Genomic DNA, 144179 nt, shown 5'->3' on the forward strand with positions numbered 1-144179 from the left:
AGATCCCAGTCTCCAAGGAGAAGCACGCACCATCCCCCACCTGACATTTCCAGGACTTTCTGACCATGAGGCGGAAAGACCAAATGGAGCATGAGCAAATTCAGCTGTCCCTTCCCAAGGCTATCAATAAAGGTTATGTTCTCTGGAAATATCAAAGCACATGATTTCCTTAAACCCAGTTTCCCCCACTGTCATAGAAAGGGAAATGATTTCAAATGCAAAAGCACGCGCTCGATTTGAAGACTCAGTTGGCATGAGGAGGTCAATGGTGCCCTGTATTACAACTGCCACAGTTTCCAAGAGCTCAGCTGGTTTGGGGGGATTGGCGGGGGGGGGGGGGGGGGAGTTTGTTGTTCTTTTGCTTTGTTTGGGCAGGTTTTAAGGAATGTGGCTCCTGACTTTGATTTCCAGGCATGTGCAACTGAACGCACCCTGATGCTTTAATCGCCTCCCTGAAACTCTTCTACAGTGGAATCGCTTCTCACTATGGCAATGGGCTCGGCAGAGCTGTGAGCCCCGACTGGACAGTGCATCCACCAGCGCAGCTGCCCACAGGAAGCTGCTCTCTCCCATTCTCATCTCATCTACACCTTATGCACCCAACCTGCAGGTAATTTTATATAACATTTCTACTGCACCTGCATTTGGACATAACGTGAAGTCAGATGTGGAAATTGTATATTTTTGACATCATGTGCTCAAAACTTTCAGATTTAGGAACATTTCAGATTTGGGGTTTTCAGATTAGGGAGGCTCAACCTATATATATATATATTTTCTCCAGGTCCTGATGGTAAAAGGGAAAACCCTATGAGATGGGAGAGAAACTTTTGCCCTCAGACCTTTTCAAACCCTAAAAAAAAAAAAAAGAAACAGAATTATAAAGCTAGTCTACCAAATAGGTCAGTGAAACAGAGTAGAAAAACTGGAAATAAACACAAGCATTTATGCAAATCAATATCTGATAAAGTTAATTACCATCCAGTGAGAAGATGGATTGTCCAATAAGCTGAGTAATCATGAAGGAAAAGAAATTGAATATCAGTCACACTCCTCTGACTAAATAAAGTCCCAGACGGGCTGGGTGTGGTGGCACAGGTCTGGAGTCCCAGCTGCTCGGGAAGCTGAGGAAGGAGGGGGAAGAGGAGATCTCTTTTATCTCTCACCCTGTCTGGGATAAAACATGGGCAATGCTGGGAACCAATGACAACGGGGAGGGGAGGGGAGGGGAGGGGAGGGGAGGGGCCCCACCCCCACCCCCACCCTCCCCCGCTGCTGGCTGGCCCAGGATCTGGCTTGTCCCCAGAGAGCCTGTGTATGACATACCACCTCACACCTGCCACCATGGCTGATATCAAATGGCCAACAGCAAGAGTCACCAAAGATGTGGGAACAATTGGAACTCGCCTCCTTTTTTTGGTAAAAATTTCAGATAGTAAAGTCCCTTTAGCAGATTGCCTGTTAGTTCCTCAAAATGACAAACATGGAGTCACCCTATGGCCCAGCAATTCTATTTGCAGTTATCAATACAAGAAAAAAAAAGAAGAAGAAGAAAGAAAGGAAGGAAGGAAGGAAGGAAGGGAGGGAGGGAGGGAGGAAGAAAGAAAGAAAGAAAAGAAAAGAAAGAAAAGAAAATGTACATCAGCACAAAGGCTTGTGTTCATGGCAATAGTCAAAGAGCAGGAAGTCGTGAGTGGGTCAATGAAAAGCGGCAGATCCATACCATGCGAGATCATTTGACAATGGAAGGGAATGAAATCGTGATGCATACTATAACGCACACCCCCCGGTTATTTTGCTGCAGCCGGACTGTGGCAAACGTGAAAGAAAACATTATGTACAGTGAGTGAAGACAGCCATGAAGAGCACATGTCATATGATTATATGACTAAATTCATACGAAGTGCCCAGAACAGTCACGTCTACAGAGACGGGAAGCAGACTGATATTCATCCTAGGACCACAGGTTTGGGGGGAGGGACTGTGTTGGTGGGAGAATGGAAAGCGACTCATAATGGGGCAGGGCTTCATTTGTTGTTGAAGAAGATGCTAATATTGATTTGGGTGATGATGTACAACCTTGGGCGTATATTGAAAATTGTTCAGTTGTACCTTTTAAATGGGTAAGTGGTATAAAACGTGGATTGTACCTTCAAAAAAAAAAACTGTCAAAAATTGAATTGCATGTAAAAAGAATGGTATCTTGGTATGAGAAAAGCTAGGGACTGAGATGATTTTCATTAAGGTAAAATAAGAGCAGTATGGTGGTAATCCCCGTGGCTGGGGAGGCTGAGGCAGGAGGATCATGAGTTCAAAGCCAGCCTCAGCAAAAGTGAGGTACTAAGCAACTCAGTGAGACTCTCTCTAAATAAAATACAAAATAGGGCTGGGGATGTGGCTCAGTGGTCTAGTGCCCCTGAGTTCAATACCTGGTACCTGCCCCACCCCCAAAAGCAAAACTATCTCCCATTTCAGTAATTATTTATTTACCAAGAGTAACCAGTCCAGCAAATGATAGTTACCTATGAAACAGGTGAGGGAGAGAAGTTATTTTTTAACTTCTTTCCCCACCCCTTTTCATCTCTAGTGGTTAGGATTGGTGCATGACCAATATAAGATCCTCAATAATTGTTTGCTGACTTAAATTTCATTAGAAACAAGAAATCAGAAGTGTACAGAGGAGACTTGACTTGCTCTGAGCCACACACAAGGACAGGAACAGAGACTGGGACATTCTCCCTGCTTTCTGACCTCCTTCAGGGTACTCATGGCTGGGTCTACACACATGTGGTGGTAACTGTGTCCACTGTATGCTTTGAATATAGCCCTTGCTGCTCTGCTACTGTAACTTATTTTTTTTAATGGGCATGTTTCTTTCTCTTCCTTTCTCCCTACTCCTCCCTAATTGTTCCAGGTCCCTAATCCCAGGGAAAACAGGATTATCTTTCTTCCCGTCCTGGGCAGAGTTATCTGTCCCTGAGTACAAACCCACCATAGGAACAAAGTCATCCAGACTTTGGGGATGGCACCAGAAGATCTCAGAAATGACTTTCTCCCAAACTAACAAGTGAATGTCAACTGCACTGGAGAACTCTTGGAATGTAGCTTTAAATCACCTCCTTAAAGCCCCCTGTTCCTGCTGATAGGCAGAATCACAGCCTTTGGGACAGAAGTCCCTTGTGTTTCTCCTTTGCTAGCAAAGCAATGAAACTTCTTTTTCCTTTTTCTCAAAACCATGTACTCATTATTGGATTGGCACTGGGGACAAGGACCAAGCTTTCAGCAACATAGTCAGAGTTCAAACATGATCCTTGGTCCCTAAGGAACTTTCCTTTGTTTTTGTTTTGGCTCAGAATCTCACCAGCAAAAAGAAGGGGGGGGGGGGGGGTGGACAGAAGGAAGTCCATCCCTCATGTCCCTAGTAGGTGACAAACCACTTTTAAGTCTGCTCAATGGGGATTGGCTGGGGGACACCATCCAGAGCAGATTGTTCCTCTTGCTACATTCTGTGGCATAGTGGCAACTGGGTGGGTAGGACTAGGAGGTGAGACTCACAGGGATGGACAGATCCGTCCAGAGGTCGTCAACCATAACTAACTTACCTTCCTAAGTAATTCACCTGCGATGAATTGCGTCCCCATTTGATTTGTATGTAAGTACGGAGGATGGAGTCCTGACTATGCTGGTTTCTCCTGTGTGTGCCAATAAAATTTTGTTATCTCACTAGTTTTGAAGCTGGGTATTCTTTTACTTGCAATCCAAATCATCCAAAGAGGGGTGAAAGAGGTGAAAAATGACAATCTTGCATTCTAACATTAAAAGGTACAATGTCAATTCTACAGCAAAAGCGTGTGGCATTAAATTTTGGATAGAAGTGGTGAAACCCTCACAGAAGGTCCTGCCGTCTAGGAGGAAGAGAACCCTCCCTTTCCTCAGGCCCCCCAACGCAGATAAAAGGGAAGAGGAAGAAAGCAAATATGGTCTCCAAGGGCAACCGAAGGAAAAAAGGAGAAGCACCTCATGAGGGGCCCTTCCTGGAGTGCTGGCTCACAGGAGAAACGGAAGTGTGAGAGGGCCACAGAGATGTCAGACCTCCACCTCCCAGGACCTCCCCTTGGGGTCACCACATCCTGAAGACTCCCTCTGGGACCTTCAGAAGTGAATGGAGTCATGGCTCATCCTTAGCTTTCCAGGTTTTAGAGTTGGTGGAGATGGACGGTATGGAGATGAGGGTACAGAGAGACCAGCTAGAAGTCAGGACGTGCCTCGTCAGAGTGAGAAGACTCCAAGAACCCACTGTTAATGGGGGCAGTGAAGAGCTCAAAACTGCCCCCACCCCCCGTGGAGTGCCCTCAACCTCTCCCCAGAGGAGGAGAGAATCCTGGATCTTGTGCCCAGTCTCCTGAGGGAGCAGAGAGCCTCAAGTGGTCAATGCAACTCCAGCTAAGCTCATCCCCCCTTCTCCTGCTCAAAGTCTGTAGAAAATGAGGTGTGAACCCTCTACGAGGTGTGAACCCTCAATAGCAACACAGAAAAGGAGAAGGGAACAAGATCCAACAGAACAGAGCCAAACAGGGCAGAGCAAAGGGGAGTCTAGATCTGCCAAGTGCAGAGGAGATACGACCCAGGGAGCAAGCCGTGTATGTGAACTTGACCCAAATTTGCAAGCAAAACACAAACCCAGTCTGAAAGAAATTTTAAGTGCGCATAATTATAATGATTCGGTAAGAATATAAATTCAGTTTTTAAAAGCCTCAGAGATCAACTGAATAAACCAAAGAAAATAATAACTAGTGGGAGAGATGGAGAGAAGTCAGAGGTAAGTAAATAACTTGAGGACCAATAAACCCATCTGCAGGTAAGTTAGAAAGGGCAAGCCACGAAGCAGACCCTGCTGAACAGCTAACTACTGATTAAAAAGGGAAAGAAAGTCACTATAAACACAGAAGTAAAAAGAGATGATAGCAATCCAAGAGAAAATAATAGATATGGATGACAAAAGGTTAATCCACATCCTTGAAGATGAGGACCCAGCAAATGGAAAGGTATTCAAAATAACACACGATGGATGTCCTGAGCCAATAAAGAGCACATTGGGTTAAAAAAAAAACAGAAGATACAGGTTGATCCATGGCCATACATGTCCTTGTCAAATCTCTTAATTGCAGAATAATAAAAGTATCCTTTAGGAATCCAGGAGGAAGAGAAAGAGCTATAGTTTGGATTGGTTTGTCCTCCACAGTTTCATTGCTGGCAGCTTGGTCCCCAGGGTGGTGGCACTGAGGTGGTGGGACCTTGGGAGATGGGGCCTAGGTCAAGGTGGCTACGTCATGGGGGGCTCAGCCTTAGGAAGGGACTAATGTAGTTCCTTTGGAACCCGGTTCATTTCTGTGATAGCAGGATGTTATAACAAGAGCAAGCCTGGTCCAAATCTCTCTGTGGCCTCCTGCCTTACCATGTGATTTCTCATGTACATGTTCCCACCATTGTGATGTTGTTCAGCATGAACCAAAGCAATGGGGCCACCCAATCCTGAACTTCCTGTCTACAAAACTGTGAGCTAAATAAATTTCCTTTCTTTATAAAGTTCCTAACCTTGGGCACTTTGTTATAGCAACAGAAAACAGACTAAGACAGCAAGTCATCCAAAATTAGAGCAAGGGACTGGCTACTCTCAGATTTTTCCCAAAAGCAGCTTTTCCTGCCAAAAGAGAAGGGAGTTAAATTTACCTAATCTTAGGCAAGAGGATAGAGGACCAAGGAACAATGTGGCCACTCTTGATATTATTCCCATGTAGTAATGGTAACAGACTCATACCCTCAGTCTTGGGAGAACTGATAGATTCAATATGTGCCATCACTTGTTGAAACCAATAGAGAAATTAGGAATGGCGGAGTGCTGGTTAAGAAGGCCTGGGTGTGATGTGGAATCCTTTCAAATGCAGAAGTAAGGATAAACAACCAAGGGGTGATGGCTACAAAAAAAATGAAGTCAAATTTAAAACACTTGACAACTTCAAACTTCTATGAGTAACTAAAGTTGGAGGATGCGGGAAACACAGTGTGAGGGAATTAGCTCATGACAGCAGGGTTAACCAACACTGTCCAAAATTAAACCTTACTGTTTAAAAAATGACTAAAACTGCTTATTTTCACTTGTCTCTTGCCTTATTCAGTGATGTCATTCCAGAAATGACACACATTTGTGGTAAAGTTATTTCCATAGAGTCAGTAACTCTTCACTTCTCACACTAGGATTTTTATTCTATTAAATTTAAGTAGAATTGTCATATTTTATATGGACATAAATGTATGATAAAGGCATCCTCTTTGAGAGGAAGCCATGTTCATCACCTCCATTGACTTGTGTGTATATGGAAAGAGAGAATTCTGTCATGGTCACCTGAGGTTCCTGATGGAATTTTCTGTTGTCTTTGTATTGTTCTTCATGTCAGGAATATCCTATTATTATGAGTATTTGCCACTGTGATGAAAATAAAGTCAATCTTTTAAAAATTAAAGACTTTATTTATTTCATTGTATTTATTTTTAGGGAAGCTTTAGCTTCACAGCAAAACTGAGGTCCTGGTAATGTCTGTGTGCAGGCTTATCCTTTAGTTGGCTTGTTACTTGCAGTTTTGGGGATCAAACCCAGGACCTTGAGCATGCTGGGCACGCACTCTACCACTGAGCTACACCCCATGCCCGTGTGGAGATAGAAGTTTTCAGGCCCTTTAGGTAGATACCAAGGAGCATGGAGTGGATCATACCTTAGGAGGGATTGGGTTCCTAGGTGACCACTGCATCTTGCACTCCCCCCAGCAGGGTAAGAGAGGCTTGCATCCTTCCCAACATTTAGTATTATCAGTGTTCTGAATTTTGGCCAATCTCATAGGTGTGTAGTGGGATCTCACTACCATTTTAACTTGCATTTCCCAGTGAAAAATGAGGTGGAATATTGTCTCATGAGCTGCTTTGCCATCTGTACGTCTCTCTCTGGCAAGGTGTCTGGTAAGATCTTGGGCCCATTCTTAATCGGATGATTTGTTTATGGTTGAGTTTTAAAAATTCTTTTGTAGATTCTGAATAATAATCTACCAGATGTGTCTTCTACAAATAATTTCTCCCAGTTTGTGACCTGGCTTCTCATTCTCTTGATGATTTTTAAAACAATGGATTTTGATTCAAAGAAAGGCAAACCGGTCAATGGAACAAGATTAGAGTCCAGAAAGAGGAACAATGTTTGATGACTGCCAAGATTATTCAATGAGAAAGTTGACATTTCATTTCAGTGGAAAAAGGATTGCTTATCAAAACTGGTATCATTGTTCATTTGGGAAAAAACCAGGGGAATTTCACATAACACATTATATACAAGGTTATATAGATCTCAGAGGGAAGCAAGAATATTAAAAGTTAAAAATTAGAAATATTAGAAGAAAGTGTAGGAAATTGGTAAGATTTAGTGCCATATTTTATTTCAAAAAATTTCCAGATTCATTAAAGTATAATTGACATATAAAAATTTCATTTACTGTGTACAGTGAGATGATTGATATATGTATACATTATGAAATGATTATCACAATGAAGCTAATTAGTATCTGTCAGCTCAAAGGGTTCGTGTGTATGTGAGTGTGAGTGTGTGTGTGTGTGTGTGTGTGTGGTGAGGACACTTAACATCTTAGCAATTTTTAAGTGGACATTATTAAAAAGGAGTTTAGAAAATAGATGGGTTTTTGGTGGGCACAGTGGTGCAGCCTGTAATGCCAGTGGCTTGGGAGGCTGAGATAGGAGGATCGAGAGTTCAAAGCCAGCCTGAGCAATTTATGGAGGCTGTAAGCAACCTAGCAAGAACCTGTCTCTAAATAAAATATAAAAAGAGGTGGGGATGTGGCTCAGTGGATGAATGCTCCTGGGTTAAATCCCCAGTACCAAAAAATAAAATAAAAGAAAGAAAGAAAGAAAGAAAGGAAGAAAGAAAGAAAGAAAATAGATGGATTTTAAAATCAAATGCATTTAATTTCAGAAAATCACAAAGATTAGGTAAGTCATAAAACAAAGTAAAAGAGAAAAGTAAAAATGAGGACCATATATACAAGTATGATAAAAAAATTGTTAATACTTTTTACATTTAAAAAATTTCCTTAAAAAAAAAGAGAGAAAAAAAAATTTCCTATAAACCAGGCATGGTAGTGTATGCTTGTAATCCCAGCAGCTCAGAAGACGGAGGCAGGAGGATTGTGAGTTCTAAGCCAGCCTTAGCAATTTAGTGAGGCCCTTTCTTAAAATAAAAAAAAAAAAATTAAAAAGAGCTGGGCATGTGGCTTAGTGGTTAAGTGCCCTGGGTCCAATCCCCGGGGGGGCAGGAGAAGGGCAGTTCTTATAAATGAGTCAGAAATCAATTAACCACCCAGTAGAAAAATGGACACAGGATATTAAAGTAAACACATTATAAGAATAATGCAAATGTCCAAAAACTCAGTCTTCCTAGAGAATAGGAAAATGCAAATAGATGCCAGAGATATCATCAGGCATCCTTCATACCACAAAAATAATCAGTCCTTGGAAAGCATGAAGAAATGAGAGTCTTCACAAGGGAAAGAGCAAATTGTTTAAATATGTTGAAAATTAATAAATTTTTTAAATGTACATAATATTTGGCCCAGACATCCCATATTTAAGATGCTATACTACAAAAATTACAGTATAAGCACATAAGAGTGTATCACAAAGAGTCCAGCATGAAAATATAACACTTCCAAAAAGATAAAAAAGAAAAAAAAATGAGGGTAAAATATCATTGACAAAATAATTGAATAAATTTTTCCATAAATAAATTTTTTTCTAGATTTATAATAAAACTGAATTGTATTTAAAAGTATGTTTGCACTGTATTTGTGATAAAGAATAAATTGACCCCAGGAAAACTCACATTATCATCATATATTATCAGCTTTAAAACACTGGAGACATATAGCAGATGCTACAATCTACAAATGGAAGACAAGAAGTTACAATTAAAGATAAAGAATCAGAATGGTTTGGATCTCTCAATAACACTTGAAGCAAGCAGGCAATAAAATTGTGAAGTAAAAATAATTTAAAGACTAGAATACTATACAACCCAAAGCATCTATCAAACATGAGAGTGGAAACATTTTGGATATGGATGGTCTTAAAAAGATCTAGTTCCATTTTTCAAAAAAAAACTACTGTGTGTGAGAGGAATATGAGACACACAGATTCCAATGCGAAAGAAAGGTAACAGGAAGCAGGAAACAGAAAAAAAAAAATTCTTAAGAAAGTGTAACCATGAATTGATAAAAATTGTACTCCAACTTATAGCTCAAAGTCACATTACTTGTGTGGTCCAAAACACTTAAACTGAGTATTTACCTTAAAATGTCCAAAGACTAGTTGTGCCCTGTGCTTCTAACAGAAGCAAAGGCAAATTCTCTTTCAAAGAAAATACTTTCTTCTTAGGCATCAACGAATCCCCACAAATACTTTTTCAAGACCACAAGTGGCTCCCAGTCAGCTATCACCAAGTACCCAAGGAAAATACTGGGTACCCAGAACCAGTAGAAGCAATGAGTCAATATAAACAGATGAGGAGATTAGACCAGCAGAAACAGAAAACAAATATACCATATATACTATTTTTAAAGAAATGTAAAGCATAATAATCTGCAGGCAAAGGGACAGGAGATTTTAAAGAGTGACTGTGTTGGAGGCCTGAGTCTGGAAATAACTTAGGTGTATTACAGTGAGAGATTGGAAAACAAAATCTACAAAGGGGAGAAGAAAGGGTGGAAGAAATGGAAGGATGTGTAGGAAGATTGTTTTCTAGCTATTTGGGAGATGACTTTGATTTTTTTTTTTTTTTCTAAAGCCACTGCAAGCATAGTAATCAACACGGAAGATGTCTCCACGTGGGGAAAGACTACAGCACTGCTGACGGGGCGCTTGCAGATGGGTCTAGAACTTCACCTCACCTCCACCAGGTGAAGCCCTAAAGAAGCCCGTGGTCTTCACACGCAGATCCAAGGCAGGACTCCTAGAGCCCGTGTCCAGCAACACTACCAGCTCTGAAAACCTCCTGTGGACTTTCTACAGCCTCCATTTAGAGAACAACCGAGATTTTTGCTGTCTTGTCCAAGCAACATTCAGTCTAATGATTTACAGATACAGACATAATAAAATCCTCCATGTAGGTTTAAAAAAAATGAAGGGAAGAGCCATTCCAACAAGATTTGAAGTGGCAAAGACTAAGTAAGGGCCCCAACTGAAGGTCAACACTCCGCATCCCTTTATTTCTCTCCATAGTGATTATAATCTGGCATACTGTGTATTTTATTTGGATTATTGTGTTTGGGCTCAGGGTACAGATTTTTCAAAAACAGGAATTGGCAAACAAGTGTTATCAAGAAGATCTGGACACTGTTTCATGGGAACATTTAATGTCCTGTCAAAACGCACATAATGCACAGAGATTCTCCAAAAAGAGTACAGTTATTTGGGAGTAGCAGATTTTGCAATGGGAATACATGAGCCATGGGAAGCTATAAGCATATTCAAGGAGGTTTAGAAAAAAGGTGGAGATTCAAAGGCAAGATGAAGAGAATTGTTTTTATTAGTACATTAGGATTATGCATGATAGTGGGATTCATTGTGATGTTCATGCATGCACATAACATTTGCTCGATTTCACTTTCTAGTCCCAGCCCTCTCTGTCCCTTCCCCCCAGAGCCTCTTCCTCAATTCTTCTGGTCTCCCATCTGTTTCCATGGGATCCCTTTTCAAAAATATTTTTCTCTCTAGCTTTCATATATGAGAGAGGACACTCATTCAACTCTTGACTTTCTGGGTCTGGCTTATTTCATTCAAAGGTTCCATTCATTTTTCTGCAAATGACATAATTTCATTCTTCTTTAAGACTGAATTAAACCCCATTGTGTATACATATCACATTTTCCTTACCCATGAAATAGGGTAATTTTATAAATTATTTTGATCCTGGCTGTAAGGATCGCTGACAAGAGTGGCATCTACCCCAGGTTGAACAGGCAGCTGCTGGACAGATACCCTCAAGCAGAGCGTTAAGGTAGGAGGTTGTGGTGGTCTTTGTGCAAGATGGTGGTTCTGGAAGGTTCTTGTGACAGTTCTTGTTGAGGTCACAGGTGGGTGACATTCCCTCCTTCACCACCCTCTGGGCTTTATCATGTATTTAGGTTAAGGTTTGACAAAAGAGTCACAGCTTAACAATAAAAAGGATGGGTGGGAAGGGAAGACAGGTTTTAACATTTTAAGGATCTTAAAAAAGAATCACCCTTAATGTAATTAGATGCAGACCCCGGGACTAGTTGTGGATGGAAGGAAGTGGATTCAATGGAAAGAACTTTGAGATCATTAAAGCCCTCAGAAAAACAGCCCTTTGGGCAGGCGGGACCCACCCACTAGATGTTCCCATAAAGGGAGCTCTTTGGGCTCTGCGGGTCTCTGGGCCACAGCGTGAGCAGGTACCTTGGCCTGTGGACTGCAAACACACCAGACAATGAACAAGAAAGATTCTCTTTCCAAGTGAAGGCATGGTTAAAACTAGGAGAAAAAAATTAAAGGAAAAAGGAGGGGGAGGGGGAGGAGGGGGAGGAGGGGGAGGAGGGGGAGGAGGAGGGGGAGGAGGGGGAGGGGGAGGAGGAGGGGGAGGAGGGGGAGGAGGAGGGGGAGGAGGGGGAGGGGGAGGAGGAGGGGGAGGAGGAGGGGGAGGAGGGGGAGGAGGGGGAGGAGGAGGGGGAGGAGGGGGAGGGGGAGGAGGGGGGGGAGGGGAGGAGGGGGAGGAGGGGGAGGGGGGGAGGGGAGGAGGGGGAGGAGGGGGAGGGGGAGGAGGGGGAGGGGGAGGGGGAGGAGGAGGAGGAGGAGGAGGAAGAGGAAGAAAAAAAAGAAAAAGGGATCCTGAGCGTCTCCAGGGCCTCAGCAGTCGCAGATGTCAGCCAGGTGGTGGGGAGGACCTGGGCGGCTAAGGGCCCAGCTGCGGTTCATGTTGTTAGCTGTCCCATTCTCTTTACATGGGACGGCTCCTAGCCTGGCTTGTTGAGCTGGGAGGAGGGAAGGGGAAGGCGGAGCGCCCCGTCCAGGCTTCTCCCCCGCTGCAGCCCGCAGGGCCACCGGCCCTCGCGCTGGGGTGCACAGGTGCTGTCAACCAGGCGGGCCAGGGAGCGCCTGGGCGGCGGCCTGGAGGAAGTGCGGGCCGCCTGCCCTTGCGCGTTAAGGAAGTTGCCCAAAATGAGGAAGCGCAGCGAGCCGGGTGGCTGAGGCGACACTGGCTACCGAAGAGCAAGGAGGAGCGGGAGGCCGGCGCGGCGTGCCAGCTGTCCCCGAGGACGCGCCCGCTCCAGCCCCGCGCCACCGACGCGCCCGCGGCCGCCCTGGCCGCCTCACCTGGCGCAGGTAGGTGTGCCGCTGTGGCTCCTTGGCCGCCGCCCGGGGCGCTCCCGAGGCGCCTGTGGTCAGGAAGGCGGCGAGGGGGGGCACAGCGGGGGTGTTTGTCATTTGCCGTCTTCCTGCGCGCCTGGGCACACGGGCGCAGGTGGCCGCCCGGCTCTTGGCCTTTTAAATGAGGACACGAATGTCCTAACCGTTAAATAAGAAGAGGTAGGTCCTGCCAGCTTCTCCCCACAAACGGAGCTGGGGGTCCAGCCCTGCGCGGGAGGAGCGGGGGCCGGGCCGGGGCGCAGGGGGCGCGCGGGGGTCCCGCTGTGCGGAAGGTGACCTCGGGACCGCCGCCCGCGCTGGCCTCCAGCCTGGGCGCACGGTGCGGAAGCCGGCGAGGTCCTGGGAAGCGCGAGGCCGGGGACAGGCACAGCCCCAGAAGCTCCATCTCTGAAATAGAGCATTTTCCCTTGGGCCGCTTAGGCGGATCCATTAGAAAAGGATTAAAATGTTAAAAATATTTATCAAAGTCGATTAATCAATGCGGAGTTGCGCGGATGGCTTCTGAGGCTTTGCAGACGCGTGTCTTTGCTATAGAAAGAGCAGTTGCGTTGGGAAAAGAAACTTTCAGAACCCCTGCTAACATGGATCAGGGTGGCTCGGTCCAGGTGGGCCCCAGTTCACTGTCAGCGAACTCAGCCCATGAACGACTCAGAGTCAGAAAAGTTTTAAGTGGGAAAATGTAAATTTGAGTTAAATATTTGAGGAAGGGGGCAATATGGCTTCCAAGTCACTCACCCAAGGACTGTACAAATGTAGTCGCTGCTGCTGTTTGAATGTTCGAGAAACTAGGAAGACAGTTATTAGAAAAATTAGAGTTTGCAAGTTTTTTTTTTTTTTTTTTTAAAGTGAGAAGCTATTGAAGATTATTTTCTGAGTTCTCTCTGACTGATGAAAGATTGGGTTGAACTCAAGTAAAACGATCGACTGGAAGAATTTTTTTTTTTTTTCTTTTTCTCTTCTTTTTCAACCTTCAAAGAATTCCAGGATGTAATAAAAAGATTTGGAAATGTGCCATGTCAGAGTACTCATTTGGGGAAAAAAAAAAACAAAAAACATTAATCATGTAATGTCTGAGAATTCCTGGAGTAAATGGGATTGGTTCTGTCATCTGGTTTCTTTGTTTTAAATTAAGAACAAATTCATGGGCTGGGGTTTGGCTCAGTGGTGGAGCGATTGCCTAGCTTGTATGAGGCACTGGGTATGATCCTCAGCAGTGCATATAAATAAATAAAGCATTAAAAAAAAAAAAGAACAAATTCATTGCCTTTACACAGGCAACTGTTTAATTAAACACTAAATACATGGATGGTTTCCTGCAAAGGAAGTCAAAACAGGGGATGGGTATATTTATATTTGAACTAAAAGAAAAAGGTTTAAAGTGAACAAACCTTACCAATTCAAGTTATGTGTCGTTATTTTGTTCTATCTAAACCATACGTTTGTCTTAGTGTATTTAGAGAAATTTTGCAGTAAAACAAATTGTGTTATCCTCTGTATTTGAAATGCTTATAGACATTGGGTTTTATAAAAAGTCTTCATAATTAGAATATTTTTTAAAGTTTTAAGTTAGGATAAAAATGGGGAATATACTTTAGATCTTTACCTTTCCCGAGGGAGAAAATTGGTAGGCCGATTATTTTATTACTAGGTCTGCGTTTCAGAGATGATTCTCATTGGTCTTCCTTGGGCTGGTGTTTAATATTCTGAACGCAGGTCCAATCACTCTGTTTTTTAAACCAAAGACATCTTGTAGAACTTCACTCATGCACCATGTTATTTGTTCATAGTCCTCCAAACCCTTTGTGCCAAGATATGCTTCAGAATTCAGCCTTTTGCAGAATTTGGAATTTTAAATTTAGAGTCTCAATTTCAGAATTTAGAAAGGTGGATATATGTGCATACCAACACCCTGGGTTCCATACAGCTCCAATACACTCCAATAGCACCCTGCCGTCCCTCACGTGAATCCTTGAGCACTTTCCTGGTTAACAGTATACATAGTCTAAGTGGAATAAATAAAGACTATAAATAGCTGAGTGTCAGTTTGGGGCAGGTGTTGTCACTATTGAAGTTCCCCAAAACTTACCAAAAAAAAAAAAAAAAAAAAAAAACCAGAAAACCAAAAGCCTTCCTTTTCAGAACTGAGTCTGTATTCAACTTCTTTGAACCACTGTCTGTTTTGAAAGCAAAGGACCTTGGCATTGTCCAGTAACTCACTCTTTCCAGTAACTGGGCGGGCAGTTCCCATCTTGTTCACCGAGTCTGAAATAGCAGCTAGCATTGAAGTTCCAATCAAATCAATCAAAATACGGATCCTTCCGTACAGTGGGTGTTTTCATCTTTTAGCGATCTGGTTTCATACAGCAGGGTTTGTGAAGGTCTTAGGATTTGAGAGCAAGCAGATGATAGTTACTCAGAGAACAGGTTATCAGGACCCTGTACAGCTGCGGTGCGTCCTTGGAAGAAGCACGGTTTCCTGTTCACTCTGCAGATGGCTCTATCTACCCCTGCTATCTCTACCTGAGGAATGGCAGGGCAGTCTGTATCCGATATAATTTCTGCTTTCTCACCTTTCTTCAACCGCTCCCTCCCAACCCACTTCTCCTATCCCCATTTTCCATGTTTTAACACTTTCCTGCCTTTCTGTATTGAGTTAGCTGTAACTGGGTGAAGGGAAAAAAAATTAGGAATTTAGGCCTTTGGGATTTTTTTTTTTTTTTTAATATCTATACACTTAGCTTTTTTTTTTTTTTTTCTTTCTTAAGCAGTTGAAATAAAAAGGCAGAGTCCTAATGAGATTATCATCAAATTGCTCAAATTATGTCTTCTCACCTTAATCTTTGGATTTGAACAGGTCGGATTTGAATACTAGGAGATGGGGATTTTACTACTGAAAGATTTGGAAAAGATTAAAATAATAATTAGGCTAATTGAATTTTAGGAAAGTGCATAATTTTGATATTTTGTTATCAGGAAATTTTTCTATTTGCTTATAACTGACAAAAGTTAGCTTGTATCCATTTGATCTTTCTTTTTTTTTTTTTTAACTTTAAGAATCAAGTTTGTAACTTTTACCCTGTATCTCTTGAAAGGTCCTTGAGTTGGAATGTTAAATACAATCAAATTTATCCAAAGTCCAAAACTACCCAGAGAGAGAATATTTCAGTTATATTACAGTGGGTTTAACAAATCAAAAGTGGTGCTCTCGTTCTTCTTTTATTTCTTGGAAATCACGTCTTTATTTCTGGAGGTTGGCCAAAGCGATGGTGGAGGGAAAGGTGGAGACAATTAGGAATCTTGGTGATGGCACTATTCCTCACCTTACCCGGTAGGTGCTTGAGCCTTTCTGATGGATATTCTCTGGGGGAAGAAGGAAGGTGCTTCCCCCTGTTGCTGCTCCTGAATCCTGAGGCTGGGAGGCTGCGATCCCCACAGCTGTCCTCCAGGGCTGGGCAGGGAACACAGGGTGGGGACACAGTGGGGCCTTCCAGCCTGGTGTGCCCAGAGATGCTGTGACCCCTGTGAAGACCAAGCAGGCCAGGAGCAGGTCTGCAGGAAGGGGTCAGACTAGGGTGCAGGTGACTGAGGCCCTAACCCTAGGTACTGTCAATGGGGACATAGATGGCCCAGGGCAGAGATGTACAGAAATCGGCAGTTTAAAGAGAGATTGACTTATTTGTGCTCTGCCTAACTATAAAATCATTGAATGTGCATGTGACTGACTCTTGCCTCCCTCCATCTGTTTGGCTTCACTGATAAATCCTCGTTCTATCTCCACCAATATGAAACTTTATTGCATCTATCAGTTCCCATTGAGTTGACATGGACATGTTGGATGTGCCCTGGGCTAATTTACCTTTTTTTATTTAATTTAAATTTATAATAACTTCCTCTTTTATTCTTTCTATCCATGAGCTCGGCTCCCCAAAAGCAAGCTTCTCAATTTTTTGAACTATTTCTTTTAGAATTCTCCTGATTTCCTTAAACTCGGTGTATTTGTTATTTTTATCATTGTTATTTTTTTTAATGTATCAAGTGCCAACAGTGTGCTGACTTCCTAGTCTGAGAATTGAGGAGTCGGTGGTCCTAGATCACCTGTTACCTTCTGCCCTCTTCCCATACCATCCCAGGGTAAGTATTGTATTATTTGAGGTTTAAAAGCTTTTGGGTGTTTGCTTTATTATGCCTCTAGTAGTGCAGCCTGCACACAGATAACGGCACCATCCACTCAGCACGCCAGGCCAGAAGCCACCGTCTTCCCACACCTGGGTTCCCTGCTGCAGCCATGAGGGGTAGCAGCTTCTGCACCTTCAACAACCAGGTGTATGTGGTGCTTAGGATATGGCCTGAGTGTGTCCCACAAAGCTTCCTGTGCTAGAGGCTTCCCCCAGTGGCAGTGTTGAGAGGTGGGGAAATAGTGAGCAGTAGGTGGTTAGGTATTTGGGGTCACTACCCTCAGAAGGGATTAATGTAGCTCTTATGGAACCCCCATTAGTTCCCCAGAGAGTGGGTGGTTGTAAAAAAGCAAGTCTGGCCCCTGAAGCTTTCCGACTTTCTGTCTTATCGTGTGATCCCTTCTTCTTCCATGGGTTCCCTCCATGATGCTATCCGTCATGTTGTGATGTAGCCATTAGGGCCCTTACCAGGAGCCAAACAGATGGAGCCACCTTATCTTGTATTTTCAGCCCCAGAGCATAAGCTAAGCTAGTTTCTTTTTTTTTTCATCAAATACCCAGATTCAAGTATTTTATCATAGCGACAGTAAACAGACGGATACAGCATACAGTATAATTACATTTACTTTCTTATACCCGTTTTTGTTTTTTTCTGCAGCAAAACTTTGTTCTGTTTGGGGGTTTTCTTAGTTTGCACTGTTCCTATGATAATTTTCTTCTCAATTCTCTGAGAATAAAAGTTGATATCCCTCTTGACAGAGGTTTCTATAATCAAATAAACCAAGTAATCTCTCAGTTTTTTCTGGGAAATTCTTCTGCTCTATTCCGACAGTGGCTCTCTGTATTGCTGTACATGTACTCACAACTGAAGAGTACCTTGGGGAGTTTGTTGACTGCATGTATTTTCTGACAGTTGTTTATTGCACTCTTTATTTTGCCTTTTGGAGTATTCAAATGCATCTTAAAAACTTCCATTTACATTTTACCTCTTATAAATCCATTCCCATAATTGTCGAACACATTTCCCTCATCTTTGTGTTTCTGCATTTGTTTGTTCACCTATTTATTTTTCATTGCATGGAGTTTTTGTGATCTCTGCTGTCAGGATATATTTTGAATTATGATTTATGAAAAAATTTTTTTACTTCTCACGGAGCAGTGAAACATCTATATTTTAAATCAGTATCCTTCTCACCACTGTATTTGTTCCTGCCCCAATGTTTTATTGTATGAATGGGGAGAATATGTATTTTTTCTGGAGAGACCATGAGCCTTTAGCCAGAGACTTGGTCTTTGCCTCGATTTCCCTGCTTCCTAATGTGGATGCTGTGTAGTGTGAGCAGTCTCTGCTCACGTGTGAGCAACACTGGGTGGAGTGGAGTTGAGCAAGCCGGGAGCCGTGTGGTGAGCTCCTTGAGGGCCTTCATGCAGGTGATGTGCATAGAGAGTCTCCAGGAGGACTTATCCAGAGACCAAGCAGTGCACCTGCCCTTAGGCATCTTGGGGGCCTGGGGCTTCTGCAGCCACTTCTGGAAACACAGAGTGACCTCTTGCTGCTCCTTCACAAGTCTTTTGGATTTGCTTGGGCAGAGGCAGAATGCTGAGGCCATTTTTGCCTTAAGTGCTAAGAATGCTTGAGATCATTGACTAACATCATGTCTCAAACTCACATTTATTGAAGACTTTTGTAGATGGTGGTTGAGAGTTGGGAGTCAACGTCGCATTGTGTTCAGATCCCCCATTCTAGATTTTTAAGCTACTCTTGAATGGAACGATCCCAGAGGGGGCTTTTGTTCTGACACCAGAGGCAGTGCCTGGTCCCTGGCTGTGGTCAGGACTGACCGACCTGTTGCAGCCCTACTGGGGGAGGCAGGGAATTTGGGGATCTGCCCCTGCAGTCTTGGATGGAGGCTAATAACTGTATTCCCAGAGAGGTTTCAGAGGAACAGCCACAACTTTGAAAGTGAGTTTCTTTGATCTCCAAGAGGGGAGAACTCTCTGACATTTCTCGTTCTGGAAAGTTTTCAACTACACATTGGTACATGTGGAAAGGGAAGAATTCAAATGCAAAGGGCAACAGGGGCCACCCTGACCTCTGGCCTCCAGTCCCACGGTGGGAAAGCAGTTTGGTACATGTCTTCCCAAGCTTTGCCTGTGTGTTCATGTATCCATTAGTGGATACATATATTGATTGGCAACAGCTCCCATGTTAGGTGTGTTCATAATACCTTCACTGCTCTCTGACTGACAGCTCCATACCTGGGATTATTTTAATCTATTCCACCAAGTAAAAAACAGGTAGCTTATTGATAGGCATTCAGATTCTCTGTCCTAATTTTTGATGTTTTAAGTCATGCACGTTTTCTTTTCTTTCTTTTCTTCTGCTTTGCTCTCCGCAGGCTCCATCTGGGTCATCTTTATCCCAAGAGAGCTGTTTGTCCTGTCCTTCATTCAGGCCACGGTTGGAGTTTTTTTACTTTAGCAAGTGGGCGGCTCCTTTCCAAGGGATGCAGTTAAGACTTTGTTTTTATTAAATGACACGGGACGTGCACGTGGTTTTGGTCACGCGTTGCGGTGCAGACGTTCTCTGCTGCCCATGAGCTCCATCTTCCCGTCCATCTGTCTGCCCATTGGGTGTCTCTCCCTGGTGGCCCAGCTTTCCTGGCCTGACCTGTTAGGATTTCCACGTTGCACACTGGTCTTTCTGTTTTTCAAGGTGCCCTGGGTATTTTGAGGCTGCAGGTGTGATAGTACCATCTTGCATCCTGTCCCCCCTGAGACAGAAACAGGATAAAACATGGACACACACGGGGCAGCGTGAGCCTGTCTAAGCCACCTGAACTTAACATCCTTCCCTTTAGAGGAGCTTGTGTTCCTGTTCAGGAGCCGGGGAGCTGGGGACGGCCTGGCTGCCTGAGGGCACTTCTGCCCCCATGCCCTCTTCTGCTCCCCTGCTCTGTCCCCCCAGGCCTCTGCCTCTTCCAAGGTCCCCCCCCCCCCGCTGCCTGCTCTTGGGGTAGAGGTCTCCCTGTGCAGCAGCCTGTCTTCTTCATGTGTGTCCCCCGCACTGACGGCCTGCGTCCTCAGCACCCCAGCACACTGATGGCTGTATTTTCTGCTAAGTGCTCCGAGTGGCATTTCTTTCCTCTCTCTCTGCATTTACAGCGGCTGCCTGGGCTTGCGGCGGAAGTCCACCACTTCCTTTCCTTAGTGACTCTGGTCAGCTGATGGCCGTGGCTGTTGGGAGGGCAGGCCCAGAGAGCAGGAAAGAGAAGAGACTTGCTAGAGCAGGGGAGGGTGTGTCCCAGGCCTCGGTGTTGGGTTCCCCAAGACGCTGATGGCTTCTGTGGTCTTCACCCGGCGCCCTTTGCTCCTGTAGCTCACTCAGGAAGTCTAAGAAGAAAGTCCCCCGTGACGGCCATATTGCTAATCAGGACAGCGCAAGTCCAAAATTTCTAGACGCTCAACTAAAGATGCAGAGGCTGTGGGAGCTGACAGGGACCATCTAATTTGACCTGCTTAGAGGGAATGAAGTCCACAAAGGTAAAAGAATTTGTTTACCCACTAAGCGATGTTGCTGGGATGCCGACCTCACACCCGGAGTTCTTAGAAACTGGGTCTCACTGAGATGTTGAACGCCTCGCTTTTGCTGAGGCTGGCTTTGAACTCACAATCCTCCCGCCTCAGCCTCCGGAGCTGTTGGGATTATAACCACTGCGCCGGCTAACTAAAGGAATCTTGAGAGAGCAGAGGGATAACCTGAGCTTGGCATAAGATCTGTTGGCTTTGCTCTTCGCCCACTAGTGACAGAAAACTTGCTGTGATCCCTCTAGCTTTGTGTTGAGCAATTAAGCAAATTTCATAAGAAATTGATCAAAACCTCTGGCCCCGTGACTGGCAAATATGAGCACATTGGATACATTTGCATAGCTGTCTCCCTTCCACAGAGACTGAGTTCACTTCCAAACCCCCAGCAGAGCCAACTGGAGTCCTGTGGGAAGCTCTTAGAAAGCTACACTGTGCAGTCACCAGCTCTGTCACTTTCCAGCACACCTTCGTGTCCGCTGTGGTTTGGATATGGCTTGGGTGCCCCCCCAGGTCCCTGTGATTATAGGTTCCAGTCTGAGCGTGGTGGTTTGGGGAGGTGCTATGGAATCTTTAAGAAATGGAAACTGGTAGGAGGTGCTGGGGGTCACTGGGACCCTATTCTTACTTATGACGTTTTTCACGTGAGTTCTCACAAGAGGCTTGTTGCAAAGGGGGGGGGGGGTGATCCTGGATCCTCCCTCTCTCTGCTTCCTGGCTCAAGATGGGACTGCTTTCTCCAGTGAACTCTGGCCATTGGTCCTCTCCGGAACCAAGCTGATTCAGGCACCGTGACCTTGAATCTCCAAAACTGAGCCAAGGAAACCTTTTTTTTTTTTTTTTAAATCCCTCAGTAGGCTGTGTCAGGTGTTTTGGTATAGTGATGCAAAGCTGACTAATGTAGTATCTGTGGCCTTCCCTCTCTGGGGCAGAATTGGTGCTACCTGACTTCATCACTACCTTTTGGGCTGGGAAGGAGAAGAACTAGGTCTTCTGCAGCATTGGAATAAAATGGGAGGAAAAAGGAAATTTGAGACTCATTTCCATTTAGTTATGGAAACTTTTGTGATGCAGGTGGGTTTTTGATGACCCAGGCAAGAAAGGACATCTTGGTTCTTGGGGAGAAGGACACCTTCTAGAAGGGAAGCAGAAGGTGAATATTTGTGAAGGACAGTCTCCCTGAAGGAACACCATTTTCTGCAAAAACATATATGCAAGAAATTCTTTCTAGTTTATTTCTTTTAAGTAAACTCTGGAAATGGTCAGTACCCATTCATAGAGGAATGGCGTATTAGTTTGCTCAGGGCCGCTGTAACAAAGCGCCCCATGCTGGCTGGATTATACAGCAGCAGGTGTTGGTCTCAGTGTTCTGGAGGTCAAGAAGTTCAAGATCCAGGTGTTGGCAGGGTGGTTCCTTCTGAGAAGTATGAGGAAGAATCTGTTCCAGGTCTCTCTTGCCTGGCTTATAAATGGCTATTTTCATCTTCACAGGCCATTTTCTCCCAGGTGTGTCTCTCTCTGGCCAAGTTCACCTTTTGCATAAGGACACTATTCATGTTGGATTTGGGCTCTCCCTAGGGACCTCATCCTAATTTAATCACCTCTATGGAGACCCCATCTCCACGTAAAAATCCAATATGAAATTCTGGGGGTTAGGGTTTCAACATTTGAATTTAAGGAACATGGGGGTGGACACAGTTCAGTCCATCAGTCTGGCCTTTTCTCTTAGTGTCTCTCCTGTGGTGCCACCAAGGGCCCCAGAGCAGCCTCTCTCTAGCCACCTGAATAGGCTTGATGCACGGAAGGTCAGACCAAACACGACTCGGCAAGCTGGAGTGCTTGGTGTACAGTGGTTCCTGTGTGCAGATTGGCAAAAGCTTTTTTAAAAAAGAAAATAAGACAGGGCAGAAGGATGACAGATGGTAGATGGGAGAGCACAACAGCAAAAGTCGAAACTGTCACAGAGAGAAGAATAATAGACTCGAATTGCATGCAGAGATCAGTACAGAGCAGGGAATCAATCATTCCACATCTGTCAGGGAGGGAGGTCAGGCTTATGAATAAATGATACAAGGAAAGCTGGCTAATCATTTGTAAAATGAAACTTTGCTCTTTAGACTACGATACATTCTAAACTGAATTTTACGGAACCAATCTAGATGTCCATAAACAGATGATTAGATAAAGAAATTGTGGTACATATATTCACGGTGGAATATTACTCAGCCATAAAGAAGAATGACTTTATGACATTTTCCAGTAAATGGATGGATCAGGAGACTACCATGCTAAGAGGAATGAGCCAGTCCCCCCAAAACAAAGGTCAAACGTTTTCACTGATATTTGAAAGCTAACCCACAATAAAAGGGGGCGGGGAGAAGAGAAGTTCCATAGATTAGACAAAAGGGAAGGAAAAGAAGGGAGAGGAGATAGGAATAGGAAAGACAGTAGAAAAACATCTAACCTAACTTTCCTAATGAACACATATGAAAATACCTATGTGAACCCCACCATCATGCCCACCCATAAGAATGGGGTCCTAATTAGAATAAGGCGCACAATTCACGATAGCAAGACTGTGGAACCAACCTAGATGCCCTTCAATAGATGAATGGATTAAAAAAATGTGGCATTTATACACAATGGAGTATTACTCTGCATTAAAAAATGACAAAATCATAGAATTTACAGGGAAATGGATGGCATTAGAGCAGATTATGCTAAGTGAAGCTAGCCAATCCCTAAAAAACAAATGCCAAATGTCTTCTTTGATATAAGGAGAGTAACTAAGAACAGAGTAGGGTCGAAGAGCATGAGAAGAAGATTAACATTAAACAGGGATGAGAGGTGGGAGGGAAAGGGAGAGAGAAGGGAAATTGCATGGAAATGGAAGGAGACCCTCAGGGTTATACAAAAGTACATATGGGAGGTAGTGAGGGGAAAGGGAAAAATAATACAAGGGGGACAAATGAATGACAGTAGAGGGGGTAGAGAGAGAAGAGGGGAGGGGAGGGGAGGGGGGATAGTGGAGGATGGGAAAGGCAGCGGAACACAACAGACACTAGTATGGCAATATGTAAATCAATGGATGTGTAACTGATGTGATTCTGCAATCTGTGTATGGGGTAAAAATGGGAGTTCATAACCCACTTGAATCAAAGTGTGAAATATGATATGTCAAGAACTATGTAATGTTTTGAACAACCAACAATAAAAATTAAAAAAAAAAGAATAAGGTATATCTATGCTTACATAATTTTATCAAAATGGATTCTACTGTCATATATAACTAAAGAACCAATAAAATAAAATTTAAAAAATAAGCTTATCTAAATGAAATCATAAAACTACTAAAACTTAGGTGAACAGTTTAATGATATTGTGGAGTAAAGAGGCCGTTCTACATATGATAGACATAGGAATTCACAATAGATAGACTTATAAGATGTGAGTGTGTGACTTCTTAAAAGAAAACCCTTATGCAAATGAAAAAAAGTCAGTGAGAAAAAAACCTGTAAGATACATTTATTTTCAGTGCTTATAATAGAGCACCAATAGCTTTAATATGTAATAAGTTCTTTTGAATCAATAGGACAACATAAGGGAGAACCGGCAGGGCCATTTGGTAATGGCTTTGGATGAAACACGCAAGTACTTTGACTCAACAATTTCACCTTTAGGAACTTATTGCACATACATATTAACAAAAGTGGGGAAATTTTTATGTATGCATACCGTAATGCATTGCAACATTTACTTTTGTAATAGCAAAAAAAAAAAAAAACAGGAAAAAGAATAGATATCAGGAGGGGACCTGGTTAAATACATTATAGCCTGTCCATGCATTCTGATCCTCTGCAGTCTTTTTACAAATATAGATATTAATTCTTATCTTGACACCAAATTATAATGATATCAAAACTATATTAGTGAAAAAGCAGGTTGTCACATGTCACTTTATATTTTTCAAAACTCATGCGGGCACATAATGATGCAATTGACATTGGATTTTCATTTACTACATAACAGTGCATATCCAACTATGCAAATATGGGAGTGTGTGTGTGTGTGTGTGTGTGTGTGTGTGAGTGAGTACCTAGAGCAATCTGGAAACATGAGTACCTAAGAGAGAGCAGCATTCATCTGAGGAGTAGACTTGGTCTGGAGAAAAAAAGTGAAATATGCATTTCTACTCTGTGTATTTGCAAAGAATGTGAGTGTGTGTCTTTTTCAAGTTAGAAAAAAAAGTAAAATAAAATAGGGTTTGCTTGGGGGTGGGGGATGAATAATATGAGAGAGAAGAAAGAAAACTTATTTAGAAACTCCCATCATGACTGTTGGGGCGATTCTGCCTTGTAGTGAGGAGTGAGCTCAGGTGGCAGCCCTGATTCTCAAACATGTGTGCGCACCATGACCCTAGGAGCCTGTCTCAATCCTGATGCAGAGGCCCTCCACCAAGAATGCTGGGGTGGCCCAGGGTACAGCCTCCCAGCCCATCCCATGATAGAACTAGTTAGTAGGATTTCATAGCACACAAGCTCATCTTTGAAGACTGAGGAGGTTCTCACCAGACTGGAATCAACTGGGATGCGGTGTATATGGCGATGGTGTGTGCCTTTGATCGTGGGGCAGACCGAAGTAGTCTCTCCCTATTTAATGCATGTGTGTGTGAGAGAGACAGAGATACAGAGAAAGAGAGAACTCATGCACTGTTGTGGAGATCTCACTGCACGGGAACTTGCGTTGATAAAAAGTCTGTCAGTCTGCAGAATTTGGAGAGGAAGGCGTTCGAGAGTTATCAGTGTCCTCCCAGCAAGTGAATAGCACACCTGGAGGAGGGGATGCACATCAAGTAACTCCCAGAGAAGGAATGTGTGCACCCCACCTCCATGCCATTGTCTGCACAGGATGATCGGAATTGCCTCCAACCTCGGGATTTACGTAACCCACCGCACTTTGTCACTGTCAGACCGTGTGTCCTGTGCCTGCTAACGTGAACTGTTTTTTTTTTTCTCCCCATGAGAGGGATACAAACAGCCTCACTGCTGGTTGAGAATCTGGGCTATGTTTGGTCTCTTGGTGGCTGTGGCTTGGCATCTGGGCCTTGCAGGCTGCCGTAGATGTAACCTGAAGGCTGCTCTTGTGTGGCCCATCTGAACTGTGCTGTCACCTCCCAGCCATGACCGCCTCCATCCACACTGTGACACACTCACCCAGGACAGGCCCAGAGCTCATGCCATGCACGTTGTAAGGGAATCCCTAGGACCATGGCTTTGACCCATAAATGTCCAGTTCCAAGAGCACAGAGGTCCTCTCTGAGGGAGTGTAGTTGGCAAAAGCAGACCAGGTCCCTGGACGTGGGGCACAGACTTTGCTTGAAGTTGCTTAAGCTCTTGCTACCTCACCTGCAAAAGGAGGCTAAGAATACCTGCCCCTGGGATTGTCGTCAGGCTCTGAGGAGCTCCAGGCAAAGCACAGAGACCCATAGCTTGGGAAGAACAGGCCCTCTGCAAAACGTTCATGGTCAAGTGCAGAAAATTGGAGATAGATAGCTGCTGGTTACCCGGGGTTTGAAAAAAGAGGTTGTGTATGAGTCACATGAATTTAAGACACGTTATGGGAGGGTCACAGCAACAGAATGGCGGTTGTCCAACAGGGTCTCCTGACTTTGAAGCAAGCTTTCTGTAAGCTGATCATGTGTTGGGGAATTATTAAGTTAGGCTGAACAAGGAAGAGAGAGTGTATGTTCCCCCTCTCCCATCCCTGGTCCTTGGACAGGGACACCCTTCCCCAAGGGGCCATACCATTACCTTTACTTTGAAGCCCTAAAACCTTTGTCACATGATTTTTGACCTCTGTGGTATACTTTTAAAGCATCCAGTTGGGGACCATGCCATGGACATTTTTGTAGATTTGTACTTCCGGAAGGATACCTTCTTTGCATGTTCTGGGTCCTCTCAAAGTTCCTTTCTAATAGTTTTAGAGAAGCTTTGGATATAATAAACTAGATATTTGGAGAAAAATGTAACCATCCTTTTAATTAAAAAATAAATAAATAAAATAGCAGAGCCTCCAAATTTGGGAGAAATTTCTGGAAGGGAGAGAAGTCTGGGCCACACGGACTATGTTCCTGGGGTACGTTTATGTGATACCCTCATGACCTGGAGTCCCCACCGCCCTGGTCTCAGGGAGGGCACTGCCTGGTGCCCAGGTGTGTACATGAGGCATTTCTCTGACTTCCCCACCATGGAGATTCAATGGAGCCATTTATATTTCAATTACTTAAAATTAAATAAATATGAAAATTAAGTTCTCCAGTCACACCAGCCACATATGCAGGGCCTGCAGTCACACGTGACTTGTGGCTCTGTGTCAGACGTAGGTGACAAGCATTTCTGTGATGGCAGCAAGGTCTGCCGGATGCCAGGTGGGACTTGAGCCCTCGGCAGCCATGAGGAGCCCAGGGGTGGAACCTCCCATCTTTCCTGGTCTGTTTTGCCCAGGGCTGACACAGCAGCCTTCCCGACACACGAGTGTGTACCTGTGCACAAGGGGTTTGAAAAAAGGGGCACACCCAGGGCCGTGGAGTCTGTGGCACGCTCCCAGTGAGTCAGCAGGGGACTGGGCCAGTTCCCACTGGTCGCCTCGCAACAGTCTTACACGTGGGAACTCAGCTTTGGAGAAATCCAATTAAGGAATCCTTGGATTAAGTGGCTCAGCAGACAGCCGGCCCTTTGTATCCACAGCTTCAGCAACATGGCAGGATTTAGCCAACGTCATACGGAAAACATTTAAAAACGACTGCATCTGTGTGAAATGTGTGCGCGCCATCTCCTCTGATCATTCCCTAAACCACACAGTGTGGCGGTCATTGGCATGGCCTTTACATTCTGTTAGGTATTCGAGGTCATCTGGAGATGATCTAAAGTGCAGGGGAGGATGGCATAGGTTAAATGCAAATACCCTGCCGTTTATGCCAGGGACCTGACCTGCTGCGCATTTGGATGTCCCCGGGGGGGGGGGGGGGGGGGGGGGGACGTCTTGAGGTGGATCCCCTGCAGATACCGAGGGACAAGCAGAGTTCCTCAAAGAATCGAGTGCCTTGTTGAAGAGGATTACTCCAGGGCTGGGGAGGGGGCTCCGTGGCTGGGCCCTTGCCTAACATGTACTAGTGGTTCCAGAAGAATTCAAAAATAGTGAATTAGGATTTTTTTTTTCATTCCTGGGACTGTGTTGCACTGGGGGTTTTAGGCACCCTGAGTGTGATCAGAGGTCTTGCCCTGGGCTGCGAGGCAGGAGCATCCTGAGGCTCCTTGGCTGGGCAGAGGTGAGTGGGACCCAGGGGCTGGGGACTCTCTCAGCCTGGGCCCCGACTCCAGCCCGGCCTCTGTCCCTGCCTCCGGGAGAGAGATGGGCCGTTTGCCTGTCTCTGAAATTCCTGTGCTGTTTAATTTGAGCAGAGATAAAAATACCACAAGAGAGATCGCTCTGAAGGGCCTGTGACTGGCACCAGGAAGTATGGAGACCCCTGGCACGTGGACCCCAGAGCCCAGCCGCTCCACTGGGTGAGGGATGCCATCGAGGGTCTTCACCGGGATGACCACAGTCAAGAGAACGGAGGGTTTTTCGGGCTCTTCGCTCCTTGAAGGCCTTCTTCCTGAAGGGTGTGTTTTACGTGGCTTCTTTTGAGTCCTGTGACAGCTTCTCTGCCCTGTTCTCCCTCCAGCTGTGTCTGGATCGGTTTTGAGCCCCAGAGCTTTCCCTGTTGAGAGAGTGATTCCCCAACAAGTGATCTCTGTCCCCAGTGCCTGCTGGGCTCATGCAGAGAGCTGTAGAAAAAAAAAAAATTGTTTTCCGGGCCCCCTGAAGAGATGCAGAGAGTCTGCCTGGGCTGGGGCCCTGGGTGACAGAGACCTGCAGCACAGTGGCTTTGTTCAGTGTCCTTGTGGCCTGAGCTGGCTGGGCAAAGCAGTAGCTCACACCAGTGAGTGTTTATGGGCAACACTGGGGCAGCAGGGTGGCCCTCAGATGCTGGCCTAGTGGGCTGTGGTGGCCAGGACATCTGCGTTGTTAGCAGTGGAGCGACTTTGAAGCCGACGTTTAGAAGGGAGCCCTCCTCTGACCTTCTGATTCATGATGGAGACACCACAAACTCTAACTCCCCAGTCCTGAAATTACGGGTTGCAGTCCCTAAGCCCGGCTGGGCCATCTGTCCCGGGTTGGACAGGTTTGCCACCCTGCAAGACCATGTGAACATTGCTTTCTGTCTTCTGCCTTGAGGTGTCACCACAGAGAGGCCCAGTAACTTTTTTTTTTTTTAAATTTTTCACAAATTAAATTTGTGCATAATTGTGGTTCACCATGATGTTATGACACATAAATGCAGTGTGGAATGATGGAATTGAGCTGATTAATGTAGCCATCGCCTTAAATACGGATCACATATCCCCCCATCTCTAACGGAAGCTCTGAGCTCTTTGGCCAAGGTTACCTCACCTCACCTTCAGCCCCTAGTTTATCACCATTTTATTCTCTGCTTTTGTGAGTTTGATTGTTTTAGATTCCACAAATACGTGAAAATGGGGTGTTGTCTTTCTATGCTCAGCTTCTTTCACTCCACGCAGTGTCCTCTAGATCGACCCCAAGTTGTGATGAAGGATTTCCTTCTTTTTTATGGCTGAGTAATACTCCTTGTGTATGTATGTTACATTTTCCTTATCCATTCCCCTGTGGCTGGAAACTGAGGTTGATTCCTTTTCTTGGCTACTGTGATCATAGGGGTCCCATCTGTCTTTAGCATACGCATTTCAAATCCTTAGGACACACCTGCTCAGAAGGGGGCTTGGTAATTTGTTTTTAGTTAAGATCAAATAATTTACTTTTCCTTGAAGATGCTCTTTTAACCCCTGGAGACAAGGACTTATTTCTAGAAATTCATTTAACTCTAATTTTTAAATGTCTGTTCCTCTCCGTTATTTAAATTCTCTACTTCAGGGACACCAGTGTGGCACATGTCAGATCCTCTTGGTCTTTCATCCTGCCAAAGCCACTCCGTCTTCTCCTCCATGTCTGCAGTGCCATTGTCTCTTCTCTTCTTGCTGTTTGAAATAATAGCCTCCATTTCTTTTTCTTCCCTCCTTTGGTATTAGGGATTGAACTCAGGCGCTCTTAACCCCTGAGCCCCATCCCCAGCCCTTTGTATGTTTTATTTAGAGACAGGGTCTCACTGAGTTGCCTAGGGCCTCACTACTTTGCTGAGGCTGGCTTTGAACTCACGATCCTCCCGCCTCAGCCTCCCAAGTCCTGGGATTACAGGCGTGCCCCACTGTGCCCGGCCAATAGTCCCCATTTATCTTCTGCTTTTCCCCCACCCTGGTCTCTGCCCGCTACCTTCAGTGCCTCTTCTTGCCTCCCACTTTCTTCCTCCAACTTGTGTTCTCCTGCTCTGAGCTACTGTTGCAGCAGAGGGATGATTCTCTTAAGTTCTGTGGTTCCACATCTGTAGGTTGGGGTCATGGCTTCACCTGCCCTTTGGGACAATATCCAGGTAAGTGACCCTAATCTGCCCTTTGTTTCTCCTGCTATTTCTCTCCTTTTATTCTTCTAGAGTAATTAGGTAGATCCCTGGTTGTAATCAATCATGGAGGATGGAGGGACCCAGGATATGTTCCCCCCTAACAGAATATTTTCTTTATGCCGAGTAATGCTGTGTGTGTGTGTGTGTGTGTGTGTGTGTGTGTGTGTGTGTGTTAGGATGGGTTGGTTTATCATGTGTTTTTCCCAGGGAGGCCGCCAGCCATTCAGAATCTCCTTGCCTGTCCACTTCCAAGTCATGGCGGGTTTGGCCACTGCTGTGTGGACTCCTGCTAGGGAGAGCCTTGGCTGCCTGGGCTCCAGTCACCTGCTGTGCTTGAGCATGGGCTGTCCCCTCCGTGCTGACACCTATCCCCCACTATGGAATAAAGGATGGGTCCAGGTTGGGCCTTTAGGAGGTGATTCCGGTTTTGCCTTCTAGAATGGATTAAGTCTTTTTTGTCACTGATGAATGAGTGGAATGATGCATTGATGGTTTACCTCGAGAAGGGTCTTCCATAAAAACCAGGTTGGCTTCATCTCCCTCATGCTCCCTGTCTCACATCATGTGATGCCCTGCATGGCCTTGGGACTCTGTCAACATGAAGGCCATCACCAGCCCCTTGGCTTTGGACCAGGACTGTGAGCCCAGACAAACTTCTTTTGTCTATAAAGTAACTAGACTCGGGTTTTCTGTTTCAGCAACGAAAGACAAACCAAAATTTTGTTTCACGTTGTCACACTGTTTAGGGTACTCTGTTTCTCTTTCTGGTTCTTCTTATTGTGGGGCAATTTCAGAAAGGCAAGGGCAGTGACATCTTCACTCTGCTAGCACCCGTGTTGTATATTATTTTGATGTTTGTCTTATAGAGTCATCAAAATGTTTGGCATTTTCCTACAACAATGAAGTTTCTATAGGAATGGGTAAGAATGACAAATAAATGGAAAATAACCCAGAATGATCAAAGCAGTTCATATGGCACTCTTGGCTTCAACCAGCCTCTTGGACCTTTATGACCAGCCAGAGCCACTTTGTGGGCCCATTCTTTGATCCATTCAACACCCTGATTTCCAGGGCACCCACCATAGGTCAAGAGTAGGGTTAGGTGCTGGGCTGTTGCATTTGTCAGATTTTCCTTACTGTAACAAAATACCTTGGGCCATCAACTTATAAAGATGAAAGATTTACCTTGGCTCACAGTTTTGCACTTGAGTGGCATTTGGCCAGGTTATGCAAAATAGGAGCCCAGCACCAGGCTTGGTGATGTATATGGCCTTGTTTATTCGTCATAGCAACCATATTTTCTTACATGTTAAAATTATGGAAAAATGCAGTGCCACTCAAAATTAACCAAGGCCTTTATTTATTTATTTTTCCCTAAAAGCAGAGCGTACCAAATAAAGCTGAAGCTACATCCCTCGGGTGGATGACAAGATGGAGAGTGGTTTGCCTCAGGCCAGAAGGCCAATGAGCACTGGACCTCCAGGGCCTTTAGTTGCAAAGACTGAATTCACTCTGCCATGTTGCTTTGTCTACACTGCGTGAGTCACACTGTGTCAACTGTGTGACTTGTGTGGGGAAGATACTAACAGCTATAACAACAAATAAACAGATTTTCCTCATGGCAGGGACTGATTTGGGGTATCTTCACATACCAACCCAAGATTTGAAGGTGGCAGATGTTTTGTTAGACAGCCAACCAGACACAGGGAGATGTGATTCTCAGGAGCTGAGATGAGCTCAGATAACCATGTTCCAAATATTAGTGCATAAGAAATCGATTCATCCTTGTACTGATTTTTACACAATTCTGTACTTTCCTGCATAGTCTGTTTGTGACCATCAAGGCCCCTGGGGAATATTCTAGAAATTTCTCCACATGGGTATCTTGAGTCACCGTTTGCATTCTTGCATAAAATGATACCCAGTTGATCCTCATTTTTCAGGGTTCTGTATTTGTGAATTCACCTACTCACTACAATTTATGATCACCCCCAAAAAAGTACTCACGGTGCTTTTGTGGATGTGCACAGTGGGAAAAATAATGAGTCACCAATGTGCATGCTCCCGTGCTTGAGGGTGAACAAGGCCACGTTCCAACAGGGTGTTCCAGCTCCTTCTATAAACAAGTGTCCTTTTCATAGTCTTTTCAGTGACATGGTTTTGCATTGCTTGGTGCTTTTCTTGGGCCATCTTGCTGGTTATTATGGTCCCAACGTGTAATGCAGAAGAGCTGTCTAGTTCCTGAGCACAAGAAGTCTGTGTTGTTCCCTGGGGAGAAGACACCTCTGTTAGGGAAGCTTTAGGCACAAGTCACAGTGCTGTTGGTCATGAGTTCCATGTTCAGTGAATCAACAGAAACACGTTAAATAAGGTCTGCATGAGACAGTTGATGAAGATGTCGTCAGCAGAACTCCCAGCCGTGATTCCGTGTTTGGGTTGACTTTATGGAACATATTGAGCTCAGACAATGGGAATCAACTGAATTCTGTTTCTCTCTTGTACAAAGAGGGGAAATAAAACTTAAAACCAAGGTAAATAGAGTCAGGTTATTTTTATCAGAAACATGTTTCCCGAAACAAAGGTACCACTTTATCATAAAGTCTCCTCGCCTTGAGTTTTACGTTGGTTAAGGACATCAGCAGATTTTTATTATGCTTAGCACTGTTTGGGTACCAGGAGGACATCAGTGGACAAGTCCAGAGGTAGACAGACCACAGGCTGCGGGATTAAATGTGGTCTCATTGATTGGATCTTTCTGTTTCTATCCAGCCGGAAACCCAGTGACTTCTTAAATAAATCTTCTGGGGCTGGGTGTAGCTCGGTGGTAGACCATTTGTCCAGCATGTGTGAGGCCCTGGGTTCTATCCCCAGGACCCCCACCACACACACACACACAATCTTCTGATTATCACACACACGTTTCACTTAAGAAAGAAAACGCACTATGGTCAATATGTGAACAATAAACATCTCCCATAACTAGAGACTGACGCCACGGAGGGTTTACTGCTAGCTACCCAAGCTGGAGATCAGCCTCACTGTTGTATAATACACTCACCAGAGGCCCTGGAGGCTTCCAGCAATCAGACTTGCAGGACCATCGTGGGTCCTACTGGACATAGGGTCATTCAGGGGCCGCCAGGCAGAACCCATGATGGACCTCAGGTGTTCTTTCAGTGGGAGTCCTTTGAGGTCCAGCTCAGCTAGTTGAGGGTCACACCCGCAGCCACTCACCTCTCTGAAGGACACTGTGAGCATAGCTTCAGGAGATGGGCATGTTTCCCCGAGGCCAGAGCCCGTTCTCTTGATGGTGGTGGACGCTGAAACTCAGCAGTCATCTTACAAAGAACTATGTTCCTTGGAGGGAAAAGTGTTGGTCATTTAGCAGTTGGAGATTTTGTGTACAAAATACTTTAGATAACATCATGACAACAGGGAAGCTTTTACATAGGTCTTTATGTTTTCTAGGTTTCTTAGACACCATCCTTTGTTCCTCTCTGTCACTCTGTGTAGTAGAAAGGGTGTTGGTGTCTAAGTGTTACGGTCACTCCCATCTCTTTTTCTTTTTTATGGGGGAGTACTGAGGGTTGAACTCAGGGGCACTCGACCACTGAGCCACATCCCCAGCCCTATTTTGTATTTTATTTAGAGACAGGGTCTCACTGAGTTGCTTAGTGCCTCGCTGTTGCTGAGGCTGGCTTTGAACTCGTGATCCTCATGTCTCAACCTCCTGAGCTGCTGGGATGACAGGTGTGCCCTACTGCCCCTGGCCACTCCCATTTCTTTCAATACTATCAATAAGGTGCTCACTGTCTCGCAGCTGCGTTGCAGGTGATGTGCCTGTGTGGGTCACTCTGGGACTTTTATGCATTCAGAATGGTGGAGAGATACCTCAGTCTTGGCTTTCAGACTCATATTATGTGGGGTGAGTTTTTGGTTTTGTTTTTACATTTTTGTGTAGAAAAAAAACTTGATTTTTAAAAATTTATTTATTTATTCTAATTTGTTATATATGATAGCAGAATGCATTTCAATTCATAGCACATATATAGAGCACAGTTTTTCATGTCTCTGGTTGTACCCAAAGTAGAGTCACACCATCCGTGTCTTCACACATGCACTTGGGGTGATGACGTCCATCTCATTCCACTGTCTTTCCTACACTGCTGCCCGCTCCCTTCCCCTCCCTCTGCTTTGCCCTATCTAAAGTTCCTCCATTCTTCCCATGCTCCCCCACCACATCCCCATTATAGATCATCATCCTCATATCAGAGAAAACATTCAGCATTTGTTTTTTTTGGAATTGGCTTGCTTCACTTAGCATTATATCCTTTAACTCCATCCATTGACCTGCAAGTGCCATGATTTTATTCTCTTTTAATGCTGAGTAAGATTCCATTGTGTATATGTGCCACAGTTTCCCTATCCATTCATCCACTGAAGGGCATCTAGGTTGGCTCCACAGTTTAGCTATTGTGAATTGTGCTGCTATAAACATTGATGTGGCTGTGTCCCTGTAGTGTGCTGTTTTTATGTCCTATGGGTATAGACCACAGAGAGGGATAGCTGGGTCAAATGGTGGTTCCATTCCAAGTTTTCCAGGGAATCTCCACGCTGTTTTCCCTACTGGTTGCACTAATTTGAAGTCCCATCAGGAATATATGAGTGTACCTTTTCCCCACATCCTCGCCAACACTTATTGTTGTTTGTCTTTATAATAGCTGCCATTCTGCTGCAGTGAGATGCAATCTTAGAGTGCTTTTAATTTGCATTTCTCTAATTGCTAGAGATGTTAAACTTTTTTTTTCCATATATTTTTTGATTGATTATCTATCATCTTCTGAGAAGTATTTGTTCAGTTCCTTGGCCCCTTTATTGATTGGGTTATTTGTTTCTTTGGCCCGTTTACTGATTGGGTTATTTGAAAAAACTTAAAGTCTTGATAATGAATATTTTCTAACCTAGATGCATAGAGAGCATGGTATAACAATCACGCATACACTCATGACTTTGTTGTAGGAATCGTGTGCCATATTAACTTATCAACTCTTTTGCTTACATTTTGCTCAAGGGTTGCTAAACAAATTATAGCTATCTTAGAATTTCAACCCCCAAACACTTCAATATACCTTTCTTTTAAGAAAACGTTTTAGCTGGGTGTGGAAACGCAAGCCTATAATCCCAGTAGCTCGGGAGGCTGAGGCAGGAGGATCGCGAGTTCAAATCCAGTCTCAGCAAAAGTGAGGCACTAGGCAACTCAGTGAGACCCTGTCTCTAAATAAAATTCAAAATAGAGCTGGGGATGTGGCTCAGTGGTTGAGTGCCCCTGAGTTCAAGCTCTGGCACCCCCCTCCATTAAAAAGAAAAAATATATATTATAACAATATAGATGTCCTGGGACAGCCCAGTCCCAGGTTGTTAGAACTGGACCCAAAGTGCCATGGGACTGAAGACAGAGGTAGAGCACAGACTGCAATTTATTGGAGGACAGACTGACTGACAGAAACATGGTTCTGAGTGGTAGCAAAACTAAGAGGATCCATGGACCGTGGATCAAAGGAGAGACCTATATATAGATTAGGACAAAAGTGACTTCAATCAAGCCAGAACGTACCTCTTTTAAGAGTCAGGCACATTCCCACTCACTACCAAGTCGCCAATCATAAAGGGCCACACACCACCCCAATGGTTCCGTTGACTTATGGTGTGCTGGGACACTATGTGGGAGAACCCCAGGGGTGCTCAGGAGCAGACAGGGCGGCTACAGTTCAAGACGGCTGCGGGCAGGTCACACCGGATGGCAATGACACAGTCCCCACACAGTGAACATGGTGTCGTGTTCCTGAACCTGCGCGCAGCAGCCGGGGCAGAAGGTCTGGGAATCAGGACATGTGAGCGTGCCTTCCTTGAGGCACGGTCACTGCAGTACAGGGCCATGCCCTGAGCCGTCATCCAGCCATCCTGAGGACATCCCACCTGCCTCACCAGCAGGTGTAGCATTCACCAGGCAACACATGGGGAGCACGCAAATGGCCCCCACACCAACTTCTTGAGGAGAGTCGATCTGTCCTCATTTTGCAGATGGTGAAACAGAGGCTTAGCTTTAGGGCTAAAAGTAGCAGAGAAAGTTCTGGAACCTGTCGTCCTGGAGCTGGACTTGTAACCACTGCCCAAACAGTCTCTCTTACTCCGCACGTACTCAGGCTTCCCACTGGTGTCCAGATGGACCTGTCCCAGACGAAGTACCCAAAATGCAGCTTGACCTGCTTATCAAGGTGCAAGAGAAAAGCAAGCAAGCTTCGCTTTCAGAGCACAAAACCCTTGATTTTGAAGTCATTTTCATCGCCTCGATTTAGACCTGAAATTTTCTAGATAATAAGGTTCGCAGTCTCCATCATTTTGGACCAATTAATGGTCTATTGATAATCCTGGTAGAAAAATATAACTGGGTAATATGTGAATACATCAGAAAAAGACTTGCTAACTGTATTTCATTTGGTGGGAATGTGGAAAACATTATTTTCCTTCTGCTTTCCATATCTGCATGACAAAATAGGGACCTGATATTTTGAGGTAGTTGTCAATTAGGAGTTTGCCCCGAGTGTCAAATGATGAGCGCACACGGTCCTGAGGCTCATGGGACCTCTGCGAGAGATTCAGAGTTAGGTGGGGTGGATTGGGCTAGGACCTGCAGCTCCTCCGGCCTCCATGGATCATAAGGTGGGTAGCTGGAGTCCTGTCTGGATAAAACTACAATCACGTATCATTCACACATTTACCCAGAAAATGTTTATGGATCCGATTTCTCATTTATAAATCATTAGTCATTTAGCCATCTATGACAGAATAATCACATTTGATCCCTTTATCGTTATGTAACGATTTTCTGGAAACCCAGACCCCTATTGACTATGAGAATCTTTTTTTTTTTTTTTTATACTGAGGATTGAACCCATTCATGTGTTCATCCTTCTGGACACTGCTTATGGGCCATCCATTGTAGGATAGCCATGAGAGAGATATCAGGTAAAGGATTAATGAAGAGAGACACAAGTCACCTTCCTCAGCTCTGACATGTAAAGAGCTTGGAATTTGTCCCTTCCATCCTTATAACAAGGAGTAGCTAGACAAACTGAGTATCAGTGACTTTTCTTATCCAATCGGGTATCTGGGTAGATGGACGCAGGGCATTTGGAGAGATGGGCACATTCAGAAATGCCCAAACCAACCAATTTGGGTTGGTTGGTTTGCACATGGGAAGTATTTTATTATCTCTATATGATTTGCGGAAGCTGTTTTAGTCCGACACTGATAGTGATTCTCGAGAGCTGATGTGGGGTGACTTGCTTAGGGGCTACTGGAGTAGTGTGAGAGAAGGAAAAACTCCTATGGGTAGCAGTATCAGAATGCCCCCTTTCTTGGATCTTTCCTCCAGGATTTCACTTTTAGAAGGCCCCTGGTTAGGTATGGTCAGACATGCAGACGCAGAAATGCTTGTCAGGAAGGAGGATGCTGACCCAGGTTCCTAGGGGTAGAGACACAGCACACCACGCAGGACCACGCAGGACCACGCAGGGTAGCACCAGAGCAGCTCAGGAGACAGGGGAAGGGCAGGGAAGGCATGGGCAACACCAAGAGTTTTTTTCTGTGGTTTTTGCAGGAAAGTCTGGGCCAGGCAGGGCAAGCAGGCGTGGGCTTGGTTCATTAATAATTTCTGCAGGCTTGCTGGTAAGGGGCTGCCCCCAGTTGCCTAAGTGCCTAGCCTTAGAGTAATTAAGGCAGAGGAATAACTGCTTGGTTTGTGAGAACTTGATAAAGGTAATTGAAGGGTGGACTTTGGGTTGGTTGGTTTGCACATGGGAAATATTTTATTATCTCTGTATGATCTTTATTGGCCCGCCCTGGGAGGAACAGTGTCTCCAGCATTAACAAGGGCCCTGATATCAAAACATCATAAAATACAGACAATAAAAAGGCATGGTTAATACAAACCTCGCTTGGCTCTTATGATGAAGCTCTGAGGAAGAGCCCCCAACAGCTCTGGCCAGGTAGGAGGCAGTTTATAATTGTGAAGTGCACCAGAGCCGTCTCTGCAACAAAGGCTATTCTCCAGGAAAACACAGAGTCCTACTCTCTACCTGGGAGTTCCTAAGTGAATGCCTCATCCTGTCTTTAAAGACTAAGATTCTGCCAGGCGCAGTGCAGTGGTGCAAAACCTGTAATCCCGGCCAGCTCGGGAGATTGAGGCTGGAGGATCGTGAGTTCAAAGCCAGCCTCAGCAACTTAGCAAGGCCCTAACCAACTTAGCAAAACCCTGTCTCAAAATAAAATATTTAAAGAGGGCTGCAGATGTGACTCAGTAGGTGAGTGTCCCTGGATTCAATCCTCAGTATAAACAACAACAACAAAAAGATTCTCATAGTCAATAGGGGTCTGGGCTTCCAGAGCATTGTTACATAATGATGAAGGGATCAAACATCCAAGAAGACATTACAAGCCTACATATGTATGCATGAAACAGCAGAGCATCAAAATTCACAAGACAGACAAGCACAGAGGCACACACCTGTAATCCCTGAGGTTTGGGAGCCTGAGGCAGGAGGATCATAAGTTCAAAGCCAGTCTCAGCAAAAGTGAGATGCTAAGCAACTCAGTGAGGCCCTGTCTCTAGATAAAATACAAAATAGGACTGGGGATGTGGCTCAGTGGTCGAGTGCCCCTGAGTTCAATCCTCAGTAAAAAAAAAAAAAAAAAAAAATCCCAAGACAAACACTGATAAATCTGTAAGGAGAAGTAGAACAATCCACCATTATGATTGGCATTTCAGTCTCCCTCTGTCAGTAATGAATAGACAATCAGTAAAACTGAGAGATCTGAACAGCACTGTCAATCAACTTGACATTGATAAAAGGTTCAATCCAACAGCAGAAGAATATATATTTTTCTCAAGCTCATATGGAGCATGTAGCAAGACAGACTACATTCTTGGAAGACATGTTACCAAACTTAACAAAAGACATAACGAATATGTTCTTACAATATAACAAAATTAAACTAGATATCAATAACCAATAATAATAATAATAATAATAGCTGAAATAATAGCTGAAAATTCCTCCAAATATTTGGAAATTAAGCAGTAGACTTCTATATAACCTTCAGATCAAAGAAGCCTCAAAAGAACTCTTAAAATCTTTTGAATTGCACAAAAATTAAAATATAACTTATGAAAATGTGGGGGGATGCAACATACACATGCTGTGGAAAAAAGTTTTACCAGTAAGTGCGTATGTCTTAGTCAGTCTTGTGTTGCTAGAACAAAATACCTGAGAGCAGGTGCTTTATAAAGGAAAGAGGTTTGTTTGGGCTCACTGTGTTGGGGGCTGAAAAGTCCAAGTTCAGGCAGCTATGTCTGGCGAGGGCCTCATGTTGCATCACAGCCTGGCAGAGGGCATCAGAAGGTGACCACATTGTGAGTACCTGTGGAAGAGACCAAAGACCTGGGTGGCCTCTCTTTTATAACACCCCATTCTCAAAGTGACTCATCCAGTTCCTCGAGACCTTGCTCACTCCTTTGAGATTGACATCAATCTTTTCCAAGGGTGGTGCCTGGGAACAGATCACCACATACTAGGCCCCGCCTCTTAAAGGTCCACAGCCTCAATACACCACACTGGGGACCAGTTCCAGTAGCACCTGGGCCTTTGGGGACACACTCAAACCATCTCCAAACCATAGCCCTACGTTAGATAAAGGAAATATGGAAAGTTAACAGCCTACAGTTCCACTTTAGGAAACTACAGGGGGGAAAAAAAAAGCAGATTAGGCTTCATCCAACAAAAAAAGGAACAAATTAAAATCAAGACAGAAATCATTGGAATTGAAAACAGGAAAACAGTAGGGGAAACCCGATAAAATCCATGTTGGTCCTTTAAAATCATCAACCAGATTATTCAGCCTTTAGCTCAGGTTAAACAAAAAAGAAAAAGAAAAGAAAAGACAGAGAAGAAAATGTGGATGCACCCTAAGACAGAGCTCATTTTGTCAGGAATTCCCCCGGGAAAGCATGGTTCCTGCCTGACCTGACGGGAAGAGGCCCACGCTTGTCCCTTGACCCCCCTTCGGCTGGCCTTTGTTTGGGTGGGGTCCAGGCCTCCCGGCAGCACTTGGTTCTGAAGGCGAAATTCAAAGAGGCCCCGCCACCTGGGGCCTCACACTTCTGCTTTCTGGTGTGTTTTTCAGGCGGACACTTGAGGAAAGGCCTGTCACACACACACTCCTGGCAGCGGGAGGCCCTCCAGCTCTCTCTCCGTCTCAGCAATCGGTTTTTTAAAGTCCTCTCTTCTGCACTGGGGCCTCCCTGAGTTCCATGCAGCCTGGTCTCCAGCCTGGGATCCTCCGGCTTCCTGTGTCAACCCAGGGAAGGAAGGTAGGTCAGATTGGCAGGAATCCAACCAGGAGGAGACCCCGGGGGTCTCAGGGCTCCTGTGGCTATGCCCAGGAGGGCGATGGTAGGTCACCTCTGTGCCTGTGTGTTCTCCCCATGGCGACACGTCCCTCCAGGGGGTTAAACCACCCTTCGGTCCCATGTCTACCCTTTGCCCCTTCCTTTGAGCATTGGACACACGTACCTGCCGGGTTTATGACAGGGACAGTCATACAATCTAAGCAACTCTCAGAGGGTTCTGGAACATTTTACAATCACGAATCTCCCATGATTATATTTAATCGTTGGGGAAAAAAATGAGTTTATATGTGCTCAGCAACACCCTGGAGATTTCTTAGTGTCCCTTTTGTTTAAGTCAGGGAGTTTGGTTCTTGTGGCAGCCACAGGGTCCCCGTACAGCTTGTGCTAATGACATGGAGGGAATGCAAAAGTAAAAATAGAGTCTGGAAGCTGGAGACTTCTGCCCAGCACCTGCGGATCAGACAAATGTTGTGTCTACTGACTGTGTCTCTGCCGACTGCCGCTTCCCCGCCGCCTCCGTTCTGAGAAGCAAGGGTGTTGGGGCTTGGAGCAGGATCAAGGAGAGCTCTGTACCTTTGCTTCCCTGGGTGCTTTGCCCAGGCAAGACAAGACCAACAAGATCTAGCAGGCATGTTCCGCAGGAAGTCTTTAACTCACTGCTTTGCCAAGTGTGGGTATCTTTCCCAGAGGACAGTGGCAGTGAGGTGGCTCCCGGGACACAGTAGAGGGTTGAGTTCACTGGGGAGATGTTCTTGCTTAGGATCCACACACGCCCCAGGCCACTGGCTGAAGCCCGGCCCTGTCCTCCCTGTTCCAGAGAGCAGGAGACAGACTTTGCTAAGGTATGACCTTGGCCTTGACCCAGTCTCCACTGAATTATTCACAAAGCCCAGCTCTTTTTAATGACTCATGGCCTGGTGCCCCTCCCCATCCCCTGAGCCCACCGGTGTGAAGTGGGCTCTGCGTGGAGACTTCAGAGCTGGCACCCAGGTGAGGTGTCTAGCTGGGTCCCCTGCTTCAGGCATCAGCCTGGCATGGGTGACTGTCATTGTCCTCCCCTCTTCACTTCTCTGCCCAGGGTCAGGGTCCTTCTTGGGCTGGTTGCTTATTTGTAGCCAACTATGCTGAAAGTTCACACCCACGTGTGGACACGGAGGCATATCATCTGGCTTACGGAGCCTCCGCTGTGGAGTCTGAGGAGGTCCGCCCTTCCCGTATGCATTTCCAGGGCTTCCAAGTTCTGAAGGGGCAGCAAACGAATTTGGTTTTGAAGCTTTGGATGGTGTTTTCTCCTAGGGCAGCAACTCCTGAATTTCCAAATGACAGTGAAAGCCAGGCTGGCCACGCCTAGCTTACTTTTTGTTTCTTGAAATGTGGGTCTTGGTATTCTAAAGAGTCCCCTGTGCTTGCCTGTGGGTGCAGACACAGGGGTGCACTCTGCAGAGTGAATGAGAAGCATGATTGCCTCTTGGGAGAGCACCGGGAGGCTGGGGACAGGCTCTGCATGGTGGTCTCCCAGAGGGCAATCCCACACATCCACGATGAAATGCCCACCAGGTAGACAAGGGGCTAATGCAGGTTGAATGTGCTCTGATTTCCATTCCTTCCATGTTGCAAACCCTGGTTTGTAACGACATGCTTGCATCTGCATGGTGAGACCCTGCTATAGAAGGCTGTGAACACCCACCCAGGGCAGACTAGTCGAGGGTGGTGGTCTGTGGAAGCAGGTGCTGTGGGGGATGATTCCTGTAGCATCTCTCTTTGCTTGGTCATTTCTCTATAGCTAACCAGTCCTCCAAGACTGATTCTGTCTCTTAGCTGGAGCTCATTCCTCTTTCTTATGAAAATTAATGTAACCCACAGAGGAAGTTTTTCCTTTTACCCAAATCTTGACAATTTTCTCAGCTTCAAACCATGAAGAAAATTCCCAGATGCATCTGAACAGGGCTACTTTGCATTTGAGTGGCTGTGTGGTTTCGAGTATGATAAACCTAGATTTGCATCTTCCTGATTTTGCTTCCCTAAATGGTATGGATTTTTTAATTTTGCATATTATTCACGATGTTTGTGGTTCAGCAGTGTAGCAAAGCATTTGCTTATGACACTAAGGATCTGTGAAAACATGGCTTTGAATGGTTTGATAGTATCTTCTTAGATGCCTATGCCATAATTAGCTTTTACTAATTCCTTATTTTTTAACAGCGAGGGTATTTCTAATCATCAGTGCAAGAGGGATGAACACTTGTATAAATAGATCTTTGTCCACATCAGATTGTTTCCTTGAATTCTTGGAGGTAAAATTGTTACATGACAGGATGGCACACATCTCTTAATACACGCTGGTATGGATTTATCAGGTAATTATCTTCGCTGTTGTTTGCCCAGAGGACCTTTTACTTCTGCCACAGTCTATATGATATGAGGTACTCTTGTGGCCTAGAGATGGGAAAATGAGCCGCTTTCCATGGCTAAGTGCTATTGGAAATGTTTGCTACAAGAAGTTAAAGGGCTGGGGCTGGGGAAGCTAGCACCTGCAGGAGCCATGCTTCAGTGGTCTCAAGAAAAGCAGAAGCCCCAACCACAGGTTTGAGACCCTTAGATAACGAGGACACACAGGGCATTCAGAAAAGGCTACAAAGGTTTCCTCTGCTGTTTCCAGGTCAAGCTAGAAAATGCTGGAAATTAGACAGATTCAGAGAACAAGAATACTGTGTTTAAGAACATCGTCATAGGTGAGTGGTTTTCCCAAAACATTGAAGCACAATGGTATGTTTTTGTGAATGAGATTCAGGGAAAGTGAGAGGGTGCAGAAATTACTTAGAGTCAGTGCTCACTACTTATGACTTTCAGATTTACAAATTGATCTATTCATTAATATGTACTTGAAACCCCCAAATCAATACAGTACTTTTACCACTGTTTGTATAATTGTGCAAGGTGGTAAAAAGTCTGCTGACACACATGCTCAGGTTGAATAAGAGTCATTCTGCCTCAGGTTGCATAAAGAGACACTCTGCCTTCTTGTCTCAGCCATTCTGGTGTGAACAGGTGTCCCTTTGCCTGGTCTTTTTATGGCCACTTTGGAGGGGGCAATTTTGTGCTTTCTGTTGGTGACTTCACCATGGAAAATGATCCCAAGTATAGTGCTAAAGTGCTGTGTCGGGTCTGAGATGTGCTTTACAGAATGAAAAGGTCAGCTTTATACACGCGTTGCAGTATTGATGGCCATGAGTCCCTATTAATATATCAACAATATATAATGAAGTCATTTTTTTTTACAAATATAAACACACAGTTGATAAAAGGTTACATATTGATCAACTGATAAAAAGGTAACCAGCCAGCCGGGCGCTGTGGCACAGTAATCCAAGCAGCTCAGGAGGCCGAAGCAGAAAGATTGCGAGTTCCAAGCCAGTTTCAGCAATATAGCGAGGCCCTCAGCAGCTCGCAGAGACCCTGACTCTAAGTAAATATAAAAAAGGCTGGGGATATAGCTCAGTAATAAGCGCCCCTAGGTTCAATCCCTGGTACCAAAAGAAAATAAATATGTAGCCGGAGGATCCCAAGAATTTAACTTTGCATTTTCCTAAGGAGCAGTGTTCAGAATTTGCAAATGTGTTGTTCATGCTATAGAACAGAACTACCATGCATAACAAGAAACCGCTGTATTTTGTTTCGTGCATGAAATGAAAAGAGAATAGAACCCAGATTATCAATACTGAAGAAATGGAGAGAGGAGAACATAGAGAAAGAAATGATACTCTGAGCAAGCACTGGTTGCTTCTGTCACCCAACCCCATTGCACTTACTGTATTAGGTGTCTGTTGCTACCTAGCAAATTGCCCTAAACTTAGTTGATTAAAACTATAGCAATCATTTATAGGTTGAGAGCACCTCATTCAAAAATCCAAAATTCAAAATGCTCCAAAATCTGAAAAATTGAGTACCGACATAGAAAATTCCATACTGTGAAACTCTGTATTATGCATAAAATTATTAAGATTATTCTATTAAACTACCTTCAGGTTATATGTATAAGGTGTATGTAAAGCACAAGTTAATTTTTGTGTTTATCCTTGTGTCTCATTCCCAAAATTTCTTCTTGGTTATGTACATAAAAATATTCCAATTTTTTAAAAATCCAAAATCTGAAACAATTCCATTCCCAATCATTTTGGGTAAGGCCTACTCAACCTCTGTTTTCTCTCATCATACTTGTGATCAGGTGTTTGAGACAGCTGGGCTGACTCAGGGTCTCCATAGGGCTACAGTGACCTGGGCTGCAATCTCATTCAAAGGTCTGAGGGGGGCTGGAGGACCCTCTTCCAAGATGGTTCCCATGGCTGGCAAGCCCATGCTGACTGTTGGCTGACGCCTCGGTTTCTTTACACACGGGCCTCTGCTGCTATTCACCCAGAGAGCTGCTTGAGCATCCTTACAACATGGCCTCTGTCTTCCCCAAGGGTGAGCAATCCACTTGAATAGCCCTATTTTGTCATGCTAGACGGAGGGGAAACTACAAAGGCTTTTTATGGATCAGCCTCAGACATTCCACACATCATTCTGAGGTCAGCCAATGGATGTGTGAGGGTGTGAACACCAGGTGAGACTCACTGGGTGCCATCTTGGAAGCTGCCTCCCAGAGAGACACTTGAACTCTCCAACAAACTTTGCAGGGTAGAGACCCATGGTGAAGGTAGCCTCTATTCTGGGGAGCAGGAAACAAAATGGTAAACACATTTACTCTAATGGAATGTCAATTCTTGTGACATTGGAGAACACAGACAAGAAAATAAATGAAAAGTTATGAACGTGAAGTGGGCCAGGGAGTGGGTTAGGCAGGTGTCGGGTGGGCATGAGGAGCTCTGCTGCTATTCACTGTGTTAGCATTCATGCTGGCTCCTCCTCTGCGGGAGATGGAATCCCTTCTACTGGAGTTATGCATTCTGGATGACTTTGCACCTGCCTTTTGGATCTGCGCCTAATCTACTTACAGTGCCCTTAAAAACAGCAGCTCAGAGTCCATGAGAAATATTGTGCTCATGACGGCAAGTGTGAGGCTATTGCTCTTCATCTGTAAAATAGATGAAGATAGAGCTGCCCAAGCGATATGTCTCAATCTAATATATTTTTAAGTGCAAAGGTCAAACAGTCAACTTATTTCTGGAACTGGATAAACGGACTCCTAATGTTCAGTGAGAAGATACAATGGTGTCAGTCGGTTGCAAAACAATATACGGAGGTTGAAATAAAACATGTGGGAGACATGCAGGTGCTTATTAGATATAGAGGGACTCCTCGCCACTCACAAGAATTCATTTCCACGGGTTCAGGGTGGGCTGCTGGTGGGGCTGCTCAGGGCCAGGGCAGACAGAGCCCACCCTTGGAAAACAAATAGGATTCCTTTCTAGATTTAACCCCTCACAGTGTGTCATGTGTGGAATGAAGCCTGATTGGCACCCGATTGGCACAAGGGGAGTTTTTGTGGGAAGGAAGCACTGTCTCCCACAGGCCTCTTATGATCTGTCCACCATGGTCATGTGGGTGTGTTTTGTCTCTCTCTCTTGGACAAGCGCACGCGCATGCACACACATACACACACACACACACTCCCTCCTTCCATGTGTGGGGTTTTCTATTCCTTTCTCTTCTGCATCCCACCATGACCTAATCCTTCTCTATTTCACACTTCCACTCATGAGGTACCAATGGTCCTGGGCAGCCTCCGTATTCTCCATTCATTGCTGACAGTTATTTATTTTTTAATTTGTTCTTTTTAGTTATATATGATAGTAGAGTCTATTTGGACATATTTATACAAACATGGGGTATATCCTATTCTAATTAGGATCCTAGTCTTGTGGATGTACATGATGCAGAACTTCACTGTGGTGAATTCATATATGAACAAAGGAATGTTATGTCCAGTTCATTCCACTGTCTTTCCTATTCCTATCCCCTTCCTTCCTTTCATTCCCCCTGTCTAATCCACTGAACTTCTGTTCTCCCCCTTTCTTTATTGTGTGTTAGTATCCACATATCAGAGAGAACCTTTGACTTTTGTTTTTTTTGGGGGGGTTGGCTTATTTCACTCCGGATCCATCCATTTACCAGCGAATGTCATAAAGTCATTCTTATTTATGGCTGAGTAATATTCCACTATGTATATATAACACATTTTCCTTACCCATTCATCTGTTGAAAGGGCACCTAGGTTGGTTCCATAACTTAGCTATTGTGAATTGTGCTGCTATACACAATGATGTGGCTGCTTCACTATAGTGTGCTGATTTTAACTCCTTTGGTGTGTGTGTGTGTGTGTGTGTGTGTGTGTATACACCAAAGGAGTTAAAGGTGGGATAGCTGGGTCAAATGGTGGTTCCATTCTTAATTGTTTGAGGAATCGCCATGATTGCATCAATTTGCAGTCCCACCAGCTCATTGCTGCCATTTATTATGGTGGCTTTGGTATATTGCCATCCCCTTTCACAGGTGAAGATCTGTGACACTAAGGTGCCCAGGTCACATGGAGCTGGGATGGGACACCAGCCTTTCCATGTCCCAGCCTCTGCTCTGTGCCCATGACCTTGCCTTCATCTGGGCCAGCAGGCACCAGTCCCATGGGTCTCCACGTCTTTCCAACCCTCCCCAGCCTCTGCTCGTGAGTGATGATGCTAACAAAGTAGATTAGGGTCGCTTCTCCATCTAATTTGTTGGTGAAAGAGCTAAAACCTAGAAGGCACACTTGAGATCTGTGGCCAGGCCACAACAGCTAATGCAGTGATTTCCAGGTGTGGGTATCTTTGTCCCCAAAGAAGGTTTGGCAATGTCTGGAGTTGATTTTTGTTGTCATGACTGGGGAATGGGATTCTATTGGCATCTGTTGGGTAGAGGCCAGGGACACTCCTAAATAATTTCTAAACTCCAGTAAATAACAAGCCCCCTGACACACTCAGAGCAGAGAGAGGCCCAGCCCCAGTGTCAAGAGCAATTGGGTTGAGTGACTCTGCGCTAATTGCAACGAAGGATGCCAGATGAAAATAGACGGAACCAACAGAGGGAGTGGTGGGGTGAATGCAGCTGCCTTACTATGTAAATAAAGGGTGGGGGACGTGTTGTAACCACATGTGAAAGGGAAACTCCAACCTCCAGAAGCCCAGTGTAACTTCTGGGCAGCTGGGGCCATCCACGCCTGTGCTGATAGACCACCGGGCACAGACCCGGGAGATGATGGCACTTAATGTCAAAGTTAGTGGCACTTTTTTTTTTTTTGGTACTGGGATTGAACCTAGAGGCACTTTACCACTCAACTATATTCCCAATCCCTCTTTAAAAAAATATATTTTTAGTTATAGATGGACACAATAACTTTGTTTGTTTAGTTTTTTTGTTTTTTAGGTGGTGCTGGGGATTGAACCCAGCGCCTCATGCGTGCTAGACCAGCACTTTACCACTGAGCCACAACCCCAGTACCCCCAACAGTCTCTTTTTATTTTATTTTCAGACAGGGTCTGGCTAAATTGCTGGGGTTGGCCTCAAACTTGAGATCCTCCTGCCTCAGCCTCCTAAGCTGCTGGGATGATAGGTGTGCGCCATTGCACCCAGCTCGGCAGCACTTTTATTTATTTTTTTTTTATTTTTTATTGTTGGTTGTTCAAAACATTACATAGTTCTTGGTATATCATATTTCACACTTTGATTCAAGTGGGTTATGAGCTCCCATTTTTACCCCATATACAGATTGCAGAATCACATCAGTTACACATCCATTGATTTACATATTGCCATACTAGTGACTGTCGTGTTCTGCTGCCTTTCCTATCCTCTACTATCCCCCCTCCCCTCCCCTCCCCTCTTCTCTCTCTGCCCCCTCTACTGTCATTCATTTGTCCCCCTTGTATTATTTTTCCCTTTCCCCTCACTTCCTCTTGTATGTACTTTTGTATAACCCTGAGGGTCTCCTTCCATTTCCATGCAATTTCCCTTCTCTCTCCCTTTCCCTCCCACCTCTCATCCCTGTTTAATGTTAATCTTCTTCTCATGCTCTTCGACCCTACTCTGTTCTTAGTTACTCTCCTTATATCAAAGAAGACATTTGGCATTTGTTTTTTAGGGATTGGCTAGCTTCACTTAGCGTAATCTGCTCTAATGCCATCCATTTCCCTGTAAATTCTATGATTTTGTCATTTTTTAATGCAGAGTAATACTCCATTGTGTATAAATGCTACATTTTTTTTATCCATTCATCTATTGAAGGGCATCTAGGTTGGTTCCACAGTCTTGCTATTGTGAATTGTGCTGCTATGAACATCGATGTAGCAGTGTCCCTGTAGCATGCTCTTTTTAGGTCTTTAGGGAATAGACCGAGAAGGGGAATAGCTGGGTCAAATGGTGGCTCCATTCCCAGCTTTCCAAGAAATCTCCATACTGCTTTCCAAATTGGCTGCACCAATTTGCAGTCCCACCAGCAATGTACAAGTGTACCCTTTTCCCCACATCCTCGCCAGCACTTGTTGTTGTTTGACTTCCTAATGGCTGCCAATCTAACTGGAGTGAGATGGTATCTTAGGGTGGTTTTGATTTGCATTTCTCTGACTGCTAGAGATGGTGAGCATTTTTTCATGTACTTGTTGATTGATTGTATGTCCTCCTCTGAGAAGTGTCTGTTCAGGTCCTTGGCCCATTTGTTGATTGGGTTGTTTGTTCTCTTATTGTCTAATTTTTTGAGTTCTTTGTATACTCTGGATATTAGGGCTCTGTCTGAAGTGTGAGGAGTAAAGATTTGTTCCCAGGATGTAGGCTCTCTATTTACCTCTTTTATTGTTTCTTTTGCTGAGAAAAAACTTTTTAGTTTGAGTAAGTCCCATTTGTTGATTCTAGTTATTAACTTTTGTGCTATGGGTGTCCTATTGAGGAATTTGGATCGGCCGCACTTTTAAGAAAGGTTTTAGCAACAGGATATCATGTAGGCAAAGTCAGGGTGCCGACCGGGACATGGGAGTTTGTGAAATATCAGGTGAAGAAGAATGTGTTGATTTGCAGTAGCCACTGTGGATGTGCAGACACGGGGAAAGAACTGCACGTGTGCTTTGTGTCCTGGGGTCACATGGAAGATTGGGGCTGGAGAAGAGTCCGATGAGGAAGCCTTTCCTGCCAGAAGCATCAGGCATAGCCTCATCAGGAAGAGCCAGTTCCTTCCCCCTAAGAAGCTATGAACTCACACAAGAACCAAGTCCCAACCAAGTGGCTGCAGGACAGATACTTCCATAAGTTTGGACCTGCTTATCGCCAAGGGTCTCTGGACGCGCAGCGACTAGACATTTAGACTGTTATTAGAAAAGCAACATGCATTCATTGTAGAAATTCTAAAGAGGAAGGAGCAACATGTTTCTATTGAAGAGGTATTTTGTGGAGAGCTTGCAGACCCTGAAGCATGAGAAAGTCAGCCAAAGTTTTCAGATCTTTGATGCTTACATTTTAGGAGAAGAGAAGGCTTACAGTGATGCAATGAAGGGAGTAGGTTCTGTGGTTAAGTTAAATATGAGTGGGGAGCAGACTCCTGCATCTGGACCATCAGGGACCATCTGGACCACCCTCCTTAAGAGGATGATGTCGAACTGAGACCTCAGGTCAGAGAAGGAGAAAGGCACCCAGGATAAAGGTCCATGGCTGGACACGGACAGACCTGACCCATGAAGACAGGCAACGAGTCATGTGGCTGGACAGGGGGAGCGAGCTAGCCTGGAGGTCTCAGGCCAAGGCAAGGAGAACCTTGTAGGAGAAGAGAGTTTGGAATGTGGCATGAGGGGAGAGAGGTCACCTTGCCTGGGAGTAGGGAACAGACGACCAGGAGCACAGGGCCAAAAGCAAGGACCAGAGCAGATGCCTTCACCTGAAAGATGGCGGCTGCTGCTTCTAGGGCAGCCCGGGGAGATGGTGGGAGGCAGAAGCCTCGGGATGTGTTCTCAAGGAAGACTGCTGAGAGAGCCCAGGAGACCAGCTCATCTGGCCTCTTAGAATCCTCGGCTTCTTGGCCGATGGGTGGACCTCAGTGCCCACGCGAGCTGCTGCCTCTTTGGGAGGGGAGCCTGCTCCAGCATTGCCCGATGCTTCTGGTAGGAGCAGGTTCCTTTCTGACCTGAGATGTGCAGAATGAAGGAAAGGGAGGACGTCTGCCCGTCTCTAGGTCTCACCCTGACCAACCAGGTGCAGTTGGTGTCATTTCCTAAGTGAGGAGACTGAGGGAGCATATGTTTGATAAGGGGATTGGCATGAGGAATTGAAAGCCCCTTCTCGGGTCTCGAAAGGTCAAATTGCCTATTAGATATCCAAGCGATGGTAGACAAGCCAACATACAGGTCAGGAGCCCAGTGGAGAGAGACGAATACCCATTAATCCACCAATATCTCCTGACCACCCACCGTGTACCAGGAGCTGTTAGGACCCTGGAGACCTGGCAGTGGACAGAGGCTTCCCTATTCTGACCTCCTAGAGCTGGCCCTCTGTTGGAGGGGAAGAAGATATACTCAAATGTGACAATCAGTGATGATGTGTTAAAGGGCTGTCACCTTTCGGAGATTTGCTGTAGGGAAAAATTAAGTAGGGAAGGGAGAGATGGGACCCAGGGAAGCATGAACAGTTATTCCACATTAAAAATCATTTTTCTATTCTAAGGGCACATTTAACCTGCATCGTGAAAAGGCCCCAATAGAGCAAGGAATTCTGTTTTTAAGGGGCTCATCTGGCACCTGAAAACCATTTCTGCTGAAGAGCTGCCTGCACAGGTGTGTGCTGAGGCGTACGGTCTGGTAGGCCGAGGGGCACAGGTATTGGAGCGCCTTGCTGGGGATCATGTGATGTCACCCCCCTGTCCAGTTGTAACTAAAGGTCTTTTTTGTTTCTCAATTTTCTGCTTTAAAAAAAAAAAAAACTGGTTATACACATGGAGAAAAATAACTGGCAATGTTGAATTAACAAAAAATACAGAGTGCGCTCTAAGAAGCACTGAGAAAGTGATCCCCAGGGGAAGTGACCTTGAACTCTGGACTTTCCCTGCAAACAGAGGGGAAGGGAGGCGGTGAGCAGAGTGTGTAAGAAGCAGGGACAGGGACCGTGGCAGAGTTCATGGGACGCAGGAAGAAGGCTCCTGGCAGGTGTGTGGCTGGCTCCCCCTGTCTCTGGTGGTGCAGAGGCCACAGCTGTGGCCAGGACCCAGGCTTGGTGAAAAGGTGCAGCTCCTTGAATGTGCCGTAGTGGGCGAGAGGGAGCATCTGGAAAACAGCTGAGAACGGCAGTCTGGCTGTGAGGTTGGGGTGGACGGTGGCTGGAATGGAGTGACCATCTTGAAGCTCGGGAAAGCGGAGGGTGGAGACCAGGACCGAGTGGGGCGCAGCCCTGAGAAGGCACAAGTGCCGCCATCGCTGTTCTATCGCTGATCTGTTGGTGCCTGAAGTTTAAGAGTCCAAGGATGCCGTCAGCAGTTCCTGTAGTGAACCAGCTCCGCACCCCACCACACAGGACAGGGTCACTCTTCCTTCAGATCAGCACCTGGTCACCTCCAGTACATATGGTCAGAAGCAAGAGGACCTCTAGGCCAGGATGGTGCTAGTATTGAGCACAGGGGCCTCTTTTTCTCCCCAGGGAAACCAGAGGTGGCCTTCTGCTCAGGAAGGAGGTGGACATGCAGCATCGGGTGGGGGTTCCCAGGGTCTGGGAGGGTGGGGGCAGGGGCAGGAGTCCCTGGGGACAGGGTTACAGTTAGAAGGGTCTACTGCACAGAAGGAGGACTGCTGTCGATTCCATCTGGAATGTCCCTCAAAGGCTCATGTGTTGAAGACTTCAATCTCATCTGGTGCCACTCTTGGGAGGTGATGGAAACTTCAGGAAGCAGAACTTAGTTGGAGGAAGTGGGGGTCTCTCTCGTCCCCTCTCTTTGTCTCCTTCCTGGCCACCATGGGGCGGCAGCCTTTTCTCCACCACCACGCACATCCACCACGATGTGCCTCCTCTTTGTAGGCCCATAGTGACAGGGTCAGGTGACGAGGGACGGACACCTCCAAACAAGAAGCCGAGATAACCCTTTCCTCCTCTAGGTTTATTTTCTCAGGTATTTTTGTCACAGCGACCAAAAGCTTTTAAACACAGTGACTGTCAACAGTATATTGTACATTTTTAAATAAGGGGGGTTTTGAAAGTTTTCACCACAAACATATGATAACTGACGTGGATATGCCAATTACCTGGATTTGATCAGTGCACATTTTATACATGTATCAAAACATCACACCATGCCACGTATATTATTAGAAATGAAATAAACAAAACCAAAATAAGCTATAAAGGACTTGTACCTCAGAGGGCCTCTAGAGGACCCCAGGACCTTGTTACAACCTGCTCTGCCTTCTGTCAATACCCTTGAACATGAGATTCAGGCCACATTACCAGCAGAGATGTAGCTATTACTAATAAACCAGTGAACTTTCAAAGAAAATGTAATTCCAGTTTATATCGATTAAGAGATGGCTGTTAGCATTTCATTTAAAATATTGTTCCTTTAAAAAGTTATTTAGTTGGAGCTCTTAGTGGATTAAAGATACCTGAAGAGGGACGTGGGGACCTGGAGGGGGTATGAGCAGTTAGGGACAGTTACACAGCAAGGGGCATATGAGGTACCTCTGTAAGGATGGGTGAGAGTGGTCAGGGGTGTGGGGGAGGCCACAGGGGGCGTGAAGTGAGCCCAGGATAGGGGGTGGTGTCCATGGCAGCCCTGGTGATGTCCAGAGAGCCGTGGATGGGATGCCCGGAGTGAGACTCATGGCAGGGGGCACAGGCACCCTGGAGGGCGGGACAGTCTGTGCAGCACAGGAGTGAGGCCGTGGGAGAAGTGTCGTGGTCAGGGTGTGTGGGGTCAGTGGTGAAGGTCAGCAGCTGCAGGTGAAGCCGTTGTCGTGGTGCAGGGTGAGGACCATGCACCACAGCCCTTGGGAGTCACTCCTGGGAGAATGCAAGACGGCAGAAGGTCCCCCGTGTCCCTTGCTGGGCACTGCCAGGGGATCCACATACGGGCAGGAAGCAGATGGACGCTGTGGCCTCCCCAAGATGGCGGGAAGAGCAGCACAGCAGGCGCCTGAGAGGAGCAGGACCCTGGGCAGCCTGCAGGGTGAAAGGAGGTAGGAGGGACAGTCCAGGCCCTACAGGCCCAGCACCCCTGGCCAGAAAAGTGTGGAGTGTGAGAAGAGAGGACGTAGGGGCGGGGCCAAGCCTGCAGCAGACACCATGGCGAGAGAACAAGGGGGGAGTCAGAATAGATGCACCTCCCAAAAGACACTCGGCTTCACCAGAGACGTCCCCTCCTTAAGAGCATCCTCAAACTAAGAACAAGTTAGACCGTGCTTCAGAAAACACAAGCTCTGAGAGGAGACTTGTCGGACGAAGAAAAAATAGACATTAACGGTCAAATGCTATGAAAAGCAAGCAAAAAAATGACTGTGCATCTTATCACACTGGACCACACCCCCGTCTTTGCAGGGCCACTCAGAGTGAGGATACGGTCCAGAGAAAATTCAGTGACCTGCATCAGGTGGGCATTCCTGTGCTGTGCAGCCACTTCTAGGACAATTCACATCCGAAGGGGTTGTTTCATATGATCACGTGGGGGCCGTGCTATGTATCATGTGGGGTGTGTGTGTGTTTATGTGATGTAGTAGGTGGATATGATGTGGCATGTGGTGCAGGCATGTACATGTGATGTAGGGTTTGTATGATGTATGTATGGTGTGTATATAGTTGTTATGTGTGTAGTATGTGTGGTATATGTGTATGTGATGTGTATCTATGCGGTATGTGGGATGTGATGTGTGTGGTATGTGTGTAATTGTGCCGCGTGGAGCATGTTTGGTGATGAGTGGTGTGTATGGTGTTTGTGTTGTATGTATGTTGTATGATGTGTGTATGTAAGACACATGTATGCATGATGTGTGATTGTGATATGTATGTTGTGTGAATGATGGTTGATGTGTATATGTGTGTGGTATATTGTGTTGTAGGTGCGGTGTGTTGTCTGTTATGTGTGTGAAGTATGTGATATGTATATGATGTGTGTATGTTGTGTGGTGAATATGTGATATGTGGCGTGTTTATGGAGTGTGTATGATGTGGGGGTGGTGTATGGGTGATGTGCATGACATGCGTGTTGTGTTTGTGGGTTGTGTGTGGGTTTGGTGTGTTTGTAGGGTACCTGTGGATGTGATGCAGTGTGTATGTTGTATGTGTGTGTATGATGTGTGTGTGGTATGTTGTGTATGCCTGAGGTGTTCGGGGAGTCTGGAGAACATGAAGGGGCCAGTGCTTTCTCCCCAGATGAACAGTGAGGCCATCTGGATGATTTCCTTCCATAACCAGTCCCTTTAGGATAAACCACACACCTCTGTGGATACCTCCTGGACATCTCATTTACAAAGCTCCATGTTAAAACTGCATCTGCACCAGGTACAGCAGCGAATGCCTGGAATCGTAGTGGCTCAGGAGGCTGAGGCAGGAGGGTTGCAAATTCAAAGCCAACCTCAGAAATTTAGCGAGTCCCTGAGCAACTCAGAGACCCTGTCTCTAAAACCCAGTGAAGTGTTGGGGAGGCGGCTCAGTGGTTGAGCACCCTTGGATTCGATCCCTGGTATCAATCAATCAATCAATCAATCACCTTTGTCTGCAGCTCCATTTCCCCTCTGCAGTGTGCGCTGGCACCTGGCGGGCAGTACCTTCCTGCTCAGATGTCCTTGTAGCTGTGAGTCTGCGCTATCTATCACCCACGCATTGGAGGCGCCCTGGTCACCTGGGAAGCGGTGTCACAGAGGGAGGCGGTGGAGTGGAGTGGAGTGGGGTCGGGGCATACTGTCCCCACGCTCAAGCAAACTGCAGGAGGATGTGGCTTGGGTGCCTCAGGCAGCTTCTGTCTGGTCTCCACCCCAGACCACGGGTGGGGAGGCCTGTGGTGACAGAAGGGGACAGTGTTCCATGGTCACGGATGAGGCCCCCACGGCTGCTCTCTGGATTTCAACTCCCCCAGTGGCTACCTGGAGGCGTCTCTGTAGTTTAGATACAGAGGAAAGGAGTTCAATAGCACCTTCACGGGCAACGCGTCCTGCGAGGGGCAAGTTTTCTCAAAAATCGTCACCATCTCCAAAGCAACCCTGGCTTTAAGCTTGTGTTGGTCTCTGCTCCTGGGTGCTGCCGTCCACCCACACGGGGAGTGCCTGAGCCTGTTTTGCAATAACACTTCTGTGTACTTCTCTTTTTAGTAGGTTTATTTTTAAAATTTTTGTCCCCCACCAAAAAAAAAAAAAAAAAAAGTGAATTTGGTCACTTTGGCCAAAGGCTGTGATTTGGGTTGATTATGCAGAGGGCGGGTTGGGAAACCGTAAGTTGTGTGAGCAGAAATGACAGTGCATGATGGGAAGTCCAAAGAGGGAAGCACTTCCATTCTGAGCTGGGAGGATCTGTCTCCACCTGGCAAGGGTTCAGAGGGATTTAGCCCACATTTCTTGCAGCTTGAGTTGCTCACTGAAGTCTTCTCATCTTTGTCTTGTCCCCAGGTGTTTCCCCGCCTGTGCCCTGTTACTTCCTGAGGAGACAGCGCAGGCATGGCCAACAGCCCAACAGAGAGCGCCAACCACCTGCCCTTCTTTTTTGGCAACATCACTCGGGAGGAGGCCGAAGATTACCTGGTCCAGGGGGGCATGACAGATGGGCTCTACCTGCTGCGTCAGAGTCGCAATTACCTGGGTGGCTTTGCCCTGTCGGTGGCTCACGGCAGGAAGGCACACCACTATACCATCGAGAGGGAGATCAATGGCACCTATGCCATCTCAGGTGGCAGGAACCACAGCAGCCCTGCTGACCTCTGCCAGTACCACTCCCAGGAATCCGATGGCCTCATCTGCCTTCTCAAAAAACCCTTCAACCGACCCCCTGGAGTGCAGCCCAAGACAGGGCCCTTCGAGGACCTGAAGGAAAACCTCATCAGAGAATATGTAAAGCAGACATGGAACCTTCAGGTGGGTCTCAGTTGGACCTGCACCCTGTGTTCATGGGAACCTGGGACCCCACACAGATGTCCCCATGACGTACAAACCTAGTGTGCCCAAATGAGCACCCAACTCCTTAACCATTAATTTTAGCCAAAAAGCGACTGACTCTAGGAAGATTACCATTCCTCCTTTATACCCACCGCTGAGGCAGGGAAACTTCATGCCAGGGATGTGGCTTTCTGCACTACAGGAGATGTTGCCACCAACTTCATGGTGGGACTTTCCAAAGAGACATTGATATTTACCTAACAGGGTCATGCCATGCATAACAATTGGCCCTTGAATTTACAGCTTCTTAATATCTCTTGCTCAGTGTTCTGTCTCACACACATAGGTGCACCACCGTTTCTTTGGCTGCCTGGCATTGTCCACTGGGCACGATAATTTATTTGACTAGTATCCACTGATGAACCCTTTTATCAATTATAAATACTGCTGCCAATGATATCACTCTATGCTAATACTAAGCTGGACTGCAGTATCTCTGGTATAAAGCCTAAGAGTCAAGGTTTGCCACGGCAGAGGATGCTTGTGTTTAATTTGGACACGTGAACAAAAGTTTGCCTCTGGAAAGTTGGCAAAGGTGTCCACGTTCTTACCTACCCTCCCTGCTCTTCTCAGCTACACATTTGGGGTGGTTTTATTTTTATTTTTACTTCTTGGGTTTTTCTTGATTAATGCAAATTCAAACACTGGCTTCTTCGTTAGTAACTCTTGAAAAGATCGGTTTCCTTCCCACCAAGAAGGACAAAGTAGTTGATTCACTAAGCGCTCGGCCCAGTTTTCCATCTTTGATCTCCATCTCGCTTTGCCCACAGGGGTAAGAGTTTTAAACCTGTGCTTTCTGTGATGACGCTTCCTGCAGGCACAGGGTCAGTGAGGTGCTCAGTGTAACTAGGTAAAGGGGACAGGACACCTCAGGTGCCTTCCTTGTTCACCTCTTAGGGCTTCTTGACCTAAGACCTTCTTGGAATAACCAGGTTCTGTCATAGAACTAAGTGTCTACCTACTGGATGATTTGGTTTTCTGGGCCTCAGTGTTTATACCAGGTAGTATTCAACGTTTTGTCTGATTTCGAAAATGCCAAACTCTTTCTTCCAAAACATCTTTCTTATTTATACACTTGAAGGTATTTAAGTCACCATCAAGATCCTACAGTTTGTTTTTTTCTGAATGAATGAATGAATGGATGGATGAAATCTGATCCTCCTTGGTCACATTAGAGCTCACCAAACATCAGACATGGATTTTGTGATTTTTTTTTTCCATTTCTGCCTGGTCCTGCTCATTCTCTCCCCCTGGTCACACAGGGCCAGGCTCTGGAACAGGCCATCATCAGTCAGAAGCCCCAGCTGGAGAAGCTGATCGCCACCACAGCCCATGAAAAAATGCCCTGGTTCCATGGGAACATCTCTCGGGATGAATCTGAACAGATTGTCCTGATAGGATCAAAGACCAATGGAAAATTCTTGTAAGTATTATGTCTTTTCCCCCCACCTTCTACCTCTGGGCTTGCTTGGACAATTAAGGGGAACTCGGCTTCCCCGTGAGTAGACTCCATGTGATCCCAGGAAGGGGTCACATGTTTTTATCTGATGACGCACGTGCTGTCCTGTCCTAAGGACACTACATATTTAAACGATTAACCATGATCCAGTGGGTTTTGCCTAGTGTGTCCCTGAAGTGCACACTCTTCTTGGGTGTAGAGGGACTCCATGTTTAAAGACAATGGCATTCAGCCACATACAGTTGAATAATCCTTTTCCAAAATGCTTGGGACCAGAACTGCCTTGGATTTCTGATATTTTTTTTCTAATTTTGGAAATATCTTGGGAAATACACATTGTGTAAGGCTGTATAAGAGAATCTCATATGGTGTCTTCGGTGCACCCGTTTTGACCCATTACGTAAGACCAGGTGTGAAATCTTCCACTTCTGGTAACATGTTCAAGCTCCCAAGTTTCAGATTTTGGAACATTTCAGATTTTCAGCTCAGAGAGGATCAACCTGAATTCCACTTTTCATGGCAAATATGGGGAGCACAGACACTGTCTGTGATCATCGAACAGAAAGGCAAACACAAATTTGTTCCTTCAGATCTCCCACCCCCAACCTCAGACTGGACTTCTATTTTTTTCTTGGAACTAAGTGCTAGCAGGGTAGATTTTTTTTCTTTTTTTGTTTTCAAAAAGATTCCTGGGAGTCGTTTATATAAACAGTGACTATAGCTATTTAATCAGAATGGGTTTGTGGACTTCAGCTTTATAATCTCAAACACCAGAAGGTATGAATCCTGGGTTCTGTTGCTCGTTGTCTTTATTGGGTCAGTGTAAACCTGAATTTGAGAAGGTCCTGGGAGGAGTGGGCCAGCTGGGTGGAGTCATGGTCCAGAAAAGGTTGAGAGCTGTTTTGGGGTGAAAGCACCTGTCTCCCAAGGTGCTCTGGCAAGATGAAAGGGCAGATGGTTGCTGGCAGAGAGAAGGCTCATGTGCATTTGTCATAACTCAGTGTTCCCAACAGAGATGCTTCCAGGGGACCACAGAGGACCCCATTCTTGCCTCAGAAACTGAACCGGAAACAGTGAGGTAATCTAGTGGTCAGGCACATTGATGAATACCGGGCAGACTCTGTCAACTTTTTCTAGAAACAGAAGTGTATTCCCTGAGTATCCACCTATTTAAAGAATTTTTCTCATAGTTCTGATTTTTTAAAATGATTTTAAACACAAACTTAAAAAAATAAAAAAGTAGCCCGGGTTGAGATGCATGATGTCAGAGTGTGACTTTCAGGGTGATGCAGCCCCAGCCGCTGACACTGATGATATACAGAAGAAACGGTGTTTGCCCTCCATGCAGACACCTAGAAGCTCATTTTCTCCAGGTTTGGACTTCTTCCATTTCCTCAGCAATAATTTCCAACACACATGTCACAGGACTGCACTCTTCATGTATTGAGTGCCCGAGGGACAAGACCCAGAGACAAGGCCTTCTGGCTCTTTGCTAAAAGGACCTGTTCTTAGACTCTTTGGGAAATAACCATGGAGCAGATTTTTATTTCTCAAAGTTACCTGTTGCTGAAAAAAGTGTTTGCACCCTTCTTGGGCCCAAGTTCTGTTCTCACCTTCTTTCTTCAAGGCCATGTATGAACTTCATGCAGACGACAGGGGACCCAGTGTGCATCCTTGTCTGTCTGCTGCACAGACTGACATCCCATGCACCCTCATGTTCCTGGGGTTCACGATTAATACAGGAGAGTCTCAAAACTACTGTGCATCTGTATCAGCTGGTGTTAGAGCTCATGCAGTGCAGGGGCCCAGGGGTGAGGGACCTGGTGTCCATTCACACTTTCAAAGTCCCCCCAGTCCACTCTATGACTGGGTTCTTTTTTGAGAGGGGGGTGGGTACCGGAGATTGAAACAGAGGCTCTTAACCATTGAACCATATCCCCATCCCTTTTTCACATTTTGTTTTAAGACAGAAACTTGCTGAGTTGTTTAGGGCCTTGCTAAATTGCTGAGGCCGGCTTTGAACTTGCTATCCTCCTACCTTCCTGCCTCAGCCTCCCGAGTCATTAGGATTACAGGTGTGTGCCACCGCAGCCAGCTATGGACTGGGTTCTTGCTCTGCCTTACACTGTAATCTCCAATCTCTTGGATGCTACCTTGCTTGTTGCCCACACCCCAGCCCCGACTCCTTCCTGGCGCTGCCAAACATGCTGGGTTGCCCACCATCAGCACCCTTCAGTTCAGGCCTTGTGTCAGGGAGGTTACTAGTGAGAGGCAGGAGCCCATGGTGGAGCTGGAGAGTCCCCACTTCACAACCAAGGTTCCAATGCCAATTGCAGGACCTCGGACTAAGGGATAACCTTCCTGAGGCTCAGCTTGTCTGGGTCTGGGGTCAGTGGTGATGTTGCCTACTGTTGCCTTGCAGATTCAATGAAAACACATGCCAAGCTCACAGCAGGGCGTGGACTCTGGGTCCATACCCGTCTGCGTTTTTCTCTGTCCACTAACTTTTAGTGTTCCTTCTCCAACATTAGCACCAGGAAATTCTCTTCACTAGGAACCTTCATGGTTATTTGTCACAGATAAAATATAAAGAGGCATCCTAGAACCTTTACTACTTGAAGATCTTATTTATGACAATGAATCCTCCTGCAATACAATACCTAAGTGGGGTGCTTGGTGGAGACCAAGCACATTTCTGCGGGACAGTGGTATACAGTGCTTGCGTGTCTGAATGTGGGCTTGTGTACTTTTGTAGACTGTGAAGTTTCTAGCGTCCTGATTTTGGCCCAGATCCTCCTTGTGTCTGGCATGGAGCAGGGTCTACGTCAACAAATGTGATGATTCTCCCAAGTTCAGGTTGCCCCCTCGCTGGTACGGATTCCTTCACCTAGACAAGTGTCCGCTGGTGTTTATTTCGTGGGAAGTAGAGCTAACAGACTCCAGTGACTCTTATGAGCCAGCAGCAGATCTTGAGGCTGCACATCTGCCATGAGTACTTCTGTCTTCAGTCTATGACAGGCATCTGTCCTACCTACCCCTGTGAGGATGCACCACGGTTGCAGGAGATCCCAAGCCAGGTTTTGAGTGATTCAGATCTGACCTGTCCTAAGATGTTCCTTCCTTCCAACAAATAGCCATGGCACAGGGTTTTTGAAGTCACAACCTGGATTCCAGTCACGGCTGGGCATCCCACTTAGAAAAGGGGGGTGTCACCAAGCTGTTGGTTTCTTTCTCCTAGTCCTTCACAAGCCTTTATTTACATTTTCCCAAAGAAGGTGGCTTGTATCTCCTCTCCTGTTATTTTATCTGCTCATCTACCCATGAACCAACATTACTGGAGTCTGTAGTTCTGTAAAGCACCAAATACTGGGTGCCCTGAGGGGTTCTGCCGTGGGAGAACTCAGCCCTGCAAGTATCTGCCTTTGTGGAGCCAGCTTCTTTAGTGAGAGACACTGAACAGTTAGAAGTGCTCGCTACGGTCATCACTCCACATCCATGGGGGGATTTCTTCCAGGATCCCTTTCAGATACCAAAATCCACCAGTGCATGAGTCTCTTGTATAAAATGGTGCACTATCTGCACATAACCTGTGCCCATCTTCCCAGATACTCTAAATCCTCTTTACATAGCTTGTAACACCTAATGTAATGTGAATCTTGTGGAAAGAGTTGTCATTCTATGTTATTTAGGAAATAATGACAAGAACAAAGTCTGTGCATGCTCAGTACAGACTGATTTTTTGTGTGTGTTTTAAATAATTCAGTTTCCCAGTTGGTTGAACGAGTATTGGATGTGGAACCTGTGAATATGGAGAGCTGACAGTCTGTTGGGGGCACATAGCTAGGGTCCTGTTTTATGCCAGGTGGTGAGGGAGGGCCTCACTGTGAAGGAGAGACCTGTGGCCATAAGGATGCATCCCACCTGAGCTCTTGTGAGTGCCTCGAGGCAGGGGTGTGCTTGAGGGCTGGGTCCCCATGGGAGACCAGCGTAGGTGGTGCAGAGGGAGGAGGGTAGGGGTGGAGGAGGAGGGATAGCCTGGATAACTTAATAATAACTCAGGCATTGGTAGGCTCTGCTCCGGGTGATTTGGTGGGGCCACCTTTGGGATAGTTAGGGCTAGATGCACCAGGTGTTCAGGGTGGTCTTTCTGCCTCTCATATCCCTAACAGGCTCTGGAGAGGAAGGGGGCCCACCCTTCAGAGCCAGGCCGTGCACATTCATGCATGCTAGAACAGTGGGGCAGAGTTTATTTTTTACTGTGACCTTGGGGTCTTTGCCTTCTCATGCCTGAGCACAGGAGCCATGTTTAATGCTTGTGGGAAGACAGGGTGGCATGTGCCGAGCTCTGCTGCAGAGTCCCCAGGGCACAGTGCAGAATGTCCCTGGTGCCCCATGTTCTGTGTCTGGGCTTCCAGCTCCCTGGTGATAGGACAAGCTTCACATTCCCTTTGAGTCCCTGTCCCTTCGTGTGGTGCTCAGGATGATGGCTCTGTATAAGGTACGCAGGGCCCACACCCTTCTCCGTGTGAGTGGTTAGGGGTCACATCTCATTTCTGTCCTTGTTCTCCCGGCAATGTGGCAACAAGACAGAAGGCAGCACTCGAGGGCAAGGACTGTCCTGGAGTGTACTTGTAGACAGGGCCCTGTAGAGAATTTGGGGTTTCTGAAATTCGCTTTTGTTAAGATCTAGTGACTCCCTCCACGTAGCAATCCATCCCTCAGGGAAGCAAAGGTGATCCAGCAGCTGTTGATGACTAGACATGACCCATGAGGTGCTGCTTTGCAGCGCAGACGGGTAACTAAATACAGCCAGCTTTCCATTTACGTGGGTTCCACATTCGTGGATCTAAATTTTTTTTTTAACTTGTGATTAGCATGCATTTGATTTTTATTAGATGTTTCTGAAATTAAGTATTGATATAATTAGTACACATTGGTGTTTTTGAAGTGTCTTGTATAATAACACATAATCATTTTAAATTTTTTGTTTTAAGGCACAGAGAGAGGTTTATTAGGAAGGTAGATGCACATTCAAAGGAGAATGTAGGCTGTCTCGAAAGTGAGAAGCCTGCCTTGGATCATGGGGGTCCAATATTTATAGAAGGGCTACATCAGGGGCTGGATGGGAGGTGGATCCAGGGTGGGGCTGCACAATTTCATACCAGTTTTCCTGGGCGCTTGTGTTTCCCTCAGTTTTCAAGATCACAGGCCAAGAGCATGGGCCAAAGTTTGCAAGTGTGTTTTCTGCATCTTGGTGACTTAACTCTGCATTTCAATGACTTGAGAGTGTTTCCCTTAAAATTCCATCATTTTCTCTCCTTATTCTAAATCCCTCTCTCATTTCCTCCCCTGAGACTCTGATCCCTTAATCTTACCAGTTAGTGAGGGGTGAAGATCCATCTTCTAGCTTCAGGCTAGCAAGGGGTGATGACCCTGCCTAGCCAGGGATCAGAAGTCCCATCCTGACTGTTCTAAAGGAGATGGACACTGGTCTCAGTTGCAGGGATGGGTTGATAGTCTTGTGTTGCCATCTCTTAACATGGAATTGTTGTAATCTGGAAGATACAAGTTTTATTGGATTAAAAAGACCTGGACTGAGCAAGAGGAGCAGAAGTATAGTGACCAGAGGTCCTAGCAGTGAAAACAGCCAAGTGAGCTTAGGTAAATAAGCGCTGACAATTTTATCCGAAATATTTTTAAATTGGTACCTGTACTGAGCATACAAAGACTTTTTTTCTTTTTTTGTCGTTCTTTCCTAAATAATATAGACTGACAATTTTTACATAGCTTTTACGTTGGGTATTGTAAGTAGAGATGATTAAAGTATACAGCAGGATGGGTGTAGGTTCTGTTCCCTTTAACATAACTTGAGCAGCTGCTGATTTGGGAATCCTTACGGGGTCCGGGAATTAATCCCCCCTGGGTGCCAGGTGACTGCAGCCACACTGTGGTCTCACCAGTGTTTAATGGAAGTCTGGAGAAGGCCCTGAACCCGAACTAAGGAAATGACCTGGACACTGTGGTGCCCAACTGTGATCCCAGCAGCTCAAGAGGCTGAGGCAGGAGGATCGCAAGTTTAAAACCAGCCTCGGCGATTTAGGAAGACCCTGTCTCAAAATAAAATACACAGAGGGCTTAATGGTTAAGTGCCTCTGGGTTCAATCCCCAGTACCCCCCTCCTCCCCTCCCCCCAAAAAAGAGGAAATGAGCCAAACCTCAAAGAACAAATACACAGAGAACAAAAACTGCCAAGTAAGTTCTTTGGTCCTGGTGTTTCTGATGCCTGTCCACCCATCTCCCTGACTGACTTCCCTGTTCAGGGTTGAGGTGCCCACACAGGTTTCCCACACAGGTCCATTCCTAGCCCTGGGTGACCCCAGCTAAGTCTCCCCAAACCAACCCTCCTTCCCTCAGACCTCCTTCTGAGGAACCTCAGGGCTCCCTGATCTAGAAACAGAATCTAACTTTTGTGATTCCTGAAGGAAAGTGAGGAACGAGAGATGGGTAAGTGAGAGACGAAAGACAGAGACCAGGCCGAGAGGCACAGGACATTTTATCTGTCAGAGGTGACAAAGGCCAGCTCTCTATAGCAGAGAGAGGCAACACGGGCTTGGGTTCTGGGACTTTTATGGGGCAGACTCAGGGGTCAGAGCCGGGCAGGTCCTAATGCAAGCTGTTAAGGGTGGGGTTGGTATGAGGGAGTGGGGAGCCTTTCTCAGAAACACCCTCGGGCAGGAAAGCAAAATTTTTCTTAAAACAGAGGCTGTCACTGAAGATGGCCATCCAGATGCTAAGCAAGGACCTTACAGTGTGAATATGCTGGGCATGTGTAGAAGCTTACCAAACAGACATAGGGAGCTAAGTCCCAAGGACTCCCTGTGGGGTACTGCTGAGTGACCTGCTAGAAGTTCCATTTAGAGAATCACCCGAGTAGTCACAGGTGAAGCTGTGAGAGTTCATTCTAGAAGTTTTGGGTTACTTTATGGTTCAACATAGCAAGACCCCTGTTTGGGGGAAACTTGTGTCCTTGCAGCCCTCTTTAGAGGTGACACTGGATCACCTTCTCTCAGGTGGGACACAGAAAGATACAGAGCCCATCCCTCACGGCTTCAGTCCTTCCCCGCCCTCTTGCCGTATCTACTAGCTACCAAGAGGCTGTTTTTATCTATGCTTCTTACCATATCTTATCTCAGGAGGTTAAGGGTGGAGCGGTCTTAAGGGACAGGGAAGAGGCCCTTGGATGCCCACTGGCCTCATTTCCCTGATATTGCACGCTGTGAACTCCAAGCGTGCCCCTGTCACTTTGTCTCTGCTGATGCCTGTCCCCCTAAGCCACCTATGACATTGTCCTGTGCAGGCCTGTGACTGACCTGTGCGGGGTACTCAGTGTCTGTCCACCACCCGAATTAGTGAAGTTTTGTGGATCTGTCCCATGTCCCCAGCTCATGTTTGCTCCTTGTGATCTGAAATGCTGTGGCACTTCCGTTGTTCCACATGGGGACAGGTCCCTGTGAGTCTGTGTGGGGAAGGAATGGAACACGATTCTTGGCTCTCTCTGATCTCCTCCAGCTTGCTATTTTGAGAAGTTAGTCACAGCTCAGGTGTGGCTACAAAGTGAATGTGAGAGAAAAAGGAAACAAAAAGTTTATTTCCCTAAAATTATGGATCCCTCCCCCCAGGGAAGAATCCAGGATTGGAGGAGTCCAGAGCCTGCAAAATTTGGAGACCCTCTTTAAAAAAGTACAAAATTAAGTGCAAAGTAACCATAATCAATTACTGTCTTTTTTAAAGCTGGTAAATACTTTTAGCAAACAAATTTAGAAAAATAACATGATTTTTCAATGAGCTGCCTGATACATCTCTAAAATCCCCTTTTTTTTCTACAAGGTTCGTATCACATTGTATTTTGACTGCCTCCCCATTCACAAAAACTGAGTAATATTGCTCTCTCTATCTAGAAATAGATATCAGTCCTTTCTGTAAGTTCACAACTCATTATTAGTCACGATTTGTATATTTTTAGGGTCCTTGTTAACTCTGAGAACGGAAGTTGGCCAAAGAGTAATCTTTCTGGGATAGAACTAAAATCTCTTAGGAGGCCCCTCAGCTGGCCTGAGTATGGGTGGGGGAAGGTGTCATGGTTTAGATCCCCTTCCTCTCTCCCTCTCTGTTCCTGACCCCACCATGATCTGAGAGCTCTCCTCCACTGGGGCCTCTGGCCATGACGCTCTGCCTAATCTCAGACCCAAAGAAATGGACTTGGCAGAGATGGAAACCTAGAGCCAAAATCAACTTTTCGTACTCTGAGTTGCTCCTGTTAGGTATTTCAGTCACAGAGATGCAAAGCTGACTACACAGACAGGGACACTCTGAGCACACACAGAGCCAGAGACACTGGAGCACAGGGTCTGAGATGGCCACCGCGCCTGCCCAGGTCAGGATGGAGCCCTGCTCATGAAATAGCTGAGCAATAGGGCCAAGGGAGGGAAGGGTGGGAAACTAAGAGGGAAGAAGTCCACTGTTTCATTGCAGTGACCAAAAGGCCTGACAAGAACAATTTTAGAGGAGGAAAGGTTAATCTGAGGCTCAGGGCTTTGAGGTCTCCGTCCATGGATGGCCAACTTCATGGCTGTGGATCCAAGGTGAGGCAGAACATCATGGTGGGGGAGTGTGGTGGAAGAAAGCAGGTCAGGATATGGTTGTCAAGAAGCAAAGAGAGAGAAGAGGTGAGACTGCAGACCAGAGACAAAATGTCAACTTCAGAGACATGCCCCACTGAGCCACCTCCTCCAGCACACCCTACATACCTACAGTTCCCACCCAGCCGATCCATTCCAGCAGATTAAGGCACTGATTAGGTTAAGGCTGTCATAACCTGGTCAGTTCACCTCTGAAATATCTTGCGTGGTCACACCCATGAGCTTTGGTGGACACCTCACATCGACACCAAGATGCTAGGCAATTCTGAAAACCAGGGATTTGAGAGGCTCCCACGTGGGGCAGTTCTCAAGGAAGATGTGGCCTGTGGGCTTAGCTTGTCGGTCAGGAAAGCATTCAAGGCCCCTGTGCTCTGGCCTTGGTTGTTGTACGTGATGGGGTGGGACACCTTGTAAGTGCTCCTCTCCCATGACAGATCTTGGGTGTACTAGTTAAAATCACTCCAAGAAGCCCTTGCTCTTTGTGTGTAGGGGGGAAAACGTTGTTCAGAAGGCCCTCTGAGCAGAGAACAAGGAGGAGTGCCGTTGGCCCTTCAGAGGCCATGATGGACTCCCCCCTTTCCAGTTCCCTTGGACAGTCAAAGTGCCTGTGTGGCCTTTTCTTATGTGTTCTGTATATGAAATCCACACGCCCTCCTGTCCTTCCACCCCAACCCCTTTCACGAAGGAATGAACACTTAGCCTCTGAGTCATCCTTTTTAGATCAGTCATTTTCCAGGGAGAGTATGATGCACTCGGCTTTTCCCCTTCTCTTTCCTCCCTTCCACACCAAACCCTTAGACTCCTCCTGTATACACACACACACACACACACACACACACTCACTAACTCATTCATGCCTCTCAGGTTTGGGGCTCCGTGGGAGGCCCTGCAGGATATGATCAACAGGAATAGATGGTCCAGAGGGCTGAACAAATCTTCGTACATTGCCAGAGACTAGAATATTCAGTGATTTCGGGCTGCCTAAGGAAAGGGCTGTGTCCACACATAATCTGGGGTGTGCAAATCAGAGCCTCGCAGTTCTTATTCAGGAGCAGGCCTGGGAAGACCTGGCTTGGGGGACACCAGAAGTGACATCATCACCCTGAATATCAGAACTTCAGAATTTAACACCTGTCACTGATCCCTGCATCCTCCCTGCCCCCTGCCCCAACCACGTGGCCCGGAAGACAGGTAGATACCGTGTTTCAGAAATAGCATCACCGATGCTCTTCGGTGAAATTGCCACCTGATATAAGGAAGCCATAAAAAAATTATTCTCTCTGCAGCCAGTTCCTCAGCTTGTGAGAATACACACTTTTGTATTATTCCCTATGCCCAAGGAACAAATCTAAATTAGGGTTAAGGATAAAGATGGATGCTATACCTTAAGTTGGGCTTCACAGAACATATACAAGGGCCAGAGGAGATGATATATTGAGCAGCAGCTTTCACATCTGTGTGTGTGTGTGTGTGTGTGTGTGTACACTAGGAGTCGTGACTGCTGGGTCCCCACCCCCTGCATTGTTAATTCACTAAGGTTAGGTTAAGATTTAGTTAAGATTAATGGTTTACATTTCTAGCAAGTTTGCCCATGTTGCTGATTCTGCTGGTCTGGGGACACCGTTTAAGCCTATTTGAGATGTGTGATAGCGATAAAGGCTGAATTAAGCACAAATGACCACAGTGAGTGTGTGAGGTTTCCATAATTCACTGGAGGGTCTGTGCCCATATTTATAGGTGAGAATACTCCTGTGTCACACCCCAAATGCTGCCATATTTGACTGATGAAACAAAGTTGACCTTAAAACTGTTTGTACTTGTAGAAACTTGAGTGAGACAGTGTAAAACACAGGTTATGAGTCAGGCAGGCCTGACACCTAGGAGCCTGATACCTTGAATCAACAGTTCAGAAGTTTTGATTCACATGGCATTCTGTGTCCTTTATTGGAATCTTGTGTTGTCCTATCCTGTCCCTCCTGGGATCTGAGTCATTCTTTTGTCCTGTGTATCCACACTGTATACACTACCCACCTGTTATTCACTTAGCAGCCATCTCAATTATCAGATCAACTGTTGTGATATAGCAATGCTTGTATTCAGTTAATCCTTATTTTATTCAATAATGGCCCAAGAGTAAGAGTAGTGAAGCTGGCAATGTGCATATGCCAAAGATAACCTGTAAAGTGCTAAGTATACATAGTGAAGTACTTAATGTGATGCTTGGTATACCCAGAGCTCAGTACCATCCACAAGGTCAGGTACCCATTGGGGGTCTTAGTCAACACTGCCTTCAGATAAGGGATGACTACTGTCAGGTTTTAACTTGAATCATTATGCAGATGAACAAATTAATATACATAAAGCTGAGCCAGTGGTTCTCGCATCTGGCCTTTCTACAGCTGCAAATCTTTTCTCTCATCAGTTCTAAAGAACTCTTAGCTATTTTTTTTCCAAATAAATTGCCTTCTTTCATGCTTACCATTTCTTGCTTCATAGGCTCCTATTAAACATATGTTAGACCTTCTAAATTTATCCTTCATAATTCTTCCTTATTCTCCATCACTTTTCTCTATATGCTCCACTGGGTAATGTCACTGAATTTGTTTTCCAATTCACTAATTTTTGCTTGGTCTCTTTTTAATCTGCTGTTATATTCATTCATTGATTTTTTTTCCTTATCAATTATATTTTTTAAAATTTCTAGCAGTTGTAGTTTTTCAAATGTTTCTGGGAATTTTTGAGAGAATCACGCTGGTTAGTAATTTTTATTATCCCATCTTTTATTTCTCTAAACATTTCATACATGGTTTATATTCCATATCTGATTTTTTCAAATGCTGAAAGTAACAGGGTGGGGAGATTAATCTCGGTCTCTTCCTCTCTCTTTTTAATCTATGGCCCTTTTCTCATAACGTGTGTTCCCTTGTGTTTTGGATGATCATTTCTGCGCTCATAATTCGATTGCTATTCATCCGTGGGAGTCCTGGGTGTCCTATATTGGGATTGCTTTCCTCCAGAGTTGAAGAGGTTTTGCCCTGTTCATGTGGACTCTCACATCCAGTGCCTGCCTGGTTGCTGGATTAAGAGGTCACCCCCTGCCCACTACAACGCCAGTATTAGTGTTTGCCCTTAGACCAAACCCACTGTTTTGCTCTTATTTGATATGCACTTTTTCCCTTCTCACATTTCAACTCAATTTTTGTTCTGTTTTTTGAAAGTGAGTTATGCATTTTACAGAAACCTTCTCCTTGTTCATTATGGATGGGACTGTTTGACTGTTGTGAGCCTCCGATGCCATGATAAAAACTAAGTTCAATCAGTGCTCTCATCTGTGGCCGTGATTGATCAAAGTGGGCCATTTTATATGATGTGTGTGGCTTTGCAGTCATAGGTCAGCAGAAGAGCATCACAGCCTGTCTGAAGGTAAATTAATGTTCAAAGGCAGTTGAGGGCGAGGCCAGCATCAGCTCAATGGTGCTGATCAAAGTTTCAATGACGCTGAAAGAGAGGAAGCATGAACTTACTCCACCCTCATAAACTCGAACAGAGAGGTGCTTGTGATAAAATGTTTTAAAAGGCAGAAGTGCTAAAAGCAACTTGGCATGGTCCCCGATGTGGATTGCATTCTGGACTGATCTTATTTTCAGTGTTGTATGGCCTGTGCATGCTGTGCCTCAACACTGCGATGGCACAAAGCCAAAGTTCCTAGAAGTTGCCTTTTTATTTTATTTATACTTGTTTATTGTGCCTTTTGGGGGATCAATAGCCTTGTCATCTCTTTTGAGTGGCATGACACTCTTCAGGATGTCATGGCTCCCACTTTCCCTCCTCCCTCTCCCCCGAGCCCTGCTTTCTGGAGAAGTCACTTTCAGGTCAATGCCTCTGAGTGAGAACTGCCCACCCTCTGCCTCTCAGCCACAGTGAATGTCCCTCCTGCCTACACAGCCAATGCCAGGTGCCCTTCTTCCCCTCTGGAATGATGTCTTGCCCAGTGATGCTCTACTCTGCCGTGAGAGGGACGAAAATGTCAAGGGAGAACAGGAACATTTGTGGGCGGGGATGTGCCTGGCTGCTCAGTTCTGTCATGATCCTAGCAGCCTCAGAGAGGCTGCCTGGAGCAAGCGTCCCCCCACTTCCCAGGTCCTCAGCTGGCCCTCAGTGCCCAGCGTCACTACCATGCATTTCTTTCACCCAGGAGGGCACAAGAGGGTGAAGAAGAGGGTCAGCACTTCCAGGCTGTGCCCAGCCTGGGAACAGTAGTCTCCGGTCTCGCCTCTGCATGGCACAGGTACAAGGCCTCCCAGCCCAGGCCTGAGCCTGTCCCCCCCAGGAGGGGAGCCATACCACAGGAGGACAAGGACTGGCCTAGGGTCTGTAAGCACAACTTCTCAGCATAACCTTGAGATCAAGCCCTGAAACCCCCAAGCTTTCTAAAGGCAAACTACGGACCTGTTAGCTTCTTCTAAGGGGATCTTTGGGAAAAAATTTCCAAATAAACAGTCCAAGGTTTCGGTGAACAGCCCGAGGCCTGTTGAACCTGATAGGAGCACAAGGACTGTGTTGGCTCTTTCAGTAATCCTGGTGCTGCCCACACCACCTGCCAAGGGGGTTTGCTCAGGAACAGGAGGTGGCCCAGAAGAGGAGCCAGGAGGCAGGTTCCAAAGCCATTTGTCTCATATTTTAAGTTCAGTGTAGTCCAGCCCAGGACCTGCCTGCAGCCAGCAGCCGGCTCCCGGTTGCTGGCCCATTAATGTCGCCGAAGCCTTCTGGTCTCCACCAGCTCCAGATGCTGGGCTTGTGGGTTCCCTTCTCGGTGCTCACTTCCTGCCAGCTGCCCGGGACACTGCTCGGGCTGTGTGTCCTCAGCAGCTGCCACACCTGCCAGCTACCTGTCTCGGGGAACAGGCAAGGGCTGCCAGGTAGAGAGTAGGAAACTGCAGGACCCGTTCCCTTGGGGAGCTTGAGAAAGTGGGGGTCTTGCAGAAAACCCGTGTTCAAAAGCAAGAGGGGTCTCTGTTTCCGCTTTGATCCAGGGCTCTTTTTATGCTGGTTTTATAGTGAGACACAAAACACCTGAGAGTGTCAGACTCTACAGAGGGGCAGCTTAGTGAGTAGGTATCAAGTCAACACCACCCAGGTCAAGAAATGAAATCCAGCCCGAGCTCCAGAAGATCGACCCTCTCCCTCCACACAATCCTCTTGGGAGGGACCACTTACTGGAGATTTTGGTTGTTTTTGGTTTTGTTTTTATTTTTACTGCCCAGGCGTCCATTTCTGTATAAATCAGTTTGCTTTGGGGGGACTTCACGTTCTTGGAGTAAGTTTTCTGTCTGTGAGACTTACTGATGCTTCATATAGCTGCCACTTGTCATTTTATTGCTTTAGTATATTGTATGAATAGATTGCTTATACGATTTGTTCACTTTATGGTTAATGAAAATCCAGATTGCATACAGGTGTCGATGAGCCCAGACAAAGCTGTTATCAACATTCCGGTCCAACTTTTTTTTTTTTTTTTTTTGCAGTACTGGGGACTGAACCCAGGGGCGCTTTATCACGCAGCCACATCTCCAGCCCTTTTGATTTTTTTATTTTGAGAATTGCTGAGGCTGACTTGAACTTGTGATTCTCCTGCCTCAGCCTCCCAAATTACTAGGATTCCAGGCGTGGGCCACCGAGCCTGATCCAGAACACTTTCTCAGGTGCACCATACACAAGTTTTTTTTTAATACCTGGAGATTGAATTGTTGATCCATAAAGGTGTGAATTGCGGGACAGCCCAAAGAGTTTTCCAAAGTGGTTGACCTAGTGCGTGCTCCACCAGCAGAATGTGAGGGCTCCTGCTGCCCCCCCCCATTTTTAACAATATCAGAAGTTCTCGGTCTTTGGGGGTTTTGCCGGGAGGAACAGTCTCGTGGTATTTCTGTGGTGGCCTTAATTTACATCTGCCAGATTTCTTATGAGGTTGATTGCGTGCTCACCCTGGGCAGTCTGTGATCTCCTGTGTCTATTTTGGGTCTCACTGTGTTGCACAGGCTGGCCTTTGAACTCCTGGGCTCAAGCCATCTCCCTGCCTCAGCCTCCTGAGCCGCTGGGATCGCAGGCGGGCTCCACCACGCCCAGCTAAATCAAGAAGAATTTTGATGTGACCTCTGGTCATCCTTCTCCCAAGACCGACTTTTTTACGTGTATGCATAATGCTTAATGATTTGGTATTTATATTATTTCTACATCCACACAATTCTGTGAGCCACTAATGTTTATAAGATAAACAGAGCAAGCGTAAATCACCCCACATTATAAACTAGCTTCCCTATAGAGAAGACTCAGTTTTCCTTCCATCTAAAACTATGTTTCACTGTGTGCTTTTTTTGGGGGGTGGGGGGAGGGTTCGTTTACCAGTAGCCCACTATGGCTTTAAGTGACCCAGGACCATGAAACAGGAATGCACATCTTGAGATGCTGGTGTTTCTATTGGTCTGGGCTGTTTTCACAGAGGGGGAGGTTTCAGTAGAACCACAAACCAGAGCCAGGAAGGGTCTGGGTGTGTGTCTTCCCCCTGGCCTGCTGCCCTGAGCAGTGGGGCATAGAGGAACACAACCGACCACTGGGCCTGGCTAAGCCCCACTTGAGAAGAAATTCATTTTTAAAGTCCCGACCCCCAACGTCAGGGTTCGGTTTTCGAGTCCTGGGCTTGATTTTGGAGATGAGAGTATGTGGTGGGAGAAAGGGAAGTGTGGCCCGTTCCAGAGCTTATCGCACTCTCATCGTGACCGTGGCCGTGACCTCTGGCGACCCAGAAGAGGCAGCCGAAATTCCCCCGGTTCACAGACGTTCTGCCCGGCAGCTGGGCCACAGTTGAGCTCTTCCCTGAGCATGTCCCCTTGGGCATGTTGCTTCAGGCTTTCTGACCTCTGCTTCCTCATTTGAGCAAATGCAGGGGCTGGAGAAGCTTCCTGGGACCTTTGTGACTCACGCTTGATCAGACCTCATGATCTGGAGGGCCTGAACAGGGACAGTAGGGCTGCGTCTGGTGGTACCCGAGATGCTCAGAAGACTCTCATGGTGCACGAGAGGGTGTCCTCATCTGTTTGTCATCAGATCCCAAGTCTCAGGCCCCAGGTGGCACTGAAGGTTACCCATGATGACAATGACAATGGATTCTCAGGGACCATCAGCACTACAGATAGCAGCCCTGGTGCTGCCGGCCGCTCACTCCCCAGTGGATGGCACGTTCTTCACTGAAGGACTTCACCTGACTCAGCTATTTGACCATTTTGAATCCCAGCCCTGCCCCTGCATCAGGGAGAGGGGAAGGAGTAAAGAAGGCCCCGAGGATCGGAAGCTTCACATCCCTATATTTGTGCCCCAGAAAATTCCTGATTAGAGTGCCCACTCTGCACCCCTCCCCACCAGACCTCTCCCACCTGCACCCCTGGCAAGGCTGTGGGTCTTGCCATCTATGGTTGATCCACACCAAGATCCTGGTCCAGAAGGAGATGAGCCCCGCTCCACAGACCCTCAGAACCCTGCAAGGTCCCATGTGCTAGTCACCCTGAGCCTTGTTTGCTATCCTCTGAGCCTTAGGCTTACCCTCCAGGGCTGCTGGGGCCCTGCTAGACCTGAGCCCTGACCCTGAACCCACCAGCCTCATCTTGCAGAGCATTCTTGAGCTAGAAGTTGAAGCTTCCTGGGCCCTCGAGCTTTGGGACAGCCCACAGGCTGTGTCACCAGCTGAAAGTTCCCCGAGAGCATCTGCTGGCCAGGTCTCTGGCCCGAGCTCTGCTTCCTGGGCTCCTGTCTCAGGTCTGGCTGGAGTGGGGATGACCCAGGGTCTTCTCTTCCAGGATCAGGGCCCGAGACAATAATGGCTCCTACGCCCTGTGCCTGCTGCACGAAGGGAAGGTGCTTCACTATCGCATCGACAAGGACAAGACAGGGAAGCTCTCCATCCCCGATGGAAAGAAGTTCGACACACTCTGGCAGGTACACATCGTCCTCTCCCTCCTCATGGCTGGAGCACAGGGCCCTTGGGGCTCTAAGGAATAAGAGGGGACAGGCTGCTGTCCACCCACAGTGTGGCCCCCAGACCAGCAGAGGCCCTGGAGCATGTTAGGAATGCACACAGGGGTCCCTGCCTACCTATCAGAGCCTGCTTCCTGATCTCCAGGGGACTTGCACGTCTGAGAAGCAAGGGCGTAAGGACCATTGTGCCAGGTAAACAAAGGTCCAGAAGGTTCTGTCCCTTGCTCAGGGTCATTTAGCTCTCAGTGCCCATAGCAGATGTGCATTCAGGCCTGGGCTCTGAGTTGAACAGGAAGCCTGACTTTGGGGAATTGGAAAATGCTTCCTTCCAAGATATTCTAACTAGAACCCAGAATAGTCTTTCAGACAAATAGACACAAAATAAAGATGCAGATGGGCAGGGAGCCAGGCAAAGGGGCCGGGACTCAGATTGTTCTAGGAGCTGTGAGATGCAGGAGTAGATATTGAATTCAGGTGCCATCGGCACTGCAGATAGAGTCTCTCTCTCTCTTGAGCAGCTAAGACACCCGGTGAAGTTAAGTCTGCATTCCTGGGCTCCAGGATGCCACTTGTCTAGGAATGTTGCAGCCCTGGTTTAGAAATGGTTTCTTCTTGGCCCTGTTCTACTCACGATGGGGAGTTACCTGCGCATTCAGGAACACCTGAAAGTGTACGGCACTGCTTTTCACACATCTGCAGGGAGCCACAGGTTGCTCTCCAGTTTAGATCACACCTACTTTCGCTGACAGGGAGGACCTGACAGTGATGGTCCTTTGTGCACCATGTTCACAGGGCATCTGCCATCCGTAGTGACAGACAGAGACAGCCAGCCGTCTCTGCCCACAGAAAAACCACCTTGAACTTTTGTGGGTGAGGGACATACTTGTGGCGAGTTCAAAAGTCCCCACCCAGGCCCAGCCAGGAACCCACACGTAGTCAATCAGTATCCAGGAAAGCACTCAACCCAAAACCCTGCCGTTTTAAAAAACTGAGACCACAGATCCTCATTTCCTTTAGAGTTACTTCCCCGGATGTGATTTCATTCTTAATGCTATAATCAGAAAAAAAGATACTCCTTTTTTGAGTAGTAGTTATTATAATTAGTCACACATGTCACTCATAACATGGACATTGGCTTTTGATAATGGGGCTCATCAGCATGTGTCTCACTGCTGACCACAGGCTTTGCTTTATTTTAATGGTATTGATTTGAAAGAGTATTAATCTTACCTGTACCCGGAGCTCCAAGCACATTAGGGAGGTTAATACAGAATGTTGCCTTCTGATACATTCATTTCCCATCATGGTCTTTTGCCTCCTGCAAGAATCATTTAAAGGCACCTGGAGGGGCTGGGGCTGTAGGTCAGGGCTAAAGCACTTCCCTAGCGTGCATGAGGCCCAGTACCATCTCCAGGATTGCAAAAAGAAAAACACAACTAAATATAAATAAATAAAGGCATCAGGAGTCTTTTCTGCTAGTCTAATACTTAGATCCCAGGCCTGTCACTTATATATAGCCATTTATTCAACTTCTCAATGACAGTTTTACTTGTGTGGTTTTTCACTCACAGTTTCAAAGGTTGTGTCTCACTCTAGAGTTCTAGGAGCTGTGAGATGCAGCTCAACATTGATAATTGTTGGAATGTTCCTTTCTAAGACACTTTGCTGTTTTCATTGGGTGTATCTGAACGTTCTGCCCGCACTGAGTACTTCTCAGTGTATATTTTCTAGCCAGGTATATCTTCCATTTTTTATGACCCATGATTACTTTGGTTTTTCCTTGATAGCATTGGAAAGTACCTGTGTGCCCTACTCCAACCCCAAGACCCCAGGATTATTTGTCTGAGAGTCAGTAATTATGACCCTGTTCTATTTTCACATTATTTACTTTAGCTCAGGGGTCTGCAAACCTCTAGACCAAATCTGTTCCACGGCCTGTTTCTGTGCAGGCCCTGAAGTCAGAATTTTTTTTTTTTAATGTTTTTAAAGGATTGTTTTAGAAATAAAGAACTTGGTGATACTGGTGGTAAGGGGTCCCCCAAAGCCTAAAATATCACTATCTGGCCATTTACACAGAAGGTTTGAGGACATCCCTGGTTGGGTGCCCACCTCCCTAGACACCTGTAGAGATTTAAGTGTCTTCTGAGTTCTTTTAAGTCTGACAGGTGGTCAGTGTTTCTCTGTCCCTGTTTTTCCATTTCTTGCCCTGGTATTTACCACACTTTCTCCCTTTATTCTCTTTCAGCTGGTGGAACATTATTCTTACAAGCCAGATGGTTTGTTAAGAGTTCTTACAGTTCCATGTCAAAAAATTGGCGCACAGATGGGTGAGTTCCCCGGACCCAGGGATATCTGACTTTCAGATATTGGTCATAATCAACCATGTTTCAGATTTGGTTCATTCTAGGCTCCTATTGGATGAGGCCTGGTTCTTACTGAGTGATTAGATGTGCCGTCAGAGTGCTCCAATTTTAAAAACCATGGATTTAAAAGACAGCCAGTCCCTTTAACTTAAAAAAAAAAATTCATTCATTTTAGTTGCATAAGTGTAAAAGCTAGTGAAAGAGGATAAAAAGAAATGGGTGCAGAGGTCTGTAGTCTTCTCAAGAATCAGTGTGGTACAGACACATTGATTGGTGTGGGGTGGAGGAGGGGATAACGGCAGGGGTTGGGGGGTATGTACACAGAGGAAACCTTCCATACTCTTTCTAACCAGGAGATGTTACTTTTGCAGCTCATCAACAAGGACCAATTGCTCATCCTGTGGTAAGTGTCACTAGACATACCTCTGGCAGCGAAGTAAATGTTTATTAGCACAAACGCAAAGCAGAGTTTAGCTAATATGAGTAGTGTTCATTGTTTTGATTGTACTTCACAACGTACCCCTTGATGAACTGGGATTTCTAGTGAGTTTTGGGTGCAACCAACCTATTATCAGTGCTAGGCTAGACAAGTTTTCCTAAGTTCTTGGTTGGGTTAAATTCTCCCTATGTATTTATTATTTATTTATTTTGGTACCAGGGATGGAACCCAGGACACTTAGCCACTGAACCATAATCCTAACCCTTTTCAAAATTATTTTGTATTTTGGAACGGGGTCTTGCTAAGTTGCTTAGGGCCTCACTAAATTCCTGAGGCTGGTTTTGAACTTGTGATTCTCCTGCCTCAGCCTCCCCAAGCTGCTGGGATTCTAGGCATATAGCACACACCCAGCTAAATTCTCCCTATTTTCTAAAAGTATCTAAAATAAGGAAGAAACCCCCATGTCAAATCAGAAATAGGCCCTCTGTCAGATTTGAGAAATGGGAACATTTCATTCAAGTTCAGCCTTGAACTCTGGATTAACACATATGCACAATTCACAGGGCCATATGTGTAATCCACAGGGCCACATGTTGAGCAGGGTGACTTGGCAGGTAGATAAGATGTCTCCCAACTGATAAATTGTTATCAGGGAATGAGATCTTTCCGAGTAAACTGGTTCAACAAAAGCTTAGAGGAAGGAGAACTGGGAGGTGGATGATTGGTGAGATTTCAAAAGAAGTTCCTGGAGAAGGAGGGGACTGTGAGCCTTGTCCAGAGCTGGTGTCCTGGCTCCTGTCCCTAGGAGGTGAGGAGGAGGCTACTGTTCCTCTCCATTAGAGTTTGCCCAGTATGTGCCTGATGCCTCTGAAGGGAAACCCTGCCTTTCTTCTCCTTCTAGCCTGCTAGGAGCTGACTTAGATTCAAGGCAGGAACTGATTTTCTCATTCCTTTGGGGGACATCAGTGTGGACTTTGCATGCCCTCTAATGCCACCAGGCAAGTGGGCCTTCCGTACCTCACTTTGTACCTGATACCCCACCCCTCACCTCCAAAAGCCAGATCCATAGAAAGCCACGTCTATATGTATGTTCTGCCAGGGCCGATTGCCACTTGGGACCTGAGTCCTTGTTGAAACCAAGGAGGCTGCTCAGAGGTGGAAAAGATTTCCCTAATATTTTTCTAGCTCCTTCTGCCCGGGCAGTGACCTCTACGGGAAGCATTTCAAATGGCCAAGAGTCAATCTCACCCGCAGGGTAGGGAGGGACTCAGCCGGCTCCGTTACAGCAGCAGGTTCAGGTAGGATGTCATGTATGGGTCCTGAATTTGTTTTCTGACACTAAATTTCCTGTTCCTCTTTGCCATTACGGTTTCTAGAGTTGGTCAGCGGGTGGAATAATCTCAAGAATCAAATCATACTACTTACCAAAGCGGGACGGCAGAAAGGTGCTAAACCGTGACCCCCCTGCCCCCTGCTTGCTGACCCTGAGCCGCGGTAGGACTGGCCTGGCTCAGCCGGCGCTCAGCCCGCCCTCCCTGTCCACTGCCCGTGTCGCTGTGCTTCGGTGCTTTGCCGTGTGCAGCCCTCGTTTGCACCCGCAGCTCGCCCACACCCCATGTGCACTGTGCTTTCCGTGTGGGTCCTCAGTTGCTTCATTATAAAGTCCATCCATGTCCGCCTGCTGACGCTGCTCGAGTGCATCTTCAAAGTCATTGCAGTGAGAGTGATCAGTGGTAGCCAATATTCCTATCAGAAGAATCACGCGGGGCGGTGTTATGTGATCGACTGTCAGTTCCATTGTGTTGGGAACAGGTTTGGTAGGTGCACTGCATATAAAGACCGCAGGTTGTATGCAGAGGGTGCCCCCATCCACTTCATGGCTGCTATGAGGTTCCAGCGCAGAATTAGAGTCCATTATCCTAATTCATTAGACTTGAACCTTAGTTGATGAATTAGAATGGTGATGCATATTAACTCATTATCTAGTATTCACTCAGTTCTTTCTATGTTGTCACAGTTCCAATACAGAACTTTAAATATAACAGAAAAGAGATGGAATAGGAGGGCTAGAAAAACTATTTTTCTTTTTGGGGCAGTTGACATCGAATTGATTTGTGTGTTTGGCTGTGTGACTGGATTTTTGAGGAGGGAAGTCATTTTTAATGATTTTATTTATAACGAATCATACATATGTGCATGAACTCTGGATTAACACATATGCACAATTGAACTTGAACTCTGGATTAACACATATGCACAATTCACAGGGCCATATATGTGTGTGTGTGTGTGTGTGTGTGTGTGTGTGTGTGTGGCATGGACTGCTCTTTCTTCCTATTGACTTTTGTCTTCAGTGGGGGTAAAGTTCATTCTTGCCATTTTTATACTCATCAGCACTATCCCAAACATTTCGGCATATAATCGGATATTAAACTCATGGAGTAGATTGATTAAGCTACTTATTAAAATCGACACAAATAAAAAGCATAAGCACACTGAAATCCTATTCAATAGTAATTTTCCAAGTTGACAGCCATACTCAGATGCCCTTGATCTTGCTGACCACAGAACAGAGAAGTATTTGAGGGGAACGGCCCCTCACACCCCTGGGGGGAATACTAGGCCTGCCTTGGTGTTGGCGGGCAGAACCCTGCACAGCTCTGCCCCTGTCCGCCCACCGTGGGCAGCCCTCCCCTGGTGTGGAGAGGCCCTGCTGGGTGGCCAAGATGGCTACGGTCCAGCAGGAGTCGTGTCCAGTGGGAAACAGGCAACGAGGTGCCTCCTAAGCATAGGAGCTTCAAGACCTGCCTGAGGCAGGGTGCTCTTCAGGCTTGAGTCTCCTTTTCAAAGTTATGATGTTGCATCCAGTTGAAGTCAGTGACCGCCATCCTGTTGGCAGCCACGCTCACAAAGTGCAGTAGTCATCAGTGGGACATCACGTGTCCAGGGCTTCATAGAGCCCAGGGCAGGCCCTGCCCGGGACAGGCTGCCTTCCCCCAGCTCCAGGCCCAGGTCCCCTCACGTCCTTGGCCACCTCCCCGACACAAGGTCTGCCGGATGGCCAGGGGAAGGGGCGTGGTCCACCCCCCAAGCCCCGCCCCCTTTCGTTCATCATTCCACTTATCCTGGCCTAAGGCCTAGGTGCTACCTCACAGCCCCCAGCTGTGCACAGTCCCGGAGAGGAACACTTTCACCATGAACCTTGACCACAGCAGCCCGTGTTTACCTTGATTCTGTGGCTTACAAGCAGATGGCTCAACCAGGGAAGCATGACCAATAGGAGATATATGTACACACACAAAGAGCACACATGTGACATACATGTACACACATATCCACACACGCATATATGTGCACACATATACCTATCTGTATGCATATATGGTATGTACACACACTAACTACATAGCTCTATACATGAATGCACATGTATATGCGTCATATATAACACATGTGTGTATTGCGTACACGGCTCCACACGTATAGTAATGTGTAGTAATATGCATATCCATACACATTGATACATATATCAGTGTACACACAGATGTATTACATGGGCTTACCTTACAAAATCATGGGGGCAGGCTTAGCAAGTCCAATGTCCATGGGGCAGGTTATTAGGAAAGGAAGGTCAGAAGCAGGTTGGAACCTCAGAGGCATGTCCAAAGCTGTTTTCTCCTGGCAGAATCAGTCAGTCTCTCTGTGCTACCCTTTCTCTTTCTTGGGAAACCTAAATTCTCTCCCTAGGGACCCTCAACTGATGTGTCAGGCTCACCCAGGATAGTCTTCTTAACATAAATTAACTGATGGTGAGGTGATTAAGTCTGAAGAACCCTTTCACTACAGTGCTGAGACGATTGTTTGAGTCAATGACTATAGCTCAGGGAAACCAAGTTGTCATTTCAAAAACCCATCACCATGAAAAACCAATAAAACCGTCTTGTGAGAAGACAAACCTCTGTCATTTTCTAAGTAGGCTTCAGCCAGCTAAGGTCCCGCACAATAGCTAAGGAAATACCTAGAAAATAAGATTTAGTATACCTTTTTAGATTACAGAGAATGTCTAAAGAAAGTTTAAGAATCTGTAAATGTGACTACATAAAAATAAAGCAATATATACACGATAAGAGCTATAACTTTGCCAAAAGAGAAATTTAAAAACTAGGAATAAGTATTAGAAATAGTAACAATGACATGTATAGAATATTTATTTCCTTAATATATAAAGAGATTCTATAAATCAATAAGGGAAATATTCAACTACCTAAGAGGATAAAAATGGGCAGGGAATTTCAGTCAGTAATTGAGAGTAAAGTAAACATATATAGTTTTTAATGTATTAACTGTTGCTCAAGTTTATAATAAAAGAAATGCAAGTTAAAACTATGGCATACAGTTAAAACTATGGTTATATGGTTATGGGAGCAGGCTAAGCAAGTCCAGTGTCCAGGAGGTAGGTTGTCAGTAAGGGAGGATCACGAGTAGGATGGAACCTCATGATCCTGTCCAAAACCGTTGCCTGTGTGAAACTGAGACTGGTCCAAATCTAAAAGCTTATTATGCTGTGCTCAAGGGTGTGGTGAATTACACTACACTTTATTAGAGAAAAATGAAATGATACCATCTACAAGAAAGGCAATTTTGTGACATCTATGGAAATTAGAAGTACATAAAACAATCGTATCACAGATGTATAAATATGAAAGTGCTCATTCTAATGCTGAAAATTGTCAAATTCCTGTAATAATTTAAATGTCTTTCAATGAGAAAAAACATTGCTACTGTGAGAGAAGCTGAAATCTAGAATTGTTTCCAAAATACAGTGTTAACTGTTAAAAAGCAAAGTCGTAGATAGATAGGTGGATAGACAGACAGATGGATAGTATTGACATAGTGTGAAATATTCTGGAAGAATTCCGAAAATGCTGGTAATGCTTCAAGTTTTCATAGATGCCAAAAATATCAGTAGATAATTGGTAAGGGAGCAGGATTATATTATTTAAAATAGGGATTAAATATTTTAATGATTCATCAGGAATGATCTAGAAGAATTCATACTTATGTTTTCAAAAATGGATGAGGAACTTCCCATTGTTTAACCGTTCATGATTAAAGAATTGTGACAATCATGTCAAGTAGCCCATCTGTTATACTCAGGAGTAAACAACTTTTAACTTGTTAATTTGCTTAACGTTAACAATTGTTTTTAACAATTCAGATAAAAAATATGTGTTGGAACTTAAAGTAACTCTAGCATCTATAAAAGTATGCTTTGATTTTCAAATGATTAGAGAATTTGAAATTTTCATAATAAACACAAGAGTCAGATGCATTTTAAACTTTTCTTTAAAAATTAGTATCACGTTGGTATTTATTGATTTTTAATTTTTTTTTAGTTATAGGTGGACACAATGTCTTTATTTTACTTTATGTGGTGCTGAGGATCAAACCCAGTACCTCATGCATGCTAGGCGAGCGCTTTACCTCTGAGCCACAACCCCAGCCCATGTGTTTATATTTATATAACCGAATTTAACTAAAGAATATAAGTCCTGGTAGTCCTTACATAGAATCAAATCCCTCTTGTCATTAGTCCTGGAATTCTGTTTGTCTTTTTTAATGTAAGCACAAAACTGTATCCATCCTCTAACCCCAATATTATGCATAATTATAATGCACTAATAAAAACATTGATAAAAATGTATCCTATTAAGAAAAATGAGCAGAATTTGACCATCAGCCTTAAAGACCAGAAGGTGGCTTTTCAGCTTCGCATTTCAAAGACACATTTCCTAAGATGGTTAGACTGAGATGTGTCCCCAAATTTCTCATTAAAACCCACTTTTTTTCCTGTTTACTCAACACATACATGGGTAATTGAGATATTTAAAAAACATTTCTCTAAATACTCATTTCCTAGGGCCCCACAGAGAGAACAGGAAGACAGAAATTCTCCAGGCACATCTTTTGACTTGGCAGTGCCAAGCCAGCAGGCTACATCACTGAGAAAGGGTGTCCATGTGGTTTTAGAGGGACAGATTTTACACCTTTGCTGTCACGTAAGAGAAGTTTCCTTTTGCAGATCACGTGTGCTTTTGTGCATCTAAAACAACCCTAATACTGACCCACAACCTGGAATGACTGTGGTCATTCCACTGGAGACTGCTGGTAGCCACGCATGGTTTACTGCAGCCAGTAGCTCCGAAGCTGACTGGCTGCAATCACAATTATGTTGTCACCTATATGACTACAGCTGCCTCACTTGAAAACACCTTTCAAGAACCTGACAGTAAAAGTCAGGATCTAGATAATAAACCGCAGGACACTTGTGGTACTGGGAAACCAGGAAACTCGGAATTAGCCTATCTGTCTGTGCCATAAGAGCATTCTTTTTTTCCCTACTCTTGTTCACTTCCAAATTCCAAGCACTTTAATTAAAAAAAAAAAAAAAATTGTCAAAAATATTTTCTATTTGCAGTTAAACCTGAACAATATAATATCAGGGACCATAACTTATAATCAAACGTGACTTTTAAATTATTTCTATGGAATAGGCTATCATCACCTGAATTGAGGAGATTTAAGTTTCCAGTTCCTCTTTGGAAAGTCAGAAGCTCAGGTAGCTGGTGCCGCCTAGTGGTGCCCAGCAGCTGGGTTCTCTGTTTTGAGTGTTGGCAAAACTGGGTAAAAGGAACTGTCTGCATGTCCTTTAGGCCTTGTTGTTCTCTATGCAGAAAAGATGATAGTATGGATCAGGGCAGAGTAGATTCCACAAATAAAAAGCAGAAGGAAGGTGGCGAGGAATAGTAATGCTCCCCAGCCATATGTTTTTTTCACTAAAATTATCATTTCATTAAATGTTACACAATAGTAAATACCTTCATAATTTGTCATCATGCCTTTGTGTTTATTCCGTACAGAGGCCTCAAATTGTTCTCGTCTGCTGAGTTTTTACTTCCGAGGTTTCTACCAGATGGTCTATTGACCCCTTAGGGAAAGGTGAAACTTGGATTTGTATCATCTTCATCATAAAATGGCCATTGCTTTCTTACCTGACTCAGTGGAAAACCCCCCATTTCTGCCACAGAACGTTCTGCCAAGTGCGGTGCCATCTTTTGTTCCAATCCAATCAGGCTCCAGAAAGCCCGGGGTGCTGAGGATGAAGGCATCCAGATAGGAGAGAGCTGATGTGGTTGATCGAGGGACTCTGGGTCTCTCTGTGGCTGAACCCGGAGGCCTCCTTATCACAGGGTGGTCTGTGTTGGGCACCACAGATTGAAGCCCTGAGTCACCTTTGCTGAAAATATGGAGCCCAAATTCCCAAAGGAGAGCCCCAGTCTATTTCCTTGTCCATAATAAGCCCCCAAAGACAAGGAGTGGGTAACACGGCCAGTCTGAGTCTGAGTTACTCACACCCAGGACTTTAGATTCCCTGGGTCCAATACTACTAATTCCTACTTAGTCCTTATACACTGTATTCTTTGCAGTATTTTTTAAAAAAATAACTTCACCTGTGTTTTAAAATTGTTTCCCCAGGATTTCTATGTTAGGTATTTGCACTGTGATTTAGTTGTGACAGGTCTTTTTGAGGACCTCTTGCTCTGGAGAACATTCTATTGGGGTGAAGCCTCAGGATAATGTCCTAAGAGAGCAGAAGAGAGTAGTTCTTAAGGCAAGGATTCATGGTCCCTTCCTCCCTGGTGGCCTATCCTGGGGCATCCTTTAACTCTGTGTCTGTTCAAGTTTTGCCTTGGGATCTAGAATTTTCCTATAGGGAAGATCAAAGTATTCGAAATTATAGTAAATGTTAAACTGAAAAACAACTTAAAGTATTCCTGCCTAGAGTTTGTTTGAGGGAGGGAACTCAGCAGGAAGGATGGAAAACAGAGTAACTGTATTACAAATTGGAAGTGAAATCATATACAATGTTTAAAAGAGGCAGATTGTCATTTGGAATTATCTGTACCTACTCCCCTCTATTAAAGTCTGGAGAGAAAACTCGTTTTAGCATCAGTATTAGGTTGCACTTGGCACCTCCCACTTATAAGGAGTAATTTTCTTTCATCCACCCGCCCACCCATCCATCCATTCACGTGCTTGTTTAACACATTTTTACTGAGCACCCATCATGCATATGGCAGAGACTCGTGCAGGCAATGAATAGTATACCTCCGGGAACTTTTGTCATTTTCGACCTGTGATAGTTCATTTAAACAGTTCAATAAGAAGGCTGAGATGATGCATGGGAACATAGATCTGATGATATCCCTCTGACAGATAAGACCTCATGTCCTTTAGCCTCACCACTGCAGGAGGCCATGCCCTCGGCAGGAGAGGAGGACATCAGGATGCACGGAGATGCATTGTTACACGTTGGTTTCTGAGCCTGTAACCAATAAGGCAGATGAGGATTTAGTGTGTCCTGTAAGATAAGTGACGGTGTAATGTTAAGCTTAAGTGTCTCTCTGTTTCTTTAAATTTCTCCCAAATCTGGTGTTATCTCATTTCTTCCTGGCCAGTGTTTGGGATAAATAAAGTTGCTACTCAGTTCATACCAATGGGGAGTAGGGAGGGATTTGGATTGTGGATTTTCTGTGAACTAAATTTAGTAGCAATCACCTTGATTTTTTTTTTTTTTTTTTTTTTTTTTTGAGAGAGAGAGAGAGAGAACTTTTTAATATTAATTTTTTAGTTTCCGGTGGACACAACATCTTTATTTTATTTGTATATGGTGCTGAGGATCGAACCCAGCACCCCACGCATGCCAGGCAAGCGTGCTACCGCTTGAGCCACATCCCCAGCCAAATCACCTTGATTTATCTTAAAGGTGAAGATGGGTCAGGAAATTCAGGATAAATGTGTTCAAGAAAGAGAGTCCTTAGGAATATAAGGAGTAGATTTTTCCACCCATTTATTTCATGATGCAAACTGATGTTAATCAAATGCATGTTATTCAAGTTTGTAATGGCCCACAAAGCTTTGCTTCAGATGGGCTTCTGTTACCTTCCTTCAGGTAATCAAAAAACATTCCTCATCTCACAGGATCCATAGCTTTGCGATGGCCCGGGTTGGTGGCAGCCAGACTTTGGGACCTGTAGCTTCCTGGCTAGGGCTATCTGCCAGCATCGACTCAGATGGTGCTAGATGTCCCCTGCAGCCACAGAAGCAGGTGGCAATAAAATGTACATGTACATGCACGCTTTGGACTTAGGAAGTAGATGGTAGCAGCTGGTGGGTATTGAATTTTCCTTTTTAAATAACTTCCATGTAAAATAAGATCAGAGAGACAGAGTTAGAGCAGGAAAATGAATCCAAGGGGAACATGAAAATCCTCAGCATCTTTTGGTAGGTGGGAAACTGGTGTGAAAAGCCACAGAAGTGGGGAGGGAATTCTAGCTGAACAGAGGGCATTTTCTCCCCACACCCTCTGAGACCCCAGCTGGACCTCAGCATGAGCTGCATTTAGTCCTTCCACGATCCAAACAGTCGCTGGAAGAATGAGATAAACCTTTTTATTTTCCTTTTCGTTCTTCTGAATTCTTTCCTTTGTCTTCCCTGCATAAGTTCAACTGTGATTATTGGAAAATGAAAAATACTCAGACCTACCTGAGTGTGTGTGTCAGTAAAAAAAATGACATGGGGTCATCTGTGTGCTTCAGGCCTCCCCGTCCCACAGGACCCGGCCAGAGAGCACCGCGTCCTTCAACCCTTATGAGCCAGAACGAGGACGCTGGGCTGCGGAGAGAGGTGAGAAACACACTTTTACTCTCTGGACATTCACACAGCAAAGTGTATGGGCACTTGTAAGTGTGTAGAATCGGCTCCAAAGTTCAGCGCATGGTCTCTAGTTGTGAGACGATCGTCCAGTGGTAGCAGCGATGTCATGTGTCCGTGAGCAGGACGGTCCTGTTGAATGAAATAGTCTGCTACAATCAAGACCCTCTCCATTAACTGGGGGTGCGGACAACATCCACGAGTCTTCTTCAGAATGTCTCCCCTTGAAATTCTGCATCTACTCTACTTGCAGTTCTGAGAGGGCCATGTTCTGGGAAAGCCCTGTGTGTCCACTGTTAGTTTTGAAGAAGGCCCCGTCAGAGGTGTGGGGAATGGAGGAGATGTGTGAGTTGCTCGTATTCCAGGTGTGTGGAGGGAAACTAACTCTGTGAGGCCGTGAAGAGGCACAGTTCCTGGAGATACACCCATCGTGACATGGTCTCAGAAGTGGGGCCTTTGGATGGTTTCCTTGGGTCCTCTAGGTATCCATCTCCAAGTTTCTCTTTTTGTTAATGAACTTGGAGTCTGTTTGATGCTATAAAAACACCTTAAGGCAGTGCTTTAAAATAATGAGAACCAGTTAGATCTCATTTAATTAACTTCTGTAGGTCGGGATTTGGACCTGCCCAATGGGGTAGACTCAGGCTGGACCCTGCAGGGGGTCCAGGACAAGGCCAGGGCAGCCTGTCTCTGTCTCCCCTGACTCACAGGTCCTCTTTGTTTGGTCCCTGGGAGTGGGCTACTGTGGACTTTCTCACAACACGGTGGCCTCAGAACACCTTCCATGTCACCTCAAGACTTCAGGAATGCAGTTTCCAACAGATGAGGCAGAAGTCGTATGTCCTTGGAAGTCACACGCATCACTTCTCATGCGCTCTACTGGTTGACGCAGTTGTAAAGGCCACCAAGCAGGGGTGACCTAGGCTGCACCTCTCAGCAGGAAGGATGTCCCATCACTATCAGACCTCATTTAAAGCCACCACAGCCCACTGTTTCATCAGGAAAGGGTTGAGGACCCTTTCCTGATGCCTCCCGGCCCTGCCTTCAGTTCTCTGTCACACCCTACGTTCCCACGGTGACCAAAGGGGTGACCCTCACCAGGAACCCCACCTCAGGGTTGTGTTTCCGGACTGTGTTGCAGGTCCCCAGATAGAAGCCATGCCCATGGACACAGAGGTGTACGAGAGCCCCTATGCTGACCCCGAGGAGATCAGGCCCAAGGAGGTCTACCTGGACAGAAACCTGCTTACTCTAGAGGACAAGGAACTGGGCTCTGGTAACTTCGGGACTGTGAAAAAGGGCTACTACCAAATGAAAAAGTAAGTAGCAGTGCTCTGTTATGCTATCATCCTCCCCCCATGAGCAAACGTTCTAGAAACTTCTATGAATACATCTATGATATTCGTTTAGTCCCGAACTTAAAATTTAACCTAGCATGGCTGAGTTCTTTATACATTATAAAGTTTGTTTATTTCCGGTATTCTTATAATGAGAGCATCCATTATGTGTACTAACCATGGGTGTAGGAACTATTTCAGTTTTAGTACATGTACCTTAAAGAAAATTGGGGAATGCAAATAAGCAAATGCGTGAGAACAGCATATTCATGCCCAAACACTACCACTCTTAACTCCACTTAGTCTGTGTATTTTTTTGAAGTTTAATATGCACTTGTATACACACGTGAATTATCTTATTTAAATAAAACAACAGTATGGCGTTCTCACTTATTTGGGGGGATTTTATAATGTGTCTCAATTTTCTTACCTAGAAAATTCTTGATTCCAAATACCATTAGGATAATTTGTATTTATTTTTCTTTCTGGTATAATTGAAAATCACAATGTGTCATAAATCGTTTAAAATTCCTACATTACTAAAATGACTTTGCATCTTACTTGATCTTTAGAAGGAATCCCACATAGAATGTCCCGTAAAAATACTGATTTCTAAAGTCCTTTGAGACAAACCCTCTCTTCAGATAGGTAAAAACACCAATACAGGTTTGATAGGGATCATTGTTTCATTCTATTTGCAATGGAAGAAATTTTTGTAAAAATGATGTTTTCTTGAGTAGGGAATTTGCATTATTCAAAGATCAAAAATATAGATGAGGTCTAGGGCTGCAGCTCAGTGACAGGCACTTGCCTAGCATATGAGAGGCCCTGGGTCTATCCCCAGCAATGTACGTGAAAAAAGAAAAATATATAGGCAAAAGCACACACAGAAACCCCTGCTTCTGAGGCTGCCCCTCCATATGGGTATGTATATTCATGTGCATTTACCATATGTGTGTACATATGCATAGCATATGTGTATGGGGTGTATATGTGTATGTGTATATATATATATATATATATACACACACATTGTCCACGATGCTTATTTTTATATATGTATGTAATCACGATCTTTTTTCTTTAAACTGAATATCAATTCTCATGTATTTAGGCACACATTTTTTCAACTTGTTATAGTTGGCCATATTTAAGTTCCTTGCTTAATAAATATTAACATAGGCATAGTCCACCACACAGTGTGGGGAGGGAAGAGGCTCTCTAGGTTGATTTGGGGCAAATAACTTCTTCACCATACTGAGTCTTCCAGTCAGTAAGCACAGCCATCCTTCTGTGAATAATGAATAATCACAGTTTTGTTTTCTCCTGTCCCATCCTTATGTTTGTGTGTGTCTTATGTATTAATCAGGAACCGTAAAGCAATGCTTGATAAAAGGGGGCAGTAGCCTCGCCACTGATCGAACAGAGAAAAACTTCCTATATTTTACCATTAGGAATGATGTTAGCTATAGGTTTTAGCTGCTCTCTATCAGAATAAAGAAGTGTTCTCTCATTCCTACACTTCTCAGAGTTTTCTCTAAGAATGAATGTATGCCGAATTTTATTGAACACTGTCCCTCCACTGAGATCACCATATGGCTTGTCTCCTTTATTGTGTTTATATGGTGGATTACACTGATTGGCTTTCAAAGGTTAAACGCACCTTGCATTCCTGGAATAAACTCTCCTTGTTCGTTATTTGTTCATTATATATTTTCATAAGTTACTGAACTTAATGTAACTTAGAATTTTTACATCTGTGTTCATGAAGGATCTCAGTCAATTTGTTTTCTTTTCTCATAATTATCTGATTTTTGGCATCAGAGTAATGCTGGCCTCAAAATGAGTTAGGGAGTTTCCTTATCTAATATTTTTCTGGAAGAGTTTGTTGTTTCTTCCTTAAACATTTGCAAGAATCGAGAGATTTTTTACTTCTTAATTTTGACCCCTGCCTCACACCATACACAAAACCAGTTCCCAATGGGTGGTAGACCCAAATGGTCCCCTACCAAATGTGAAAAGAAAAATAATCAACTGTCTAGAGAAGGCATAAAGGGATAACTCCATGTCCTCAGGAGGATCCAGGAAGGTTTCTGGGGTGCTGGTAATGTTTTGAACCCGTCTGTGTGAAAGCAGTCACCATGGTCAACTACTAACATTCCCTGACGTTATGAGTGCTTTTCTCTCTAGTGTGTCAGATGAGTCTTCTGTTCTTTTATTTGATCTATTTTATTGGATAGTTCTCTTTTTATTCTTCAGTTTGGGAGCTCAAAAAGATACTTCCCGTGCTCCTGGGAATTGTATCACAGAGAGGTGCAGTTTTTCAAATCATTACAATTAAGTTCTATTATTTTATCGAGGCCTCACTATATTAGAATATTTTCAAGAGTTCAACATGATCTAGGTGATGCTTTTGTTGGAATATAAAAAAAAATCTTAATTTTTGCAAACTAAGTTGAAGCTTGCTTAAAATCAACAAATTTCAGATGGAAAAAGAAGTGGTTTCTTTTCCAACTGTGAGCTCTAACAATGTATGCTTCATAATTCTGCACTGAGAAATTCATTTTCCATTGCTATTAAAGGAATCTTATAATCACATAATCTCGATTGGTAAATCACAAGATGTTACAGAAATCCATGTATGTCATGGTTGGTTTTATGTAGATGCTCTTTAAATATTTCACCATTTAGGGGTTTTGCTTGGTTTGGGGCATTCTTTAGCATGGTCCCCTCCGTTATTTGTAAAGTCTGTAAAATAAAAGAGCATGGTTAGAAGACTAGGCATTCATCGCATGGCTTTATAAGATGTGCTCTATTACAGACTTTTTGGTTTTGTTTTTGTACCAAAGTTTGAACCCAGGGGCTCTCAACCACTGGGCTACATCCCCACCCAGACCTTTTTTAACATTTTATTCTGAGACAGGGTCTTGCTAAGTTGCTTAGGGCCTCACTAAATTGCTGAGGCTGGCTTTGAACTTGCAGTCTTCCTGCCTCAACCTCCCAAGCCACTGGGATGACAGGCATGAGCCACCATGCCTGGCTGTGGTACCTATTTGCATAACATCACTTCTGCATAGGAATCATGCTTCATGGAAGATAGTTTTGTAGACAGGAGCCATTCTGGAAAGTTCCCTACAGGTTATGCCCTGTTTTTCAGAGTGGTGAAAACAGTGGCTGTGAAAATCCTGAAAAACGAGGCCAATGACCCCGCCCTGAAGGATGAATTATTAGCAGAAGCAAACGTCATGCAGCAGCTCGACAACCCCTACATCGTGCGCATGATCGGCATCTGTGAAGCCGAGTCCTGGATGCTGGTCATGGAGATGGCAGAGCTTGGTCCACTCAACAAGTATCTGCAGCAGAACAGGTATGGCAATGTGCCCAGAGGCCAAGGTGCTGTGCTTTGAGGGACAGGGCCCCTGCTGACCCCAGAACAGCCTGAGTTCTATGGGAAACCTCACCCTTTGCACCTTCCCACGGTAGTCGATGCTCAGAAACCTCGAGAGAGGAGGCACAGTCTATGGGTCCAGTTCTTTTTAGCTCTTGTTACTTAGACATAAGCTGTAATCCACCTATTTTTGTCCTCCTTTATTCATTCTCTACCCACACTTCTGGTTCAGCAGTAGAATCAGCCCCTCAGATGATTTGGACAAGAAGTCTGCCCTCGCTGGGCAGAACATGACCACACCTCTAAGCTACCTTCCTTGCAATTCAAAGCATGCCATGAAAATCAAACCTGTTGAACACCCGGAAAATGGAGTTCCATCTGGAAGTGCTGTTATGTTAACAAGGTTGCCCCTGCTGCCTCTGTGTAAGATTAGGGAATGAAGGGTCTCCTCTTCGGTGTGCAGGAGGAGTGAGGATCACTATCCACGGTCCCTAATGGCAGCCTTGTGGTTTTCAGGCACGTCAAGGATAAGAACATCATAGAGCTGGTTCATCAGGTTTCCATGGGAATGAAATATCTGGAGGAGTGCAATTTTGTGCACAGAGATCTGGCTGCAAGAAACGTATTGCTGGTCACTCAACATTATGCCAAGATCAGCGACTTTGGGCTTTCCAAAGCACTGCAAGCAGACGAAAACTACTACAAGGTAGGAACGAGTCCCTGATGTTCAGAACAGCAGGTTGTCAAAAGCCCAGAGGTAAATTAACCTCCTCTTTATTTTATTACGGTAGGATTTTAAGAAGAAAATACCCTAGTAACCATGCTAAAATTTTCTTATCAAACTCTGATTCTAAGGGGGTGGGGTTATAGCTCATTGGTAGAGCACTTGTCTAGCACATGTGAGGCCCTGGGTTCGATCCTCAGCACCACATAAAAAAATGAATAGACCAATAAAGGTATTGTGTCCATCTCAACTAAAAAATATTTTTTTAAAAAAACGTTGATTCTATTTTTTTTAAAATGGAAATACTCAAATATGTCACACCTTGAGATTTACTCAAATTAGTCTCTTTTGAATTATGTTCCATGGAACAATACTCAAGTTTTACCTTGAGTATTAACCAATAATTTGTTTTGAAAAAGAAGGATGGAGTTCCTTCACTAAATTAACTTTGAAAACTATGGATTGGACAGGTTGATTCTTGTTAGGTTTCCCTAAGCCCTTTTATTTAACTGACACTGATGCTCAGAAGAGGGTTTTTTTCTCAAACCTGATTCACGGTGTATCTAATAACATCTAATGGAACACTGTTCCAGAGTATCTGGTATGGATCTATTTCAAAATAGCCTTTAACGTACACATATCTACACACATGTCAAAGAAAGCAGATGAGAAATATCATATAAATCCATCGTCTCCACCCGAATCATCATCTATGTCAAGATCAGGGCCCATGTCTTCCCACTAAATATGTGGAAATTGTTCTACTGGCTTAGTTGGTATCCATTAGAATTAAAGTATAAGAAATAAAAATAATAAAATCCTGGAAATAAAAAATAAAGGTAATTATGTGAGAGTAGAAAAGAAATATACCCTTTAGTTTGTTAAGGCAGAAATTATGCAGAATTGAGGATGGACTCTCAGTAAAACATAAAGTGATGACTAGGCCTAAGTGTGTGTTTGGACTTCCTAAAAACACAATTTCACAATGACCATTCCTGCTTGCCAAGGTGACTTCACTCCTGAATGTTACCCTTCTGCATGCCCTCAGATTAACTGATAACTAAAAGAAAGCAGAAGTCCCGTCTTCACATGAATGCAGTCACAGCATATTCAGAGGGTCTGTGTTGACCAACTGGAAAGTGTAACAGGATTTGTCGCCAAGTTATTGGGACAAGTATCACAGAAGGATTGACTCTTCAGGTTCCTAGAAATGTTGAGGGTGCTCATAAATAGAGAATGTGCCCTGAATGGTCAATGAGTGAGTGGCAGAACACAGGGGAAGGGGTGGCTCCACACACAGGTTAGGGGGGGTGCTGTGGAATCTTCCCTGAGCTGCACCACCTGCAGTAATCAGAAAAGTCCCCCTAGATGACAATGCCCACCCGTTCACCCTTTTTCTGAGAGGCAGTACGTGACTCCAGGAGGTGGCAAGGGGATGGCGGCTGTCAGTTATCTTGGGAATAGAAACAGGCACTGGTTGAGCTTGCCCACCCCGGGGAGAGCAGAGTATTTGTGCCTAGCACCTGCTCCGACACAGCCCCCTCCTTATGCCATTGCTCATAAAGCAGCTGCCCACTGGGGTGCATGTAAGACCTGAGCAACCTGAGAAAGGTGTCAGCATGAGCCCATCTGAAGGCCAAGGGGAAACAGCAAAGTAAAGTGCAGTCTGGAAGGAAGAGCACAGGCAGAAGGAAGGGCCTTGTAAAGCAGGCATCAAGTTGGAATGCCATGGCTAATAGAAGAGAGCCAGTTTGGAACAAGTACTAAAGGAAGACATGGAGAAATACACATCAGAATATGAATGCTGTCCTCAGTATCTACTGCTGCTGCATGAAAGACCACTGCAAACTCAGTGCAGGGAAAGACCAGCCAGCGCCCATTTACTGATGCTAAACTGGCCTGGCTCAGTGGGGACAGGGTGTTTCTGTCCCACCCAGTGACTCAGTTCACTAAAGGAGCTGGGGATCCAACTCCATTGTGCTCATTCGTACAGCTAGAGACTGACTGACCACAGCCTGTGGCCTGGGACCTCCACTGGGCTGTGGACCAGCACACTTCTGTGTAGTGCCTCCTTGTGGCCCTTGGGCTTCCTCGCAGCATGGCGGCTACAGGAAGCAGGGTCACTTTTCCCTGCTTCTGTTGGTCACTGCAGCCATAGCTCATCCAGATTCAAGGGACAGGATGGACAGATTCCCATGATTGGGAATGTGGACGGGTTTTCTATTTTGTTTTCCCTGCAGAGTCTGTTTCTAGTAAGTTGCTTTTCTTTTCTGTTTTGATTCATTCTCTTTTAATCTTTGAAGCTTTCTGCAAAGGTCGAGTAACCTGCTTGTGCTTGGATAGGTCCCTTGAGAGGAAGAGAAACCCAGAACTGTTAGCCAATTTTAAAATTGCCACAGATATTAGATATGAAGGTACAGTTGAGGAGCAAGCCAGCAGACCTCTGAGAATCAGAGAGGGAGAAAAAGGAGGACACTCAGAGGTAAGGACCATGTTAGACGCAGTGAGAAAGGACCCAACACCACTGAAAAGATAGACATAGGGAGGATTTTTAAGAAGATTTATATTTATTCTAATAATCTACTTCAGGAGGCCATAAAGCTGGCAAAATGAAACATAAAAGAATCAAGAGTTAAATCAGGTCACAGAGAAATGATAGGAATAGAGGCACACGAACTCCCCAGTGCCTGGGGAGCCATGCGTGGCAGCCTGCTCTGGGCAGTGTCACAGCTGTATTCACAGTGCCCTGGATCCACAGCTCCCCACAGGGGCAAACATAAACACTCAGCGTTGTGCACTCTAGCAGGATCTGTAACAGTAAATCCCTGGAAACCATCTTGTGTCCTCTCAGTAGCAATCTGGCTCCGTTAGTCCTGAGAGCTTCTTAGGAAGCACACACACTGCAACTTTCAGAAGTAACATTATTTTGCACATGTCAATCTAGAGCTGTGTCCAAGATGCATGGTTAAGTAGGGAAGTTAAAAGTAAGGTACAGAATACACATGCCCTAGTTTTATTACCAAAAAATACATATTACCCGCTTATGCTTGTATCTAGATTGTTCTTGAAAGATACACCAAATCCTATCAAAGTTGCTTGTATCCTTAGAGAAGCTGGAGCTAGTAATGGAGAGAGACTAACTTTTCAGCATGTTTAGGATGTGTTAAAGGTTTACCTGGTTATTGGTTCAAAATTCAAAATGAACTTGAATTATCACATCTGACTACATGGTTCACAACATTGAAAATCAGAAAATGTAAAAATAATGCATCACACGAGTAAGACAGCAGTATGGTTAGTTGTGTAATTTTGAGAAGTCTAAGGGTATCCTATCATCTCCATAGTGACATGCCCAGATTGCTACTGCTGACCTACTTCAGTGAAATGAAATCAATTTTCACTGAGATCATGTCCCTCTCACCACCCCAGGGAGATTTTGTTCATATGAAAGGGAACATCAGGAAGAGATAACAAGACTCAACAGTGTACCACACTAATCCCAAACCCTCCAGGGCTTCCCTATGCACAGTTTTGATCTTCTTAATACTACTGGATTTTTTTTTAATTAGGAAGTTTAAAGCATTCACTTTTCATTTTTTAAATGGCACAGCAAATAGCCTATGCTAAAATAATTAGCATTGGCTTAAAACTACAGACCAACACACAGTTGTAGTTGAATATGCTTGTGAGCAGCCCCGTGTTGGCATGCAACCTTGACCTGACACTCAGGCTCGGCTTGTCCATTGCCAACTTCATGCTTCGTGAAGCCGTGTGCAGCCAAGAGGTGAGAGAAAAAGAGAAAAAGGAGTGAGCAGTTTGACAGTTTGACCCAACCAATTCTTAAAAATATATATTTAAATCTAAAATTAGCACTTAAAGTTTTAAGATTTCATAGGATTTTAAAAATTCATTTCAGAGCTAAGGACATGGCTGAATGGTAGAGTGCTTACCTGGCATTCATGAAGGCCTACATTCAATCCCCAATATCACCAAAAAAGAAAAAAATTGTCTTTTCATTCCAAATATACACACACATACACACACATGCACAGAGCATTGTGTGAGTCATAATCTTCTTCATTTAAAAATTTTTTTTAAATGCATGTAACATAAAATTTACCACTTAACCATTTTTAAGTGCATTGTTTGGTCATGTGCTCATGTTGTACAACTTACCTTCAGAACTCTCTACATCTTAAAACTGAAACTGTATCCATTAAACTACTTCCTACTCTTCCCTGTACATCTCCTGAATATGACTTCTCTAGGTCCTTCTGAGTAAGCAGGATCATACCGTATTTGCTGTGTGGCGACTGTCCTATTTTGTTTAATGTGATGCTCGTCGGTTTCTCCCATGCTGTAGCAGGCATCAGAATCTCCTTCCTGTTAATAGATGAATGTCAGTGCAGATGACATTTGGTTTATCCATTGTCTGCTGATGGTCACTTGGCTGGTGTCCAGGTTTGCGCTAACGGGGATAAAACCGTGGTTCACGTGACTTTTCTCTCCATCTGCTTTGCGTTCAGGCCCAGACCCACGGGAAGTGGCCCGTGAAGTGGTATGCCCCCGAATGCATCAACTACTACAAGTTCTCCAGCAAAAGCGACGTGTGGAGCTTCGGTGTGCTGATGTGGGAAGCCTTCTCCTATGGGCAGAAGCCCTATCGAGTGAGTCATCCATGTCGACACACTTCCTTCCTAAACTGTGTGGCTTATACAACAGATAAGCACCAGATTATCTGCCCAAGAACCTGACAATCATGAAATCTGGGCACCCTGCGTCTCTTCTTACCTGTTGACAGTGGTTATTAACATGACCTCAGTTTACACGGACCTGAAAGGAACCGTGTATTTTCTGCATATCTATATGTGTCACACATATAGATATGCAGAAAATATCCAGACCATGTTTCACTAGAGCTAAAATATAAACAATGACTATTGACAGTAACAAATGTACAGTTCTACACTTCTTAGATTTTTTTTAATCAAAGTGTAATACCAAAAAGTATACAGATCCTAAAATTCAGCTCAATGAGTTTTCACAAATGAAGCACACCACGAAATCAGCCCCCAGATGAGGAAATAGAGCAGAAATCCAGAATATCCTCATGTTCTAATCAGTTTTTTTTTTTTTGTGGTGGTTGTTTTGTTTTTGTCGCTGTGATTAAAATACCTGACAAGAACAACATAGAGGAGGGAAATTTTATCTGGGGCTCACCATTTCTGAGGTTTCAGTCCACAGATGGCTGACTCCATAGCTCTGAGCCCAAGGTGATGCAGAACATCATGGCGGAAGGGAATGATGAAAGGAAGCAGCTCAGAACATGGCAGTCAGGGAGCAAAGAGAAAGAGAGAGAGTTCTGCTCGCCAGGGACAAAATATAAACCTCAAAGGCACACCCCCAGTGACCTATCTCCTAGGTACACCCTTCCTGCCTACAGTTACACCTAAGCAATCCCTATTGGTGAATTAATCCATTGAGTAGGTTAGGACTCTCATAACCTAATCACTGCACCTCTGACAGTTCTTGCATTGTCTCACACCCCATTCCCTGCCCCCCACATATAGCTCTTCCCCCAATCTGTGTACCAAATCTAACTTCTAACATCGTAAATGATATGCTCCTGGCTTATCACTTATATATCACTTATATCACCACACAGCCCATACTCTTTGTGTCTTGGGCAGTGAGGTGGTTATTTGGGTTTGTTGGTTAACATGTTTCAAAAGCTCCTGTGTATTTTGCATGTCTTAGGGGATGAAAGGAAGTGAAGTTACCGCCATGTTGGAGAAAGGAGAGCGGATGGGGTGCCCTCAAGGGTGTCCCAGAGAGATGTACGATCTGATGAACCTGTGCTGGACGTACGAGTGAGTACCCAATACTGCTAGCAACTTATCCAAGAGCTGTGGAGGATGATGGCCTCACTTGGCATGAACAGGAAGCACAAATTCTACCTTGTCATGCATCAAGATATGCCCTTTCCTAAACAAACCATAGGGGAGGGCCAGGAACTGTCCTCTGTAAGATGCAGTCAGATGTCCCTTAGCGACATGGACATGTTCTAGGAATGCATTGCTGGGTGATTTTTGTCTTTGGGCTAATGACATAGAATGTGTTTACACATACAGATGTCTACAGTGTCACTAGGAGGTGTGATCTTATGGACCACCAGGTGGGGTGAGGGATCCTGGCTTCTGCAATGTTGGCTGCCCCATCTGAGAGCACCCCTGGTTCCACAATGTGTTAGGAGATTCTCCTGATCACAGATGGGTTCAGTGCCAGGGGTCCAGAGAGCATGGCTCAGGGTCATCACATAACATTCGCAGGCTACCTAGCACAGGCAGAGTCAAAAGTCTATCCCTAATTCTGGGTGCAATGCATTTTCCTTCCCTGATTAACTCCCACACAGCCCCTGAGCAGAATGCAGGTGCATTCTAAAAGCTTGAATGGCACCCAGGAGCCACAGGGCATGCTCTCTAAGAGCAATCTGTGGGCCCAGAGGCCATGGTTTGAAGAGCTATTAGCTTCTCAGGAACTGCTGTTGAAATGTTTGCTATTCCAAAGATATTGGCAGTACCATTTATTTTGATGCCATTTGACAAAACTGCCCATCTTGGTTTTGCAGAAACCGCTCTTATAATAGAGACTCTTGGATCTTGGTCATGTTCTTTGGTTGTTCCTGGGTGTCTAGACTGAACGAGGTAGAACTGCAGCAGTCTCGGGTCAAAATGGTTAAATGAGGACAGTTGCATACTGCTTAACTTCAAGTTCTAGTTCACCTACCGGGCAACTTTAACCACTTGCATTATAGTGAAAAGTGTTGCAAAATGAGAAAAATAACTTCTAAGCAAGGATAGTCTCAAGGTTGTAAGAAACACGGTCATCCCTCAATGTCAGGGGTTCCCCATTCACAGGTACAGCCAACGGCAGATCAGATTTCTATATATGGAAAATATCACGTCTGCACTGAACATGTACAGACTTCTTTATCTTATTGTCATTCCTTAAACAATAAAGTCTGACTATTCCCATAGTAAATACAATTTACCTCATATTAGATATTGTAAGTAATTTAGAGGCAATTTAAAACATACAGGAGGACATGCCTAGGTTATATGCAAATACTATACTATTTTGTAGAAGGGATTCAAGCATCCTTGGACTTTGGTGTCCTTGGGGGTCCTGGAACCAATTCCATGTGGTAGGACTGTCCTCCTAAGGGTTCCATGACCTCTGCTCCTGTTACGGAAAGCAGAGGTAGCTATAAATGTCTTTTTTTTTTTTTAATTTTTTATTGTTGGTTGTTCAAAACATTACAAATTTCTTGACATATCATATTCCACACTTTGATTCAAGTGGGTTATGAACTCCCACCTTCACCCCATACACAGATTGCAGAATCACATCAGTTACACATCCATTGATTTACATATTGCCATACTAGTGTCTGTTGTGCTCCCCTGCCTTTCCCATCCTCCACCCTCCCCCCTCCCCACCTCTCCCCTCCCCTCCCCTCCTCTCTCTCTACCCCCTCCACTGTATAACCCTGAGGGTCTCCTTCCATTTCCATGCAATTTCCCTTCTCTCCTTAACCCATAGTTTGCTTACTTCAGCACCTCACTGGCTCAAAGAAAGGCCTTGCCCTGTTGAGATTTGCAATAGAGAATGCTTGGGTCTTTGTCTCAGCCATGAAAAGAGGGAAATTTTGCTGGTCCTGGTGATGACTCTTGTCATCCCAGCAGCTAGGAGGCTGAGGCAGGAGAGGGCAAGTTCAAAGCCAGCCTCAGCAACTTAACAAGGATCTAACTAAACAACTTAGCGAGATCTGCCTTTGAAAGGGTAGGAGGGAGGCTGGGGATGTGATTCAATGGTTAAGCACCCCTGGGTTCAATCCTGGGCACCAAATAATTGGGGGAAGTTTCAGTAAGAACCCATATAACAGCCCCTTATCAGAAGACTCAGATCCATCAGCAGGAGTGTGGGGAGGAGAGTTGCAGCTATGTCCATGTTTTTGGTCTTAAGAAAATCGAGTCAGACACTACCTGTCTGCACCACATTCACCTGTGAGGCATCTTCAGACACGTTGCTGGCATCACCAGGAGATTCCAAGAACTTAGGGTATAAAAGATTCTGAGTTCTAGTAAAAATTTTTCTCTAACTTCAAGGTGGACATGAATCCCCTGGAGATCTGGTAAAAATGTAGATTTGGGTTCCACAGGTTTGGAGTGGGATCAGATGGGATCTATTTCTCACGGGCTTGTGATCACCCAGTGATGGGCGCAAAGACCGTAGGGTACCACCAGGGGGCGCAGCTGCTTGAAGGCCCCAGCTTGGAAAATGCTTTTCACAGGCACATTGACCCACACCCTGTCTCTTCCTCTTCCAGGGTGGAGAAAAGGCCCGGGTTTGTAGCAGTGGAGCTGCGGCTGCGCAATTACTACTATGACGTGGTTAACTAACAGCCCCGGTGCCTGCCCACAGCTGCCTTCAGTCAAGGAGCAATCTCAGGAACATGTATTCATAGGAATTGGTTTCCAGCCTTTCCATCTCCAGCTGCTGGTGGAGAGAGCCGCCCCCGGGTGGAACATGCTGGTGACTTCTTAAGCAAAACCTGTCCTAGGACTCACCAACCCCAAAGCAAACGGGGTCCCACAAGAAGACAGAGGACATGTTGACTTGAGGGGCTGACAGACTGGTTTGTGTCCTTTGTCTGTGTGGTTTTTGTGCAGACTGATTCTAGGATGTTTCTAAATTCCTTTTGTGTCATTCCAGTTCTTGGGGTCCTGGGTTGCAGAAAGCCCTGGAGACCTGAGGGCAGGGCCCCATGGCTCCAACCCAGTTAGCACTGACTTCGGAAATGAAGGAAGGGGAGGGAATGGCAGAGGGAGCCGACCTCCCCTAAAACATGACTCTGACAGCCCACGACGGATCCTTGGCCAGAGAAAAGCTGTCCAGATGAGAAAGTGCTTGCTGTGAAGCCTAAAAAAAAAAAGTTCAGCCAGAACAGTTTCTAAGCATGTAGACAATTAATGAAATAACACACCATCACTAACAATAATAATCCTGGGCATGGCTTTTGCTCTGTTATGGGACAGAAGCATCATCTAGATGAGAAATGAGGACTGTTGGGGTACATCAGCTGAGGTTACATCCCCTGAAGTCCTCTCCCCTGCAGGTGGTCTTAAAAATTGCTCTTCTGTGCTTTTATGGAGACTAGTGAATGAAGTTCCGCGTGGAAATTGCATAGTGGAGTCAGGCTGCCCTCATCCCGTGTCCCATCAGGGGCAGCTGAGTGATCAGGCTGCTATCTACTGAGCATGGGCCAAGATGAAGTTTACCCTCTACAGAGGGGCTGCAGCCAGAATTCCATCTTTTTTCTTTTTTTAAACCCATTTTCTGTTGCTATAACTGAACACCTGAGACTGAGAAATTTATAAAGAAAAATTTATCTCTCACACTTCTAGAGGCTGGGAAGCCCAATGATCAAGGTGCTAGCACCTGGCAGGAGGCTTCTTGCTGCACCATAACACAGCAAAGGCATCACGTGAAGAGAGAGCCATGCCAGTTGGAGTCACTCTTATGAAGCCACTAATCCCATATAAATCCCCATCCTCTTGGCCCATTCTAATCCTAATCACCTCTCAAGGTCCCACCTCCAAATACCATTAACATGTGAATTTGGGGATTAAATTTCCAGTACATGAATTTCGGGGGACATAGTCACACCAGAGCAGAGGGCAACATGGTGGCCAAAGCCATCGAAAGAGGAGTTTCTAAAGAGAGTGTCCGTCATCATAAAACCAAAGACTTTGATCCTCACCATAGATAGGCCTTATTTGTGACTAAGTGTGACTTTAGGTTAAAGATGTAAGACCTGAGAATTCTGTTAGTCTTTGAATCCTGGACATAATGTTTGATCTTATATAAATCATCACCCACTAATACCAGTCTTGTGGCCCTTGAAAGTTAAAAAGCTATTTATCCTGTATTTCAATGTCTGTAGATATGCATAATCTTGGGCACATCTTCACATCGAAGGCATTTTAAAGCCTACACATAGCCATGGAGGGCAGAAGAAACCGTGTTCCTAACTTGAGGTATGAAGGAAAGTAGCCATTTTTTTTGCGTAGCCAAAAAAAAGACATGAGCTGTTGTGTTAGGAAATTTTTAGGAACCAGCCGCACTTTTTGGAATTGTGCTACCTGACCATTCATTCATTTCATTGACGAGAGGATCCCCATGTGCTGAACTCACTGAGCAGATCCTCAGAGCACATTTACAGTCTCTGAAATTACAAAGATGAGTGAAAAAAGTCTCTGTTGATCAAGCCATTGATAGATTTGGATCATGACAGGGAGGGTTGGATTTGCTGGATTTGGTAAAGTGATGCATACTTCAGAGATGGGCGCTCTGCCATTGAACTCTTGAGTCACTTCACCCTAAGTGTGTCTTTAGTAAAGGCCACCTGCTCCTAGGAACATGGATGCCCATGTGTAGCAAACAGGTGCTGTACTTCTTGTCTTTTTTTCTGGTGTGAATTTCTGGCATCTTTGGCTACACCCCTCCCAGGAGTCCAGGGCTGACACTTGTCTAGAATGTGCCTGGGGAACTGGGATGCAGGAGCCTAGCTCCCTGCAGAAGGTCATGTGTTCCTCTGTCCTGGGACTATCCAGTACCTCTCCCCTGGGAGAGCATGTTCCTGTGTGCACAAGGTCCACTGGAGCCAGCCAGTGAAGTCAAATTTGTGTCCTACCATCAGGAATAATTTTCCTCTCCCCTGGGGTCACAGTTAGAGAAAGGCAACCTCATTGAAGAATTTAGACTGTGAAAAGGGTTAAATTTGGAAGGTGGGGGAAAGGTCTCCAAGTCCTTCTAGAACTTCTATCCTGAGCTGCGTTTCCACTCACGGGCTACCCCTCTGAATGTTCTAACCCTCTATTTCCCAGGGAGCCGGGCTCACTCCATGTGCCGGTCACCTTCTGGTCCTTCTTAGTAGGTACTGACTCCCCAGGTCCCCTGGCTGCATCCCATTGACTGTGGATGCCGCAGATACCTCACCCCGCAGCACAACCGAATGTCTCTAAGGCAGAAACAAACCTCCGCCCAGTGCTTAGGTCATTGCCGGTGGTTTCAGTTGAGCGTGTTCTCTGCTCACTCTCCATCACCCAGTTGCTGGATGGTGACTTCACATGGTCTTCAGCCCCAGTGACTGCAAATCCACTTGGATTTTCATTTGCAGAGGTGACTGCTGGATATTCGGTTCCCCCAAACTCCCAAAGAGTTCACTCCACCAGCATTTTGCATTCTTTTTTTTTTTTTTCAGAAGAGCTACATTTTGTCACAGGATATTTGTAACTGTGATTTTTTTTTAAATAAAAATTTTAAATCTGCTCTGTGATGACTTTCATGGAAGTTATTGGGATGTGACTGGCTACCCTGCCAGAGAGCGTCAGCTAGCGTTGTCACATGTGCAACATGTTTTGTAAAACGTTGGGTCCCCTGCCATGTAAGCAGGGGACGGGGGCCTCTGGGAGCTCCTGCCACACAGGAGGAGGCCTGCCAAGGAGGACCCTGTCCCACCAGAGTCTGTCTGTCCTTTTTTCATGAACTGTGGATCTGCCCAGTGGGGACTCGACAGCCCACACCAAACCCAGGAGGACCAGAAATCACCAATGGGGCCAAAGCAGGAGTGTAGAGCATAGCTTCATCTTTCTCTATGAAGACAGCCTAAGAGTATTGGGAAGAAGAGTCCTGATCTCCTATTATAAAGGACATCTCATACACACACACACACACATGCAAAATACATACATGCATACATATACTAATAGACTGCATTTACATACATGCATTCACTGGCATTTACAAAGCCTACATACCCATGCACATGTATATGTGTGTGCCCATGTATGTGCACACATGTACACAGTATGCACATGTGTTGCATAAACACATATGAATGTAGGCAGCATGCACAAGCAAATGTGTGCACATACATTCACATGCACATACTCAGACTCTCACATATATGCAGATGTGGAGGCAGATGCATGGCACATATGGCACATGTATCATATAAACATAGGCATCACACTCCAAATGCATGATGCATACGTGTGCACATATACACAGCACAGACATATGTGAGCCATGCAATCCATGCATGTCACAGGAACATGCACACATCCACATCACACACACTGAACCTTGCTTCAAATAACCACCTAAAAATCAGTGGGGCACCCATCCTGCCCAGGGACACAGACCCGCATCTGTGTTGATATACTCCCCTGCTTTTCTAGGTCAAGTATTGGTGGGACCCCATGCCACAAGCTTCCTTCCATGGCCCACTGGGGTCCTCTGCTCCTGTCCAGTCCAGGGAGAGGTTAGGAGGGAATGATGGCGTTGGTGGCCCAGGCCCTCTTGGAAACAGGAGATGGGAAAGACACAGAGTGGCAATGGCCCCGGGGCTGCTCTTGAATGCAGAACGTGTGGACGGAGCACCTCCATCGCTGGCCTGGGCAGGTCATGTAAACTGAGCCTCTGAGCGCCACAGTTGAGGCACACGCAGACGCAGGCCCAGTGACCTCCGACGCCAGTGGCTGCCGTGGTGTGTGCCCACGCCATTGGCTACCTGCTGGCAGGAACTGTGTGGACACTGGCCTAGGGCTTTGAGCCTCGACCCCAGGGGAGCAGCGAAGGATGGCTTCAGGGCTCCCTGAAGCTCAAGCCCGGAGGCTCCGGACTCATGCCACCTTCTGGAGACTGGGAGGGGGCTTCAGAACAGGTTGGTAAGTGTGTTCTCATTTGGGGAAGGAAGGAAGCGATTTGAAAGCACCAAAGCAAGTTTGGGGTTTTGGATTCTCCTTTTTTCCTTCTGGATGAACACAGCCTTGTTCTTCCTTTGCCTGGGCATCGGCTTTGGCCTCTGGCTGGAAATCCGTCCCTGCTCCAGGGAAAGCACATCTTACTGAATCCTCGTTTGCGAGTCCGGGTTCTGTCTCCAGGGCCTCCCTGCTCATTCCTTCTCTATGCCCTGGCTCTGCAGCCTGCAGGGTAGACCCACAAAGCATATCACACAGTGCCTGCCAGGGACTGTGGATCTGGGGGGCAGAGGTAGGCCCTGCAAGTATTTCCTTGATTCAATGACTTTGAACATGCCACAGAGAAAGTTCCCAGTGAAGCACTGCAGCTCCCCCGGGCCTACAGGAAGCTCTGAGGAGTGGGTACTGTGACAAGGGCCATTCCATGAACTGTTTTCTAGCTCACCATTTTCCAGCCTTTGTCCACTGAGCCACTCTTGGCTGCATGTCCATCAGCATGATGGACAGGGGGCATCTGGTGCACTAGGGAGGTAGAACTGTAAGAACACAGTGAGTGAAAATCCAGTCCTTCCCTGTCGGTTCTCAGGTGGTGGTGACACAAGGTGTCAGCTTTCTGTTGCTTGACTAAATACCTCAGAAAACCCACTTAGAAGGAGCAAAGGCTTATTTGGCTCACAGCTTCAGAAGTCTCAGTCCATGGTTGCTTGGGCTTGTGGCCTTTGGGGCTGGGGTAAGGGAGGGCATCATGCTGGGAGAGTGTGACAGAGGAAATTCCTCACCTCAAGACACCTGGATGCAAAGAGAGAGAGGCAGGGGCTGAGGTCCCAGTGTCCCCTTCAAGGACACGCCCCCTATTACCTAACTTCCTCCCACTAGATCCCATCTCCTGAAGGTGCCACCACCTCCCAATGGCACCACAGGCCAGGGACCAAGCCTCCAACCCATGGGCCTTGGGGGACACTTCTGATCCCAATTATAGCACATCATATATCCTCCCTCTCTCCCTCTCTCTCTCTTACTCAATCTGTCTCCCTCTCTTTCTATCTCTCTCCTCCCTCCCTACCCTTAGGACTCATAATCAATGATTCATTCAAAGATAAAGAAACAGTACCATTTGGACACAGAAAGGGGCCCCAGGGTACCTGATCTTTAAAGGACACTTATTATTTTGCGATTTTGAAAAATTAAGCTATGGGAAGAGAGAACAGTTTTCCAAAGCTGCCACTACCAAATCCAAGATGTGCCCAGCACATCCCGAGCTAACCATCCAACCCTTCCTGTACTGACCACAGGCCTGTCCCCACCGGTCACTGTCCTGTATGGGTCATTAGACAAGCAAGTGAAGAAGCCCACACGATGTTTGGCTGGTGTCATTTCCAGCAGCTATTTTTTTTTTTTAGCTAAGCATGATTGCACCAAAGCCATGAGTCACAAGCCTTTGCAGCTTCTCCATCTTGGAGGACTTTCAATGACTCAGTTTTCCACACCTGTCATCAAGCGGGGGAACAAGGAGTGAAAAATGTAGGCTGTTCGTCAACAACTCTTCCTCATTCATAAAAAAATAAATAAATAAAGAGCTGATGACTGGTGCTGTTTCTTCTGCCCAACTCGTATCAGGTGACATAAATTTCCATAAACCACGAGGTTGATGAAGCTGGTGGGAACACAGCATGACAAAGACCTCACGGCCTTGAACAGCTGTTGAAATTCTTCTGCCCCTGACATAGGACAGAGGAAAAGCCTCTGCCTCAGGAGGTGGGCAACAGGTAAGGAAATAGCCAAACCGTCACTTATCAAATCACTTTGCTAAATCAGAGACCTTATCAGGTTGGCTGTGCCAGAAAGAAAGTGAATTCCATGGGAGTCGGTGAGCCCACTGCATAGGGAACTAATTTTTAATTTCAGAACGAAGCCAGAGGTTCTAGAAGGACATCTCAGAAGCGGGGGGCTCCTCTGGCTTCACAAGCTGCTGGGCATGCTCGCGGGGATGCCAGGCAGCCCTCTGCACGGTGGCATGCAGGTGGCCAACTCAGAGCAGCTACAGCATTCCGTGATGTTTTTAAGCATGCCGTAATAGCATTCGCACTTGCACAATATTTTACAGATCAAGGAGCCCATTCAGGTGTATTTTATATTTTAAATCTAGAAACAACCATCTTTCTGGGATAACTGTTATTATTAACTCCTTGTTTTGCAAAAGAAAAGTCACAGCTGAAAAAATAATAGCAAGTAGGGGAAAAAAGAGGCCAATCCACCCAGGTTTCTTTGTAGAACACCACTGGTCCTCAGGCCTGGTGAGCCATTAGAATAAGTCAGAGCCTTGAATGTTGGTGCTCAGGCCTTGTTCCTGAGAAGCCAGCATAATTTTTTTTTTTAGGTCAGGGTCCAGTAGCCAGGCATTGACAGGCTCACGTGGCCATCATTTGTCAGGGCCCGAATTTCAAGGACCTGGAGCCACATGGGACCCTGGTTCATGGAGTTGAGGGTCAGAGGCATATCTGAGTTCTGATATGGGGGTTTCTGCCTTAGACTGAGGCCAAGGGCTATTAACCTGGTGAACCAAGTGCTAGGTCATTGAATGCTCACCAGAGTTGCCCTTGAAGGTGCCCCAGAATTCCAAACTGGCTAAGTGATGAGTAACTTGGACTTGTCTCCACTGATAGAAAAGCCCAACACTGTTGATTTTGCCGTTAAATCTGATCACCTTTCTGTAGTTCCAACATTCCATGTGAAAACAGGCAATCAATAGTAGAGAAAGGTCAGGCCCATTACCCACCATATTGGCTCAGCACATTGGGATCTTGGCCTTATTCATCACTCCTCTGTTCGCGGAGTTGAGCACACAGGGGTATGGGGTGTCAGGTTTGGACCTGAGAAGGACATCAGGAGGCCATGGTCAGCCTGGGATGATGCTCCAGAAGAATCTCAGGTGGACAGTGGAGTTCAGACCTTGCATGGGAAAGATTCTAGGAGATTCCAGCTCAAATGCCATAACAGTGGCAGAGGGGGAGGGAGCTGTAATTGGACATAGGTGGTGGGGAGAAGAGACAGAAGTCCCCCAAATGGGAGGAATCACCTGCTGGGGACATGCTCCATGGGCTGCAGCAGAGGCATCCCTGGGCAGCTTCCTGAATGTTCAACAAAAAGCAACACTCGGGTAGTTTTAGCCTGAAGCAACTCACTCAAAAAAAAATACCCATATGTTTCTAGGGCTAGGCCCAACATGGCATGTGCCCATCACATGTGACCTTCATGTCTCAAAGCCAGGCGGTCAATAAAGTGGATGGTGGGCTTTGCTGCCCTGGATGGTTGTCAGGGACTTAGCTCCACATGGAAGCAACTGTTTCTGCACACATACATGCCACAAGTCTGCGTGTTCTCCAACTCACCTTTCATTTTCTCTTAAAAGTCCCCATGGCTGAGCTGGGGATGTAGCTCAGTGGTAGAGCACTGGCCTAGCATGCATGAGGACCTGAGTTCCAGCCCCAGCACTGACAATTAAAATTCAAAAGTGCCTGTGGCTAATTCCAATACTAGACACGGGGAAGTTGGAGAGGAAAAAAGATGGCAGATAGAATTTATAACTTTTGGAAACTTTATTCGAAAAATGTGACTGTCTGATTAGGTCCTCTTCATGCTAGGAGCCTATGCAAACAGCAGACCCTGAGGATTACATGGTCGTAGCTCCCCAGGGAATCCATTGTGCCAATGAGCAGTATGATGGAGAAAAACTGGGTGTCAGAGAGAGTGGGTGGTACAAGGGCAGGGTATAGAAGGAGAAGGAGAAGAAAAAGAGAAAGGGAGGAATGGAGAGAGGAAGAGGGGGAAGGAGTGATGGAGAAAAGGAAGAAGGGGAGGGAGCTGTAATTGGACAGAGGTGGTGGCGAGAAGCGACAGAAATGCCCCAAATGAGAGGAATCGCCTGCTGGGGACATGCTCCATGGGCTGCAGCAGAGGCACCGTAGTCTCTGCAGACTGTGGTTGAGCTGTGTGGTCATGTGACTATGTGTCCCGGGAAGAGGCAGCTGAGAGCCCTCATCTGAACATCTGCAGCTGTACTGTAACCCACCTGCAGTTGTCAATCGGTCAGGGCACCACGGAGCTGCTGGGGATGAGCCCAAGCTGTCCCCGAGGTTCTCCCAGTCCTGAAGGGGCATTCGGGTTCCCAGGGTCCTCAGTTCAGCCAGCAAGAAGTTCACCCACTTTGCAGCATCGCGTCATAGGTCAGGCTTCCTGGGGGAGCCTGGGAGTCCTGACGGAGTTGGGGTTGTCCAGATGTGTCCAAGTGGGTACATATCACTCACCCAGGACAGTCCTTCTGGACCGTGTTGATTCTAGAACCCTCATAGGGTTATCTGATGCCGCCATTCCACTTTTTCCCTCCGGTCCTGACAGAGTGGACCCAAGGGCCCTCCCTAATGAATCCCTGCCAGACACCTCCTCCCAAAGTCTGCTGCCCAGAGGACCAGACTGCCACAAGGGTCTCTGCAGCCCTTTGGAGGTGAACCTAATGCAGCAGCACCTACCGTGTGCTGTACCCTGTGTGTTTCGGTGTATGCCATGTGTGTGCCACAGTAGGAATCGACTGCTCTGGGGTCGGGGGCATGAACCCTAATTGACGCTGATAGCTGCAGCCCAGTGTCCCTGGGATGCTGACATTAGTCTGTGAAGGCTCCTGGCCCCTCCCCTCCTACTCCTTAATTCAAACACACAAGTCTTGTCCCCACTGAGCCCAAGCCAGCAGCAGGCAGGGAGTGGGCAGGGGAGCAGGCAGCATACATCAATCAGGTTCTGCTCACAGCTGAGCCCCAACGCCCAGGGCAGCTCCTAGTTCAAAGTTCTGTGGTATATAAATGGGGGTGGGGGCGTGGGTGGCCAGGGAAGGCTGTCCCCGCACCCTGGTCATGGGAACAGCAGCTCTATGAGGCCACCTTAGGAATGAGCAGTGCGGCTCCTGCCCTGCTGTTCCCACCTGCATGGCCCCTGCCTCCGGAGTGGCTGGCCCAGCACCACAGCTCCTGCTGTCCCCTCCCTCTGCTCCCATGGCTCAGTGGAGTGAGCGCCTGGCAGGGGTAATTTCTAGACTTCCCTCTCCCTCTCATTCCTTAGCTAGAATTTTAAAATTCCAAGCAAATTTTATTGAATTAAAAAAAACACAAATATTACATTTCCCGTCATGTGTCCAGAGCCACGTGCACCTCCGGTGTGATCTCCAAGGTGGCCATGAGCCAGGTCCCCAGTGGTTCCATGTGGAAAATAAAAAGTCTCCATGACCCAAGTGTGTGTGTGTGTGGGGGGGGGGGGCAAACATTACCAGGAGGTGGGAGGAGAGGAGAGAGATGAAACCATGACACCAAGTCCCCAACTAGAGGTGGGTGGGCCTGACCAGGAGACCCTTCTCCCAGGCAGGAAGGAGATGGGCTTCGTCGGTGCCACTCTTCAGGTGCCCACTAGGTGGCAGCCGACACTCGGGCAAGAGCAGGTCCCACCGCTCAGGAGCAGGAAATGAAGCTGAGGTCTCTTTGGTTGCCTGCATGTTTTTTTGTTTTTGTTTGTTTGGTTTTTTTTTATTTTTGTTTTGTTTTGTTTACAAAACAGTAAAAGACAGCAACTGCATGCACTATTGAGAAATCACATCCCAATAAGTGGAGAAATGAAGTATTGAGTTATATGCAAACTAAGAGGTTGGCACATGATTGCTGTATTCAGGGAAACAGTTTCTAGTCTGATAAGAAAGTACTGGCCCGTGAAGGGATTTAAATGGGTGCATTCACTCTTTTAAAGATGCACTCGGCACATTTGCATGTCTGCTAGTTCAACGTTAAGATGTGGTCATTTGGAGGTCTGGGTCACCAGAGATGGGAGGCAGAAGGGAAGTTTGAGCTGCAAACCGTATCCAGGCTGATTGGCCTTCAGACCATGGGAATGCTCAGCCCTCTTAACAGGAACATGAACACTCCAGGCTTTGATTAAGGGAAAGTGTGAAAACAAAGTCATGACCTCATGCATTACTTAATCAATATGAGTTGGAGGATTCAGTCACACAGAATGAGAGTCCAAGGAATCCCTAGACGGGTGTGGGTTGAGAGCATGATCCTGTAACCACTTTCCCAGAGCTCCCTTCACCTCCACCAGGAACTCCCAGAGCTACCCCAGGCCACGGCAGGTCAGCTCATGCCTCTCCTTGATGTCTAGACGCGAGTCAAAGCCAAGGAGGAGCCACATTCTGGACACATCCAAGAAAACCCTTGAGAAATGGCAAGAAGAGTGGCACTTCTGGGAGGTGAAAGGCATCTGTTTCCACACGTGTATTCTCTCGCCTCCTCCCAGGTAACTGACAGTCAGGCCTAAGGACAGCACCAATCAGAGGAAAGGGGTTTTCTTAGGCACAGCACTGTGAGGCCGAGCGTGTCTTTCAACGTTTCAAGCAACCACCAGGGCTGTGCTGGGCCGTTTCCCACACTTGCCCTGGGAGACTCCACTCTGACTCCACTGAATTTGGATAATGCTCCACATCAGTGCCCATGCATGGGCTGTTTCTCTGACTGTCGGGTTCACTGGCGCAGGGATCCAGGGGTGGGCACGGGAGCTGCACCACACAGCTGCCCTAGTGACGGGCCTTGAAGGCTTAGCTCCAGAGGGAGGGTGCTTCCACCAGGAGACACAACAATGGCCCTGCAGACTAGAAGTTAGGGTGATGCCAGGCCATTGGATCCCTCCTGCCTCTGAGTCCACAGGCCAAGCAGGGAGTTACAGTGTTGGCTTGGGGGGTTGATCCAACTACCAATGAGAAATTAACCTAGAACCCACGATAGAAGTAGGGAAGGGTAGGTCTGGAGATTCCCTAAGGCATCTCTCAGTAGCACCATGTCCTGGGATTAAGGTCAATGACAGCGAATGGCCCAGACTCCCAGGAAGGAAAGTGTAGGTCACCCCCCAGGCACAGAGAATCACGACCAGCTGAGGTGCTTGCAGACAGCACGGGGAACACAGGTAGTGGAAGAATGTGTTAGGAATGTCAGCAATGACGAGAGACCATTCTCAGAACTGGGGACTGCAGGGGTCATGAGCATTTCCTATTTTGTTTAGAGTACAACACTTATGTGTATATAACTTATAGTAAGAAAACATTTTTGTTGTTTTTCCTTTTTATTTTTTTTTTCTATCATGTAACACACAATTCCTTGACTGTATACCAGCATTTAAGTCCTGGTAACTTTCCAGCACACTATTTGAAATGATGGGACATCGGGGAGAAGAGTGGACATCACTCTAGGATTTCTCCATCTCTTGACAAAAGAGATCAATAAGTTTTGGATTGTGTGATGTTAGACTGAATGACGACTTTGGTATTGTGGGCCTGGAGATCAATTATCAATTAAGGACAGGGATAGAGGTGTCAAATTGACAAAGGGTGGACTCGTGCTGGTTATTTTTATGTGTCAACCCTAGAGGACAAAGGAGGTGTCTAGATATCTAATAGAACATTATTTCCAGGTGTTTGTGAGGAGGATGTTCCTGGAGGTTGGCATTTTATTTGGTGGACTGAGTAGAGATCTACTCTTACTGATGCCTTGAAAGTCCAGTCTGTTGACCCTTCAGTCTGTTGGATCAGATTACCCAATCTGTTGAGGGTCTGAATAGAACAGAGAGGTGGAGGACAGGTGAGGTGGCTCTCTCAGCTGAGCTGGGACATCTTCTTGCCCTTCCCTCAGACACTACAGAGCTTCTGGTACTGGGGTCTTTGATTCAAATTGGGACTTACACCAATGGCTCTGTGGCTCTCAGGTCTTTGGACTAGGACTGAATTATACCACTGGCCTCTCTGGGTCCCTGGTTTGCAGATGGCAACTCGAGGACTTCTCCATAATCACATGAGTGATTCCTGTAATCACTTTCTTTATATGTCCCATGAGTTGTGCTTCTCTGAAAACCCTGACTAATACTTTGTACATTTGCTGTAGATGAGACGACACACATCCTTCTAGAACAGTCACAAGTTTCCCAAGAACAACTGGATGATTGAACAAATTCAGTGAAACAAAAATGTATTCTTTTGCAGATAAAGCAGCATTGGGGAGTTAATGATTTCATCTTGAACTCTCTTTTCATCATGCTGTGGACACCACGGGAGACCCTGGAGCATGAGATGGGGACACATTTGGTAAAGGAGATTGGGGCAAAGGAAAATACCCAAATTTCATTCTCTCTCTCTCTTTTCTACTCACATATGATAGGAAAGTGCTCTGCCACCAAGCTACACCCCCAGTCCTGTTCTCTATTTTACATCAGGGGGCTCCTCACCCCCAACAGGAAGGTAGGTAGAGCATGATTTGGGGTTCCAGAATCCTCAACTGGTGGTTTTAAAAATGCTTTGTTTATTATTTTTGTGACCTTGAGCAAGTTGTTCCATTCTCTAAGCCTTGGTCTCCTTCTTTGCATAGAGGATGGTGATAATAATAATAACAATACTGACTCTCTAAGCAGTTTTTATGGCACTTCGGCTCCGTGAATAACAACCTCACCAGCTGCTTCTTCCCCGTGGCCATCCTCTGTGCCTGGGGTCTGGGCTCTTGAGGGTTCTTCAGGAGGACATCAGTTTCATAGGACCAAGATGTGTGGGGTGGAGTTAGTGGACAGATGGGCTGAGCCCTTCACCTGTGGGAAGACCCTGGCATAGCCACTCTGTGTCTTTGGTGGCTCTGCACACCATGATCATGCACATATGTTATTTTCCATGCAGGTAGGTACCCAGCTGTGCTGTGACATCTTCCTCACTGAGTCCTGGCCTTCCGGAAGGCCTCAAAAGTCCCCGGCTGGAAGTGAGCGCCTCAAACCCGGTTCATTAATTCCTATTGGCTCACCTTGCAGCCCAGTGAGATATGAGATAGAGGGTGCCTCCTCTCAGCCTCCCTTTGGAGTGGAAGACAAATTGCTTCAGGAAGTCTGACCTTTCTAGCACAGCACAACTTTTGGAGGGTCAGTATCCATGTGAGAAGGGGGGCCAGTGGTGGCCATCACTGATGACTTTTTTTTTTTTTTTTGCAGTGCTAGAGATTAAACCCAGGACCTTGCACAGGCTAAGCACACACTTTACTACTGAGTCACACCCCAAGTCCTCAGTGATGGTTTCACAAAGTTGACTTGCTCTGGTCATATTTTGTATTTGTCATGGAAAGGGACTTGTGTCAGGAGAAAACAGCAGAAACACAGAATCATCAAGGGATGACAGGAAGAGGGCAGGAAGAGAAGGTGTATCAGTCAGCTTCTCATTACTGTAGCAGACATCTGAGACAATAAACTTACGAAGACAAAAGTTTTATTGTGGCACCCTGTTTTAGGGGTGTTAGCTCTGTTGCTTTGGGACTGTGTTGGCATGTCACATCGTGAGCAGGTGGTATCGCAAAGGTTTTCACCTCTTGTCCAGGAAACAAAAGAGAGGGAGAGAAGGCTGGGTCTCATATGACCTTTGAAGGCACTACCCCCAAGGGCCTTCGCTAGGCCTCCACCATGTAAAGTTCCACCACCTCCTTGTAGCATCACCCCGAGGACCGAGCCCTTCACACGTGGGCCTTTGGGGACATTCCAGATCCCAACCGTAACAGTGAGGAGATAGGGGAACAAGTCCCAGAGTTCTTCATGTGGTTGGGAGAACTCACACAGTAGAATCTGCACGTGCATTCATTCAGACACCAAGTATCTGCTGAGCACCCTCAAGGCCCCTCCAGACCCACAGCATCAGCAGGGCTTAGGTTCTGCGGCACACACTGCCCTGGGCCTACGACATAGTCACCTGGTGTCATCCACAGACGCCATCACCTGCCTGGGCCTGGCCTGGGATTCAGCAGTGCTCTGTGGTCACGTGGCCTACCCTGCAGTGTCTCAGGATCCCATGTGGATGGAGAACCCTTCACCTCCATCCTGAGGAAGTTGTGGTGAATTCATGTCCACTCTGACAGGGACTCTAAGAGGTGGGTCCTTTAGGTCACTGGGGGTGTCCCCTCAGAGGAGATAATGGAATCCTGGTCTCTTCCTCTTTCTCTTGCTTCCTGGCCACATGGTGAGCAGTTTTGCTCCAGTGTGCTCTCTCTGCAATTGCCATCTGGAAACTCCACCAGAGTTCTGAAGGCAATGGGTCTATCTAACCATGGACTGGAATCTCTAGAACTGCTGGCCAAAATTCTCTTTATAAGTTTATTATCTCAGGTATTTGTTAGAGTAGTGGAAAGCTGACTGAGTACTGAGTACCACTTGCACTGAGTACCACGTGGACTCCTGCAGCAGGGCTAAGACCAGGGTGAGACGGTGGAGATGTATGGGAGGCTCCGGGCAGGAGGCTTGCTGGCCTCACCCTGGCTAGGCCCTGCTGAGGCTCCTGCACATGGCTGAGGACCTACGCCAACCACATGCTCACTACTGGGGAAGCTACATCAATGGAAAAGACCAGGAGAAAGTTCCACCCTGAGTTTCATTCCTTTGCAGCCAATTCAGTGGCTTTCAGCTTCAAATCACCATTAATAAATTCCTCTGCAAGAATGAATCTGCCGTATATTAGGCTCAAAATCCAGTGGTCCTGGCTCTCAGGCTGTGGCCGGCACCACCCTATGACCATCCCTGACTCTACCATTGTCACAAATCAGTCGTTGCTGCTTAGCAGAAAAGAAAGCACTCCAAGGATGAATACCGTGTGTTTGTGTATGTCTGGGGGAGGAGAGAGCAGACAGACGCAAAGGAGAGAAATATTCAAATCAGGAGAGAAGAAACCGATCAGAACCTTTTTAGTTCAAAGGCAAGGCTGATCTCATGGCATATGACCTGTGCCATCACGTGGGCCCTAAGCCAGGAAGGGTTCGGTGCTTATGGATTTGGCATTGCTGCCATCTTAGAATTCTTAGTCACTTGATCTTTGAACTTGTGTTTTGGAATTGAAGTCTAATGGGGCCACGGACAGTGTGCAAGTACAGAGAAAAATGCCTGCAGTCTGTGTGTCCCAATATCTATTTGCCCAACTTACCTTCCCAATGCCGGCACAGCATGGGCACAGCGTCTGTGCGGACCCAGGATGCATGGGTTTCAGAGACACGCAGTGAGTCCTAGGTCAGCATGTGGCGTCTCCATGTGTAAGAGGGACCCAGACAGCCCAGGAAACTTTCTGTGGAACCAGAACTCACTCCAAGTGCAGAAAGAAGGCAGTGGCTCTCTAAGAAAGAGGACAGCTACGGCGCCTGGCATTTCCCTTGTCATCTAAGTTACTTTCCCACATTTGCCGACCACACTCCCTGAAGATGAGGACACAGAGGGAAAGGGAAGGATCGAGCAGTCATGCTTCTCAGTCTCTGATGCTTCTTGCTTATCCGTCAGCCGAAGGCAGAGAGTGCTGGGATTATGCTCACTTATCAGCAAGTGAAACAAAAATGGGCAAGTTAGTTCCCTAAAGCATTTCCACTGTTCTTGTGAGGACAAAACACACAAGCACATATGAGCTACAAAATCAAAATGTAATTTCCATGATTCCTCATGTGAGTTGAATACTCTTGTGTAGTTGAAACTAGCACTGCACATACAGTACAATTCATGCTCATCATTTAAAAGTTATTTTACTTGGACTCACACTAAAGAACTGAAAAACAGCACAGCGAGTCAGTAAAGAGGCTGTGGATGAAAGGAAAACTCTATCTTTCATATTATTCTCCTTTTTTCCTGCCTTTGGAACCAGGGCCCTACATTTTAACTTTGCGCTAGGTTTTGTGAATACAGAGAAGGGTTTTGACTGAAAGGCCCATCAAACTCATAGCAGAATATTATTTTGAGATACTTATTTGGGACTTCAAAGGTAAAGTGGAATTTATGAAGTTTCTAGAGAGAGAAAGAAGATTTAATTTGCAAGAAATGAAGTGACCAGGACAAGAACTGGTGGAGTCAGGTCAGGAGCGCTGTGCCCCTTTAGTTGCTGGGCACTGAGGGGGGACTTGTCCAGGTCCTCACTGGTGGTGGCTCTGTGGGCCTGAGCTATTGAAGCAGCCCAAGCTCATGTCATATCTCCATGTGGTCTAGAAACCAAAGGAGAGGGAAGGGACAGTGGCTGGGACCTGGGCTGGGCTGGGCTGGGCACACAGGGCTCCTTGTGACCCTCCCAGGGTGTCTCTGCAGAGCTGGCCCTGGAGCCAAGCCAGCTTCCTGGAACTTTCTGAGACACAGCCTGGCTGGGCCTGCGTTGCAGGTTGGTGGGCAGCAGTGTGCAAAGACGTGCTGGAACACAGTGTCCCTGTGACAGCACTGCCCCTGGGCCTGGGCTCTGCAGCCACATAGGAAGTCCAGGAGGCCGAAGAGGCTGGAGAGGCCAGTCTGGTACGCAACACGCCAGACACACGCAGACACACAGACACATAGACACACAGACACACGCCTACATAGAGACACGGACACACAAACAGGCTCGTGGACATATACACAGACACACAAAGATTAAAATTCTCTTTGGCTTTTCAAATACAGAAAAAAATATCCAAACAATTCATTTCGACCAAGCAAACTCCTGTCAGTGGAAGGAGCGGGTAAGTGACATGGGAACTGAACCTTGTCTCTCATTCCTTCCACCGTGTTGTCCTGGAAGAGGCATTAATGAGCACCCAGCTGCAGCTGTCCAGGAGGAGGGACCCGTGGAACCAAGAGCTTGGGAAAGGGCTAGCGGGGCAGTACTGTTCCAGGTACCATGGGAGGTGTGGAGAGGAAGGGGTGACTCCTGCTTTCAAAGAACAATGGCTTCTCTGTGCAGCCCAGTGCAAATCTGGACATCCACCCAAGGGATAATACAACACAGGAGCTTACCTGTGGGGACCTCCTGGTTCCTTACCCAGTGGACCAGGCTCTGAGGCTTGGATTGTGGGGAGCCTGGTCACCCAGTCTCACAACCACAGGTGAGGCCCCACTGCACGGCAGGAGGAAGCTCCAGGGGTCCACGTTGGCACGTCTAGAGTGGAAGGGTACCTCGACTCCCATTAGGAGCAGCCCCACTTTGATTTGCACATTGCATTCTTACAAATAAGAAATCAGCAAGATACAGAGGAAAACATCTGGTTCTACCTTTTACATGTTGACTTTCTATCTTACTGATTTCTTCATTCTTAGGAATAACATTCTTCATTCTACAAAAACCTCTCGATTTTTCAGTTCACTAATTCTTTCTTCAATCGTATCTATTTTGCTAGAGAGCTCGTTGATTGAGCTTTTATTAACAATTATCTTCTAAATTTCAAAGTTCTACAGTTATTTTTTGAAACAGCCTCTTTTTATTTCATAGTTTGTCATCGTTAGTTTCTTGATTATGTTTCTCACAATCATCTCTGAAGCTGTAATCCACATATTAGCTGTTCCCTTGATCAAGAAGCATTAGGCTTGCTGAATTTGAATGCCATGTTCCATAGCATTCATTTTGCTCAAATGTTGGCAGCTTTTGCCTTATCTGTTGTTATCTTTCTGTTTGGAAATCCCTAATCAGCCATGTTTCTCTCTGCCCTAGTTTTCTCATTTGTAAAATAAGGGATTCAAATAGATTAGTGGTTTTCAATTCTTTTGAGTTTTGGTGAATATTGTTAAATGAAAATTCATACTGTGAGATCTCTCCTCCTAAATATTTATTTTGGCATGGTTCTAGAAGTGGAGGGGTCTTCATGGCCGATAGACTCACGGTGACTCACTTGCCATCCCACTCATCAATAGGAACAGAACCCTCATTAACAGTTTCCAGATAGAGTCTTAAAAAAGAAAACTGCAAGTCACGAGCGAGTGCAGGACTACATTTATTTTATTTAAGTGGACCTACTGATTTCAAAGGAGCCATTTCCAGAAAAGACTGGGCTGAGATCCATTGTTGGCCTCTGTGTATAATATAAAAGTAGATGCTATAAATTCATGGCATTCTGCCCATCATAAAAAGAGGAAAAATGCATTTTCTGTTAGACCTCAAGACTGCTCTTTCCCAACCATGGGCAGAGCAAACATCAGGTGGGCAGATGGCTTTGTGACAGGGAGTACAGTTTCTGATCCAGAAATAGGTCAGCACACCAGTGGGAAAATACCTGTTGTTTTAAAAATAGGTGTGTGTGTGTGTGTGTGTGTGTGTGTGTGTGTTTCCTTAAGTGTGCTTGAGATTCAGCAAAGAAAGGAGGAAGTGGGAGTTTTGAATTGGTTTGTCCTCTTTTATCTGGGGAGGAGAGTATTTGCTTAAGTGTTTTAGCCAGGCTAATTGAATTCCTTCTTTTGGGGAATTCAGTTTTTGTCTGAATCAAACGAATAAAAATGATTTTACGATCTGCACTCACAGCGTTTAGCAAATGGTAACCTGCTTCTGCCTGGCTCTGGGAGGCTCCACCCTCCTCCTCCAGCCCTGGGAGGAAGGGCTGCCCTGCCTGGCCCACCGCCACACTCTGGCCCCTCTGTCCTTTTGAGTGCACTCTGGAAGAATCCCTGGGTCCCTGGTTTCAAGTGTGAACGTGCTTCACTGTTTGGGATAGTCTGGACCCTTTGTCTTGACAGACATCACCACCAAGACGGTTCCTGTTTTCCCTCCTGCTGCATCCTGACGACCAGGGCCCGTGGTGGCAATTGCTTGCTGGTCCCTTCTAGTGCAGTGCTGGTGGCCTCCATCCAAGGCTCCTGCCTCCAATCACTGCACAGTCCTTACAGGCCCAGGGAAGGCAGCACGGACCAGAGAAGAGAGCAGAGAGAGGAAGGTCAAGGATGGAGGACGGAGTGTCTGCAGGTGGCCTCTGCCTTTGTGAGGCCCACCCCACAGCACAGTTGCTTTTGTGCTGTTATAAGATACACACACACACACACACACACACACACACACACAGCACAACACATGCATATACACATACACATGAACACATATACTACAGTTTGGATCTAAAATGTCCCTTAAAGACTCATGTATCAAAGGCTTGTGCCCCAGAAGGGCACTATTAGGAGATGGTGGAAATGTCAAGAGAGGGGACACAGCAGGAGGTTTTAGGAAATCATGGAGGAGCCTTGAAGGAGACAATGGGAGGCCATCCCTTCTCTCCTCCTCTTGCCCTTTCACATCCCAGTTAGGAGGTGAACAGCTTTGCTCCACCATGCTCTCCTTCCATGAAGCCTTGCTAGACCCAAACACAATGGGGCCCAGCCAATCAGGGACAAAAACCTCAAAAACTGTGAACCAAAACAAACTTTTTCTCTTTATAAGCTGGTATTTCAGGTATTTGTTATAGTAACGGAAAGCTGAGTGACACACATACATACATATATATTCGCACACACATGCAAGCATGCAAATACAGAAACATATCCATATTGTACACAGCACATACACTATATATACACATATGCATGCACTCATATGTACATATGTATACAGACACACCTTATACACAACAATATTAATACATATACACATGCATGAGCATACATGCAAGCAGACACATTTGCACACATATACATACATGCACACATGCACACACGCATCAACACAAATGAACATAAAAGTAGCACATCTCCTAAATGTGTGGGTTGTTGAATCTTTACAAACTGAGCACATCCATGCTGGCCTCATGTCCCTTCCTGATTCCTGATTGACCATCATCCTGACTTCTAATGCATACAACACGTTCTGCAACATTCTCTATTTTGTGTAAATGGAATTACAGTTTGTACTCTTCTATCTAGGAACTTTCATTCAAAGAACGCATGCAAGAGACTTGCACGTTTTGTCAGGGAACAGTGGGTCATGCCCTCTCATGTCCACTCACTGCATTCATCCTGGTGGGAATAGATCCCACCGCTGATGGCCGACCTCTGGTTCTCTGTGCTCATTCCCACAAGCTGGTCAGAGGCTTCAGTGCTTTAAAGGTTGCTGCTGGGTTAAAACAGATGGTGTGGCCTGAATCTTTGGGAAGGATGGGGAAGGGGAAATGTTGTTCAAAGAATACACAGTTTCCGTCAGACAAGAGTGGCTTCCGTGAACTCCTACACGGCATGGAGGTGTAACTGATGATCGTGTATTTCAAAACTGGTTTTTTTTTAAAGTTGACTAAATATTCTCCCCACAAACAAATGATAAGCATGTGATGGACGTGCTCATTAATTCGATTTAATCATACCACAACGTGTACATACATTAAAACATCACACTGTATCCCACAAATCTACACAATTATTATTAGTCAATTAATGAGATTTTAAAATGACAGAGTAAAACCAGACTTTACACTAGAAAAGAAAGAAGAAAAGAAACAAAACAAACCCAGCGCTACCCTGTGTACAGCTTGACTGGGTTCACCCTGCAGTCTAGGGGCAGAGTGAGAGCCACTTCTAGACCCCAGGGGAACGGCTCTTTTCCTTTCTCTGAGGGTGGGCAGTGTGGACAGAGTTCCCAAAGACGTTAAAATACAGACAGCCGGCTGTGCGTGGGCGCCTGCTAGCTCATCCCCACCCTGGGTTTGTGATGAGAAGGGGTGGGCAGAAGGAGAGAGGAGGGGCAGGTGACCCCAGTCACACACAGCAATTTTCTGGAACACCTGGCTGTGGTTTCCACAGGTGTTTCTCCCATCGAGAAGATTCTGGAAGGCATCTAACTTGTCCTTGTACAAAAAAGTTGGAGTTGGTTTCATTCTGTCTTCTAAAAAGTCCCCTTGGATTGAGGGAGGTGGGAGTCAGCCCTGGGAACAAAGTAATGCCAGAAACCTCAGAGAGACTTCAAACCGCTGGAGGGAGAACAGGAACATGCTGCCCAAAGCCTCTGACCAGAAACCAGATTTCCTTACCCACACCAAACCTGAATGACTGTAGACCACAGAGACCTTCAGGACCGGGCCATTCAAAGGCCTTGAGGTTTGCATTTTTTGCTTTGGGTTGATAAAACCACAATATTACTGCTTTTATTGAACATGTATTAACTCCATGGTATTATCTAGTATTTGCAAGCTCCAGAGCAAACCTTTCCTAAAGAGACCATGGTTTGGTGAATTAACTAAGTATAAAAATAAATAAATTTGTTGAATGAGGGAGGTGGGTTATGTTCCCAGATTCACCTGGACCCAGGAGGAAATTTGATTGAGTTTCAAGACACAAGCCACACCCATCTCTGAAGGGAAACTGCCTTGCAGTCCCCAAAGCACAGACTTCACCAGGATGAGGCACTGTGGTCCCCACTGTCAGGTCCTGTCTGGGTTCCTGGAGATGCCATCTCCCAGGACTATGTAAGAGAGAGAGAGAGAGAGAGAGAGAGAGAGAGAGAGAGAGAGAGAGAAGGAAATTTGACTTTTTTCCCCTGATTTCCACACCAAAACAGATATCTAAGGAAAGGTGGTAATATTTAAGAAAATACAGAGAAATCCCTTTCCTTCTAACCTAAAGTATTATTCAATTTTCTATTACTATAACAAAATATCTCAGACTGAGACTGTTATAAAGGAAAAAAGTCTATTTAGCTCATAGTTTTGAAGACTGAAACTTCAAACAGCATGGGGCTGAGTCACAGCATGGCTAGGGCATGATGGTGGAAAACTGTATAAGGAGAAGAGGTCACATGATGAGATGGGAAGCCAGAGAAAGGGAAGGGTTGACCTTGTTCTTTGATAACAACCCACCATCAAGAATTAACCAGCATCAAATATGAAATAAATTAAAATAAAATGAAAGAAAAAATATCATGATACTACTAAAAAGGCAAAGTCCTAGGAATAAATTTAACAAGAAATATGAATATATGATAAGAAAAAATAATTAAATCCCAAGTGTGGACAGAAAAAAAGATTTGACTATATAAAAAGCTGTTTTTTCTCCAACAAAAGGCATAGTATTGCAAAATTGGCAATTCTTCCCATACTCCCTAAATCTGAGACAAAGCACTAATAAAATCTAGAAATATGTGCTTGTAAATGGAATTAAGGGAAGTCTGAACAAGAAAAAAATGGGAAAGCACTTATCAAATAGGTACCAAATTTATCACAGAGTGGGCAATGTGGCAGGTGGCCTATAGTATGTCCCACGGGCGAAGTATGGATTCTACAATTGTGGAGCATTTCTTTAAAAAAATTATATGGTCCATCGTGGCACATAAAGCCTAAAATACTTACTCTCTGCTCCTTTCTGGAAAGGGTCTGTTCTAGAGCATCTTCCTTTATAGCCATTTGATGAAGGAACAGAATTAGACATAACTAAAGGAATAATAGGTGGTACAGAAATGAGCAGGATCAAGGCAGGCAGGGGCCTTGGTTAATTGCCATTCCAAATCACCAGGGAGGCATGAAGTAGCCATGTCTGCTTTGGACTCACCTAGAAATCCCTAAGGAGCAGAAAAACAAAAAAACAAATTGATTAATGATTGCACATGGTACCCATGTACAGAAATAATTCCTGCTCTACTCCCAACTTTGGAGGGGCGAAGTCTCTTCTTAACTACACAGATAACCACCTGTTATCCAAACCAGAAAAGATATTTAGAATGTTTAAGATAATAATTTCTTTAATATACAATGAGCTTCTACAAATAAAGGGAGTTTCTCAATAGACAATGATCTAAACACACAGTGATGAAGCAAAAATGACCAAGGAATGTGTTTGATCTTGGACACAATTAAAGAAAGAAAGATCAAATTGTGGATATGTTTTTTTTTTTCCTTTATCAAAATGACCAAAAAAATTGGGGATACCTGGCATATACCAGTGAAGGCTTTCTGATGAATTGATGGTACCCCTGAAATCCGAGGGGTATTTGCAAGGACATCTGAAGGAGTTACTTGGCAGAGGGTGAAAGCATCCCAGAGAGAACAGTTTGCCCCAATTCCTGGACTGAGGGTGGTGTGGGGCTTCCCAGTTTGAGAAACTGAAGGGCTTTGTGTCTATATTTGATGACATAAGTTAGACGCAAGGCAGGTCCTGGGCACAGAGGTAGGAATTTTGCCTTTGTCCCCCAAACCTTGCAGAGTACGTAAAAGGGGTCAGCAACATGACCAGAAGTGTCCTTGAACCAGTCTGTCTGACTGCTGGGAGGAAAGCCAGTCAAGGACTGGGTGGGTGAAGGGAAGTGTAACACAGGCTCATGTGATCCCCCTTCTCCAAATTCTAAGAGCACCTATGTCCTGTGCCATTGTGAAGATTAAATATATTGATCTACTTGAAAGATCAATACACAACCCATGGGAAATGCCCAATACCTGCTTGCTATTGTCAGGTCTTTTCATATATGTCCTACTAGGCAGGGCTGTCCAAACACATAAAATGCTAAGGGTAAGCTGCAGAGTAGTGTGCTCTCTAAATCCTTATATGTGCAAAAATAAAATAAAACAAAAGTACGTTTGTAACTGTATATGCAAAAATATTTCTTGAGCAGTATGTCAAGGAGATGCCTGAGTGTTCGTGTTGATTGCAGCACTATTGGCAAAAGACAAGATATTAAATCAACCTACGTGTCCATCAACAGTTGGTTGGATAAGTAGAATGTGGGATGCATACACTATGGGATATTATTTATCCATGAAAAATAGTGAAATCCTGTTATTTGCAGAACTGTGGATAAATTCCAGGAAACTGTGTTGGGTGAAATAAGCTAGCTCAGAAAGACAAATACCACATGTTCTCACTCATATGTGGAAGTTAAAAATTATCTGATCCCATAGAAGTAGAGAGTAGAATAGTAGATAGGAGGCTTAGGGAGAGTAGGCAGAAGGGGGTTTAAACAGAGGCAAAATACAGTTGGATAAAAGGAATACATTATAGTGGTCTATGGCACAATAGAGTAACTACAGTTAATAGTAATTGTATTAGATATTTCAAAATGGCTTGAAGAGGGGATTTTGAATGTTCCCAGAACAAAGAAATAAATGATAAATGTTTGGGAAGACAAAAATCCTAATTACCTTGATTAATGATTGCACACTGTACACATGTATAGAAATAATCACAATGTTTTCCACAAATATATATAATTATTATGTCTCAATTAAACACAATTTTTAAATGTAAAAACATGTATCCTGGATGGATATGCCTTGGTCAATAGGGGAATTGGTCTGGGGCAAAGGGAGTTTATGTTAGCTTTTCACATTTTAAAACATAAAAATAGTAGCATTTATTGCAATAAGTTTGGGGAACATAGACAATTGTTGTGGCTGAATGAGAAACTCGTTTAGCACTCAAAGTAAGTCCTTTAACAAAAGGAAAGAAGGCAATAAAGCAAAAAAGTCTGTGGGCTGCCTTTGGTTTCCAGCAAAGAAATAATCTAACATGGGGGAGAAGAGAAAGGAATGTGTCAGTCAGCTTTGCAGCACTGAGACCAAAATACCTGATGGGAACAACTAAGAGAAGGAAAAATTATTTTGGCTTATGGTTTCAGTCCAAGGTTGTGGGGCTCCAAGGCAGAAGGGCATGGCCGAACATAGCTGTTCATCTCATGGCAGCTGGGAAGGAGGGGCGGGGGGGGGGGGGGGCGGAGAGAGAGAGAGGAACCAGGGACAGAATATACTCCCCAGGGGCATATCTACTTCCTCTAGTAACACCCTACATCCTCTAGCCATACCCTATTTGCATACAGTTACTACCCAGAAGTTCATTCAGTTATCAATGTATTAATTCAGCAATGGATGAATCCACTGATGAGTTCAGAGCCCTGATCGTTGCCTAAAACCCTCACCTCTAAATCTTGCTATGTCGGGGATCATGCTTTCAAATCATGAGCTTTTAAGGACATTTCAGATGCAAAGCCTAACAGGAAGGCTGCATTTCAGGAACAGAACAACAAATCTGATTTTGCCCAATGTTCACTTTCCTCGAGATTTTTTTTTTTCTTTTAAGTCAATGAAGAAACTCCCCATCACTAAGAATGTTCTTAACTTCTAGCTCTGGAGCGTCCCATTTATTGGGTTCTGTTGTACATAAAGACTTTGCAACTCATGTGATATGCACCTCTCTGACAAGAGTTTTCCACATTGTTCATGCTCAGAAGATTTTGTCCCATGTGCATAGGGTACTTCAGGAATATCTCACCTCAACTGAGAGCTAGGGATTGCAGAGTTCCCATCAATGTGAGTGCCCACCTGCTACTTACTCAGTCGAAAAATAGCTACTCCAACTCCAGTTCTTGGCCCCATGCAGCCACAGCCAGGAAATTGGGACCCCTGCTAATGTTGCTGCAGAACACCAGGGCCTCCCACCAGGCTTCCTGGTGGAAAGAGTAAGCACAGCAAAACACCGGCCCTGCTACCCTCTGCCCTACAAACCATAAGTACATGCACCTTGGAGACCTGAAATTAAATGATGAGCAGAATCTAGTTGCAAGGCAATTTGGGGAATAACATTCTTAGCTTCCCAACTTCTGCACACTGAAAGAACAGAAAGCATATAGGATTCTCATCTGCCAGAATGTAACAACTCAGGGTGCAGATGCACTGATTTCAAAAAAAAAGGATCAAAATTACTGTTGATTGGATGTGAGGTGCACATTCCGAGTCTCGTGGGACCACACCTGTCTCTCCCTTTTGCAAGAGCATCCCTCTCTGATACCCAGCAGCAGTAGCCTATGCCATGGGTTTTATGAAGGAGAACAATGAGGTCAAGGAAGAATCATTACTCTCAGAAACATCTTTGATAATGGGTAAGAGCAGGATCTGTCAGTGAACATCAGGGGCTAGAACAAAAGGTTGCCCCCATCACAAGGCAGTGAGAAGGCAGCCCTGCTAATTCACATGTAGACCTATGCCAATGGACATCCTTCACCTCATTTAACCTGCCAGAGATCTGAGATCTGAGGTAGAAGTGGCTTTGTTGATACCAAGGCTAAAATGAGTCCATGTAACAGACGGTTTTAGGACAGGTGATCAATATACAAAGCAATTTTTAAGTAAATGAATGATCTGAAATAATTCAGGATAAATAATTCAGGGTCAGCATGAAATGGGAAGCCCTTGGGCTGTAGGAAGGAACAGAGAGTTACTGCTGCTCTGTGGGAAGCACCTAGTGAGGCACCACAGGACTCAACCTCCCCAAGGTCCCATCTCTGCAGGGAGCAGGGGGTGGTAGGCTGCCCTTCAGCATGTACAGAGCTGCTGAAATACAGTACCTTTACTAGTGTTATCATGGAAGCTCAGTAGGGCTGATATTAATGGTCCCTGTGCCATATCTTTAGTTGCAATCATCAGGATTTGGGGACCCCAGAATATTTACATTTTTTCAGTGCACAAGACTTCAGAGGAGACTATGAGGAACATTTGATATCAATGTCAAGCTTATGGTACTGAGAAAACTGTGTCCCAGAGAACAGCAGCTGCATTTCAGTGGATGGAGACTTTCTATCAACCAAGATTGTCACTGTTCAGTTAGTAGATAATTTTGGTTCAGAGATTTTGCTCTGTGGCTAATGAAAGGAATGTGATAAGTGGCATTTAGGACACGTGCCATTTAGTACATTCACTGTTAGGAATGCCCCTCTTATTGGCATCTCTGACACTGCACAGACCTATTGCTCTTTCTATTCCCCATTTAGTTCTCTAATGCCATGTCCTTTCAGAAAGCCTTGCCTCTAGAAAGACAGAGGCCCCGCGACGGGTGGAGGACAATTAGACCTGCTTCCTACCCAGAGGCACTGTCAGTCCAGTGGGGCAACAAGACTTCAAAAGATCAAAGATGAGCACTGAATTCCTGCCGAAGTCAGAGAAGATGCTGTCGAGGTGAATGCATTTCATCTGGAACATGGGAGGTAGCAATGGCTGGAGACTGCAGGGAAGGAAGTTCTAACCCAAAGGGGCTGAATCCATCAGCTGCTCAAGGTCACACCGCTGTAACCCACAGTCATATCCTCAGAGATGGACTTCTCCCTGTCATCGACTCCCCACAGAGGACTGGCTGGGCTCCCCTGGTGGAGTGGTGTACAGCATGCACAGGGGAGGGCAATACACGCCGAGACAGAGACAGCAGAGTTCTGTGCGTGCTTGTATATTTGCATATGTGCTTGCAGATGGTTGTGCCATCAGGGAACAAAGGTTATGAGAAAAGAAGTAAACCATTTATTTGGCTTTTCCATGTCTTGCTCTCCTACTGAACACCAAGATGGTGGCTATAAGAATTCTAGGTGTTCATCTCCATGAAGGATTTTGGAACTTTAGCTGTCTGGTAAGCACTCAAGGAAAGCTAAGTCTGATGTATAAGGAAAAGCACCACCATGTACCTTTCCACAGAATAAACATGGAAAGACAATGAGGCCAGACGGGGAAGGCTTCATGCTGACCCTGAGACCTGTATGCTTCCATCTCAAAGGTTTGTCTGCTGAGCATGCCCAAGATATGCCTCCACATCATCCATGGCCACAGGAGCCCTGGGGAGGTGACGCACGACAACAGGGGCAAGGAAAGAGAGAGCTCTCGGGTCTTGGAAGGCTAAGAATTATACAGGTTCCAGTGACCTTAATCATAAAATCCATTCAGGAGAATAGAATAGACAATATGATTGATGTATGTGCATTCCATGTATGTATTATATGTCAAAATGCATTCTACTGTCATGTATGACTAAAAAAATGAATAAAAATTTAAAAAAATCCATTCAGGAATCAGGCCATTACATTTCTATGGAGTTTTCTACATCTGATTGTGAAACTAAATTTATTACAATGTAGGTTTTCTAGAAAGCAATGAATTATTGGGCCCACTTACTGAACACTAACTGGATGTCTTCTCCAGAGCCCCAGGGCAAGCCAGTGTCTCAGCTTAGTCACCTCTTCCAGTAGGTGCTGAAAGAGCTCAAGGGCAGACAGTCTACCTGGGCAATGTCAGAGAAGCCCAAGTGTGAGAGGGAAGGTGAGGCAGAGATGGAAAAGAATCCACAGACCGTGAAATGAGGAACAGTCACTGCTGGGAAACCAGGCTCAGTCCCTGGGACCCTCTGAGAGAGGAATCAGAACTCTCCTTCCAACCATCTTGCTATAGGAAGCCATACTGGAGTCATTTACTGATGAGTTGAGGTTACCAATGTCTAGCATGTCCAGGGGCCCTACAAATACACTGAGGAAGCCCTGAGCAATGAGGCAGAGCCAACTGCAGGTGCCCACGGGATCCAAGGAGCCATCTGCTCAGGCTGCAAGTTGGCTCAGAGGTGGGTTTTGATAGATTCAATATGACCCTGTGTTCTCTGCTACGTCTCCATTGAGAAGTGGAACGCGGTTACCTACTTCCTGAATTCCTTAGCCTACAAAATGTGATGTAATGTTCTGGGACTTCTGAGCCTGAATCTTAAGAAGACTCACAGTTTCTCCCCAGACCTCTTGGAGTACCTGCTCTCAGCCTCAAGCAGCTACAGATGGGTTTGATGATCTTGAGACTGCCATGCTGTGAGGAAGCCCAAGCAACCCCTGGAAGGACTGTGTGAAGAGACCAAGAAAAAGAGATTTCTAGTTTGCATTTTTCCTGTTAAGACCTCAGACGTGGAGCCAAGATGCGGCATTCCAGATGTGCCTGTCTAAATTTCTGCCCCATAGAATCAAAAGCCATAATAATAACACAAGTTTGTTTTAGCCGCTAAGTTTTGAGGAACCTTATAGTAATGGATTACTAGACATGGACAGAGGGTCATTTTCTATAACTCAGGATCTGGGAGAAACACCAGGGATGATCAAACCCAATTCCATTATTTCAGAGTGAGAAAACTAAGGCCCCGAGATACCAGTCTGGGGTTCTCTTGAAGCTGGTGGCAGCTCCCAGAACTCAGGGCAGGAGGGTGATGCCGTGCCTAGGATAGTTACCAGTCTCCAGCAGGACCGATGAACAGATTTGTGCTCAAAAGTGGGAGGAACTAAAGGATCCCTGGAACCTTCTACAAATGTCCCGAAAACCAGGTCCTTCTCTTCCTGTTTGGTGCCCAAACCCTCCTGTGATGTGGTTGGGAAAGACGACATCTAACATCTACCCCAAGGGGAATAAAGAAAGGGCAGAGGCCATCAAACGTGTGTCTCTCTGTGCTCAGTGTGTGAGACCTTAGCTCCTCACCTCCTGGCAGCTAAGGAGGAGAGCACCCTATCAGGCCTCCTTCCAGACCTGCTGACCCATGGACTCTAGGGGGAGGCTATCTTCTCGCCACACCAGTAATTCCAAAGCACACCAATGTGAGTGAACCTTGATAGAGTAGAAACACAGAGAGAACAAGATGTCAGAGGGGCATGGGAGCCTGATGGAGCATTCTCTCAGCCCTAGAGACTGAGCCACCAGCACTCATCCTCTGAGTAAATAAGTGCTGCCTCCCACATGCAGGGTTCCTTAGCAACTGCAGGAAATGGGGCTGGTTGAGATGGCACTGTCTGGCTCGGGGTGCCCTTTCTCCTCGAGTCAGGGTATCCCGGGGATGGAGAGAATCTTGGGCGAGTGGTTGGAGGCACTTCTGTGAGCTGAGACGTCTCGTGGGTCTCTGAGCCTTGGAGGTGTGGTGAGGGGAAAGGCCACCCAGGGACCCTGCAGCCTTACTGGAGTGCAGAGGGGAAGGGGAAGAGGACACCATGCCACTGCTGGGGACATTGGGCCTGGTGTCGCAGGGTCATGCCCTTGCCTTGGCGGTCAGACTCGGGGTTAGTGGAGGAAGGAACGGCTCTTCCCAAAGCTGGCGTGTCCTTGATGTCCTTGTGCCAGGGCAGACCAATCACAGGTCCTGTCAGAAACCAAGCCACATAGAGGTGTATCAGTCCAGTTTCTGATGCTGTGATGAAATACCTAAAGGAGAGTGCTTACAGAGACAGTAAGCTTATTTGGCTCACAGCTTTGAAGGTTCAAGGGCATGGCACAGGTACCTGCTTGGTTCTGGTGAAGATCTCTTGGCAGGTGGCATCACAAGGGTAGGAGCACACACAGGAGGGAGAGCTCACATGGTGAGACAGGAAGACAGAGACCCAGGGGGAACCCTGTCAATCCCTTCTGAGGACACACTCCCCAGTGACCTGATGACTCCCCACTCAGCCCCACCTCTTCAAGATTCCATCACCTCTTAAGAGCATCACATTGAGGACCAAACTTCCAGCTCATGAACCTTTGGGAACACTCTTAAACTATATTCAAACCACATTAGGGGCAATAGTCTCACTATGTGTGTAAACAATAGGTACTAAGTTATTGTCCATGGCTATTGGGACAGTGCTAGGCTGGATTAAGCAGTGTCCTATGGTCTGAACTGTGACCCTCCCCATCCCCCCAAAATCATATGCTGAATTCCCATCTCCCAGTATCTCTGAATGTGATTGCATTTGGACATAGGTCCTTTAAATAGATAATTAAATTAAAATGAGATCATTAGCAGGGACCCTCATCCATCCCACATGACTGAGGCCTTCACAGAAGGAAATAAATGTCTGTAAAGGACACAAACATCCGCCAAAGGAAGTGTAAAGAAAGACGGAAAAGATGCCATCTCCAAATCAAGGAGAGACACCTCCGAAGAATCCAAATCTCGATTCAGGCTTTTAGCCTCCAAGGCAGCAAGAAATAAATTCCTGGTATTTAAGCTGCTCAGTCTGTGGGACTTTGTTATGGCAGCCCAGGCAAACCGAAACACAGAATGACCCAACGACCACCTGTCACAGTGAATTCCCACATACAAAGTCATCCACCAAGAGCGAGCTTCTGAGTTAAATGGCATTTAAAGAGCAGAAAGTGGATGTTACCAATCCCTTCATAGGAACCAAGCCAGAGGCACAGAACCACTTAGTACCAACTTGGGGGCCATGTGAGTCACTCTGGCACTACACACCTCATTGCATCATTTCTGACAGTAAATTCAACTGTGTAACTAAATAAAGATGGCAAGGCCACTGGATCAGAAAGCTTACACTTAAAAATCGTGAATGTATTTGGCATGAACATTAAGGCTTCATACAGATGATATCTGAGCGCTTGATCTGATTTTTCTCCGAGGTCACACCTAGCACAGGCATTCCATAATGGAACTCAAGGCACCAATTAGACCTTGCTTGTTCCTTGATGCAGTTCTCTAAGGCTGTTAGGATGAGCACGGCCAGGGCCCAAGCATAGGCTGGTTGGCAGAGGGCAGCTGACTGCCATTTAAGCTCAGGTGTCCAGGCAAGAGTTCCATTATGCTAAAATCGACCCCTTCTGGCATTGTGCCCTGGGGCAACATAACTCCTGACTTCCCCTGTGGAGAGCAAGGCTAATGACATTGCTAGAAAGAAAATTACCCAATGACCACCTGATAAGACGTAGTATGGACTCTCATTACTTTGCCCTAAACTATCTCTGAATTTTTAGAACACACAGACCAGCAGCATCAGAGGCTCCCGGCTTTGGTATCATAAAAGTGATTTTCAGGAGGATAAAATAATTTACATTAAATTGCACGACTGACATCTAATTTGTAAACATATTTGAAACTTTGGAAAAATCAGAGCTAACCAGGAATGAACTTGTAGTCCTGTACATGCCTGTGTGTGGATCGTGTGTGAGCGCATTCTCAGATGAGGGTCTGTAGCTATGGGCTGTCCCCATGTGGACCTGTCTGGATGGTTCATCATGAATGCAGTCATTCCATGCACAGAAATATGATGAGTTCATCATGTGGGCGGGTGCACAATGAGCCAAAGAGGTGCCAAGCCTGGGTGGGCAGTAACTTTTCAATGACAGATGCCACAGGGAAACAGTGGGCAGATGTTGGGTCAGCATGGTGTGCCTGCCTCTGTTCTGGCCATGATGTAGCCCAGAGCAAGTTATGTCCAATGTGTGTTGCCAAAAGATGTGAAGGAAAGCTAGGGGGAAAAACACGGGTTCCATCTATACAAAAACAAAGTGCAAAGGTTGTAAAAAGGTCTATGGCAACCAAGGTAATTTAAAGACCTGTGCTTAAGTGTGTTCTGCCCCCACTAAGAAGACAGAAAAAGAAGGACATTCAGAGACACCAGTTGGTGTCACATCACATTACATTATCTCAAATATCACAAGGCAGGAGCCAGAGCCCATTTCACAGATGAGGAATCTGAGACTTTGCTTACATGCTTCTCCCAAGGAGCCATCACTGGACACAGGGGCTCTGGTAGGGATAAATCACCACGGAAAAATAACTCCTATCCCCTTTCAATGAGGGATCACAATGTCCTTTGTCTTCTAGAGAATGTGGGCAGCCAGTCTCCAACATCCTTGCCTCCTGGTATTCAATGCTTCCCCTCTGAACCAAGGCTGGTCTCTCAAGGCTAATGGTACATGATAGAAGTAGAGTGTGAGTAACTTTCAAGAGTGGGTCATAAAAGGTATTTCAGCCTTCACCTTTGTCTCTTGGATCACTTACTGTGGTGGCACTGGCTGCCATGTGTAGAGGTCACTCAAGTAGCTCTGTGGAGGGACCACAGGAAGAGAAGCTGAGAACCTCAGCCAACAGTGAGCTGCATGAGCAAGTCACCATGAAAATAGATTCTCAGTCCTACCTGAGTCTGTTTTTTTGGGGGTGGAGAGGTGCTGAGGATTGAACCCAGGGCCTTGTGCATGCAAGGCAGGCACTCTACCAACTGAGCCATATTCCCAGCCCCCTAGCTGAGTCTTTTGATGAGCCACTGCCCAAGTGAATACCTGACTGCAATTTCATGAGAAAGATTCCAAGCCAGAACCACCTAGCCAAGCTTCTCCCAAATTCCTGACCCACAAAAACCACATGTCGGTGACTTTTTGCACAGTAGCAGATCATTAATACTCATAGGAACCTCTTTACCCTTAATTTGCAAATATCAAATGCAATGATGTTCAGCTTTGGCACTACCCCTGCCAATAAAAGTAAGTGGTAAGAAAATGGCATGGCTCAGGGTGGGGATGTGGCTCAAGCGGTAGCGTGCTCGCCTGGCATGCGTGTGGCCCGGGTTCGATCCTCAGCACCACATACAAACAAAGATGTTGTGTCCCCCGAAAACTAAAAAAATGGCACCAGTCAATTTTGGAGCAGCTTAGCAGCTCTGAACTTGTGGTACAACCAGCCTACAGGATTTAAGGAACCTGTGGGTAGGAACTACAAAAGTCCAATGTGTTCTGTTAGCCCTCTATGCATCATGAGGAAGACTATCTTGTTAAGGTTTGAATGTGTCCACCAAATTTCATGTGTTGGAAACAACATTCCCAAGGCAACAGTGTTGGAAAATGGGGCCCAATAAGAGAGGACTGTGGGCCACAGCCCTCATGCATAGATTAAAGTCATTATCATGGGAGGGGGGTAAATCATCTTGAGTTGTGATAAATTTGCCCCTCCCACCTCTCTCCCTCTGTCCCTTCTCACCCTCCCCTTGCCCTTCTGCCTTCCTCCATGGGATGAGACAGTATGGAAGCCCTTCCCAGATGCTGGTGCCATGCTCTTGGACTTCCCAGTCTCCAGAACTGTGAGCCAAATAAATTGTGTGCATTGTAAGTGACCGATCTCAGGTATTCTGTTTCAGCAGCAGAAAATGAACAGACAATCTTCAATTTTTCTTACAGCCAAAAAATATATACCCCCCACAGAACCTGCTGGTAGTCTCCTTAAACTTCCCACTTCAGTCTGCTTTTATCCATCTCAGTAGCACCTCCATCTCTCATGTGGACAACTACAACAACCTCCTGCATGGTGCCCAGGCTTCCTCTTTTCTTGTCCTGTAGCCATTCTTCACACCGTAGCCAGTAGGGCTGGTAACAAAAATCTCACCCCAGCCCTCCCTGCCTTCGGGTGTCCCTGCAGCCTCCTGTTACCCTGGAGGATGAAGTCTACCAATCTGTCCTGATCTTCAAAATTCAGCTAAGACTGTCCTGCTGCTGAACGTCTGAAGGCATTGCCAGGCCTCTTTCTGGAACATTCTTTCTGTGGATGTTCATTTTCATGTCTGCTCACCGCATTGTTACCTGGCCATTTGGCTTAAATTGCTACATAGTCACACCACCGTTCTCCCTGCATTCATCGCCTTGGTCTGCTTGGGCTGAAACAACAAATAGATTGTGTAGCTTACACAACAGACATGTGTTTTTCTTTATGGTTCTGAAGACTGGAGTCCAAGATGAAGGTCTGATAAGGTTAGTTCCTGCTGAGGGCTCTGTCCCTGGCTTGCAGACAGCTGTCTTCTCACATCCTGACATTGGACGAGGACCTCTAGTGTCTCTTCCTCTTCTTAAAAGAATAATCCTGTCAATCAAAGCTTCAGCCTTATTACACCCTCCCCCAACCCTTATCTTCATTAGGTCTTACCTCCAAATACAGTCAATTTGGGCTTAGGATTCCCACATATGAATTTGGGAAAGGGGACCAGCATTCTGGCCATAATACTTACCTTCTGTTTAGCTTTCTTAATTTTAGCTGGTTTCTGTTTTATTCATTTAATGTACTTGCTTTACCCCAGTTAATTTCAGTATTCCTAGTGCTCAAAAGAGTGCCTGAAGCACATGATGCACAAATACTGGCTGAGTAGTAGTAGATGTACATTTACTGACAGAAAGAGGATCAACAAATATTGACCAAGTAGTAGTTGGTGTAATAATGCATCCATTGACATAGTAGATGGTCATTGAAGATGGGTTTAGTGAAAGAGCAATGTGTGTGTGACACTGGAGAGATTAACATGTGACGTGGCTGTGAGGGATTGAGAAATAGCTTGTTCATGCAATGAGTTGGAGAGTGCCGGGTGGGTGGAGGGGCTTTTGATATAGATTTGCATTTTCTCCTTGGTCTCGATACTGATTGAAACTTACCAAGCCAACGAAACATCTGATATTTGTGTGCTACTTACAATTTACGAAGCGTTCAAATATATCTCATTTGATCTTTACAATGTTCTATGAGATAGAGCAAGAATCAGCACCCCTTGTAGTGGGTGGCTACTGTTGCAGAGAAACTCATCTCCAAATTTACTACAGGTTGAATATTGCTAATTCAAAAACCTATAAACCAAAATGTTTAAAAATCTGGAACTATTTGAGTGCTGATACAATACTTCAAGTGGAAAATTCCATACCAGGAAACTTGGGGATGTGAGGATAGAAAGGATAATAGAATAAAACAGATGTTATTACTTTATATATATACATATATATACACATATATATATATGACTGCATGACCAATGTGATTCTATAATATGTACAATCAGAAAAATGAGAAATTATATTCTGTCTATGTATGATATATCAAAGTGCATGAATGCATTCTACTGTCATGTATAACTAATTAAAATAAATAAAAAATTTAAAAAATAAAGAGGAGGGTTTGCACACATACACATACACAAATGCCTATTATTTACACACACACATTCAGAAGAAACTGGATAGTATATATTACACAAAAATCAAATACACTGAATTATAAAGTTTCAGTTGGTGACCAGAGGTCACCACGCTTCTAGAGTATTCCTTTAAGTACAAAGTAAAAATCAATCCAAAAGTAATGAAAGTTACCAGGGGAAAGAAGACTACTCTGAAAAGGGATAGAGTCAGATTTCAAATGAGTGGTAAGAGAGATTATTTGTTGATATTATGTTTAAAATTAATATTTTTAAGTGTGATAAAATGATAACAAATAAAAATATTCCTAAACACTGATAATTATATCCACAGTAGAACTGTATAGGGATTTGTTAGATTCAGTAAGAATTAGAAGAGATTAGAGCTTTACTGGCCATATGGCACTGCCCATATGTGGCTATAAAGTACTTGAAATGTGGCTAGTCCAATTTGAAATGTTTTGTAAATGTAAAAGAGTCACAGGATTCAAAGACTTTGCCTGAGAAATAATGCAAAAAGTATCAATAATGTTTATATTGAGTATATATTAAAATGATTATGTTTTGCATATAATGACCAAAATGCAATGCATTATTAAAATGAACTTCACCTGTTTGTAGTAGAGAAATATAACCTTGGCCAAAGATAAGTTTGGCTTTTGTCTTCAATTTCTAAGAGGTTACCTCTAAACCCTCCTAACCTCCTGCCTGATAGACTTTGTCTTTGTTTATCTGGCAATCTTGAATCATTGCAAACTCTCCAATGACATGATTTATTATGGGGCTTTGAGTCATATGTTATTAGTGAAACTTAGGGGGTATTGGATTCTAAGGTCTGCCACATGGGCAGCTACCCATGTCTATGTGACTGAGTTCCAATAAAATCTCTGGACACTAAGTTAAAAAAAAATGGATAAAGAACACCCAAGTTGTAACTTCAAGTTCATTAGTTCAGCATTAGGTCTTTCATTTATTTCAGGATTCAGCCGGTGGGCAGTTTAGGCCTGAACCAGCTGGGGGTTTTCTATGCTCCCTCACATCATGCCTCTCTGGAAAGCTGAGGGTTGGCTGGGTGGTGTGTTTGGGTGCACCGAGGCCTCTGCTCTCGCCTACACATGGTTCTCTCTCCAGGCAGACTAGCCCAGACTTGTTCTCAAGCAGAAACAAAGGAGCAAAAGCCAACAAAAGGCACAGCCTCTGAAGTCCCTGCTAAGAGGTAGCATGACTGTCATGTCTATAACATCCTTTATCCAGAGACAGCAGGAAGCCAGCCCAGCTCCAATGGGAGTGAGGATGGAGATGACATTTACCTCCCAATGGGAGGCACTGAAGAGAGACTGGGAGGGGTGTGCATACCGGAAGGGGTGGACACTGGCTCCATTTTGGTAGTGTATCCCTCATACTTACATTCTATAGCAAAGTGGGGCTTGGAGAAAATTCATCTTGCTCAGAGACTTGAATTTGACTTTTCTGGCCCCAACTTTCAGTAAGCATCTCTGAGCGAACAGGAAGCTCCCTGCTAATATTAGTCGCCTTCTCTATCTTCAACAAACTGCTGATCACTCAAAATTTTCCTCTCTGCCTCTTTGTGTGGGAACATTGAGCACCACCCTGACCACATCCCGACACAGAACTATTCCTCATTTAGTGAAATGATGTAGCTTGATTTCAACACTGATGCTGTGTATGGAGAGCGTTGCTTGGGCTTGAACACCATCCACCAACACACACGGTTCAGGCAGCATTTTCGCTCTGTTTTGGGGCCTTTGATTGGCCTCTTATTAAGCCTCAAGAACTGTGTAGGTGGAGATGGTGAAAAATGCAAGGTCAGGTGGATTTAGAAATAGTGGGTAACAAACCAGAAAGTCCAGACCAGAGATGGTACAAACAGGAACAGAAAGAGCCATTAGAGGCTGAGTCACCTGCCATGCCGCTCCATTAGACATTTCCAGTGTACTTAGGCAGCAAATCAGGTGCAACGAGATGCTAGAAGTGTGATTTTTAAGGTTCTCACATTAAATGATAAGTTGGCGAGGTGATGGTTATGTTAATTTCTTGATTTAATCTTTGACTATGTGTGAACATAATCAAAACGTTGTATTGGTACCCCATAAACATACACAATTGTTATCTGTCCATTAAAGATCAGCTGTTCCTTTTCTTAAAGATCAGATGCCTTCTTTGGTTGAAATGAGAATTGGGGGTTGCCTTTCCCTGTTGTTTTCCCATGAGGAAGAGATTAAAATGGCATGTATCACATCCATGGAAAAATGGCAGTTAAAAATCATCTTTAGCATGAGTTTAAGTCAAATAGTGAATAAAAACAAGAGAACAATTAATTTTACCAAGTTCTTTCTCTCCTAGAAAATAGCAATCTTGACTCATGGAGATCAGGATTGGCAAATTGTAGCCCGTGGGCCAAATCCCGGTGATGACTGGCTTTTGGTGAAGTTTTCTGAGTGCACAGCCACAATCCCTCATTTGTGATTTGCCCGTGACCACATTTATAGAACCACAGATGTGGGTAGTTGGCATGCAGACTATATGGCCTTCGAAGACTAACTTAGTTACTAACTGGTCCTTTACAGGAAAAGATTTCTGGTCCTCAACCTCCCCTCTCAACGATGAAGCTCTGGGACAGGGAAGGGGTGGCCAGCCCATCAGTCTGAGTGGTCCTGAGGCCAGTACTGTGACACTTTAACCTCTGGGTCACCTGTTTCTGGAGCATGTTTGCTCCTAGGGAGAATCTGCCTGAATGGCATAGAGTCAAGATCAAGCTGAGCTCCAGGTTAGGGAACATGTAAATGTGACTCCCTCCATCCAGTTAGCTAGAGTCTAGGAACCAGTTCAACCCAGGCTCTAAAGACCTGCTCCCAAGGCCACCTAAAGCAGAGCTGTTGTTTGCTGCTCCTGGTTTGGCTGGGGTGCTTCTGAATCAGAGCTACTGCCTGAGGCTCAAGCCCCCTAAATAGGACCCTGTCATGCTCACAGACAACCAAGGAGGAGCCATATCAACCTCTGGGAATCAGCTTACCCCAAGCACTGGGCCCAGAAGTGTCCAGACCTAAGATCAGGCATGAAGGGTTCCCCTGTTCCAGATCACATCCCAGGGCTGGGTGTGAAAAGGCCAGAGAGTGACAAGGGACCTTTTCAGGCTTGCTTGATCCCAGGTTTCACATCAGTCTGGATGGTCTTGGGGCCAGTCACTGCTGCCAGCCCCACCTCACGGGCCACCCAATACCTTCATTCAGCATGAACTGGTTCCATTGACCTCCCAAGCCTCTGTGGCACCTATAGGAGAATCAGAGAATAGCCGTCATCACAGGGTGCTGATAGGATAGGGCCCAAACCTGCAGACTGACCCCATGGAGTGTCACAGGGATGAAAGTGAGAAAATCCCACAGGAGCTCCGTGGGAGACACTGGCAGGCACAGCCCAGCCCCAAGGAATGAGTCATGGGGGCAAAGTCAGTCACGGAGGCCCCATTCCCCTTGAAGTGGTTGGATTAGGCAGGAACAGGAAAGCCCTTTCTGACCAAGGAGATGTGAGGAGACATCATCTGGAGGCCTGTAGCAGAGGTGGTCCTGGTCACTGGGAAGAAGAAGATGAAGAAGCAGTTCCTTCCACATCATTGTCCACTGCGGTCACTGGATGTAGTGGCCTGCCTGGTGGCTGGTGGTTGGTAGGGAGCTACCCCTCCCCCACAGGCAAACATGCGGAGTAAGATGGAGACGGAGCTTTTGGACAGTGCTCAGGGGGTGAGTTAGTCGCCTCTGGAATCACCCTGATTCCATAATTTGCAGTATGTGAGAAAATACATTTCTTTTGTCATTGAAGCTGTTTTAAATTAATTTGCAAGTTATTTGCTCTAAAGTCACCTGAGCTTAAACAAGTATCTGCCACCTCATGGGACACTTTCCGTGGACTCTGAAAACTTCTTTCCACTGGGAACAGGCCCTGTCCCCCACAGAGGCTCCCTCTGAGTCATAACCACTCTGAATCCTGCCCCCTGATGGTGCCAACATGTGCTCAGTTTTGAAGTCTTCACCTTGGCCTGCATTATCCCCCCACTTTCTCCCACCATGCCCAAAGATATGGCAATTTTACTTAAAGTGAATCCCCGAACTTCTGCTTCTAGTAATGAGGGGTTAGGCCATTAGAAACAAAAATCTTCCAAGGACAATAAGAATGCTGACCACAATATGAAATCATCTGATTCAGAGCATTTGAGAATCAAGGGGAGCCAGAGTTTGAGTGAAGATGGAGTCCCCAACCGTGAGCTCAGCTTAAGGGCTACTTTCCCTGGGGACATTTTCCAGTGTAGAGAGGGGAGCTCAGATGTGGAGTGGCACTTACAACAGAATCAGACAATAGTCACCTTTATGATTTTCATTTGAACTGGAAATCCACATGTAGCAAAATGAACTTAAACCCCTATCTCTCACCCTGCACAAAACTCAAAGCAGATCAAGGACTTAGACACTAGAACAGATACCCTGCATCTAATAGAAAAAAAGTAGGGCCAAATCTCCGCCATGTTGGCTTAGGAACTGACTTCCTTATCAAGAACAAGAAGTAAAATCAAGAATCAATAAATGGGATGGAGTCAAACCTAAATGCTTCTTCATAGGAAAGGAAATCATTAATAACATGAAGAGAGAGCCTACAGAATGGGAGAAAATCTTTACCACATGCACCTCAGATAGAGCATTAATCTCCAGGATATACAAAGAACCTGAAAACTCAACACCATAAATACAGATAACCCACAGTAAATGGGCAAAGGAACTGAACAGACACTTCACAGAAAAAGAAGTACAATCAGTCAACAAATATATTAAAAATGTTCAACATCTCTAGCAATTAGAGAAATGCAGATCAAAACCACATTGAGGTTTCAGCTCACTCCAGTCAGAATGGCAATCACAAAGAATAAAAGCAATAATAAGTGTTGGTGAGGATGTGGGGAGAAAAGGTACACTCATATGCTGCTGGTGGGACTGAAAATTAGTGCAACCACTCTGGAAAACAGTATCAAGATTCCTAAGAAGACTTGGAATGGAACCACCATTTGACCCAGTTATCCCACTTTTCATTTTATACCCAAAGGACTTAAAATCAGCATACAACAGTGATGCAGCCACATCAATATTTATGGCAGCTCAATTCACAATATCTAAACTATGGAACCAACTTAGATGCCCTTCAACAGATGAATGGATAAAGTAAATGTGATTTATATACACAATGGAATATTACCCAGCCTTAAAGAAGAATGAAATTATGGTATTTGCAGATAAATGGATGGAGCTGGAGAATATTATGCTAAGTTCAAGATGTCAATCCCAAAGAACCAAAGGCTGAATGTTTTCTCTGATATGTGGATGCTAATTCATGATAAGTGGGTGGGGGGAGGAGCTAGGGAAGAGCAGAGTTACTTTGGATTAGACAGAAGGGAGGAGGTATGGGGTTAGAAAGGATAGTAGAATGATTCAGATATTATGGCCCTATGTGCATATATGATTATGTGACTTATGTAACTCGACATCATGTACAAACAGAACAATGAGAAGTCATACTCCATTTATGTATCATGTATCAAAATGCATTCTATTGTCACGTACAACTAGCTAGAATGAATTAAAAATTTGAAAAAAAATATAACATGAGTTACAGAAAGACTAGTTAGACATTAAGTAAAATCCATAAAGGAGAAGACTTGGTAAATTGTTCTATAATAATTCTAACATCCTCCGGTAATAAAAAAAAAAAAAAAAAAAACAGGAAAAGGACAAAGGTAAGCCATATAGCAGAAGGAAATCTAGTTGTGCATCCCCTAGTGACTTGTTGGTCAATGATGGACCACATATGCAATGGTAGTCCCATAGAACTGTACTGGAAAATTCCTTCTAGCCAGTCATAGCATCATCCCAACACTATAGCAGAATGCACTGCTCATGCATTACACTGTGGCAGTACTGATGTAAACAAAACCTGCCACACTGACAGTCATTTAAAAGTAGGGCACCTACAATTATGTACAGTGATAATTGATAATAAATGACTGTTGTTGGTTTATGTATATACTATGCTATGCTTTTATCATTATAAACCTTCTCCTTGTAAAAATATTTACTGAGAGTATGCTGTGCTACACACTGACTGCCAGCCACCTCATGCATCTTGCATTTACCATGTTTCTTTTTTTGGGGTGCCAAAAATTGAACCCAAGCTTCTTAACCACTGAACCATATCCCCAGCCTTTTAAATTTTTCATATAGGATCTTAGTTGCTTAGGACTTCACTAGGTTGCTGAGGCCGGCTTTGAACTTGTGATCCTCCTGCCTCAGTCTCCCAAGCTGCTGGGATTACAGGCATATGCCACCAAACCCAGTTTATCACATCTCTTGATAGCATTGTTTTCTCTTGTGCTTGATGTGATCTTGTGTTGTGTTGTTTTATTTATCATGGCTCTGAAAGCAATAGGCTATACTACACACACACACACATCATATAGACAAAGTGTATAATAGGCTACATAGGGTCTAGGTTGCTATAAATATATTTGATGATGTTTGCACAATGACAGAATCAACTAAGGACACATTCCCCAGAACATCCCCGTTGTTAAGTGAAACATGACTGCATTGTTGCACGTTTAACTTCCAAAGGATTTCTTCAAGTTAATTAAGAAAATGACAACCAAGTAGAAAACGGAGCAAGAGACTTCAAAGGACCAAAAAAAAAAAAATAGATAATCAAGGAAAATTACATTAAAATCACAATGCATTAGGCTTGCATACATTAGACAGACCAAGATGGAAAAGATAGGCCCACAATTTCAGTGAGGTGTAAATTGGTAGAACTATCATGCATTACAGAAAAAAAAATTTTTTTTTGGATGGGTACACCCACTTGGGAAGACAGATTGGCACAATTTATTAAAACCAAAGTTGTGAATAAGGCAGGACCCAGCAAATTCACCCCTGGCTACATCTTTAACAGAATGCACAGATGTGTGTATCAAGGGACAAAGAATGATAGTAGTCATTGCAGAAGTGCTTGTGACAGCCCTAAACTGAAAATGACCCAAACGTACATGAGTAACAAATCTACTCATAAGGTGTAGTGCTAGGTAGGAATGATCTCCAGCTAAGTGGTGAGCACTAACACCAGAACACTCACTCTGTGATTCCATTAAGATAAAGAGCAAAATCCAGCAACAAGAAACCCTATTATTTAGTTGCTAAGGGAAAGCAAGAAAGCGATCTCCATAGTTGGGATAATGGCTACCTTTAGGGGCAGGTCCCGGAAGTAGCAATATCATCCTCCCAACCTAGGTCCTGATTACACAGGTATTTACTTTGTGATAAATATCTTGGTTCTGAGCATTTTTCTGATTGTGTCTTATATCTCACAATAAAAAGAAAAAGATAAAAGGGCATTTTGCACCAAATCACCACACGATAAA

At 45.4% G+C, this 144179-nt stretch overlaps 1 protein-coding gene across 3 annotated transcripts; it reads left to right on the top strand.

Moving 5' to 3' along the window:
* Window positions 1–12007: 12007 nt before the first annotated feature.
* Syk (spleen associated tyrosine kinase) lies at window positions 12008–101396 on the top strand. Of its 3 annotated transcripts, XM_027955415.2 has the most exons (15): window positions 12008–12450; window positions 40075–40261; window positions 55888–56349; window positions 57693–57853; window positions 74436–74574; window positions 76859–76940; window positions 77348–77379; window positions 78792–78860; window positions 87075–87162; window positions 88331–88508; window positions 91684–91893; window positions 92431–92620; window positions 97165–97305; window positions 98396–98508; window positions 101028–101396. In XM_027955415.2, the coding sequence occupies exons 3-15, from the start codon at window positions 55936–55938 to the stop codon at window positions 101098–101100; spliced, it is 1890 nt and encodes a 629-aa protein (XP_027811216.1). In that variant the 5' UTR covers window positions 12008–12450; window positions 40075–40261; window positions 55888–55935; the 3' UTR covers window positions 101101–101396. The 3 variants fall into 3 exon arrangements, with proteins under 3 accessions (XP_027811216.1, XP_027811217.1, XP_027811215.1); XM_027955416.2 differs by lacking the exon at window positions 78792–78860; XM_027955414.2 differs by lacking the exon at window positions 40075–40261 and having other exon boundaries at window positions 12372–12450.
* Window positions 101397–144179: the final 42783 nt, after the last annotated feature.

Source organism: Marmota flaviventris, chromosome 16 (assembly GCF_047511675.1).
Source record: "Marmota flaviventris isolate mMarFla1 chromosome 16, mMarFla1.hap1, whole genome shotgun sequence".
Classification (NCBI taxonomy): domain Eukaryota; kingdom Metazoa; phylum Chordata; class Mammalia; order Rodentia; family Sciuridae; genus Marmota; species Marmota flaviventris.

Bases quoted from the DNA above. Each gene is read 5' to 3' on its own strand.
- Syk (XM_027955415.2), top strand. From the start codon at position 55,936: ATGGCCAACAGCCCAACAGAGAGCGCCAACCACCTGCCCTTCTTTTTT. The intron at 77,380-78,791 runs GTAAGTGTCACT...TACGGTTTCTAG, and splicing joins GACCAATTGCTCATCCTGTG to AGTTGGTCAGCGGGTGGAAT. The intron at 98,509-101,027 runs GTGAGTACCCAA...TTCCTCTTCCAG, and splicing joins AACCTGTGCTGGACGTACGA to GGTGGAGAAAAGGCCCGGGT.